The sequence below is a fragment of the Mus musculus genome, chromosome 3 (genome assembly GCF_000001635.26).
Source record: "Mus musculus strain C57BL/6J chromosome 3, GRCm38.p6 C57BL/6J".
In the NCBI taxonomy this organism is placed as follows: Eukaryota; Metazoa; Chordata; class Mammalia; order Rodentia; family Muridae; genus Mus; species Mus musculus.
Window position 1 is genome coordinate 65,480,400 of NC_000069.6, and position 128,815 is coordinate 65,609,214.

Below are 128,815 nucleotides of genomic sequence, written 5' to 3' on the forward strand. Positions count from 1 at the left end.
CCTGAAGCAGTACAGGATGAAACCTATAGACAAACCTGTTTAATTCCAGGCTCTATGGCTCTTGCTTTGATCTTCTGGTATGGTACGTCAGTTGGTAGCATGCAGGGGAAGACAGACTTGATAAACAATTGGAGTTCTGCTCTCAAACCCTCCTTCCTTCTGTAGAGGTAGATTCAGAGTGCTCCTCACATAGTGAGACGAGTGACCACCCTAGCTAACATCAAGTAGATATCATACATATGGTTACCAAAGTAATGACCTGGCATATGCTAGAAACCTGGCTTCCAATTGTGCCTCGTACTTATGGCAGCAGGAAGAGATATCCTGCATCTTACTGTGAAGATGGGATTAGGAGCAGCCCTACCTTCGATCTAGAAACTGCTTCCATTCTTCATTTCCTGACAGTTTCAAAGCTGGCAAGGTGGCACCCAACAGCAGCTGGTACACTGCAACTGGATTGAATCAACACTCAGCTGTGTCAAAGGGCTTGGAAGGAGCACAAATGTGTTTGTCAGTCAGCGTGATTGAAAACCTATATCTGGTGCCAGAGTTCACCTCACAGACTGGTCAGGATGCCTCGGCACATCTGCTGTGCTCCGGGTGTAATGTGACTTAAGGAGATCTTGTCTTCAAAGCCATGTTCCATTAACACAAAGATATTTTTACGAAACACAGCCAGAAGTAGGAAGGAGGAGAGGACATGATGTCTGGCATTTAATAGTTCAATGGAAAAGCTTCAGCAAGATTATAGTGAAACAGAGGAAGAGGGAGAAAGCAGCCAGCTAAAACAAATATAGTAAAGTTATGATTGTTGTTGAATCTGGGTATTGAATAAATAGATATTTTTCTATTAGTTCAGTTGGGTTATTATAATTTGATTTTAGGGTGATTGGATTATCCTACTCTTTCTTATATTAATTGTTTGAGCACTTTTATAAATAAAGTTTTATAGTTTAAATCAATCTTTAAAACCCTTGTAAACTGTTTAGAAGGAAAAGTTAATGCCTGCCTTTATATAGCCCTCATTTCTTTTAGGTAACATCAAGCAATAAGAAGTTAGTCCTGTATGGAATTGTTCTTAGACTGTCTGCAGTCCTACAAACCATTACTTATTTGGCAGGGCTTGGGGGTGGGGTGGGAGGCTCTTTAGTTTTTAGTGAACACATGGCAGAACCAGAACTCAAGAAATCTAAGTACAAATCCTGGTTTGTTAATTGACAGTGAGACCTTAAACAAGTCTCTTGCCAGAGGAAGGAACTTTCCTTCCTCTATAAAATGGGGGTGGCTCACTAATAACGCCAACCTCTCGGGGTATTAGGTATCCACATGATGTTACTGCCCTGTGAAAAGCTACAGCTTATCGTTAATACCAGGAGTTATCACCACAAAGTAGGCAATCGGGTGTTATGGCCTCAGACAGAGTCTGTCTATAAGATGAAGGGAGACATTACAGCAGGGTCCTAAACTGTAAGAACCACTAGGAGGTGTTTTAAAATTTAGAACAGGAAATGGGAGGCCAGAGGATAACAGTTCATCCTTAAGTACACAACAACTCTGAGACCATCTTGAGCTAGATGAACCTCCACTTCAAAATAAAATTCAGATTCCAGCTCCCATGACAACCCACTGAGTAAGGATTCCCAGGGATGTAGTGTTGAACACCTATGCTGTTGATTCTGCACTGCGTCTAGAAGCAGACAGCTGAAATCAGTCCTTGGAGGGTTTGTTTGTTTGTTTGTTTGTTTGTTTGCTTGTAACAGCTGAAATAGCTGTATGGAGATTGGGAATTTACGCACCAACTTATTCTGACAGTTAGGTACTGTTCATGGGGTAATTTCATGGTGATGAATGATCCAAAATAAACTAAAGGGAGAGACACAGAGCTTGCCTGGGTGGCAGAGGCTTGGAGACTATGGCAGGCCACTTGGTCTGTGCTCACCTGGCTTCTATGTAAAACTGACTGGCTGCCAGAGCATCTGGAAGAGCTTAGAACAGGCATATGAATAGGGTCAAATGAGAATGAAGCTTGTCTAGCTTCTTCAGGCTGGAAGACCCTGGGATCGGCAGCAGAGCCTCATGGAGGAGGATGCCATTGTGGTCCTGGCTCTAGGCCAGTGCCTTCTTCATTGCCAGAGATTTGCACCCACCATGCTTGTATCTCATTGGCTGTCCCCTTGTTTATCCCTGCAGGACATTCCAACATGGTAAAAGCTTGCTTACAAGTCTCTCTTCCCACAGATTTCTTTCAAAATTCTTTTTGTCTTTTTTTTTTTTTTTTCTTAGAAAGGAATCCAATTCAGTGTTTGTTAGCTGCCTGGCATGTTCAATGCCTTGAACCAAGCATCCCAGATGATACAAAAAAAAAAAAAAAAAAAAAAAAAGAGGAAAGAGAAGTTTGCTCTTGTTTAGGATCAGGCAATTGTGAGGAGGGAGCAGAGAATCAGATAAGCACATGAGTTAAGTACAACACAGAACCTTGTGGTATGTGTATCCAGCTGTGGTTCCCTGCCCCCCTCCCTCTTCCTCCCTTCCTCCCGCTCAGGGCGTTCAGACACTGATGCACACCCAGACAGAAGGATGAAGTGGAGTCCGGGAATGGGTGGGGTTCTGCAAAATCTTGGTATGGTTGGGAGTGAGTGCTGGGGCTAGGGGGGGCTTCGTGTACACATACACTTTATTTGGGGTGAACTAGGGGCCTTTGAGAAGGGGTTCTTCTTAGGGTGAAGTTTCATTGGCTAGAGTTTAAAGTAGTGGGAATGCCTCCTTTGCATGGAGAAGCATTCTAGGAATCCCGTGTACAGCTTCCTATTGGCGTGAGGGTGGGGGTGGGGAGGAAGTTGAACTTGTAGATTTGCCAAGGACTATTCAACCTTCTCCAGGGAAAGGGTTTAGAGGGTTGGGTTCTCCAGACAAGGTCAGAGAAGGGGAAGCCCTGCTGGAAAGGGAGTCCTTCCATTTTTCACCAAGCTCAGAGGAGCTATCTGGTCATGGTAGACATCTACCTTAATTAGCAGTGTTTCCCCCACAGAGTCTAGCAAGCACCACTAGAGTGTGTGTGCTGATGAGGACTTCTAAGGAAGATGACCTCACTTGAAAATCTTCACAGGAAGAGTGGTATTAGAAATGGGTCTTGAAAGTCGGGTAGGGTTTCAAAGGACAAATAGGGGGCAGGATTTAGAGGAACTGTATAGTCAAAGTCACGAGAAGAAAAAGATGGTTTTGTGTTTAAAGATAAACAGTGTCTACGGCTGGGTCCTGGAATGAGAAGATACACTTCAACTTAATAAGCAAGAAGAGACCTGAAATTTTTTGAGAGACTTAACATGACCCAAGGTAGACTTGTGACTCAATGTCACTGGGCAGACTGGATAGGCAGCGGGACCAGCCTTCCTAGAATGACAACCGAGATTGATAAAAATTCGAGCAAAACAAGCACGGGCATCCCACAGCCCCAGATGCGGAGTCCAGAAACAAATGGAGCTGGGGCTGAGGAAGAAGATGCTGTGAGGTGATATTCACAGAAGCACACATTGTGTGAGGCAGGAGGCCGTCCTTTCTAGATATGTACCTAGGATTGCAGACGTCCTACTTGCTGTCATAAACTGGAAACCCAAAAGTAGGTTTCTTCCCCAAGAGAACCCACTTTCAGTAGACACAACTCACTTCATAGCAGCCATTCCACGTGCATCTGCAGAAGCAAAACAAACATATTTCAGACGAAGGCCAGGGATTCGTCTTCGTGCCTCAGCACCTCTAAACGACCCCTCTTCCTTTCCTGAAACAGTCCACACCTTCCCCTTGCAATGGGGTCTCCAGAGTCTCACTCTCTGATAGCTTTACTCCCCCAGCTATTTATCATTCCCGATTTCCTTCTGCAGTCCCCCTCCTCCTGATCACTATCCCGAACTTCAATGGCTGCCAGAGCTCCACCTGCCGGTTGATGTTCGTGATGGGCCTCCTCCTCCAAGGCCCCACTCTCCAGGCCTCTGGGTCCTTCTAAAGCAGCAGCAGTAGCACCATACCTCTGCCTGGTTTCAAACTCCGTGTGCCCCTGACAATCAGACTGACATCAGAAGTCAGTGTAACCCACTAGGGTTTTTGTGGTCTGGTGTCTGTCTCTTCCCCCACCCCAACCCCACTTGCTCTCCACAAGTAACCTAGGTATTTGCACATCCATGGAGATATGCAAGACCCAGCCTTGCTCTTGGTTCCTCCTCTCTGCCTGGAAAGTGCTTCCCGGACCCGTCATCTAGCCTGCTCACTTCCTCTTTGACTAAATGCTACCATCTCAGAGAAGGCTCTCTGGGATCTACTGTTGTTATTCTCTACTCACTAGCATGAACGATTTTTCTTTCTTTCTCTCTTTCTTCCTTCTTTCTTTCTTTCTTTCTTTCTTTTTTTGGGGGGGGTTTGTTTGTTTGTTTTTTGTTTTTTGTTGTTGTTTTTTTTTTTTTTCAAGACAGGGTTTCTCTGTGTAGCCCTGGCTGTCCTGGAACTCACTCTGCAGACCAGGCTAGCCTTGAACTCAGAAATTCGCCTGCCTCTGCCTCCCAAGTGCTGGGATTAAAGGCATGTGCCACCACGCCCAGCTCGATTTTTCTTTGTAGCATTAACCACAAATAATATCCATGTGGCGTTTATGTATTATAGTAGAAAAAAAAAAAGATCCATGAGGAGTATCTTCATTTTATCCACTTCCATAGACCAGGATAACATCCGGATTCTGAATTGTAGCGGAATTTTAATCCAGCAACATGTTTGCTCTGGCAAAGGATCACATCCAAATATCTTCTAATCCTTCAATCCCTCTGGCTGGAATACAAATATGTTCTTAGTACACACCTTTTATTCCAACCAGTGAAGGTAAAGTTAGTTTGTAGAAGGAAGCAGCCATGTTTGGAAGTGACATCTAATTGAAGAGCAGACAAAGTGATGAATCAGAAAAAGATTTGACAGAATGAGTCAGAGTTAGAATATGCCCAACCCTTCACAAGGACAGGAAAGAGAGGTGACTTAAGAGAGCAACACACACACACACACACACACACACACACACACACACACGGTAGGGAGGCAGTTTTCAAGAGATAGGGTGCAGGTGAAGACAGAATAAGCCAGAGAATGAGAAGGAGCCAGAGGATTAGAATGGGTTGGCAGAGTTAGGTTGAGGCCAAGCAGAGCAATACAGTCAGAAGCCAAGAAAGAGAAGCCAGTTTGAATCATCAGCTTGGAGAGGAATTTTAAGCAAGAACAGCTGAGCCAATGATCCAGAGTTTAGAAAGAACTACAAAGGGTGAGCTTATTCAGTAGTAAACCTCCAAGACAACAATTACATTCAGCAAATAGAAGTTACTTTTACACCAAACAAACATTTGTTAACTCTGGGACTGGTAAGATGGTTCAGCAGGTAGAATTGCCAGCAGCCAAACTGAGTCAATGACCAGGACCCAAACAGAGAACTGACTGCCACAAATAGTTGTACTTTGACCTGATAGTGGCATATACCTACACATACAAAATAATAAATAAAAAGGTAATAAAAATGAAAATGTATCAAATCAATAAAAATGGAGATCTTATTTCTAGAAAATTCCTCTGTCATTGATACATAGCTCTTTGTTCTGTGCAGATTTTGACCTAACAGAACACCTGCGTCTTGCTTTTTGACCAGCATGGAACTACAATTTTTCTTCTTTCACCTCAGATCATTGCTGATTCTTCCATGCATATCCCCAGTATGTTGCTCTTGAGCCCTCTGTCTGTCTCCCTTCGTCTTTCCCCTATTTTCACTTCTTATCTCTCTATAGATAGCTGCTTTTAGCCTGTGCTTTCTCTAGATTGCCTTTCTTTGCCAACTGACCATCCCGAAGGAACGTCAGATTTCAGATATGTCTTCCTAGGTGTCTTGCACTGTCCTGTAGTTCCAGCATTTGAGAGGTGAAGGCAAAAGGATTGTGGGTTCAAAGCCAGCCTGGGGTACATAGAAAGACATACACATGTATGTACATACATACACTAGAGAGCTAGCTATTGCCATGGAGAGATTTGGGCTATGATTCCCAGAGCTTCTGTATCCAACATAAGCTAGAAATCTAGATATCCAGTCTCCCCTTCCCTGTCCCTGCCCCACTTTCTTTCATATATCAAAGAAGTCAGCCTACTCACTACAAACATTCCTGTGATGGCTCTTCTCAGTTGTCAGCTCGACTAAATCTGGAATTAAAACCCAAAAAGAGAGGGTACACTTTTGAGAGATTTCTGCTTAATTTGAAAGGCAAAAATCATTGGCTTCAATTTAGAGATTGGCAGTCTGAGAGGGGTGGGGGGAGACAAAGGGAGGGAAGGAGGGAGGGAGGGAGGGAAAAAGAAAGAGAGAGAGAGAGAGGGAGAGAGAGAGAGAGAGAGAGAGAGAGAGAGAGAGAGAGAACATTGCAAAAGCTCTGTTACTGTAGACTATCCTGACTAGTACAGTTCCTTACAAGGTTTCTTTTTAACTCTTCTGGTCCAACATCCCTTTCCTGTTGTTCTTCACCTGAACATCGTGTCTCCTCGCAGCGCTTGTGGCCAGTCTGAAGCATCCTGAGATGCTACTGTCCAGTCCTCAGTAATCTGCTCTTACACTACGGACAGCCCCTGGGCAGCACAGAGTGAAAGAAGTTAAACTTGTGTCACAATATCTGCGGCAAGCTGCACCAATTATGTGAATTTGGCAAGTCGTGGCATCTCTTAGACTGCCAGTTTCCTCATCTCTAAATTGGAGCCAATGAATTTTGTCTTCCCTTCCTCCGGGTAGACTTAACTTCAAATAACCTAATATTCTGTGAACCACAGAGCATGATACAAATTGACAATCATAACCCTCAATGTTACTGCTCGAGACTCAGGCTCCATTTTTCCTTTCCTATACTACCTACTCCTTTCAAACCTCTGTCTCCAAGGTAGTCTGGTAGCTGTTTCCTATTTCACTGAGAAAACAAAAACAATTAGAAAATAATTCAACAAGCTGCCACCCACCCACCCACCACTCACCAACGGAGTATATCCAAACTCTTGTTACTCTGAAAAAAATTAGCAAAAGCCAACTCCTCTGACTGTGGCCTAGATCTTCCCCTTTCACACATTCAAGCATGCTTTACTGGCAACCCTCCTTTGCTTTGAAGCATGGATTTCTCCTACCAGATCCTTCTCGTCAGCCTCTGCCATGTGACTTGCACTCTCCCTCCCCAGCTCCCACAGTGGTGAGCTACAAGATCTGCCCTACCTGTCTTGGTATTGCTTTGTCAAAGTCTCTGGACCCTGCTCTACTGATAAATCCAATGTTTAGTTCTTATATTCTGTTTTATTTGGTCCATGAGCTGCACTAACAGAGGCCAGCATCTGCTTCCAGGACATGATGTTTGGTTTCTGTCTCCTATCTTGTTCCTAACTACTCAATTACTTTTGCCAGATTCTATTATCTGTGGGAGCAGGGGTGGGGAATGGGGGTGGATGGGTGTTGTTTGTTAAGACAGGCTCTTGCTTTGCAGTCCACTTGTTTTGCCTTACAGGCTGACCTTAAACTCATGGTGATCCTCCTCCCACAGCCTCCTGTATACTGGGATTACAGTCACTACCACAATGCCAGGCTTCATCTCTATAACATCTAAATGCTGCAGTATGGGGTCTCAGTAGAGACCCTCTTCTCATTTCCCTTTGTCTTTCTTGGTCCTGTCCTCTCATCTTGTGACTCTAACTGCCATTCAGATACTGGTGGTTCCCAAATGTGTATGTATAGCAGGACCTCCCCCACTGAATTCCTGAAATCCATCCAAAAGTCACTTAGGAATTATTGTAAACCTACATGCCCAACACTGAACTTCAACTCTATCTTTGCCCCAGAACAATTCTCCCAAAGTCTTCTCTTCTGCTAGAAGAGACAGTGCTTAGTTCTTCATCCATGAAATGTTTATTGAGCACTTCCTGTGTCCTAGAGCCTGATGCAGAAAACTCCTAGGTTCACACAGAGTGAAGGACAGAGTGAGAAGAATCCACACAGATGGTTGGAGTCAACGGTCACTCCTCTTTTGTCCATGGTCTCAGCTTTATTTTCAAAATATATTGAGTCTGGCTGTTTTTCCTCACTTCCATTATCTTCTCCTGCAACAGGATTAGTCTCCTAAATGTTCTCATTGGTCTCACTCTCTCTCCTCCAAAGCCTATTCTTAATCTAACATTCAGAGTGATGTCTTAAATCATGTTAGAATATTGTTGGTTTGCTATTCAGAATTCCAGCATGACTACTCAGGCCACTCTACATAAGGCCAGAGTTCCTGCAAAGGCTTACATGGTCTTCCCTGTGTTTTATGACCCTGCTTGCCTCCAAACTCCCCTTCACCCACTGTACTTTAATCACTCAGGCCTGTCTTTTGTTCCTGGAATCTGTTACTACAGTAACAGGGTTTCAGGGTGTTCCATGATGAGATGACCAGAGTCTTTGTGTTCAAACAACAAACTGTACCAGACATAGAGAGCAGAAGTAAAAGTGTAGATTTATTAAAAGTACGAGCAAAAGCAGAGAGTACTCCACAGAATGAGAGCAGGCTTGAGCAAAACATGTGGCTCAAGAGCTGGGAGTTCTTTTTTGGGTTCTTTTAATGAGCTCAGTCTGGAGGAGTTGATTTCCTGGGGTGGGAATGGTGTATATCCTTATGCTGATTGACAGATGGGCTGTTATATAACTTTGATCTGTGTGTGTGAAAGCCACAAATCCCATACTTTTAAGCATATATGCACAGGCTATGCATGCATGAGATGGTAAATGGGGATTTTTTTTCCCCTGACACATGGCTTCAAGGATAGATTTGCTCTCACTGTGTTTGCTTGTGCCCAGTATTGATTTAAGTCAGCCTTACTTAGCTTTCCTACCAAGATATGCCTGACTCCACGTTACCCTAAGAAGGGAAGGTGGAGACATTTTTCCCAAGGAGAGATGCCCTTGGCTGGACTATCCTTATTCTCACTGTCCTAGTTAGGTTTACGTGTGTATGTGTGTGTGTCTGTGCGCATGTGTGTGTGTGTATACACATGTGTATAAATATGTATATACATATATACACATATAAACACACACACAGTATATGCAGGGTGGTGAGAAAGGCGTTTGTAAGCCTCCCACACAACAATTACAACAGAATAAAATGTACTTCAGTAGGCTTTATTTGGCTTATGTTTCCACATTACTGTTCACCATGGAAGGAAGTCAGATCAGGAACTCAAACAGGGCAGGAACCTGATTCAGAGGCCATGAAAGGGTGCTGCTTACTGGCTTGCTCTCCATGGCTCACTCAGCCTACTTTCTTATAGAATCCAGGACCAACAGCCAAGGGGCAGCCCCACCCACAATGGGCTAGGGCCTCCCCATTGATCGCTAATTAAGTAAATGTCCTACAGCTGGATCTCCTGGAAGCGTGTGTTTTCAACTGAGGTTCTCAGCTCTCAGATGACGTTAGCTCGTGTCAAGTTGACATTAAAGTGACCAGCACACTCACCTATCTCAGACTCGCTAGGTCTGCTCCTGCTCCAGGCCCACTATACATGCTGTTCCTTCTGCCCGTTCTTTCATGTCCCAGGTACCACTGCTTTACGCTCTAGATTCCCTTGTGTATTTACTTAATAGTGCATTCTGGGGAAGGCTTTGAGAGGCCCCCTTCTTAAAATGGAAACTTTCCTTTCCCTGTCTTACAGGCATTCTTACAGTCCAGGTCCCCTTTACTTCCTCTGTTGTGACAAATCATCACGAATGATACAGTGGTCAATATCTGCATGGCAAACATCTAATTAATTTACTCTTTCTAGTTTTCTCAATTTGAATGTAAACTCTTTGTGAGCAGAATTATTTTCATTGAACAGAACTTTTTTTTGTATTTTGTGTTAAACCACACATTTTATAAGACTTTTATGCAAATATTTTAATGCCTCTTAGTGAATCGTAAGTTTCAGGAAAATCTTACCTCTTGGTTTGTTCATAACCCAAATAATACTTTTTGACATGCACAGAAAGTTCTTTTAAGTTTGGAAAAATGTCTGTAGTTTCACATGTTTTCAGATCCAGCTCCTGTATCCATTCCAAAGTACAACGGCTTATCTTTCATTTTGCACAAGGCTGTGAGAAGACCCAAGTCCAGTTAACTCTGAAAGCATTGTTCTAAGCAGCGTGTTGAGACCGGGAGATTTTCTACTTGGTTCAAATGGACAAATGTGTTCACTGGACCGGTCACAGTCAGTGATAACCCAGGCACACAGTGAACTATGGAAATGTAGGCTTCTCAATTTACACTTGTAAATTCTGGATGACAAATTCTCCTGTTCCTACTAGTCTTCACAGTGGAACCAGGAAAAGTCAGAAGTTTCCACTCTGCAGATGATTAATGTTAGGCTGGGTTAAATACCTTCTCAGAAGGATGCTGTTATTCCTGGCTAATGAACTATCATCTTCTAGTCTCTTTTGATTCAAGGAGTGTAGACTCCACCATGATCATGGACATATCTTTCTAAGCCTTTAAAACTCAGGGAAGTGGCTTGGGACTGGAACAGAGCAATTAACTGTTTCTACTAGCTACTGTATTTAGAATGTTAGTCACGGTTTCCATCAAACGAGTACTTTGTAATATTTACTATCTTCTGTTTTCTGTTATAAGCTTCTGGGGGTGTCCTTAACTCATCTTTTATCACGCTGACCCTGTTCTCTACTTCCCTCTGTTCCCACTTCCTGGATTTTGTACAGTATCTTGCACATAGCAAGGACTTTCTGTTGTATAGACAAAAGAGCATCTAAGTGCAACTAAAAGCAAAACAAGCCAGGTCTGGTGGCACAGGACTGCAGTCCCAGCTACTCCGGTTACTGAGGCAAAAGGATTGATTGCAAGTCAATAGCCTACTGGGCTACAGAATAAGTTCAAGTTCATCTGGCGTGGAGATACTTTATTCACTTGAGCCTGAGACCTTGACTAGCTTGCCTAGAATGAAGCTGTCTCATCCCTAATTCCCAGCATTAACATCTTTGTGATAATCAAGAGCAACCTTTTGGGATGTATTAATAGACCATCAGCCAAAACCAAACCCCAAGAATATCATCAGATAATGAAGCCATAGTGGATATCACCCCACCCCCACCCACACACTGCCTTTGCTACAGTCTACCTACTTGAAGTTCCCAGCAGTGTTTTGAAAAGTGCCTTAATATATGACGATCTTTTGTCCTATAGCTATAAAAACCGTGAAACTGTTGCCATGTTGAAACATAGTGTTTGTTGTAACCTGCATCTGTATCCCCAGACCATTGTGCCACAGATTTGTCTCTACAGTAAACTATCTTAAGTATTCTTTGAGGTAAAGACTATGTTTTTCTTGATACTAAACTACCATAAGGCTCTGGGTTCAATCCCCAGTTACAGGATCGATCAATCAATCAGTCAATCAACCAATCAATTAAATAAAAAGCACTTTGAGCTGCCTGGTTTTAGTCAGGCCAAGGCCACTCAGGTCCAAGCCAGTTTTCTTCCAGTCTGAAAAGATCCCTGGATTCACTTGACTCTGCCTCTGTTCATTTTCTAATGATGAGCTATTCCAAGTGTAATGGGTCAGGTGCCTGCTGCCTGGTGGAAGCCTGTAGCAAAGGAGGTTATTCAGAAACCTTCCGCAACATCACCGTTGCCTCTACACCCAAACAGATGATAATTCTGTAATAATCTATTTACTTTATTTTATAAAACTTAGTGACAAGTTGGAAACTATGACAAGTGGAAAGTAACCTGAGCCTTTCTCCATGGAGGAGCAAGTTGAGCTCCGCAGACTGTTATGCTATTGCACATTTGTAAGTCACAGCTATGGTGGGAGGGTGGGGCCTGGGGACAGCAGCATCAGACTAACATGAAAGAAGGCCTTCCTGCCCTGGGGATCCTCTGACAAACAAAACATGCCCAAGGAAAGGCCACACTGCTCAGACCCAGGGGGTAGCCATGCTATGTGTATATTATACTGCATCATATGCCTCCTGCGCTGCCGCTTTACAGGAAATCTTCTCAGCTTTCTAGCCTAGACTAGGGAGAACTATCCTTAATAAACAATTTCTTTCCATGACCCCTTAGACATTTTCACATTTTCCAAAGCCTACCTGACCCTTCCACCACGCAGCTGCTTGCCAGTCTCCATTACTCAGTGTCTTAGTTACTGTTTCTATTGCTGCAAGGAAACATTATGATCAAAATACAACTTGGGGAGGAAAGAGTTTGTTGGGCTCATCCTTCCATACTGTAGCCCATCACTGAAGGAGGCCAGGCCAGGAACTCAAAACAGGGCAAGAACCTGGAGACAAGAGCTGATGCAGAAGCCATAGAGGGGTGCTGCTTACTCACTTGCTCCCTGTGCCTTATTCAGCCCGACTCATACAGAACCCAGTGATTTTAAAAAACAAACAAACAAACAAACAAAAACAGGGAAGTAGGACTGGAGAGATGGCTCAGTGGTTAAGAGCACTGACTGCTCTTCCAGTGGTCCTAAGTTCAATTCCAAGCAACCACATGGTGGCTCACAACCATCTGTAATGGGATCTGATGCCTTCCTTCTTCTGGTGTGTCTGAAGACAGTGACAGTGTACCCAAATATATAAAATAAATAAATCTTAAATCTGAAAACAAACAAACATACAGGGAAGTGGCTTGGGACCAGACACCAGACTAGAGTAAGTGTAATGACTGAGCTGTGCCCTCCCCCATAAATCAGTAATTTTAAAAATGCCTTACAGCCAGATCTTATGGAGGCATTTTCTCAATTGAGCTTTCCTCCTTTCAGATAACTTTAGCTTGGGTCAAATTGACATAAAACTAGCCTGACACGGACTCTGCCTGTTTTCTTAGATCCTGACTTTATAGCCACATCTTTCTCTCTTCCTTGTAGCTATCTATCTCCTGATGGCTGCAGAGATGTATGGCTTGCCTGCCTGTTGTTTTTGTCTCAAACACTAATTAAATGTTCCTTGAACTTATTTTAGTAACAAGACTTAGCACACACCAAAGGAAACCCCGAATTTCTGGTAAAAAACAAAAAACAAAAAAAACCTATTTCTTCCTTAACACAGACCTTTCGGTTTTTACTGCAATTTATTTTCTAATACACCATTATAACACAAAAGAAAATGCAGATCAATAACCATGAACAGAAACCAATTTAAGAATAAACGTAACAGAAGCAGAGCAAAGAAATTAAGTTCTAACCAGAAACCAGTAAAATCCTCTAGGCCTGTTGCCTATTAAAATAGTGGCTTAATAGTAATAATAATAATAATAGCAAGCAAGGACTAAAAAGGCTGCTAAAGATCTACTAGCTCCAAACTTAGTCTTCCTCTGTGTTGTCCCACGGAAAAAGAACCGGAGAGGTTGCAGTAATGGTCTCCCTTTGAGATTCAACAGTAGTTCCTGCTCTATCGATCAGTGATGTCTAATCATAGAACCAGATGGGATGAGCCAGCTTAGGAAACACCCAGACAGTGCACCCAACCTCAGCACAAGATGCACAACAAAGGTTTTTTTGGTAAGCAGGTGACATTTTTTTCAGAACTATGAATCAATAGGCCTTAAAGGTCTATGTTACCAATGTTTATTTACCAGGATTTTGGGTTTTTGTTTTTTTGTTTGTTTTTTGTTTTTTTTTCCACACAGAACACACTTTCTTCAGAACCAGTGCTTATAAATAGGATGGCAAGAGCAATGCAGACGGACTATTTCACATTTGCAATGAAAAGAGCAGCATGGGAGAGAGAGTTGTAAATCAGGTGGCCTTCCCACCCGCATGGGTTTCTCTGCCTTCGTGCCTTCAAAAAAGTTAGAAAGAGAAAGGTAGAATTGGGGGCATAGGGTCTCTGAAATACTTGTAAGGGAAACGCACCGTCTCTCCAGCCACTGGCTGGACTTCTGCCAGCGTTCCAGGAAACATTCCCTTTAAGCCTGGGGCCTTTGGAGTTGGCTGCAAACAAGGTGAGAGAGAACTCGTGAGGTCCCCAGATGACCCAGACCTAGAGGGGCCACAGATGTCCATCTGTCTTTCCAGGTAGTCCCCCGAGGGCCAGAGAATGGGGAGGGAAAACATCTGGGAATGTCTACAGTATATTCAGGTCAAGGGTCCCTCTTATCTCTCCATTTGTTCCTAGTCCCGCCCCCGGCCTGGGAACTGGCCACAGGCATTTCCTTTATCTAGTATTTTTCTCTTCTCTAGAAGCTCAGCAAAGAGCTGCCAGAGCTCCAGGGGACTCCTACCATTTCCCCGGTCTCCAGGGAGATGGCGCCTGAATGAAAGGATCTGAAAGGAGAAACACAAACATACACACTCTGGTTTGGTTTCTGTTCTGTTCAGTCGCCAGAATATTTTCTGCTCTGGGCTCCCACAATCGACAACTTTCTTATCCTCTCTGGTCTTTTCCTCTCCTCCTCATCCCCCGCTCATGTTTGCCGTTGCCGTATTACCTCCGAGGGTAGGAAAAACATCTGAAAGTAAACCGGTAATTACTTGAAAACCAGTATCTGCTTGGAAAGTTTGTCTCAACCTCAATATGGAAAAAGAAAGAGAGCTGTTCCAGGAGGCACTGGAGGGCAAATTATCCCTTCCTGTCCCCAGCCTCTCCTCATCTATCAGAGAGCTCTTAACTCATTAGAGTCCTGGTGTTATGACCAAACTTTCTTCTCTCTGTGCAATCACAAAGGGGCAGGGCTCATCTGCCTCCTCGCCTGTACCTTTCCTCCATGCTCCAGTTTGGGGAGGATGAATTCATCTTCTCTCTTTTTGGCGTTGCTGAGACAGATAGAGTACCAAGGATGTTCATACTGTAAGGACATACAGCGTACCTTTGTTTTAAACAGTATTTCAGCCATATTTTGAAATAATATGCTGAGTGTTTTTTCTTTAACCTCCTGGCCCCTTTTTTAAGCAATCGATCTCTAAATATAATGGGATGGGTCTAATTGTTAATTTGAAAAAAAGGACAATTAAAAGGCACGAATATCCAAAAGCCTGGAAATACAAGTCAAATTATGTTTTTATCTTTTTTTGAGATTAACCTTTAAATCCACCATTTTATATTGTTTTATTTGCTTGCTTGACTGCTTGCTTGCTTGCTTGCTTGCTTGCTTGCTTGCTTGATTTGATTTGATTGGTTGAAACAGGTACTCACTGTGTAGTCCTGGATGGCCTGGATCGTGGTATGTAGCCCAGGCTGACCTTGAACTCACAGAGATCAGTCTGCCTTTGCCTCCTAAGTGCTGCGATTAGAGATATGTACCACTCTAGGAGCATCTGTTTCAAATGTAGCTACTCAGCATCTGAAATGGACTTGAAAATAAAAATAATAAGGAGGTTTTTTTTGTTTTAAGTAGGAATACTATAATTTTATAATGTGAGTTTCTCTTAAGTCTTCTGGCTTTGCAAATACCCTGCAAACGTTCTATAACTTGAAACTTAAGACACCGTGATTGTCTTAGTTTGGGTTTTATTACTGTGAACAGACACATGACCAAGGCAACTCTTATAAAGGCAAACATTTCATTGGGGCTGTCTTAAAGTTTCAGGGGTTAATTCCATTATCATCGTGATGGAAAACATGGCATTGTGCAGGCAGACTTAGTGCTGAAGGAGCCAAGAGTTCTACCTCTTGATCTGTAGAAGAAGGCAGCCAGTCTTTTGTGGAAGCCAGGAGGAGGCTCTGATGCCACACTGTGAAGAGCTTAGGCATAGGAGACCGCAAAGCCCACCCCCACAGTGACATACAAGGTCACACCTTCTGAAACAAAGCCATACCTCCTAATAGTGCCAATCCCTGTGGGCCAAGCATTCAAATACAGGAGTCTAACGGGGTCAGACCTATTTGATGTGCATTTCTCCAGGCTAATTCCCAGTTTACTGGATTACTATAGGAACCACTTACGTACCTACACACAAACCCTTCTGTAAGAAGGATGACCGAAACTCAGAGTGTGATTCTATTAATGTATTCATCACAATTCTCCAAAACTGAAGATGGTTTGGGGTTTTTCATTTTAACAATCTGGGAAAGAAATCTTGGGGCCTCCAATGAGATACAGAATAGAAAAGGGTCATTGTGTCCTGTTTCTTCTTTAGTCTAAAAGTAAAACTTTTATTACATAAGTATTCCATCTGTACTACACAATGCACCTAAATAAGTGAGAAAAGATCTTGCTTACAATCATAAGTTTGTATGTGTAAGTGCACCCTTCAACACATCAACTTTTTTTTTTTGACTATGCATCCTGCCTAGTGCCATTGTGGGTGACCACAATGATTGTATTCTGTCACTGAAATCATTCTAGAATTATGTTCCACATTGCTGGAATTTTATTTTATATTAGACAGAATCTCTCACAGAACCTGGAACTTGCTATTATTTAGCTAGACTGGGTGCCTAGAAAGTTTCAGGAACCCACCTGGCCCTACCTTCATTATGCTGAGATTATAGGTCCTAATCTAGCTAAGCTAGCTAGGCTGCACCTAGCTTTGTAGTGGGAACTAATAGCTGAACCCAGGACCATAGGGTTTCTAAGCAAGTGGTTTTGAAAGATGCACTCCTGCATCTTTGAAGATAGCTTCTGACTGAGCCATCTCTCTAGTTCAGTCTTCATAAATTTTTAATAGCTATATTGTATTTTTAATCAATCTCTTACTGTACAGCATTTTTTTTTTTTTTTTGGTTTTTTGAGACAGGGTTTCTCTGTGCAGTCCTGGCTGTCCTGGCACTCACTCTGTAGACCAGGCTGGCCTTGAACACTGTACAGCATTTATTATTTAATCCTTTCTATAGCACTTAATATACAGCAAGTTGAAGTCTAGAGGTAGGAGGATATGACCAGGATCCAGGAAGAAAAGAAGTTTTCATTTCACCTATTGAAAGAGAGACTTGGGGCCCCACCTACAGCCTCTCATCTTTTTCCTCAGAGGTTTGTGCAGTAGCTGCAGCATCCTTCTAGACTGCAGGGCAAGCTCAGGGTCCATTCTCAGGAAAACCTAGGCTGAAGGGTCATGACCTTAATGATCTAGTTATGTGTAATCACACTGTTTTCTACACCTTGTAAGGAGAAACATTGGCATTTTATTGGCATTTTAACAGTAGAAAAGTATCACCAAAACCAAAACAATAAGAACAGATGAACTGGTCCGGTGTGGTGCCTTTTAATCTCCGCACTTGGGAGGTAAAGTGGACTGCTCTTTGTGAGCTCTAGGTCAGCCTGCTCTGCATAACAAGTTTCAGGCCAGCCAGGGCACAGAGTAAGTTTTCACTTTTCCTACAATGCTAAGATTATAATGAACTGCATCCCCCTTTCCATAGAATTGCTTCAGAAAGTGTTGGATACTGGTTTTGTTTTAAAAAATAGACACAAACCTATATATATATATATGTGTGTGTGTGTGTGTGTGTGTGTGTGTGTGTGTATTCCTTCTTGCCTCTGGAGAGGACAACAGAAGGTGGCCAATGTGTTGGGATTTTATGACACGACTGGCATTATCAAGGTAAATATCTTTGCTGGGTAAATTATCAATGCTAAGTGTGTGTAGTAATTCCTTTCTTTTCACAATACAAGTTAGTCAATTAGCATAGTCTGAGAAATTGAGTGAGAGCTTTAGAACGTGGGGAAAGGATTCCTGTTTTACTTGGATTGATGTTAGATAAGGGCAAGCAGAACAGGATGAGCAGGCGAGAGTTGTGCTAGGAGGAAGAGAGGCCCTGCTCCTCACTGCGCCGTACCAGTACTTCTAATCACCATGCCTGACTTCCACAGGATGCAGCTTCTTCTTCTTAATATCTGCCACCTTTGTTTCTCTTGCTACTGTCATCCTCAAACATTTCCACTCTCCTTCTCTCTTCCCGTGGCCTTGGAGCAGTACCCAGGTTGATAAGCTAAGTTGGGCCCCACCATTTGATAGCCTTTGACTTGGGCCGGGTAATACCCCTGCCTTAATCCATCTGTAAAATGGAACAATTATAGTGCCTATTTCTGGCTGTTAGGGACATTCAAGGAGAAAATATTTGTTTTATATGGTAGGGTCAACTGTTATAATTGAACTCAGTTCTCAGGGAGAGTTCTCAATCCCAATGATATGAGTATGCCGTAAATCTTGATTTAACCGGAGGAATCCTGGTGTAATGGTTGATGGCACTTTGAGAAGAAATATCTAAGAGCCAGTACACAGTTTGCCTTGTTCTCTTCTCCATAATGACCAGCAATGTTCCAGACAGTAATTGCTCCATTACTTTAAGTCCCAGAGAAAAAAATAATGTAGAGTTAAGGCCAGAAAGCAATGGATATGTAATATGAGTCAGAAACAAACCTTTGTTTCTGCATGCTAGAAACTCTCAGGTTTTAGGGTTGCTTGTTCTCATGGCAAGACTTGTTGACTGTAAGAGCTTAATATTACATGCTAATGTTATTTGTGATTGCTCCCTTTTTCCTTTTGTATCTTGCTATAATAAACCCTGACTTTTCCTTATGGGTAAGACAAACCTTGAGGGAAATAGATCAAAAGCTGTGAGAGGTTTTTGTTCCCAGTGTAATAGTGCTGAACTACTGAGATGTCATGTTCAGCAGAAATAGGACAGAGACACTCTTGATGACTTTGTTTCCATCTGTAATGGATGTAAGGAGGTTTGAGTGGTCTTAACTGGGATTACAGACATGTATCACTCCACCTGTCATCTAGTCCTTTTCAAAGGGTATGTTCTAAAAAAGAAGTTCTCCTTTGTTTGAGTAAGACATAATTTGTGATGATGTGGTACCTTCTGCAGTATTGTCTTTTTCTAAGAGTTGCTGTTTTGCTTTATTATTTGTAAATAATATTTTATGTATCCTCTGTACATGTATACAACGTATTTTGACCATATCTACCCACCACTATACCTCCCTCCAACTAGCATGAGTGCCCCTTTCTTCTGTTTTTGAGCAACTCTCTAGAACACAGATTCCTAGTCTGATATATGAACATCATTGATGGTCACTGAGTGTTGTCTCTGTCTCAGAGAGGGTAATAAATGAGATGAGTTCCATAGTGGGCCTACTGCCTGCAAGAGGGGTTGCTCAGAGTGGCGTGGTATGATTGGACTTCTTGGGTGGGTAAGGGCTGCAACTTCAACAGCCAAGTTCCAAAAGTACTATAAAGGAAAAAAAAAGGTATTATCTTTGGGGTTATTGCTGAATAAATCGTAATAATGAAACAGGCTGGAATTCCAGTAAGGTTTCATCATATAATAACTGTGGAAGTTTTAGATAAATTCCCACTTTTCAGACAGACCTTGAAGACATTTCACTTTCAATCACCCGAAGCAGAATACGCTTCATGACACCTAGCACCAGAGCATCAAAGTCCATGACACGAAGACCAACAGAACTCGCGCTTTGAGAAAGATCTCCCGTAGGTTCCAGCACTAAAACATCTGGTTCCCTGTTGGTGGTTCTGTTTGAAGAGGTTACATGACTTTTAGAGGGTATGCAGGGTTGCTGAAGAAGTCAAGACCCTGTCTTACTTAAGGTTTGACTGCTGTGAACAGACACTATGACACTAAGAAAACTCTTATAAGGATAACATTTAATTGGGGCTGGCTTACAGGTTCAGAGGTTCAGTCCATTATCATCAAGGCAGGAGCATGGCAGCATCCAGGCAGGCATGGTGCAGGCAGAGCTGAGAGTTCCACATCTTCATCAGAAGGCTGCTGGGAGAAGACTGGTTTCCAGGCAACTAGGATAAGGGTCTTAAAGCTCATGCCCACAGTGGCTCACCTACTCCAACAAGGCCACCCCTCCAAATAGTGCCATTCCCTAGGCTAGGCATACTCAAACCACCCCTGCCACCAAGAGTGGACTTGTCTATGGCCTTACCCCACTTTAAGTTCATCCTCTCTGCTTTCAACAGGTGGCCTTTCAGTTTCCTGCCACCATCCTTCTTCCTGCCATCCTCCCCCACAATAATGGACCTTTCCTCTAGATCTGTAAGCCATAGAAACCCTTTCTTTCTTAGGTTGCCTTTGGCCATGGCATTTTTATTATAGCAGTAAAATGTAATTAATATAAGAACCCAAAGAAAAATAGGAAAATCAACAATTACCGTTAAAATTTCACTGTTTTTCAAAACAAGTAGACAGTAAATTAGAAAAGGCAGAGAATACTGGAGCAATACTCTCAACCAGCTAAAACCTTTTTAAAAAAACATTTATAGACTATTCTAGTAAACAAATAGCAGAATACTCTCTTACATACACATAAAATTGGGAAGAATTCATTCTGCACATTTAGCTAGTCTCAAAAATTGAAATTATCCCAATTATATTCTTTGATCATAAGAAATTTAATCAATAAAATAGCTGGAAAACCCCTGAAATTTTGCAAGTTCTATTACACATTTCTATAATAATTTATGAATCAAAGAAGAAACATGAGCCAACATGGAGTCACATACCTTAATCTCAGGACCCAGGAGGAAAGGCAAGTGCTGAATCCTGTAAGCATGGATAGGGCACAGTGAGACCACTGAACTACACTACTCCATGGTTAGAAAGAAAGGTTTATTGGGCCAAGGTGAGCCTCTGGGGGTAGTGGGCAATGAGAAGAACAAAATGGTAGAAAAGCAAACATTTTATATGACTGTCAGTCCAGTGAGTTCTTTGAGTTGATATAGGCTGTTTAGATGATGACCTTTGGAGTAGATTAAGGAAGATTTCTGGTGATTTAAGTGAGGTTCCTGGTAAACAGAAACCCACCATTAGGCCTCTGTTTACTTAGTAACAATCCTGTTTACCCAGGTAAAGTCGTTCTGTTTAGAACAGTATCGCCAGCACTGTTATTTAGGATGCCACTTCAGACCTAACAAATCTCTAGGAGTTCAAGATTGCCTGGTCTATACAGTGAGTTCCAGGATACTTGGGGCTACATAGTGAGATCCTGTCTCAAGAAATAGAAGCAAATTTTTAAATTTAATTTAAATTAAGTTAAAAATTTTTTAATTGAATTTAAATGTCTAGAATAGTTGGGTGGTGGTGTGTCTTGGAAGTAAGTAAAAATAAATAAATGAATTAATTCATTAAAAGACATAAATAATCAAATTTGATTCAAGAAGGAAAAAAATCTTATTAGCTTCATATCCATTGAAATTGGCAAAATGTGTTAGTATACACAGTAACTGTAGCACCCAGGATTACTGAAGCAGGGTTTCAACTCAAGACCAGCCTGATCTAGACAGCAAGATCTGTCTTAAAACAAAACAAAACCCTTCCTCCCAGTCCTTGCTGCTGGGGCAGATCCCTACTTGGTCTGCTCCCATAAAGACTTCATATCCCGACCTATCCTAGAGGACCCACTGCACTCAGAGCAGTTGTCTGAAGGCCTCCCAAAAGATCTACTGCAGCCAGGGCAACAGATCAGCAGCTTCTCTGCCTCTTTGGAGAGCCCCCTAGTTGGAAGGCCCCACAGGTGGTTAGATTCAGACAGGGCTGTAGGCCTACAAGGAGACCTGAAGCAACCCACGGACAACCTGGAATATCCAGATGGCAAAAGGCAAGAGCAAGACCACAAGCAACAGAAGCCAAAATACATGGGCATCATCAGAACCCAGTTTTCTCACCACAGCAAGCCCTGAACATACCAACACACCTGAAAATCAGGAATCTGTCCTAAAATCCTATCTCATAAAGATAATAAAGTCCTTTAAGGAGGATATCAATAAATCACTGAAAGAAATATAGGAAAACACAGGTAAATAGGTGAAGGAATTGAATAAAATGATCCAAGGCCTAAAAGTGGAAGTAGAAACAATAAAGAAAACACAAATGGAGGCAAACCTTGGAATGGAAAACCTAGGAAAGAGGTCAGGAATTACAAATGCAAGTATTACCAACAGAATACAAGAGATAGAAGAATGTATCAGGTGTAGAAGATACAGTAGAAGAGATTGACACAACTGTCAAATAAAATTCAAAACATAAAAAACTCCTAACCCAAAGCATCCAGGAAATTCAGGACACAATGAAAAGACCAAATCTAAGAATAATCAGAGTAGAGGAGAACAAAGATTCCCAGCTCAAAAGACCTGAAAATGTCTTCAACAGAATCATAGAAGAAAATTTCCCCAACCTAAAGAAAGAGATGCTCACAAAGGTACAAGAAACCTATAGAACACCAAATAAATGGGATCAGAAGAGAAAATCTTCTCGTCACATAATTATCAAAACACTACATGCACAGAGCAAAGAAAGAATATTAAAAAATGTAAGGGAAAAAGGCCAAGTAACATACAAAGGTAGACCTATTAGAATTACACCAGACTTTTCAACAGAGACTATGAAAGCCAGAAGATCTGGTCAGAGGTCATGCAGACTCTAAGAGAACACAAATGCCAGCCCAGGCTACTATACCCAGAAAAACTCTCAATCAATATAGATGGAGAAACCAAAATACTCCAGGACAAAACCAAATTCAAACAGTATCTATCTACCAACCCAGCCCTACAGAGAATCCTGGAAGGAAAACTCTAACACAAGGAAGATACCTGCACCGAAGAAAGGACAAGATATTAAGAATTTCACAACAAAGTTAAAAGCAGAGAGCCACAAGCACATAAAGCCACCTACAATAACAACATACCAGGAGCCAACAGTCATCTCTCTTTAATATCTGTCAATACTAGTGAAGTAAACTCATCTATAAAAAGACATAAGCTAACAGAATAAATATGCAAGCAAGATCCAACATTTTTCTGCATACAAGAAATACACCTCAATAACAAAGACAGATACTATCTCAGAGTAAAAGGATAGAAAAAGGTCTTCCAAGCAAATAGTCCTAGGAAACAAGAGTAGGAGTTGCCATCTAATATCAATAAATTAGACATTCAAACAAAAGTTATCAAGGGTGATGAAGGACACTTCATATTCATCAAGAGGAAAATCCACCAAGAGAAAGTCTCAATTCTGAATGTCTATGTCCCAAATGCAAGATCACCCAAATTCATAAAAGAAACTTTACTAAAACTCAAAACACACATTGAACCCATCCCCCCCAGTAATAGCGGAGATTTCAACACCCCACTCTCACCAATGGACAGGTCATTGAAACAAAAACTAAACAGAGACACAGTGAAACTAAGAGAGGTTATGAACCAAATGGATTTAACAGATTCCTACAGAACATTTCACCCTAAAACAAAAGAAGACACTTTCCTCTCAGTACCTTATGGTACCTTCTCCAAAATTGACCATATAATTGGTCACAAAACAACCCTCAACAGATACAAGAAGATTGAAATAATACCATGCATCCTATCAAATCACCATGGCCCAAGGCTGGTTTTTGATAACAGCAAAACCTACAGAAAGCCCACATACACGTGGAAACTGAACAATTCTCTACTCAATGACAACTTGGTCAGGGAAGAAATAAAGAAAGAAATTAAAGACTTCCTAGAATTTAATGAAAATGATAACAGATCATTCCCAAACTTATGGGACACAATGAAAGCAGTGATAAGAGGAAAGTTCATAGCACTAAGTGTTGTGGTAAAGAATCTGGAGAGATCTTACACTAACAACTTAACAGTACACCGGAGAGCTCTAGAATAAAAAGAAGCGAACTCACCCAACAGGAGTAGAAGGCAGGAAATAGTCAAACTCAGGGCTGAAATGAACCAAATAGGAACAAAGAAAACAATACAAAGAACCAGCAAAAACAGAAAATGGTTCTTTGAGAGAATCAACAAGATAGATAAACCCCTGCCAAACTAACTAAAGGGCCAAGAGGCAGTATCCAAATTAAAAAAACCAGAAATGAAAAGGGAGACATAACAACAGAAATGGAGGAAATTTTTAAATAAATCATCAGATCCTACTATAAAAGTTTATACTCAAGAAAATTGGAAAATCTAGATGAGATTGATGGCTTTCTAGACAGATACCACATACCACAGTTAAATCAAGGGCAGGTAAACTATCTAAACAGGCCCATATCACACAAGGAAATAGACGCCATTAAAAATCTTCCAACCAAAAAAAACTCCAGGGTCAGATGGATTAAGTATAGAATTTTACCAGACCTTCAAAGAAGACCTGATACCAATTTTCCTCAAATTATTCCATAAAATAGAAATAGAAGGAACACTACCTAATTCATCTTATGAAGCCACAATTACTCTGACACCTAAACCACACAAATACCCAACCAAAAGAGAACTTTAGACCAATCTCACTTATGAATATCAATGCAAAAATACTCAACAAAATTCTTGCCAAGCGAATCCAAGAACACATTAAAACCATCATTCACCACGATCAAGCAGGCTTCATCTCAGGGATGCAAGGTTGGTTTAATATACAAAAATCCATTAATGTAATCTACTATATAAACAAACTCAAAGAAAAAAATCACATGCCCATCTCCTTAGATGCAGGAAAAGCATTTGACAAAATACAACATCCCTTCATGTTAAAAGTATTGGAGAGATCAGGAATTCAAGGCCCACACCTAAACAAAATAAAAGCAATTTACTGCAAACCAACAGCCCATATCAAATTAAATCAAGACATACTTGAAGCAACCCCACTAAAATCTGGGACAAGACAAGGAAGCCCACTCTCCCCATATCTATTCAATATAGTACTCAAAGTGTTAGCCAGAACAATAAGACAACAAAAAGAGATCAAGGGGATACAAATTGACAAAGAAGAAATAAAGGTATCACTATTTGCAGATGATAGTATACATATATGATAGTATACATAAGTGACCCCCAAAATTCTTATTTGCCACCTGATGAGCTTTGGGGAAGTGACTGGATCTGGGAGGGTATAACCTAATCAGAATAGTAATTTATTGATGCATTCATAACGTGATGACATTTATTGGGAAGTGAGACTTAGCTGGGGGAAATAGAGACTTATGCCCTGACTCTGCTCTCTCAGTGTCTCCCGTGGCCACGGTTCGATGAGCAGTTTGCCTCTGCTTGGCATTACACCATGATGTTCTGCTTCATAGTGGCTAAGAAGCAAAGGAGCCGGCTAAGAGTCGACTGAACCTTTCACCTCATGAGCCAACGTAAGTTCTTCTAGTCTCAGTATCATTAGTTTTCAACAAAGTGTGAATTAACCCAAAGGATAGCCATTAAACGGGCCAGAATTTAAGTCTGAAACAACCACTGTTAATTAGCAAGAGCACGGAGCAACTAGAACTCTCCTATCTTTCCAGTGGAAGAAACATGATCGCAGTTTTCAACATGTTAATAAGTATTTATTAAAGACTTTTCTCACTAACTACATATTTATCAAGCATCTATCATGTGTATAATGTATATGATGTACATACCATGAATATAATGTATATAATGTACATACTTTGTATATAATGCCATTTCAAAGATTTGAATTTCTCTTTGAGATGAAAAAAGGTTTGGAAATAGTTGATGGGACATTGATGGCTGTACAATATTGAATGTTACTGGTGACACTGAATTATACTTAAAAATAAGTAACTAAGCCGGGCAGTGGTGGCACATGCCTTTAATCCCAGCACTTGGGAGGCAGAGGCAGGCGATTTCTGAGTTCAAGGCCAGCCTGGTTTACAGAGTGAGTTCTAGGACAGCCAGGGCTACACAGAGAAACCCTGTCTCGAACCCCGCCCCCCCCAAAATAGGTAACTAGTAAGTTTTATGATATAAATATATATCTTTATTGTGGTAAGATACATATATATCTTTAAGATATATTGAGATATTTTACTGTGGTAATATATATATATATATATATATATATATATATATATATATATATTAGCAGACTTAATTCTTTTATTTTTCTTGTATAAAAACCCTTATGTGGTAGCCACAGCTGGAGCCTGGGTCCTCTGAACAGAGACTCTGGTGTGGGTTTTCACAAGATGATCAGTGAATTCCTGATAAGGAGACTTGGTGAAGACAGTCTCTTTCCAGAGGTCGGGGGTCAGGTAGCTGTAAGTCTTGGAGATGGCATCAAAGGTGGCCTTAGCAAAGTTGCCAGGGTGGCAGTGCAGCCTCTGGCTGAAGTGTAGCAGTCATCTATACCGGCCATCATCAGGAGCTTCTTGGGCACAGGAGCAGAGACAATGCCAGTGCCTCTGGGGCAGGGATGAGACGCACCAGCACAGAGCCACAGTGGCCTGTCACCTTGCATGGAACAGTGTGGGGCTTACCAATGGTAAGATATATATTATGTGGTAGGACATATATATGGTGGTAAGATATATCTCAAAGATAGCTATATATGTATACATATATGTATTAATACAGTAAAATATAATACTGTAAAATATTTTATTTGCATTTAATAGAGGAAAAAGTACTCTGCAGCTTTCCTTACAGATTTGCAGAAACAATGTAATAGTAATAAAGTCAGGGTAATTGTTCCACCTTATCTGTGGCAAAAATGTGGAAAAAAATTTTGTCTATAAGGTCTTCTCAGGGTTTAAGATGGGGGTGATTTTGAACATCTTGACAGGAGGTAAAAAGGTGAAATTTAGATCTGCCATTTTGAGATTATTTTATGTACCCAAAAAGCTTGATCTATCAGGTACTTGTCAGTAAGATAAAATTGCCACCAACTCCACTACAAATTGCTTCCCACACAAAAGCTATAAAAATACAAGATTCTGCACCTGTTAGCAAAATTATGAATTGAAATTTCTTGACTTTCAGCGTTAAGGTACCCCACACCTGTATCGTACACCTCCTCCTCAGGCCTTATGTAACAGGGTTTGCTCCTTGCTTTTTGAATACCTCTACAGAATCACCGATTTTGTTCAGAATGATTTGAATTCAGGAAGTATTCTCAAAGCAACAGCCTGAGAAGTATCATTAGTTTATTTCAGACATTTCTAAGTACATGAGTGAGTGTTCATTTTATGTACATAAAATATTTACATATTCCTATTTCTCTCGGCAGAAATTACTTTGGAGGAACATATGCTGTTGAAAATGATTACAATTATTTAAGAAGTACAGAATAAGTACAGAGACTTTTGTGGATAAATTGGGTTTGACTAGTAGGTCATGTTATATATAGCATCTCATAAATGCAGGATCAAAGGTTACACAATAGTGTCAATTTTAAAAAAAGAAAGTTTTATTTGCAGAGAGGATATAGCTTGATGCCTAACATGCTGCAGTTCCTGAGTTTAATTACAAGTCCTAAAAAAAGAGCAGGACACTGGTGACACTGAATTATACTTAAAAATAAGTAACTAAGCCGGGCAGTGGTGGCACATGCCTTTAATCCCAGCACTTGGGAGGCAGAGGCAGGCAGATTTCTGAGTTCGAGGCCAGGCTGGTCTACAGAGTGAGTTCCAGGACAAGCAGGGCTACACTGAGAAACCCTGTCTCAAAAAACAAAAACAAAAACAAACAAAAAAAGAGCAGAAAACAATAAAATGAGTGTATTTTGGGGCCATGGCTCAGTTGGTGGAGTGCTTGCTAGCATGCACAACATCCTTGGCTTTATCCCCAGCATTGCACAAACTGCGTGCATGCCTGTAACCCAGTTGTTTGGAGGTAGAGACAGGAGGATCAGAAATTCCGAGGTCATCCCCAGCCACCCAGCAAGTTTAAGGTCAGCTTGGGCTACATGAGTGTTTCATCATCAACAATGACAAAAACCCTACTTACCAGATTTTCAAAATATCACTATGGTAAAATAATTTCCTAACTTGTTCCTCCACAAAAGCTAATTCACTTTCAGTTACTGAACTACAAAAAGCTGGTAAGACTTTTATATGAAAAAGATAAATTGTGTGTTTTATTTTCTTTACAAGATACATATGTTAAAGCTTTGAAAAAAAATATGGGGTGTGGGTTTGTAAGATGTTTTAAATATAGAAGAAGCCCAGTGAAAATTCTAACGATGCTTATTACCTGGCCCTACTTTTGACTTACAGTTTTCAACATATGTTGATTTCAATTCTCTACTTAGGGGTTATGGATATCTAATTAGGTGTTATATATGACTAAAAATAGAAATTTAATTATTCCATAGTGAATGCAGTTTGCTTAGCAGACAAATGGTTTTGAAAACATGAGATCTTGTTGGAAAAAGTATAATGAAATGAATCATCTAGCAACAGAATATAGCAGAATTTTTTTTTAACAGATCTTGCCTCAAGTTTTTTTGTAAAAACAGCATAGGACACTGGTCATCTGCAAATAATGTGTAGGTAGGTGTGTCACAGCAGTCCATCTTCAGGCTGGCAGGAGCCTTTTCTACGGGGCCTTCACAGGGGCCTGGGCACCTTTGGGAGCCTGGGCTGGAGCTGAAGCCTGGGCCTTAGCTGGAGCTTTGGCCCCTGCCTTGGTTTGGACCTTAGGCTTCTGTTAACAGAGCCTCTGACCCTCGGCCATGTAGCTTCGAATCTGCTTCCCAAGCTTGGGGTGAGCGATGAAAGCCAGGCGGCTGAGTTTGTGGCTGGGACCCTTTGACATCTTGGGCTTGATGGCCTGAGGCTTCACCAGTGCCTTGATGGCCTCTGCGCGTGCACTCACTGCCTTTGCATTGTTGGCCTGCATCTTCTTCAGGCCTTTCTTGTTGTGCTTCTTGGCAAAGCATAATGTTCCTCAGGAACTTGGGGTCAACCCCCTTAAGAGATTCCTATCTTTGTGACTTTAGTTTCTTGATGCCATTTCTGTGCCATTTGCGGGACTGGTTGTGTGTCGTGTGGTTCTTGGACTTGGCCATGTCTGCACGGTAACCCGTGGGTCCCGCAGTGCCTGGGTCTGGCAGCAGAATTCTTAAAACAAACAAACAAACAAAAAAAGCAGCAGTCATAGGTATTTATATAAACATCATTCTGTTGCTCCAAAGAGCATTTTCTAGCTCATGGGAATGGTCCCTCTGATGGCTATTCTTGGTTGTCAACTTGAATACATCTAGAATTAACTAAAACCCAAGTGGTATAGGTAAAAATCCCTGTGATGGATTTTTCTTACTTAAATCATTTGAAATGAGCAGATCCACTTTAAGTCGGGTTCTTTTGAGGTAGGAAGATATACCTTTAATCCATATCTTTTGAGGTAGGAAGATATATCTTTAATCCATATCTTTTGAGTCAAGGAGATCCACCTCTAATCTGAGCCACACTTTGTTGGCAAGCTATATAAAGGATATGGAAGGAGAAATCTCTGTGCCAGCTAGCTTTTGCTTTCTCTGGCAAGTCCATTCCTTCACAGGCATTAAAGCCTACTTCTTTGGGATTCTGGTATATACTGAATACCAGCTAAGACATCCAGGCTCATGGACAGAACAAACTACAGGATTCTTGGTCCTTCTATTGATAGACAGCTATTGTTGGACTAGTTGGACCTGTTTGCTTAGCAGTTCATATGGACTATAATCATATATATGATTTGTTAGAATATGTACACATATATGAATATATGTATGATTTTATATATAGACATACATATAAGTGTATGTATTTATTCTATAGTTCTATGGATATATACATATATATGTGTGTATAAATGTATATATATTCAGTCTATAGTTCTGTTTCTCTAGAGAACCCTGACTAATACAACCCCTCTGTGCCCTCTTCATATAACATTAGGTTGTTCATTAAATGTCCCAGCTATATTCACTTCCTATAAGAGCCTTCTATGTGCCAATCACTGTATCAAATGTCAAGTGCAAACAAACAAAGAAAATTACACATAAAGCAGCAGGCAGAGAGTGTTCAAGGAAAGGGAACCTATTATGCAAAGTCTTGAGGTGGGAAAGACTTGGGCTGGTCCCAGAAACTGAGATGGCAACAGGCTGAAGCTCTGTGGATGGAGAAAACACAGTGAGATTAGAGAGACCAGCAAAAGGCAATCTATGCCCTTGTGGACACATTGAGAAATTCTTAACAGTCTGCTCTCTAGATGTTTCTTGGCAAAGATATTGGGGCAGAGCTTGGGAACAGAGTCCCAAGAAGTAAATCTGAGATATCAGTTTGGATACCAATGACCAGAATCAAAGTTACCACCAAAGTGTTAACCTTGGTTTAAGTAGACTAAACAGAAGTAACAGATCTGAGGTTTGGTGTAGAAAACCATAGGAATCACAAGGCCTTTCGGATGTGCAGGGTGAGGGAATGGAAAGGTTTCTAGCTTGAATAAACTAAAGTACCACTTATTAAGCTTGAAATACTTGGGCATAACAGGTCAGGCAGGGAAGCTTTGAAGTGACTCAAGCGTTTAGTTAAACCAGCCAGTCATAGTGACATACCCCTGATGGCCAAGAGCCTGGGAACCACAGTGACCTAGAAAGACCAAGCAAGCAAGGGTCAGGGAGACAGTTAGTGGGTAAAAGCAGTAGCTACGAAAGCCAGGAGAGTCCAATCCCTGGAGCCCATGCACAAGCCAAATGCAGTGGCACACATCTGTAACCCCACACTGCTAAGTTGGCAGCCAGGAGGCAGAGAGAGAGAATCCAGAGAAAGTGCTGGAGCCAGTGGGCCTGTAGTAGGAGGAAACACAGAAGCTAGAGGTTTACATCTTCCATAAGGAATATTCCATAAGGAATATATTCCATAAGGAATAAGTTGTCTTGTGACTTCCAAATACTCAGCAGCATATTGCACACACACACACACACACACACATGAATGAGCAAATAGATACTAAACAAAACAAAATAAGCACAAACAAAACAAACATTACTATTTCTGGGCCATGGCAACCTAGCCCTCTTTTAACAGAAGTTTGCTTCCGTCGGCCTCTCGACTACTTTCTCTCCCTCTCTTCTGTAGACTTTGTTATGGACTGGTTATCAGTTATTTCTCTCCACTAATATTTAGGGAGTGGATTTCAAACTTTGTTTTAGATTTCAAATCACCTGAGAACATGGCAAAAATATACAGAAGTGTAGGCTCTGTCTTTCTTCAGCGGTCCCACTTCTCTGCAAGCCGTTACTGTTTTTTGAGATGATACCCTCCAAAGTTTGAAATCCACTGACTTGGACTCATGGCTCACACTCTCCCTATTTCACTCTTTCCCAGGGCTGAAGACTTCATCATCTACAAAGAGAGACAAACACGTCCTCTTATACCCTGACCCTGCCATCCTCAGTGACCTCCTAGTCCATTCCATTAGGATCAGATATTCTCCCTGTCACATTCTGGATCTTGCTACTGCAGTGTCTTAGTTTAAATAGTATGATAGAGATTGTATTCTGTAGTGCAGAATTAAAATGAATTCACCCAATCACTCTTTCCATTCTCCCCTCCAAACTACTTATCCCTCTGTCTCCTCAGCCTTTTATTCCTGGGACAGAAAACTTACTCCCATGGCTTCTTGAAAGCCATAACATATGACTTGTGATAGTTGTGAAAGTCGTAACATATGACTTGTGACTCCTAGTCTATCACAAGAATTGTCTCTGTTCAGGAGGGGAAGTCATAGAAGATTCACTTTAGTGTATATAGACACAATCTCCCATGTCAGTCTTCATTATCAAAGAATACCATTGCGTATTTTCCTTCACGTGCTATTTGTGGTTTTATAAATTTGGGGGATATATTCCTTTCAGTGGTGGTTGTTTGTGGTATGGAAGATTGAAGGCAACACTGAGCTATATCCCCAGCCTGAAGGACTTCTCTTAAGCTAGCCAACATTGCTCCCAAAATGGAAGTATTGCTTTTTTTCCTACTGGCCACCTATGATTCCCTCCTCAGCTCCCGGCTTTTCTGGTCACACTTCCACCACTATGGTCACATTCCTCCTTCAGCCAGTTTTGGAATCTAAGGATACTCCATGCTGGCTCTTCCATAATGCCACATCTGCCCAGGAAAACCAGCCATCCTGCAAGCCCCAAGCTAACTGTTAAGCATTCATATGTGCGTGCACGAGCATGAACACATGCACACATGTGCGCATGTGCACGCACGCACACACACACACACACTTAAAATATTCAAAAATTTTTTAAAATGTTAAGAAAAACTTAACCTATGAGTCAACAATCATTTTTGTGCTCCTACAAATTGTCATAATCCTAAGTTTGGGTTAAGTTTTATGGCCGGAAGAAGCAGAGCTGTTCAAATTACACTTGCTATGTTTTCTATAAGAAAAAAATATTTTAGTACTCAATGGTTCTATTTTTACATTTTAATATGTGTGTGGATGATCTGCCTGCATGTGTATCTGTGCACCATGTGTGTGCCTGATGCCTGGGAAGATCAGACGAGGCTGTTGGATCATTGATAGTTGTGAGCTTACATATAAGTGCTGGCAATCAAACCCAGAACATCTGGAAGAGTAGAAACCAGTGCTCTTAACTGCTGAGCCATCTCTCCAGCCCAGTGCTTCTAACTTTTTTTTTTATTAAAGTATAACTACATAAAACCGTTCTACTTAATTTCCTATATTTATAAATAGTTAATCTTTTTACAATGATGTTTTAAAGAATAGTTTTATCCTCTGATGATTTTATATATGTATACAATGTATCTTGATCCTATTCGTCTCCAATTCCCCACTCCCAATTGTCTTTTTTCCTTTTTTTCACTTGTTTGTGTGTGTTTGTATGTGTGTGTACATACATACTGTGTTGTTCATGTGGAGATCAGAGGATAACTTGTGGGAGTTGGTTCTCTCCCTTTCCCTGACAAGCCATCTCGTGTGATGTAGGTTGGCCTGAAACTCAGTGTAGCTACTGACAATGACTTTGAACTGATTCTCTTACCCCTGTTTCCCAAACTGCTGGGATTACAGGTAGTTACACCACACCTAGCACTGTACCATTTCTAAAGTTATTCAAAGTGAGGAATGCTCACCTCTAAATGTGTATGTATAAGCATCTGGATATACCTGACCCTGTGATCTTACTCTCTATAAAATGGTTCTTTATCCCCTAAATATTTCTGCATGGACCCCCTGTCTTTTAAGCGCAAAGAGCAGGCCACAGAGTTGGTTAGTGGAGAAAGGTACTTGGTACAAAGCCTAATAGCGTGACCTCTATCTACTCTCAGGACCTGCACAGTGGAAGGTAAGGACCAGGCAAGGTAACTCTTGCAAGTTGTCTTCTGACCTGCATACACATACTGTGGCACAGTGTACATACACACATATGCAAATACATAGATAGATAGATAGATAGATAGATAGATAGATAGATAGATAGATAGATACTTAGACTAAAGAAAAAGCTCATGCATGTGCTCACACACACCACAAATAAAATTAAATAAAAATGAATGAATGAATGAATAAATGAATGAATGCAAGAAAGAGAGAGAAAGGCAGAGAGATCACATCTATGAGTTTGATGCCTGCCAGTTAGGGCAACATAGTGAGACCCTGTCTCAAAACAAAATTTGTATGTATTATGATACGTAATGACAGTAATTCTCTTACCACTGCTACATTTAAGAAATTAATATTCCTGTCATATATAATATTATTATTTCATCTATTTCACCAGTTATCTGAAGGGTATCATTGCAATATTTTAAAATGTCCATCATGTAGATAAAACATAGCCTTTAGTATCTTTCCATCTAAAATAATTTTATTATTTTATCTCTCATGGTACCAATATTTTTTCAGTTTTATAGGAAACCCACTATTTGCAATTCATGACATTGATATTTTGGTTGTCATTTGTTTTGAAACAGGTTTTGCTCTCAAACTTGAAACTCACTGAGGTTGTCTGAATGAGAAATGTCCCCTGAAGGCTTAGGTGTTTGAACCTAGGTCCTAATTGGTGGTGCTGTTGTGGGGGCAGAAGATATATTTAAATACCACAACTATCTTCTAGCCTTTCACCTAGCAGTATTAACATCAACTAGTACTCTCGTCAGTTACTAGATCAGTTAACCAAATGATTTTCTAAGTCTATTAATCTGTCCACATCCCCTAGCTATTGTTCTTCTGTAAAGAACTTTCTCGGCAAGGTGTGGTGGTAAATGCCTACAATCTCAGTCCTTTTGGAGACTGCACCTAGAAAAGGTTGGATATGAGTCCAACCTGGGTTTTACGTCTACCTCTGAGCCCTATCTCAAAGGAAAACAAACAAACAAACAAACAAACCAAACAAACAACAAACAAATCCAGCCCTACAGCTTGCTCTCTTTTTAGTACTCACCATAACTTTTGGATTATTTTTGTATACTTATGAATTTCATCTAAATTAAATGTTTTGTAACAAACCACCACTATTTCACTATCACTCACACTGTCCCAGAGTGCTCAGTAATATCTCCAGTTTGCCTCCTGTGCCCTTTGACCTGTCCCATCAGAGTTCTGTACGGCATCCCAGGCACCTCTGAGCAAAGTGGGCCCAAGTATCTACGAACGTCTGATACTTCGTCTGGGTCTGTTCCTCTGATTCATTCTTGTCATGTTACCTCTCAGCAGTAAAACCCTGCTCGGTCTGAGCCATGTGGAAATAAATGAGCATCCCTATGACCTATCACTTGGAAGGCGGAGTGAGGCAGGAGGACGTCATACTCCAGCGAGTCCATGGCCATCCTGGGCTGTGAGTTCACAGCCAGCTTACCAGTACTACATAGCAGTACTAGGTCTCAAAATAAATAAATGAAAAGATAGTTTGGGTCCCAATCCTATGCTTATCCTGAATTATTTATTACTGAAACTGAATTTTTATTACTGAAATTGAAACAGTTCCCTACCAACACAAAGCCCCCCATTTTTTAGACAGGGTCTTACTTTGTAGCCTGGCCTGGATCTTGCTATATATCCCAAGCTAGCCTAAAACTTTCGGCAATCTTCCTGCCTCTGTTTCCCATTGTGTACTGGGGTTATAGTCATGCTGCCACACCTATCATCTCCCTGATTACAGACTGACTTTTGAAAATAAAATATGATCACACCATTTTCTTTCTTTAAAATTTTTTAACTTATTATTTTATTATTTCACACACATAGCTGTATTGTCTATATGTCTATCTGTGTATCACACACTTCTTGCCCATAGGTATCAGATCTTCTGGAACTGGTGATACAAGCAGTTGTAAGTGACCATGTAGGTGCTAGGAATCAAACCCTGGTCCTGTGGAAGAACTCTTAACTGCTGAGCCATCTCCCTGGCTGCTGCTGCTGCTGCTGCTGCTGCTGCTGCTGCTGCTGCTGCTCCTCCTCCTCCTCCTCCTCTTCTTCTTTTTTAGATAGGGTTTCTTGGTGTAGCCCTGGCTGTTCAGGAACTAGCTCTGTAGAGTAGGCTGGCCTTTAACTCACAGAGATCTGCCTGCCTCTGCCTCTGCCTCTGCCTCTGCCTCTGCCTCTGCCTCTGCCTCTGCCTCTGCCTCTGCCTCTGCCTCTGCCTCTGCCTCTGCCTCTGCCTCTGCCTCTGCCTCTGCCTCTGGTGCTGGAATGAAAGGCATGCATCACCACCTCCCAGTGGCCATCCCACATTATTTTAATTGAAGCACACCGACTTTAATTTTGTGCTATAATCCTTAATTATGCCACAATGTGTATAACCACCAAACCCTCTCCAGTCACCACCACACCCCTTTCATTTTCTGTTTCCAGACACACTGGCTCTCTTGTATGTGCCATACCTTCACCATTCTGACTTTCACTTCCCGTATTTGTCTCTTGCCCACTATGTACTACTCCCACATTGACCTTTGACCTACTTGCTGTTTAATCATCAGAGTTTACTCATATGGTTTTTGACCAGGCACATTTTCCCTCACCTCTCCAGTCTAGATATAGTCTCAGTCATGGAACTTTCTCAAACAATGTTCAAAATCTGTAACTATAAAGTCAGACAGGTAGCCCAGTGTGTAAATAATAGCTGTATAACCTGTGACACATGGAGTCCAGCCTAAAGACCTGAGTTCCATTCACAGGACCCACAATGGAAGGAAACAACTGTCTTTCCAAAAGTTGCTCTCCGACCTTCAGTATACACCCATGCTCACACACATCTTACACACACACCACACCACACACACACACACACACACACACGGAGATCAATGTTTAAAAGCCTAATTAATTACATGTTGACTTGTGTAATATATGTTATTCCATACAAAGGCAGAGGTTCTGTCTCATTTGTTCAGACATGTGTGCTTGGCAACTTCTTACAGAGGCATTCAACAAAAGTGAAATAAATATAAATAATGTCAATCATTGTGTTGGGTCTTTTTTTTTCTGGGTCACTTTATACAACTAGCCCATTTATTTCCAGTAGGTTGTACCTGGTGTTCTGTTGATGCAGCTAAATGTCCTGGCTTTTCCCTTTGAAGCTGAAAAAAAAAAAAAGCAGTTTTGGTTTCCATCTCTCATGGTCACACAGATTTCATTTCAACAAGAGGTTATTTTTAACCGAAGAAACACTACTCTTTGGTAAAACTTTCAAACCAAAAGATTATCAGTTTCAGTGTAAATACACTCCTTGAGTGTGGAGGAGAAAAAAAAATCAGAATTTTGACTTCTAATTAGCTCTAACTCTTCAGAAAACAAAAAATAAAATCTTGCTGAAGTCAAAATAATGCACACACTGAATAATGTTGCAAATATTTTCTTTGGCTTAATATAGACTTCACTGGTACACTGAATTTCCATCTGTTTAACATTTGAAAATAAGAGACAGCTGCATCTTTAAGGTCTATAGGCAAGAAGCCAATACATAATAGGGATTCAAATTGATACTATACGTTTTCATTTGAGAGACATATTTAGCTTGCATTACTATAAGGTTGCTTACGTTTGTACTCTTTTTTTAATCTTCGTATTTTAATATGCTTGGCTTTGCTGTTTTTCCTTAGACCTCCTTGAAGAGATGTGAATGTCACCTGTTTCACTTCATCATCCTGAAAGTCACTTCTTCTGCGGCAGGCTTCCTTCCGTGGGGTTGCCAGGGCACAGCTGGGCAGGGGAGCTGTACATTATCTCCCGACAGTTTGCCTCTGCTGGAGAAACAGCAGGGCAGCCGGCAGGGACCCTATAGAACAATCACATAAACCTGGAGTGAGGGTGGAGTCTCTTTCCTTTAAGTGATTGTTAAGTGTGCAGCTTAAACCACCCTTAGCTTTCTGTTGGGCCCTCGGGAGAAACCAGGAATCGGTGAAACTGTCGAGTCATTGTACTTAGCCCTTTTTAGGTGAATTAAAGCAAACTTAGCTGACTATGATACTAAATTCTCTGCCCAGAAAAAGAAAATTACTATCTGCCATCTTTGGATTTTTTTTTTTTTGAACATGTAATGAATGTCTAAAAACACATGACTTCCAACTGAGTCTATGATGCTGAGTCTTCCCTCTAAGAATGTATGTGAGTGTCCCCTGTTTTTAGAAACTCCCTTGCTTTGTTGAGAGAGGAGCAGCTTTGGGAAACATCCCCTGTGTGTGCCTCACTTGCTGCAAGAACACTTTCTCCACTCTTTTCTTTCCTGGTTGTGCTTACTAAGCTCGTACTCACGGAGAAGGAAAGCCATTGTATCCGTTAGAAAATGAGTGGACCAACCCAGAGAGCAGCGCTTCATTTAAATGCTGTATGAGAATAAAACTCCCTTCTCTGAAATGAACACTACCGGCTGCCCAGGAGGAACAGAAACCAGCAGCGCTGCCAGGAAGAGTTTTAGACTGAGGCACCTGGAAAGAGCACTCTCCAGCCTGCCTGTCAGAGCTGCCTGCAGGCTGCTCAGTGTATTCCAGGCCCCCAGCTTATGTGAGCTGTCACCCACGTTGGGGTGACAAAGCTGCCTTTGAGCTGTTTCTGCTCCTCTATGTAACCCCCAATAAGACACATCGGTTCACCAAATTGGACTTTGGTCTTTCTCAGGTTCTCTAGGTGGGGCAACGAGATGTGTGTGCTATGTCTTCCCAGGAGAAGTTTTGTCACAGCAATGTCAAATGGAGAAGCAAGTGTGTTTGCTATAGACTTAGCCATGACGTGTGAGTTTCAGAGCAGGGAAATGACTCAGTGTAAAGCTTGATGGCAAGCTTGATGACCAAAGTCCGATCCCTGGGACACAAAGTAAAAACCGAGAGCCAACTCCACAAGTTACCCTCTGGTCTTCACTCACCGACAAACAGACAGACAGACAGACACACAAACACACACATACACATTGAAGCAGTAAAAATTAAAAAAATAATAAAATTAAGGACATTCTTGGTTTCAATAGCAAACAACTACAACTTCTCCCAAATTGCTAGACTTCATTATCTAATTGACTATTAGCATCTCTATAAGTGTTATCTAGTATGTCTTAATAATAGCCAAATCTACACTTTTCCTTCTCCTTGTTTCCCAAAGCTCATTCCTCCCGGTGAAACGACAGCCCGATTCTTCTACTTGTTTAAGTTACAAATGGAATCATTCCTGGGTCTTCAATTTCCTTCCTATCCCGAATGCAATAGCTAGTGCTCTCAGTACCACTCCGCATGTGTCCAGAATCTAACCAGCAATAGCTACCACACTAGTTCAGACCACCATAATCTCTCGCCTACTAACTAATCTTGTTTCCATTCTTTGCAGTCTACAAAAGCTCTTCTCCACACAGAAGCCGGGAGTGTTCTTTTTTAAATGTAAAGTACATTGACTTTTGTTTTAAAGACCTAAGCAGTATCCCTGTTTATTCTACTCCAATCAAACTGGCTCTAGGATTCCTGCTAACAGACCAAGCATGCCTCGATCCCGGAGCCTACACATGCTGTGCCATTTCCCCAGGAAGTTTCTCCTCTGGAGCTCCCATTCCTTGTCCCTTATTTTCTTCAGGCTTTGACTGTGTGTTTTCATCTTAGGAAGGGCGTTGCTGCTATCACATGACTCTCCCCCCCCCCCTAATATTTTACTCCCTTTCCCACAGCACACTAAAAATGTATGTGGGAATGTAGTATGAGTATACATTTTCATCGAGGACAGTCCTAATGTCTTAATCAGGGTTTCTATTCCTGCACAAACATCATGACCAAGAAGCAAGTTGGGGAGGAAAGGGTTTATTCAGCTTACAATTCCAACTGCTGTTTATCACAAAAGGAAGTCAGGACTGGAACTCAAGCAGGTCAGAAAGCAGGAGCTGATGCAGAGACCATGGAGGGATGTTACTTACTGGCTTGCCTCCCCTGGCTTACTCAGCCTGCTCTCTTATAGAACCAAGACTACCAGCCCAGATATGGTCCCACCCACAAGGGGCCTTTCCCCCTTGATCACTAATTGAGAAAATGCCTTACAGTTGCATCTCATGAAGGCATTTCCTCAACTGAAGCTCCTTTCTCTGTGATAACTCCAGCTGTGTCAAGTTGACACAAAACTAGCCAGTACAATTGACCCCTTGTCAACTTGATACAAACACATCACTAGTAAGCCTCAACCCTTACATTCTTATTCATCCCCAAGATCTAAATAACTTTAAAAGTTCCACAGTCTTTACATAGTCTTAAAATTTCAATCTCTTTAAAACATCCATCTCTTTTAAAACCCAAAGTCTTTTTACAATTAAAAGTCTCTTAACTGTGGGCTCCACTAAAATAGTTTCTTCCTTCAAGACGGAAAATATCAGGGCACAGTCACAATCAAAAGCAAAAATCAATCTCCAACCTTCCAATGTCTGGGATCCAACTCACAATCTTCTGGGCTCCTCCAAGGGCTTGGGTCACTTCTCCAGCCATGCCCTTTGTAGCACATGCGCCATCCTCTAGGCTCCAGATGCCTGTACTCCACTGCTGCTGCTCTTGGTGGTCATCTCATGGTACTGGCATCTCCAAAACACTGCATGACCCCTTCAGTCCTGGGCCTTCAATTGCAACTGAGGCTGCACCTTCACCAATGGCCTTCCATGACCTCTCACAGTGCCGAGCCTCAGCTGCTCTGTGTGACCCCTTTATGCCTTCAAAATCAGTACCACCTGGGTGACCCTTACACATTATCAAGTCACGCTGCAGCAGGAGTACAACCTTGGCTATCTCTGGAACATAGCCTCTTTGTGCTTTCAGGAAACCCTTCCCAGAAGATGTCACCTCAATGATGCTGGTCTCTTCTTAATCACAGCTAATTTCTTAGCTCCAGCTAACCAGTATCAATAGTCCCAGTAATGCCAAGTTTTTGCTTTAGTAGTTCTGGTATCTTGTTAATCACAGCTGATTCTTCAGCCCCAGCTAACCAGAACCACAGAATCTTCACAATCAAAACAGCAATGGCCCTGAAAAGAGTCTTTAATTTTCCCTCTGAAATTTCACAAACCAGACCTCCATCTTCTGCACTGTTCTCAACATTATCTTCCAAACTCCTACACATCATCTGACAGGGCTCTTAACACCGAATGGATCTTCAAGCCCAAAGTTCCAAAGTCCTTCCACAGTCCTCCCCAAAACATGGCCAGGTTGTCACAGGAATACCCCACTCTGCTGGTACCAATTTGTCTTAGTCAGGGTTTCTATTCCTGCACAAACATCATGACCAAGAAGCAAGTTGGAGAGGAAAGGGTTTATTCAGCTTACAATTCCATACTGCTGTTTATCACCAAAGTAAGTCAGGACTGGAACTCAAGCAGGTTAGAAAGCAGGAGCTGATGCAGAGACCATGGAGGGATGTTCTTTACTGGCTTGCTTCCCCTGGCTTACTCAGCCTGCTCTCTTATAGAACCCAAGACTACCAGCCCAGAGATGGTCCAATCCACAAGGGGCCTTTCCCCCTTGATCACTAATTGAGAAAATGCCTTACAGTTGCATCTCATGGAGGCATTTCCTCAACTGAAGCTCCTTTCTCTGTGATAACTCCAGCTGTGTCAAGTTGGCACAAAACTAGCCAGTACACCTAATTTAACCTAAATCGTTCCGTTAAAGTGACGAATAATTATTATTCACATGCTCTTGTTTGCTGAGGTGGTTGTTCTGCCCTTACCACATCTTATTTTTACAGCTTTCCATATCTCTAATACAAGCTGCTTCCCCCAATTAGAGTGTTGCTATGAATTTGTAATTTGTTTTCTTCTCTCCTGTCTAACACTTAAACATACCTAGAACATGACATGCAAAATAAATAAGCCTGGGATGGAGATGCTCAAATATGTGTTGAATAAATAAATGGCATTACTGACTACCTATATATAGCATGTGTCCTGTAAGGAACCAGGGAGGACAAGACAAATATGGTACCCGTCAGTGCACAGGCCTCATCTGATTTGGCTAGCCTTGGGAGAAGATTAAAAACAGATGTGCAATCTATACTTCATATGTGAAGTAGCTTGAATAATTCTCAAATGTCAGTCAGGTTGAAATCCTGTGGGCTAGACACTATTTGCTTGATGGGAGAATCAGAGAAAAGTAGATGGTAGGCATTAGAGTAATTTTCTCCACTCTGCCAAAGTCACAATTCTGAGTGTGGACATCAATGAGAATTTAAGCTAAACACACGAGCTTGAATAACACAGCTGGCCAGGGTCCAGTAAACTTAATCCATACATTTTGTTACTTAAAAATATAAAAGTCTTGAGGAAGGTGTGGTGGCCCAGGCCTGTAATCCAGCACTTAAGTGACAGTACAGTGAGTCTGAGGCTAGAGCCTGTCTCAAAAAAGAAAATAAAAGTCTTTACAAAGAATGTTGGATTTTGGTTGCTATGTCTCCTGACAAGATAAGAAATGAAGAGTGGGGTCTTGGGCTGGATGAAAATGAGCCACTCAAACCTACTAATTTTTTCATTTTGTAATCAAACCCATGCATACAACCCTAATTATACCCTTAGGATAATCCCCACAGGTAGAAGGCTGTTAATTCTAATTATTTCTGTGCATGCTTATTCAAATCTTTAAATGTATTTGAGTATCTCACTTTTTAAAAAGTATCCTGGTTCTTGTGGCTGGACAGATGGCTCCAAAGCAGAACTCAGGGCTGCTCTTGCAGAGGACCTGGTTTGGTTTCCACCATCCATCCATAAGGCAGTTCACAACCACCTGTAACTCTAGTCCAGGGGGTCCAACTCCCTTTCATGGCCTCTACAGACTCCTGCAGGTTAAACTCACACACAGACATGAACGTTTTAAAAGTAGGCTTCCTGTTTTATGTTCCTACTCAGCTTTAGCTGTACTCCAAGTAGAAACAGTTGAATTTTAAGAAGTCTAAGACTGGTAATTCTCCCTTCTGACAATAGAATTAAATCTGCCCTCCATGTATTTTTAGCACTATTCCTGTTTATGTATAATATTACTTACCACAGTTTATGCAGTTGCTTTCTTATTTATTAACCCACCTCCTCCCCACTCTCAAGTGTTTCAAATGATGGAGAGCTCTTAGAACAGTCCTACCCAGGTAGCTGTCAGCTCCCTGCCTGTTCTGAGACTCTGACTCAGAGATCAAGAATAGGACTGGAGAATTTGTGGGAGACTTTCCTAATGACGGATGGTGGATCCACAAGTTTCAGTATGACAAACTGAACAAAAGGGTAGTGTCTATCTTCATGTGTGTCACACAACTACTACATAGCAATACATACTTGAGAAGCTATACTAAATCAATTGAATAAGAAGTCAGGAAAATATCCAGGGACTTCTCTGAGGGAATCATCTCACAGAGACCCCAGAGCAACTACATTAGAAGGCATTTTCGTTATATGCAGCAAGAACTACTAAACAGGTCCACAACTGGAGTGAATGAAGAACTCACCAGACTTTCTGAATCCTACAAAAACAAAAAGGTCAGCAGATCAGGCAATTTACAAATGCACATCTCAGGTAACCAGAAGAGCAAGTGAACTTGCCAAAACATTTTAACACATATTATATTTAGATTTTGTGTTTAATTTCCCCCTAGGTCTTTATCTTTACCCTTAGTTTCCCAGACTTAACTTGTTGCCTCACTCATGGCAGAGGCTAAAAAGTGAGTTTCAAGAGAGAGCGATTATAATTAAGAAATGTCTTTTAAAATGTGGCAATGGTCTTCTATCATCTTTAGAGAGTATGACTTTAAAATGTCCAGTTCCAAATGAATTTAGGAAAAACCTTAAACTAACTAAGCCATTAATAATTCACAAAGCCATAGAAAACGTGATAGCTTGAACTTAGCATTCACAGATAAGGGGCTCCAGGCTCACTATTTGTACAAGTAGCTGTGTTCTCCGTGTGACCTCAGCTTCGCGACACTAAAGGACAAAGCTTGTATTCAAATCTCAAGTCTTCCACTGAACTCTCTTAGTCACGCTGGTCATTGTTTCCTCTTTGGTGTGGTAACCAAAAGTAATTATCTTTCCTGGAGAAGGATGTTGGGAAATTAACTATTACAAATACTTGCAATAGCAGAAAGCAACAGAATGCCGATATTTAGACATTTGATAACATTTACTGTTAATGAAAATGAAAACTAGTTTCTTTGAGTCACTTGAAATTTCACAAAAGAAATCTTGGTTCTCACGTTAACGTGAATTCATTAGCATTAGGAGTACTCTAATAATATGCTGAGGTTGGTCCACAACACAACAATCATGAAAATTGGCAATAAAAAGAATGCTTGGAAGTCAAAATATTTCCATCCTCTATACATGTTTCAAAAAATGACTTATAAAAACATATGGTCATGAATAAAAGTCTACACATCCATATAACATATAGCCACATGATATGTCTTTCAGTTTTGGAAACCATTCACTAAGATGCCATACATTCTCCCTCTGTGTTCACTCATATTTAACCAACTGACTTGAAATTATTTATTTATTTTAGTGAATTGAGGGCAGTGAGATGGCGGTCACACTCAAAGTCTGGGGACATTGGTTTGATCCCTAGAATCTATGAAAGGTGGAAGGAGAGAACTGACTCCCCACATGTGCCATGTCTGCACCCACGTACCTCCCCACACAAACACATTTTGTTGTGCATACACAGTAGTAATAAATATTACGTTTTAAAAAGTGAATTGACATGAAAGAAAGAAAGAGTTAACCAAAACATATTATAGTTAGTCAGCTACTTATTTAACACTAATTTCCCCTCTGTGTATTTTTAGGACCATTCCTGTGTATATATTTTGTTATTCACCACAGTATATGTATTTGTTTTCTCACTTAGCCACACCCTTGCTAACTTGTGCTAACTTGGAAAGCTATTTATAGTAGAACATTAGGTAAAATAATATAAATATGCACTAGTGTCATAATGGTAAAAAAGTACTTGGAAAAAAAGGCAGAGACCATCAAAATGTTAAAATGAGACTTTGGGAGGTTCAAGTTTGGATACTGTTCCTCCCTTCTACTTCCTATTTCCTTTAATAAATGTTTCTTACACTGATAACAATTTGAGATATCAGGATTTAGCAGAAAATGGTATGGGAGTTGATACATTATTTTGTGATAGCTCTTTGGGTATTTCTAACACACTAAGTCAAGTTAGTATCTAACTTGTACATCAGGTGAGCAAGAACACTCAGTAGAAGGTAACTCATGATAGTTTATGTACTAGCCAAAACTATGTTCAGCTACACACTCCAAGTAGAAGTGGAGACAAATTGTGATTTATCTGGGGGACAGAAGCCATTTTAGGACTGCTGGAGCAGCTTCAGAATATCGTGAACAACCCAGGCGCCTTCTTTCTTTCCAAGCATCCTCAGCCTATGGCTTCCAGCTTCATGTTTTCCACATTATGCCCTTGCTTTTGTCATGAGACACTAGTTCCATCTGTGTGTCAGAGAAGGGAAGTGAGGGAGGGGACAGGAGGGAAGGAGAGGCTCCATATTAGAAAATGAAATCCTTTTCTAGCAATTGAGCAGTTTCCAGGACTGTCTCCTTATGGGAACCATAATTACATGAGATCTAGGGAGATAAACTTTACAGCCAGGCAACCTTCTCCCTTCTTCCTCAAGACAAAGAAGAAGAGGAGGAAGAGGAGGAGAAGGAAGAGGAAGAGGGGAAGAGGAGAAAGAAGGAGGAGGAAGAGGAAGAGGGGAAGAGAAAGAGGAGAAAGAAGGAAGAGGAAGAGGGGAAGAGGAGAAAGAAGGAGGAGGAAGAGGAAGAGGGGAAGAGAAAGAGGAGAAAGAAGAAGAGGAGGAGGAAGAGGACGAGGAGAAGAGGAAGAGGAGAAAGAAGAAGAGGAGGAGGAAGAAGAAGAAAAAGGAGGAGAAAGAGGAGACGGATCATCCAAATATTTCTAATAAAGGAGAAAAGTACAATAGGAACTTTACAGCCCAATTCACCCTTCTTCTCATTCAAGGAATACAATCTTACCCTTTCTAGGATAGCCCAGAATGCCTGTCAGTTATGATAGGGGCTCAGCCTGCAGGCTCTAAGGGCCCTCATGATGTTACTGGTCCTTCTGATCAAGTGTGTGAGTCTGTGCTCACATCAGCAGCATGTATACTAAGAAAAGATTAGCATGGACCCTGTGCAAGAATGACATAACAATTCACAGAGCATTCTATAATTTTAAACTTTCATATTCCAAATTTAAAAGTCCTTAATTTTATATGTATGGTATTTCCTACATGTCGGTACTTATGTTTGTGCCTAATACCCATGGAGGTCAGAAGAGGGCATCAGATTCCCTGGAAATCGTTGTTAGCTGCCATGTGGCTGTTGAGAACTGCACATAGGTCCTCTCGGACACAGCATCCAGTGCTCTTAAGTACTGACTGAGCCATCTCTCCAACCCTCCCACCTCCAACTTTTTTTTTTTAAGAGTATGAGTTTCAGGGTTCTAGAAACCAATATTTAAACTAGCTCTGGAATTACATTTAATTATCAGCTCTTAATTGAATTAGGATAAGTTACCCTTAAGTGATCTATAGCCTTTTATATAAAATACCTTCCCCCAGCTGGGCGTGGTGGCACACGCCTTTAATCTCAGCACTCGGGAGGCAGAGGCAGGTGGATTTCTGAGTTCGAGGCCAGCCTTGTCTACAGAGTGAGTTCCAGGACAGCCAGGGCTATAAAGAGAAACCCTGTCTCGAAAAACTAAAAAAAAAAAAAAAAAAAAAAAACAAAAAACCCTTCTCACTTAGATGCTCAACTTGGTCATGTGACTTGCTTGGGTCAGTGACATATTAGTAATCAATTATACTGCTTGCTTATTGAGCCTTGTTTTTTTGGAATGCCCCCATTTTGTAATCCAGATTATCATTTTATGAGGAAGCCCATATCAGCCAGGTAGAGAAGCCACACACAAGAAAACAGACCAACAAGCCTTCTTTTTTTTCCAAGACAGGGTTTCTCTGTGTAGCCCTGGCTGTCCTGGGACTCACTCTGTAGACCAGGCTGGCCTGGAACTCAGAAATCCTCCTGCCTCTGCCTCCCAAGGGCTGGGATTAAAGGCGTGCACCACCACCACCTGGCTTCTCCAGCATTCTTAGATTCCATCTTTGCATTTTCTACATCATTGTCAGCTCATTTGTGCTGAGACACTAGCTTCGACCTTGTGTCCTAAGAGATTTCAGTTAGACTAGGCAGGCCCAGCCTTCAAGCTGTACAGATGAGCTACTGGCACTCTGTCCTGGTGGAATTCCTGAGCAAAGAGCCCGGGATCATGAACAAATCAGTTATGGTTTTAAATAGCTATATTTGGGGGTGATTTGTACATAGCAGTAACTGAAACAGTACTGAAAGTATAAAGAATGTATAAAAAAATTGTTGGAAGAGAATGGAATTTTAAAAGTAGCACGAAAGCAAATTGAACAAACAAAATAGATGAGAGAAAAAAATACGTAGTAAAATGATAGATTTAACCCCAAATATAGTATGTTCAACCGGAGACATGAGGGCTGCATGTGTGTGTCCCAGGATTAAGTTTGGATGCAACCCAACATAAAACCATAAATTTACTTAAAACATTGTTTTTGCAAATATTTTTGGTAATCATTAAGTTAGTAGGTAAAGTTGGGACAGTTTTAAAACGTTGGAAATACTGCAATCTTATTATAGTTTTTTAAAAATAGTTTAATTTTGCTTATATACTAGTCTTTGAATTCTGTCCCAACCTTTCCACTTTAGTCTGAGGGCCTTTACTTGATGCAATTTGAAACAACACTGCTGGGTGATCATTAATCTGGGTTAGCAGTGCCATAAAACTTGGGAACCACAGCCTCTGCTTAGCCTGTTTTTCCAGGATCCCCTTTTTTTTTTTTTTGAATAAGTACGATCTTTTAATTTTTTTTCTTAAATTCGGATTATACAAATTTAATGTTTATTTCCAACTAAAAAAACAACAACAACAAAAAGCTATTGAATACATGAAGTTACAATCCAGATGCCAGTTTCATGTATATTTTTGAGGTTAACTCTCGGTTCCCTAAGTCTCTATGAGTGCAGGGCGTGGGGTCTGGGTGATGAAGGTCGTAGTTCTAAACCTAGTACACGCTCGGCGCGGAAGAGGCGCTCTGACTTGTTAAATGAATTAGTCACTACGTGATCCGTGGGCTGCAAAACACGCGCATAGGCATCTCTATTGTCAAAACCCTAACATTGGCTTCCCCTAGCGGAGGCTGTCCGGGAACAGGCGGCGGGGCGGGCTCAGCCTTCCCGCCCGTACGGCGCGGGGCCGGCGACCCCGTCTGGAGGCAGCGGCGGAGGCGGCCACTCGCTTCCCCCTCGGGATCTGGAGGCGTCTTGAAAGGAGGCAGATAAACAAAGGCAACCGCACCGAAACCGGCCGTTCCGTCTCACAGCCTCTCTCACATCGCGTGCCCGGGTGTCCGCGGAACACGGTGACCCTGCATCTGTCCGCAGGCAGGTGGAGTCCGCCCCACGCGGCGCGCGCCTCCTCTCCTCGCAGGCTCACGGGGGGTGGGAGGTAGCCTCCCCGGCCTCGCGAACCGTCAGAGCCTCGGGGACCCTCGGCCGCTCGCGAGCGGACACTCCCCTCCCTCCTCCTCCTCCTCCCCGGAGCGCCGAGCCGCCGCGCGCCCCTCCGTCCGGAGCACGCGCACGGGAGGCGGGGCCCCAGCTTCCCGGCACTCACTGATCGCCCGGCCCCCTCACCCCACCCCACCCCCTCTCGGCCCCGAAGCTCCTCCCTCCCCGAAGACGAGCCGGCCCGGGGGAGGAGACCGGAAGCCACTTAAAGCAGAGCTGGAGCTGACAGGCGAGCGAGCTGGAGCCTCGAGAGCAGTTGCGGCTTTCAGCGCTCAGGTCCGCGGAATGGCCCGCGCGCCGCTCGCCGCGTCGGCCGCCCACGACCCCTAGACACCGGCCCTCGTCCTCGGCTCGGACCGCTGGCGCAGAGGCGGCCCTCCACGCCGCGCCTGGGCTGCGTTCGAAGGGCGGCTTGCCTGAGGTAAAAGGGGCTGGGGGGTGGGCAGCGAGCGGCGGAGGGACCCCCAGCGGGATGGCGGGCGCCAGCCTCGCCGCCCCGAGTCCCCGTCGGGACAGCGGCGGATCCCTAGACTGCCCGGGAGAGCTGAATGCGCTCGCGTCCGTCGGTGGCGGGGTGGGATCGGGTTCAGCGCCGGGAGCTGGGCAGGTGGATAGATGGACTGGCGCCGCAGGGCTTGCGGGGCCGCCCGCGACTCCTCTCGGGGGGTTGCAGCCGGGGCAGCCCCTGCGGGAGGGCTCGGCGCTGCGGGAGCGTTCCGGCCGGCGCGCGTTCCGGGCTGCAGCCCAGAAGTTTGCAGGCTGTGTTCGAGTTAACTTTGAGTGCCGCACCGGTTCCCCTTCCTTTTCCCCGCCACCCGGAGTGTCCGCTGCGGCTCGGCCCTGCAAGCTCCGGGACTCGCCAGCCGGTCCTCGGGAAGGAGGCAGGGCCGGGGTGGGGGGGAATTCATTGTGGACTCGCCTTGAGTGGCTTCGGGGAGGCGGGGAGGTCGGGTCCTGAGGAAGGTGGGCCGGGAGTGAGGGGGCGCCCGGGTCCCTGAGGACAAGGTGAGGGCGGGGATGCTCACCCTCTCGGCGAAGTGCGGAGCCCGGTGGAACGGGCGCGGCGGGAGGTCGTGGCTGCGCGGAGCGCGGCCGGCAGGAGGCGTCGCTCGGACCCGGGCGTCTCACTCCTTGGCTGTTTGGAGCCGGCGGTTTCCATGGAAGGTGTGACCAGCTCGTGGTGCCAGACGACCGGGGCGTCACGAGGTGAAGGGTGGCGCGATTGGGTTGCCCGCTGCGGGCGACCGGAGGAAACGACCTTCCAATCTTTTTATTTTTCTGTTATGCAAACTAATTGAGGAACTGGTGGCTTCCGCACTCCACTCCTCTGCTTCCTAGTTGAGTTTCCGAGTTTGGTGGAGGGGCAGTAAGAGGAAAAGTTGTGTGCGTGCGAGTGTGTGTGTGCGTGCGTGCGTGCGTGCATGTGCGTGTGCAGAAGTATAAATAAAATCGCTTTAGTATTTTGCCTGGATTGGTGTGATAGGAGGGGATAGTGTGCGTGCGTAGGGGAAGGCACAGGCGGGTTAGATACGGAGAGGGAATACCACAATCTGTGCCAACTGAGCCTTGAGGCAAGAGCACCGAATGATGAATAATAACGCCTGGCTTGGCTGCTTTCCAGTTATTTATGTCTCATGTCAGATCCCTCCTTCGTGAGGCTTTCTCTAACAATGCCAGCTCATACTGAACTCAAATATTTATTTATTTAAAATAAATAAATCTCTTTTGTACTTAGACTAGCACTTTGTTCCATGCCTTGTGTTTTTCTGAGTTTTGATTATTCAGCACTTTTGTATACATAGACTTATAAATCCCTCCTAGATCTTTATATTCGTTTTTTAAAGCACGAAGTCTTACCATTTTGGGTTTTGACCTTCAACCAAGAACAAAGCATCTAATGTGTGCCTTTTCTAAAGTAATTCAGCCACAAAATACAGACATCCTCAGTGGTGAACAGTGCTAGGTACTATACTGGACTCCTAATGCATGCTTGATTAAATCATAGGTTCTTACATCAAGGAGTTCTTTCAGTCTATTGGACAAGAAAAAAGACCATTAATTGCTCATCACTGTCCCTTCTCATCTGGAACAATCTCAGTAAATACCTGGAAATCTCAGTCATTTTAAAGGATCTGGTTCTTGAAAGGAAAAAAAATTCAGATTCTGAAATTTGGTGTTTTTTAATATTTGTATTTTTTTGGTTATAATATACTTTCATTTGTTTTTTTTTTTTAAAGTGGATAAGTGTAACTTTTCTAAAGACAAGGACCCTTTGTATAATCGTGCTGTATTAAGTTTCTAAGGCACGGTACAGTGGTTGTTGAAGTTAGGCATATCCTGATATTCCTTCAGGAATTTTTTAAAAATTTAGAAATCTTTAACATTCAATAATTAAATACTAGAACTTTCAGAATGTAAAAACATTAGCAGGCTTCTGGCTTTCTCTTGTATCACAATTCACTTGAAAGCTTCTGTGTCTATCCTTACACACATACACACACACACTAGTTCTTTCACTTTTTAACCTTTTAAGTTTATCCTTTTGATGAACTTTCCTCCCAGTGAATTTTGTTTTTTGCAAACTCATGGGACAGATCATAAACAACTGTAAAGGGAACCACAAAGCTAAGCAAGAGATGTGGTTTCCCTGCTTCATCTTCTAGAAAAAGACAGTTATTTCTATCTTACAAAATAAAGTCATACCCCAGTAGAATCACACAGCACTTGCTCTGTCTCCCCCTCCTCTGTGTGTGTGTTTATCAATTATTAAGTCAATACATAAGTATTGAAAAATACATTCTCATCTACTATTATCTACTATTATGCAGATTTTTGCATAGCTTTTGAATCTTCATTTCTCAGTTTAAAAAAAGAAAATTGACCTGTAAGAGCTAACTATAATGCAAGCAGTGATTGCAGATAGTTAACCATAGACTAACGCAAAATGTTTTAATGAATGAATGGGTTCAGTTGTCAGTTTTTAAATGATCATCTTTCTTCCTTTCCTGGTAGGATTTGTAGATACTGAGGCACAGTTGGGAGTTAATCACATCATGGAAGTGGAAACCACTGAACCTGAGCCAGACTGTGTAGTACAGCCTCCTTCTCCTTCTGATGACTTTTCATGCCAAATGAGAATTTCTGAGAAGATCTCTCCATTGAAAACGTGTTTTAAGAAAAAACAGGAACAAAAAAGATTGGGAACTGGAACCCTGAGATCCTTGAGGCCAATATTAAATACTTTGCTAGAATCTGGCTCACTTGATGGAGTTTTTAGAGCTAGAGACCAAAACAGAGATGAGAGCAGCTTACATGAACATATAGTGAAAAAACCCCTGGAAATCAACCCATCGTGTCCACCAGCAGAAAACAGTATGCCTGTCCTGATTCCTGATGGGACAAATGTTGAGGGCCAATTACCAGAAGCGCATCCTTCTACAGATGCTCCAGAACAGGGGGTTCCAATCCAAGACCACAGTTTTCCACCAGAAACCATCAGTGGGACAGTGGCAGATTCTACAACAGGACACTTCCAAACTGACCTTTTGCATCCTGTTTCAGGTGATGTTCCTACAAGTCCTGACTGCGTAGATAAAGTTATGGATTATGTACCAGGAGCTTTCCAAGACAATAGTTTTACAATCCAGTACATTTTGGATACCAGTGATAAGTTGAGTACTGAGCTCTTCCAAGACAAAAGTGAGGAAGCTTCCCTTGAGCTTGTGTTTGAACTTGTAAACCAGCTACAGTACCATACTCACCAAGAGAATGGAATTGAAATTTGTATGGACTTTCTGCAAGGCACTTGCATTTATGGCAGGGATTGTTTGAAACATCACACCGTATTGCCCTATCATTGGCAGATCAAAAGGACAACCACTCAGAAGTGGCAGAGTGTTTCCAATGATTCTCAGGAGCACTTGGAAAGATTTTATTGTAATCCAGAAAATGATAGAATGAGAATGAAGTATGGGTATGTATTATAACAAGTTAAAAATTGTTACATGTTCTAATGAAGCTGAAAGTTTGGTATGGTGGTTTCTTTCAGTAGTGTACCAAGTTTTTTGTTTTGTTTTTTTCTTTTATGACTTTTATGCTATTCTGATTTTTCATAGTGTTTAAATTTTAATGTGGTCTCTTTACCTAACCAAAGAAACATTTTATGATTTGAACAATTTAGATGTCATTCTGTTTAGTATGTATATGTTTGAATGAAAGTTGTACATACATTTGAGTGTTGAGAATCAAGTACTATTTTAACTGTAATCACTTGCCTTTAAAAAAAATCCACTGTGAATCTTACATACTAAACTTACCTAGTTTTTAAATTTTTATGAGTTGAGTAGCTTTTTTTCTTTTTTAAATATAGAAACTAATATTTGGAGCTCTTTTACTAAACATTTTATATCAGTAATTCAGAAGTTCTTCATTCGTACACAGACACATGCTATTTTGATTTTTCAAGGTGTTGGAATGTGTGAGTGTTCTGCCTGCGTGAATGTATGTCCACCTAATACTGCAGAGGCCTGAAGCGGGTGTTGAATACCCTGGCATGGTTACAAACGGTTTTGAGCCTCAACAAGGTGCTAAGAACTGAACCTTAGTCCTCTGCAAGAGGCCCCCTTTTCTTAAAAATAGTTTTAATAAGGTATTGTCCAAGAACTCGATTGCCCCTGAGCTACCAATTCTAATTGTTATGTCAAGAGTTTATGAATTCGCCAGGTGCACGCCTTTAATCCCAGCACTTGGGAGGCAGAGGCAGGTGGATCTCTTGAGTTCGAGGCCAGCCTGGTCTACAGAATGAGTTCCAGGACAGCCATAGCTACACAGAGAAACCCTGTCTCGAAAAAAAACAAAAACAAAAACAAAAAAAAAAAAAAAAGAAAAGAGTTTGAATTCTCAAAGCCACTCGAATCCTTCCATCTCCAGATTACAGAACACTTGAGAGCATTGGCCTCTTCACTGATGAAGCAGATTTCAGTCCACTGAGTACTGGAACATTTTGGTACATGAAGTTTCTGTTTGATTTAGTCATAAGGAAACTAGCAGAGTCATTGTCTTACACATTACACTGTTACTGTAAGCAAGTCAAGACAATCATTTTGGTCCCAGAAGGTCCAACAATTCTTTGATCAATAACATATTGGACATTTATATCTTTAAGATCTTTTTGCTTGAAAAGTAGACAGATTTAGAGCCTTTTGTAAAAACTATAGGATCAGTTATAAAGTAGTTACAGTAGGAACTTGATTTCCAAATTAGTCTTAATGATACAAACTAATATTTATATGACACTTAAGAGAGGAAAAGCATGAGTGAATTGCTATTATAATTGATATTGTTGCTACTACATTTTAAGTGGTCCTTATGAACTGTTAATTACTAATGAAATTTTCAGTGAACAAGAAGAAGAAATAAAAGATTGAAAATAACTGTCAAAAGTTAGGCTTTTGGGGAGTTGACCTGTGGTCATTGCAACCTGGTTTTCCTTGTATTCCAAAGCGATGTTGTGTTTCCTGGCAACAAGATGCAGATAACGGCATGTTGAGCCTTGCTGAGAGAATCACAAACAAGCTGGAGCAGCCCAGGTTCACATGGTTACCACATTATTTGGCTAAAGCTATTAATCTCTGTGGTCAGGCCTGTAAAGCTGGTCGATCTGTGCAGATTGCACATAACCAGGAAATGTGTGTTCAGCTGTGTATATATGTTCATATTGGATCCAGTCTTATATTCAGGAAGAGTGGATGAATGGTGTTTGTTTGTTCTACTTGTTTTGGGTAGTTTATACAACAGAGTCATCAATGCACACTATATCATAATATCATTTTGAGGACTTTGAATTATGTTCATAGTTCTGGGTCTATAGCAGAGACAGGTCATAGTTTAAAACTATGCAGATAGAAATCATTATTTTTCTTTGCACCTGTGAGGATTTAACACCTAAGTTAATCAAAATTGTATGTGCATTGTTTATTTTGTTTTCCGGAATGAAATTGGGTAGTAAATTGAGCCAGGTGTTTTCAGTTTCCTTTGAGTTCTTTAGTTAAGATGATGCTTGTATACTAAAAACACATATATGATATTTGGATGATAAATGCTTACGATGCATTCCTGTTCGCATTCCCTGCTTTTGTAAATCATAGGTGTTGCCAACATCAGCTGGAAGCTAATTAGTTATGGGTCTGGACTCCAAATTTGATTTTTAGACTTCTTTTGTATATGGGCCAGGCCTTCAGAAATTACTGAGAGCAAGAACACTAAGTGTTGTATTTTTTTATTGAGAAAATAATCTCTTAACAGTATAGATACTCATCATCAGGAGATGGTGATTTTTGAGTGGCAGAACTAAGCAGTTTCAAAGGAGCCATGCTAATTGGAATACTGTGTTGATAATTGAAACTGGAAGCTGTGCAAATCTTTTTAGCAACCAAGATCACCATTAGTTTCACATTACATTCATTTCAAAGTAAGTCAGAATGGAAGGGAACCACAAACTGGGTTTTGAAGCTGACTTGCGAGTGAAACTATGACCAATGAGTATTCCTAATTTCTCAGTTCATTGACAGGTTTAGGGTGAACTCACGGTTAGATTTTCTCAGGGAGAAGGTGGTTTTTGTTGTTTGAGACATGGTCTTGCTATGTAGGCAATGCTGTACTAAATGTATTAAATGCCATGATTATAGGTGTGAGCTATACAGCAGCTCAGAGTTTAGTATGTGCGTTTGCCTAGTATTTAAGGATAATATAATTTTACTTGCTTTTAAAACATTGTTATAATCTTGGCTGCTGTGAATGTTTACTGGTAATAGTTCTTAAGAGCCTTTTCAAAAATCTAAGGGATAATGCCAGTAGATAACTTCAAAGCAGCTCTATGTAAGAAGTCAAAAGCTTATGTTAAAATTTATATGACTTGGTGAAGTATCTAAACTAGATACTTCAAGTTGACTGAACTTGACTAGAATAGTTAAATTAGCCAAATTAGTTCTGGTCTATACAGCTGTGATGATGTGTGAACTAATTCATTAAGTGTTGTTGATAACACTGGACAGAGAACAGCTGAAATTTAACTGTGCCTTGTGACTTTGGGTATTTCTTGAATATACACAGCTGTATGAGTTTGAATGTATTTTTAAAATTCCTGTGTAAGAGAAAGAGAGAGCTCCATAAGCAAGAACTTGTTTGAAGTGACTTTCAAAATGGGTGCCTTGTGCTAGCTACTATGATAAAGCCATGCAATGACTTGTTTTTTCTACCTCTTTATGCTGCTATTTACATATGAAATAAAACTAATTGGCATCTATCTGTACTAATCTAGAGAAGTTAGTGGGTCTGTGTGGAGCCATCATGGGAATCAATAGCAGTCATTCATTTACTTTTCTGGCTTTTCATCAATAAGTAGGTTACTTCTGAAGCAGCTGTCACCTGGCTTCAGGTTGAGGTCAGGCTTTTCCTGATGTAATAAAAATGAATCTTGGAAAAAGCAACAATTTCTAATTATTCAGAAGGTTGGGGGATAAAAGGCTATCTGGCAATTCCTGACTATAATTGCATGATACATAATATATTTTATTATCCAGTTGAATCCAAAGCTTTTAGTTATTATTGTACATGAAAAAGATACTAGTGATATGAAGGTGTAAAGAAAAACTCAGGAATACAAGATACTTTTGATTAATTCTTCTGTCATCCTATAAACCTGTTTTGTTTTTCTCGTTACACTAGAATTTCTAGGTTTTCATTCAATTATAAAACAAAGGTAAATTCTTTATATTTCTGATTGGTGATCCTCATTGCAGATTTGAGTGCTATTTCTAAAGAGTGAAGCAGTTTATATCATCTATAAACTATAACTACTGAAGGAATGCTACTAAAATCCAACCATTGTAAATTTGTAACTGTTTTCTATGGCCTGCTAATTTCTTATTATCCCCCGCCCTCAGTTTGAGACCACCAGATAGTGCATTCTTTGTCTGCTGGGATTGGTTCTGGAATGTATTTAGATTAGGTTGTCAAGTCTTTTTAACTTAGATCAGCAACCTTTAGTAATTACCAGTCTTTGTGAGTTGTCGAGAGAACACTGCATGAATGTGTGTATCACTTTACAAAGAAAAAAATCTTATTTTGAGTTATGTTATAATTGATTCTGGCTCAGTTTTGTGAAAGGTGGCTCAATTCTTAAAACTAACCAGTGCTTCTCTTTTATAATTGAGTTACTTTGTATCTTTGAGAGATAAATAGATTGCTATAGATTGAGCCACTTTCTGCTAGATTTTGGACTTAGAGTTAGTATTTTATATTTATTTATGACAGGGCTTTCTAGGGACCAGGAACTACACCACATAGAGATTCCGTTAATTTTTTTCCCTACAATTGTTAAACATCACCTAGCCCAGCCTCTGAAATAATAACTAAAAGCCTCAAATTGTAATAAAAGAATTTGAAATTACAAGCGGTAGATTTTAAAATACTATGTGAAGTTTGAGATTAGATTTTTTTATGTAAAATAAATGAGCTTATCCTGGTTTGTATTTTGTAGATTTATAAGTCCATACAAAAGATATTGCAAGTTTTACTAAATATAACCAATTTTATGATCAGAAAGACCAAATTTTAGAAGTTGATGCTAGCAAAAAGCCTCTAGTTATCAGATTTTTCCTTTGTGACCTAGCCAGTTACTGTTTTTAAGGCAAGCATAGAAAGTTAATTAAGCATTCCTCTCTGTTGTTTCATGGGATAAAATGTGCCTGTCTTTTCAGTCTTTCTCTGCTTTTTTCTGTTGACTAACTTGAGTACCCTCTTGACCAGTAAAGAACCCTTTCGTGGTCATTGCACAGGATAAGCTTTTAAAAGAGTGAGAATGGTTAGGGTGAGTGTTGTGTTGTCTTTCTCATATTCCAGTATTTGTACCACAAGAAATTATGAACAGCATATTGTAATCTTCCTTTATTTACTAAGTTGTATAAGAGTTTAGTAAGTTTGTATTCTTTATGCAAGTCCAAGTCCTTTGCTTTACTGCAGTTGCTTCTGAGAAATAAAGGTTTGTATTATTTATGTTTGTTGAAACCACTTCTCTCACATTAGCTATATTTTTTTTAAAGAAAATTCCATTTTTTGCATTTTAAGAGATTCTTACCCTGATTCTTCTTGTTCGCAGTAGCTGTAAGTTCTTTGCTCCAAGTTTCTACCAGCACTGCTTAGTCAGGCATCAAAGAATAGTAGAGATGGGAACCCAAGGATCAGCTTTGCAGTGATACATGTGCTTTCAGGATCTTGCTTACATTCTGAGCTTCACATCTCCCACAGCTGCTCAGGGTGTAGACAGAGCAAAGAGTACAAAGTACCCTAAATAATTTCCTGTTGTGGTTGGTCTTTGGTTTCTGACTGTCACCTGGTTTAGCTCTTTTATTTTCAGGCACTGGCACAATAAGAACAGAAAAAATCCTGGATTTTCCTTTCAAATACTCATCTTAATTTAAAAAATAAATGACATTCTTGAATCTGGGTAAAGAATGAAAGAAAAGACTTTTCTTATTACTTTCTGACATTTGGATTAGCAAAAAACATCAGAAGTGTTGTATCAAGCCTCTTAATGTCTTTTCTGTAAAAACTTCCTTATCCTTCCCACAAGAATTTGCATGAGGAGCTGTCAGTAATAGTTTCTCTGTATATTAGTTTGTGTACATTAAACTTTAGTCTGCTAAAACTTGTTTACTTTAGATTGTTAGCACCAGAACATAAACAACCATCAGTGAGTCTATTTCTGTTTCTCTTACTTACCAGCTAAATTTATTTAAAGTAACTGGAGGAAAAAAATATAAGGCTAAATAAATTTGGAATTTTTTTTCTGGAATAATTATTTTTGAAGAGTCACTTGTAATTGAATTTTTTTTTCCCTTTGAGACAGGGTTTCTCTGTGTAGCCCTGCCTCTGCCTCCCAAGTGCTGAGATTAAAGGCGTGTGCCATCATTGCCTGGCTGTAATTGAAATATTAAATCAGAAATAAATTGACTAGTATATTGTAGTTTCTAGACATTATTAGAGTATATTCTATAATGTTTATACTGTCTTATGTATAGATGAGTTCTAATTTGAGATTATCTTAAAGTGATTTAAAGGATATTTATATGTATCATAAGCATTTTTTCATTTATGTGGAAATGTTTTATAAATTTTACTTTAGCCCTTTCGACTTTCAGTTTTTTAATTGATCACTTTGAAACTTCTCCTTTTAAAATATTTTACTCAACAAAGGGGATATTCACATATTTCAGTAATCTTTAACTATATAATGTAGGGCAATATAAGATATAAATAGAACCTTTAGTATGACTTTTTAGGGGAAAAAAAAACCTAAACTGTTTCCTTTCCCAGCTTTTCTCATAGAAATTACATTTCACTTCCTTATTAGGCCACAGTTAAATATATTTCACTTACAGTTACCCTCTACTTGTCTCAGGACATGTGATTGAACTTGGATCAAAATTAAGGCTGTATGACATTTCTGGCATCTTCAGAGTGCAAAATTTAATCCCAGTTCTCTGAATAGATGGCAATAAGATCTTACAAGAATACTTTTTATTTACAAAAGAGTTTAAGATTAGTCACATGACAGAAAATTATTTGTTTGTATATGTTCTTGGCTTTCGTCTGCAGTTACTATTTTAGCAATAATAATAATAATAATGCCTAACGTTCGGTCAGTTCTTTTCCTTGAGTATGGCTAATATAGTCTGTTTTTAGTGTTTGCTTTGGTTGAAATGGGTATGAGTATGGCTAATATAGTCTGTTTTTAGTGTTTGCTTTGGTTGAAATGGGTGCAAAGATGGGAAGTAAAGGAAAATGGAGGGTCTTTAGGAACTCTAAATATAGGATCATTAGAATGTTGGCAAATATTTATGTGCATTCAAGTGACTGTGTCTCAGTGTGACTGGTTTTGCTTTGTTTTAGCATAAGCTTTACTAACTGCATGTTCTTCTTTTCTTCACATTGTTTGGGATATTTTTTTGTTTGTTTAGGAAACTTAATTACCTCTCTTCTCCTTTCAACCTCCCCCCATCTCCATCACATCCCCCCTCTCTCATTCCACTGTGTTCTTTTCTAGAAAGACTTCAACACATTAAATGTCTGACATGTAAATCAGGCATGAGGTTTTTGGCATATAGATAAGTGTGATGTCCCAATTAAAATTGCTTGCCTTCTCAGAAATTCACAAACATGTTTCTGATGTTCCAGGATCATTCAAGGGAGCGCCGCACATGGGCTTAATTTTGCTTAATGATCATTTTTTAAAATGCACTATATCTTACCCCTACCCACGACTTTTAGTATTTAGAAACATTAGATATGTCTGTCATTCTAGTTTTATGTTAATAGTTCTACTGAGTAATTAATCTATGTCTTGGTAATCCTGCCTCTGCTACATCATCCTCCTTTAAAGTGGTAATCAACATTAAAGGTTTCTTATTTTTCCTCCATGTATGTGTACCATGTGCATGCTTGGTGCCAAAGAGATTAGAAGAGATCCCCTGAAACTGGAGTTACAGATAGTTGCAAACCATTATGTGGGTGCTCAGAATCAAACCCAGGTCCTCTGCAAGAACAGAAAGTGCTCTTAACCACTGGGTCGTAATCTCCAGCTCTAACATTTGGTTTTTAATAATGCCCATAGCTTCTGAGATCCATATAGATAATAGTATAAACTCTGAAATTTGTCTTATGAATATGTCTGTGATATAGCTACTTTGAAACACAAAAGGAATCTGGCTATATAAATTGTATATAATTTTAAGCCTTTAGTGAATAGTTGAAAGATGTTGCATGGAATGTCAGCATTTATAAATGTTTTACTTTCTCTCCAGGAGCTCTCTACTATCTGAGGCAATGACAGAAGAAATCATAATTTGTAACAGGATATGATAATTGACAGTGATAGTGCTTCTAATATAGAAAACTATGGGCCCTCCTTAAATACTCTCAGATTCAAAGAATTGTTACCTAGGCTTGGTTATTACATGTCTGTAATCTGGCAGGGGAACTGCAAGTTCAAGGCCAGCACAGGCAGTTTAGGCTTGTCTCGAATAAAAAGGGTCAGGGATGTAACTGAGTAGTATGATGGATGCTTGCTTGCCTAGTACGTATTTATGCGAACATTCATTTTATTGTCTACTTTGAGATAAGGAAGAAAGCTTACTTTTAACAAAGGGGATATTACCCATTTTCATAAAAGTTTAACCTCATATAAACTATGGTGTAAAGAACATAGTCCTCTGAAGTTTAATGACTATAGTACTTTAACAAAATATGTTGGTATATTATACACCATGTCTTTGGTTCTCATTTCCTTGTAACATCTTGAAGGATATAAGCTGACAGATAACCCCAGCATAACTGAATTCTGGAAACATCAAAGCCATGTATCAAAAGCTATATTTTGTGTTCCCCGTGAAATTTCTTCAGCAACAATAGCAAACATTCCCATCTGTCAAGTTTATCTTAAGCTAGGAGATTCTCACATACTCTCCAGGCAACATTTAATCTTTTCCTTCTATCCTTATTACCCTCAGCTTAAGAATTCTGTTTTTCATGATAATAATAGAAGAGGGCTACTTATCGTGAATGTTTAGTTCAGCTTATTAGGGTGAGTGCTAATGTTTAAGGTCATAGATTTACCCTTATAGAAACTGCTTAACTCTTCTTTTGTTGTTTGTTTGTTTGTTTGTTTGTTTTTTGGTTTGATTTATAATGTTTTTGAGACAGGTTTCTTTGTGTAACAGCCCTGGCTGTTGTGGAACTTACTTTGTAGACCAGGGTGGCCTAAAACTCTTGAGATTTGCCTGCCTCTGCCTCCCAAGTACTGGGATTAAAGGACTGGTTAACGGCTTAATAGGCAGAAAGCCAAGGTTCCGAAGTCTAGTGGATCTCATTAAATTGAGCAGTGTTCAGAAAAGTTTATACTTAATTTACTTTCTTAAAGTCTCACTTTTAATTTTTATTGGCATCATTTTCCAAGAACACAGATTAGAAATAAAGGACACATTCTGGACTCTTTGAGAAAGTCTTCTGTGTAATGCAGACTGACCTCAAACTTGATCCTTCTCCTGCCTCAGTCTTCTAAGTGCTATTATGTGCTTCTACCACACCTGGTCATCACGAACTCTGTACTTTCTTACCCACATGTAATTAATTGTTCGTGATGAAGTTTGATCGTAACCCTAACCTCTCAAGCAGCCCCCTTTTATTGCTTCCATAGTCTGTCAACATTTGTCTCGTAATTGTTAAACATAGATAATAAATATGCTAATATATTGCAAAATAGTGCTAGTCTCTACTCTTCCCTCATCTTTCTTCATCCTCTACCGAAAATAAATCACTTTACTGGAGTAAGCTTTATAAAAGGCAACGCTGGGCCATGCTGATCTGCTCAAAGGATCAAGCCCTAACCTCTTAACCCAGCATACAAAGCTCTTCCTTATCTGGCTCCAGCCAATCTCTCGAGACCAGTCTTATCTCTAATCACCTCCCACATACACTCTGACCTCCCACATGAACTGCATGTGCTTCTTGCATTGTATCCTCATGCTCTGCTTAGTTAACTTTACACATATTAAGTCACCTCGTGGTGGTCTAGTAACTAAGTTCACATGTCACATTCTGAAGCAATCCTTGTTACCTCTCCTGATACCTTTATCAGCAATGGCAGGCCTTATTTGGTATTTTCTTAAAGATCTCACTATGTATCTGGTTGGTTGTCATTATTTTCTTCATTATTACATCTAGTTTATTTTGTGTATCATGGGGTGAAGGGCATATGCTATGGCACAATAATGGAGGTCAGAGGACAACATGTCAGAATCAGTTCTCTCATTTTACCATGTGGATCCTGGGAATGTCAGGCTTGGCACCAAGTGTTTTTTACCCCAGAGCTATTTCAACAGCCTCTCAAATAAAAATTGTCCAAGACAATTAAATTGTATACTGAGTTCCCAGATGTATAATGTATAAACAGAAAACTATCTGAGCAAGAAATGTAGTAATTTTTGTTTTACTCAACACATATTTCTGTATTGGTTTTGATTGTTCTTTTTACCTCTGTTAATCTTTCTAGTTGTGGGGTCTTTTCACTTTTTTTTATTTTTTAGTATTCGAAATATATACATGTATGATATGTGAGGCATACTTGTGCTCTTATGTGGGTACTGGTACATACATTGGTGAGATATTTCTGGAAATGCTGCTTAATTAATTAGTATGTGAAGTTTTTGTGAGATAAAATAACCATTGTTAAAAACTATGAGAATGGGGTCCTTTCCCAGAATTCCAAGTTAGTTTTCTATCTGGATTTTTGAACAAGTATGTGTGATGGTATGTTCATTAGTAAAACATGTAACGGGGTTTCTAATTTTAGTCTTTTAGTAAGTCCATAGCTGTTGACAAGATGTGTTTTGTCCCTCTGATGAATGATGAGGTTATAACTAAATCCTACAGTATAGTGGCCATCTCCTTTGTATTCTGGTCACCTCTCAACTTTTATGCTGAGTAGGGTTCTCATCTGTCTCCGCTTTTATCATGATACCACCCCACCCTGCCTCCTTAATCTTTAGCATTGTTTCTCTTATTCAGTTTTCACACATCCTATATTTACTGCATCCCTGTCTGCTTTTACCCTCTTTATCTTCTGTCCTCCAAGGTCCGTCCTGGATTAACTTCTGCTCTCCCGTTGCCTGTACATGGTATGCGGATCCTTTGTGTCTTATGCACTGTCGAGAAGATCTTCTTCAACTATTTGAACTGCTCAAATGTTCTAAGGAATAAAGCTCTTAGCTCATTTTACTTGTTCTCCTGCACAGACTCTTGTTGCTACTTTATAATATTTAAACTGTTGTTAAAATATTTTCTTAAATACTCCTTGGACTAATACACATACATACATACATTAACTTTCCCTGGCCATTATCTTTTCCTGGACACCAAGAACCACTTTTTCTCCCACAACATTGCAAATCTATCATTTACTCCAATTGTTTAAATATATTGTTTGCCACTGGTGAATCTATATAGACAGATGTATACTATTTCTTTGAAATCCTTGCAAGATTGAGATCAAAGCTCTTTGTGCATTATCTAATTCAGCACCCAATTCATTGCCATGCATAGATGACTTGTAATTTCTTTCTTGATAATAGTAAATAATGGCTTGATAGAGAAGATGTTGAACACTTGTTAATTAATTATATTATGTACATGTGTAGCAATTCAAATTGTAGAAGAAAAAACCTTTTTGCTTTAAATTTTTAAAAGATCCCCCGTTTAAGATTGGGTAGCAAAATCAATCCTATAAAAGATATCACATTTGTTATTTTACCTCTGTCAAGTCTGGAAAAGCATATTGAAAATGAAATATAGCCAAAACAGTACTTTATTTAGTACACCAATCTAAAGAAAGTAAATTAGGACTTATCATAGCAATTTCTCAATGCCCAAAGGACTGGAATGCATAGAGGGTGTAGCAGAAGCCATGTTCGTAGATGTTTTCTCATGCATATCACTATCTATAAGGTTTTTAATGATAAAGGCTTATACAGAAATTGCTGAAGTGATGTCTACAATAAAATCTAAACAGCAAAAAGCAAGAGTGACAAAGGGTTTTTTTTATCTTACGGAGAAGCAGTTCTGGAAAATGAGCTTAATGGGGGGAAATTTGTTTCGAAACTTGAAATGTCCTTCAGAGAAAGATTTCTAGCTCTCCTCAGTTATAATATCAGATTTCTCCTTTATAAAGTGACGTGAAAATTGCCTTCTGCAACTTAATATGAAGTTGAACTTAAGCATAGGAATTTTCAGGGTTGTTTTCCTTTTTCTAGAATCTCCTATGATCGTTTTTCCTTTTAAATTAAGTATTACTAGTTATAAATTTTAAATGAGAGAGTGTCCAAATGTGATTTGCCCCTTATTTTTTAAAGTTCCTAATTATACAGAATAAATGGGTTTCATTATTTCATAATGAACTTGGAGAAAATACCCCTTATGCTTGTTCTTAAGCCTCCCCTCTCAGTCTTTTTTTTTTTTTTTTTGGTGGTGGTGGGGGGGTGTTTAGAGACAGGGTTTCTCTGTATAGACCTGGCTGTCCTGGAACTCACTTTGTAGACCAGGAATCCTCCTGCTTCTGCCTCCCGAGTGCTGGGATTAAAGGTGTGTGCCACCAAGCCCGGCTCTCTCAGACTTTTTCTTCTCCCTAATAGTCTGTCTTCTACATTCATGTTATTTTTTTTCCCAAAATGTTATTTTCAACTGCATTTTATTATAGTCCCATTTCATTCTTAATTTAACTTGTATGTTGTTTTAGAATTCTGGAATCACGCTAGGGGTGTTTTTTTGTTGTTTTTGTTTTGTGTGTGTGTATGTGCACGCACCTTCAATTATACATGTGACTTCAGTTTTGCTTTGTTTTGTTTTCCAAAGAGTAGGACTTAATCATAAATTATGACATGAAGATGGAGAGAGAAGTGATAGATTTTCCTTGACATTTGCCAGGGGTGTGTGCTTGGAGAGGTGCTAGATATTCATGTGAAAAAGGAGAGTATCTTGTTGGTTTGGAAGTATACTCTGTCATTCTTATCATAGTACTATAGTGTCATCCTTAGCATATTACACAAACTAAGGAATGGCTACAGTAAATAGTTTAACTTGTGAAACGAGTTTAATTTTCAAACATTTGAGTAGAGAGGGGTTTTTAGTACTCATTTACAGTCCCTGAAACAAGTGTACCAAAAGCACAGTTGGATTAGCTAACAAATGGCCAGTAATGAATACCCTTCTCAAAATCTTGTTTTGTAACCAGGAAAATCTGCTCCAATCCTTGACTTCACCTATAAAGGTTCACTTGATCTATTTTATAGATATCCCTTTAGACGTCTGCATTGAGAATGGAGAGATCCAGAGGAAATGCATTCAGGAGCTTAATTACAAATATTTATAGTATTATTTTTAAAAATATTTTCTTAGGGAAATTTGCAGTTGTGCATTATACAGGGCAGAGAACAATGACATTTACTAGTTTCTTAAAGTTAATGGTTCAGACCTTTCATCATGATCTAATGATTCACTAAAGAGCAAATGTTTTATTTAGGTCATCCTTTCTTTGTCAATGATTTAAGTGAATTTGATTCTTATAGTGGACTTGTCTCCCAATAATATGAAGATGTAAGCTAGATATGGTGGCCCAACACATATAATCTCAGCATCTGGGAGAGGAAGGTAGGAAATGAGTAGGGCTTAGCTATAAAACAATTCAAGGCCAGCTCAGATCAGACTACATGAGACCCTGTCTTAAGAGAAAAAAACTAATGTGGAGATGTTTGTAAAGGCTTAATTTAGCAATAGTAGACGATATAACAGATGACAAAATAGTTTCATAGCTAACTCATTATAATTCAAACTACTTTTTAACACTTTCCCACTTAAAGAAATGAAATATTGATGCTTGTTGAATCAGCACTACTGGCCTCATCTGGTGCCGTTTTTCTGTCATCTTTTTTGCTACCTCACCAGGCAGTATTATATATCTACATTGGAACAGGTAACCTGATGCTTCTGGGGTAAAAAAAAAAAAGGTTTTTTTTTTTATTTCTCTGCCTGATTTTTTATCAGTTTCATTCTTCATGCTGACTCACTGATTGACTTCGAGGGTTTGGCTTATTGTAATCAGGGAGAAGAACCTAGGGTTGTATTTATTGGTAGCTTTGGTCAGTAATGGCAGTGGTTTATTGTTAATAATTTTTTAATCATACCATAAGCACACAACCTGGAAATGTTGGTCTAGTTAGGAATGAACATATAGAAAATATATGTTGGGGAAACAACCAATAATGTTCTTTTATACCAAATAAACAAATTATGACAGTTCTACATCAGGCTATATTAGATAATCTTAATGCCCAATAAGATATTTAGTTACTTTTATTTAGCAGGTCTTTTTTTTCTTGGGTCTTTCTAGAGGACAAGACTTTTGGGCAGATTTGAATGCCATGACTGTATTTGAAACAACTGAATTTGACCAACTACGAAGGCTGTCTACACCACCCTGTAGTAATTCAAACTCTATTTACCACACATTTTGGAAATTCTTCTGTAGAGACCACTTTGGATGGAGAGAGTATCCTGAGGTATTTACATGTTCTTTTTTTCTTTTAAATAAATTTAAATTTTTTTCCTGTGGTCTTTTTTTTTTTTTCCCTTTCCAATAGTGACTAAGCAGAACTGACTATAATAATCAGACATCTTAAGGATGTAAATTTAAAAGTCTTGCTGGTACAGGTAAAACTTCTCTCTTTGTATTTCTAAAAGTGTATTTCTTTCCATTAATCTGAAGACCATAATAGAATGCCACTAAATGACTTTCCCAGAACCTCACAGTATAGAGATACTTAACAGACTCGGCACCATCTTTATAATAGTTTTGATGAGAACTGGTGTAACTTTTGACTGTATCTGCCGACTGTGCTTATAGAAATCTAATCGTGTTAAATCTACCATTTTTAGAAGCCTAAGGGAACAGGAGTCATTCCTGAGTCCATTGAAGAAATGCTTGAGTACATTTCTTTATTAGGCTGTGGTTAGGCAAATCCTCTTTTCAGAACTCTGTCATGTGCACATGGTTCTCTAGTATGATATAGAGGAATTCACCATGGCAAAGCCTTGCTTGTAACTTAACCCAGTAAAACCTTGACAATGGGTGTTAGAGATTAATTTCTCATCCCACCGATCTGTTTAAGACATTACCAAACAAGATGACCCTAATTAAACACAATATTGAACCATATTCTGATTTTGTCATTTAGACTTGATTGGTGTCTACCTTCCAAAAGGAGGAAGGGGCTGTTTAAATGCAATGCTTTGACTGTCCTTGTGCCTTTACTCTTAGGTTTTCTAGGCTTAGAAATTGGCTGGGATTTTTTTGTTTTGTTTTGTTTTTATTTCTTTTGAAATTTGAGGACTGTTAACTTTTCATTCCTCTCTGAAATTTTCCTTAACAAATGTAAGTCAAGAAAGTCTCTAGGACATCATTAAGGCTGAAAATAGAATAGAGTTCTGAGCCTCACATGTGTCATAAGGCAGATAGCTATGCTCTTGTGAGCAGGGGGTGTCTTTCTACTTGTAAGGCTAAGAAATCCTAAATACAGGAATTAGCTTGATTTATTGTATTTGTTGAAATTCCTTTGATGTTAGCAATGAAGTAAACTGGTTTTTGCTTTCCAGTTACTTTTTTTCATGTAAATTGCATTTTCATTTACCTTCTGTTTTCTTCTCCATAGTCTGTTGTTCGACTAATTGAAGAAGCCAACTCTCGGGGTCTGAAAGAAGTTAGATTTATGATGTGGAACAACCATTATATTCTCCACAACTCATTCTTCCGGAGAGAAATAAAACGGAGACCCCTTTTCCGTTCCTGTTTCATACTGATTCCATATTTACAGTAAGTATCCAACTGTTTTTCACTCTTCATTTTCTTACTTTCCATTTATGTAAATGTACTACTGGATACCAAATTTAAAAGAATTATCTTGGTTACTATTACTGGAATGTGAAATTGTGCATTCCTTACATTTAATTCTTAAGTAAATCGAGTTCAGATAACTACTATTCACCCAGTCCTAAAAGCATGAGTTCTATCTTGGCTTTTTGAACTGAAAAAACAGGGTACAGTTAACATATTTATATAACTTAAGTAACTTGTATTTGGATTAAGCAGAGCTTGCTTCTTATAAGGGGACTTTTTCCAAATTACAAGTTTACTTTAGGGCCAGATATACCATTATTAGAATTTGGTTTTGAAGGTGATACTAAACTTAGTGTCAGTTGGTCCATTCTGATCCTTAAAATAAAATGCAGTTTTCATATTCCTACTGTTTTTATTTTGAGTCATTCATGGCAAACTCTTAAAGAATTTAGGTCTGGGGTTAAATAAGACCATTATAAAAACAAGATAGGTGATAAAAGTAGGAGGCCTCAAGTTTTAAGCCAGCCTGGGATACATACCAAATTGCAGACCAGTTGGGGAAACCAAGGAAGACCCTGTCTTAAAACAAGGACACAAAACTTGAAAATAAGAAGAATCTCTCAGAATTAAAATTCAAAATCATTTTGTAATAAGGTCAATTTTAGAAATATATTGGCTTGTGTTTTCTTCCAAGTTCATATGTGAAAATGAAATTGTTACCTTAGTTTTTCTTTCTTTAATTAGAAGTAATAAAAAACGCAATTGCTGGGATTTCACTCGCACAGCTGGAGCTAGTGTCTCCATCCAGTAGTTAGGAACATGCTGTCCTCCTGATGAGACAGTAGAACTCATTAGTGAGACCAGCAGCTTGGCATGCTGAGCTAACAGAAGCAAGATGTGGCTCCTTTGGAAGGATAAAATTCCTTTTTCAAATGCTGCATTGTTGGAAAAGTTTTAAATAGTGAAAAGAAATACTTTAAGAGATTATGCCTTTAAAAAAACGTATACTCATTTTAAAAGTATAAAATATAAAAATAATATAAGCATAAATATGATATAGAATGAAGAATTACAACAAAAGAAAATAATTATTTGCTTTTTCTTTTCAAAAATTGTTTTAGTCTTCCTGTCTGAAACAGTGATAATACAGGTCTAAAATGAGAGATCAGCAAATCAGTGAGAATAGGGAGATGTTTGAAGAAGAAAAGCACAAAATAAATTGACAGGGTGAAATGTTAAATACAGCATCCTATCTGCTCTCTGGTCTACAGCTACAGGACATTCCCTCCTAATAGGGATAAGGAACAAAGGGCATTGGTTCCAAAAGCAGATTTCACAGGTCATGATCTTAGCTACAGAGAATGCTTCGTGTTTTCCATTTAACTATTAAATTCAAAGAACCAAAGGAAACAAGAGATGTGGGTCATACAATTCCAGCAAATTCCATTGTATAAAGAGTGTTTCTGATACTGATAAAAGGAATCCTGTTCTTTAATATCCCTAGAATACCTGAGCTGAAGTAGCATAAGCAACAAATCAAATTCAGGGGCTTGAGGGGCTGTGTCTCAGAGCTGAAAGGATATCTATTTCATGTAACCGTCTCATGGTTATAAGAATGCCAAACATAGTTTCTTTGACTCTTTCCCTAGAGGGATAAAATTAATCCAATTTTATTTCAATACTGAAATTGGTTTAGGAAACATTTCAAAATGGTAAAGGGGAGGCAAGGATAATAAGGTTGGAATCTGAAAAGCTATAAACAAGTATACTATTGTGATACTATAAGGTGAATAGAAACAGTGTTCTCAGAAAATAGTGGTACATTTTAACATTGCTTAGAACACATACATACATACTTTAAAATGGCAAGTATAAGTATAAAAGTCCATCATGATACATGCCTTTGTATATGTTTCAGTAAAGTTAGAATATTAGCCTGATGAAAGTATGTATATGTGGGAGTCGGTGTTATCCATGTAGGGAATTTAGAATATCTGCATATTTGTGCTTATTGTTGCACTAATAAATAATCATCCTACATGCTCATCAACAGAGAAAAATGTGTTATATGTATGCTTGGTTTTACTCGTCCACAAAGGAAAAGAAAGTCTTTTGAAAGGAAATGGATAGTCCTGGAGCTCATATTAAAGGAAATAAGCCAGCGTCACACAAACAGTTATTGCATGTTTTGTCTTCTATAGGATCAGATTAAGCAATATATCTGTAAGACAGGCATGAAAGTGGAACAGGAAGTCTAGGAGGAGGATGGGGGACAGTAAACAGACACGGAATGAACAAAGTACAAAGGCATACATGTGAATTATTTACTTCTCTCGTTGCTTTAACAAAAAACCTGACAAAAGCAAAACTTAAGGAAGGAACAGTCTGTTGTGGCTCTTGGTTTAAGGTACAGTTGATCGTGGCAGGGAAGTTATGATAGAAGCTATGTGAGATAGCTGCTCGTGTTACATCTACAGCCAGAAAATAAAGAAAAGAATGTTTGCTGTCTTTCTTTTTATTCAGTCTTGAGACTCAGACCAGCCATGGGAACATCTTTACAGAATGCAAAAAGGTTTATTTCCTGTGTTATTCTGAATCCTGTAAGATGAACCATCATAGGCAACTATAACATAATGAAACCCATTCTGAATGCCAGATGTAAATAACAAATAAGTCTTAGTAGAATGTTGGGGAAGAGTCTTACCTTGTTGGAAATGTCAAACCCTAACAGTAATGGAAAGCCAGGTAGGCTAGTACCTACCTTGGCAAATCAGGGTAGGAGTTAGGGGCTAAATGGAGGCTCTTCTGTAATTTGTTCAGAACAGTGATGATACTTTAAGAAGAGCCAGAGTTTTTTGAGACTGATTAAAGCAGTGGAGCGTCTCTTTAGAAAAGCATACCAGTGAAAAACATTTTAACAGGAAAATAAACCTGTGCCAAGTCTCCAAAGGAATTTGTCAGCTCTCAGAAAATGATCCAAAACACAAGAAATATGAGTCTTTTGTTGTAATAGACGGAGGGACTACTTAAATCTGCCCCTGAATTTCAGATGAGGGTGGTAGGGGTCCTAAGTCCACTCACTTAGAGCTTTGTCTTACAAAAGGGCTTTGGGGAGCATTGAATTGAAGGCACAGCTACTTACATGAAGCTGTCAGGGATTAGAGAGGGCAATTGTGTTTCTATAGCATTAACTTAATAAGCCATCTTCTTACTAAGGAGTAGTGGCAATACCAGTAACAGTGCTAAGAGTCAGACAAATCAGCCTGGATCTACCATATTAGTAGCTTTATTTTATTGTAAATTGTGAAATGTGGAAGTGGAAAGAAATAAGCCTGGATTTTAAAATATGTCTGCTATATCAGGACAGAATCATTAACTACTCTGAACTGTTTGTTTATTTGAGGAGGGGGATAATCAAACCATATTGCAGTTCGTGTGGCAGGGACATTGTGAATGAAATATATAGTGTGTGCTCAGTGGGCGACTAATGACAGCGGTGATATGTACTTTAGAGACGAATGTTCATATACAACTATAACCTCTGGGTCACAAAACTCTTTTGAAAATGTCAATTTCCAAATCCACTTGGCAGGCATTACTCCTTCCTTGTGACCACCATGTACTGATGAGCGAGTGTTACAATACCCTGACACTGAAACTAGGTCTCAGGGTCAGGATTTCCTGATTCTTTGCTTCTTCCCTTTTCCTTGTTTTGAAAAAGCTAAAAAGTATGATTTAAATATATGAACCAGACAGGAAAAAGTAAACCTATTATTTATGTAATTCATCTTTGAAAGTAACAAAGTTGAATTTAAAGATTGAATTGTGCACCCTCTGGAATCTGCTCTATTTGGGGGAGGGGCCCGGAGATTGAATCCAGTGCATTAAGTATCATAGGTCATCACTTTTTTACTTGAGCCCATCTACCCTTAATAGGCCCCCAGTTTCTTTTCTTTTTTTTTTTTTTTTTTTTTTTTTTTTTGAGACAGGGTTTCTCTGTGTAGCCCTGGCTGTCCTGGAACTCACTTTGTAGACCAGGCTGGCCTTGAACTCAGAAATCCACCTGCCTCTGCCTCCGGAGTGCTGGGATTAAAGGCTCCCCAGTTTCATCTTAATTACATCTAAAATTGTAAAACTGGAATAATATTTAGTGATTGTTTTAATTTTAGTATTAGAAAGTGAATGCCTGCTTCATGACTTTTGTTACTTTTTATATAGAAAGTAAAGGTTTTAATTTTTAACCCCAGAAGTTCCAATTTAACACCTCCCGTACCTTATTTCCCATCCTACATAGTCTATAGTGATAGTAATTTTTCTGCTTAGTGTCAGCTGAAAGAAGCATGTAAATTATCGTTGTTTCTTTGAGACAAATCTTTTTTAAACTGTATATACAAAAGAGGACTCTAGGAAGATTCAGAAGTAAAGATACTTGTAAGTTGCTCCTTGACTATTTGGTCTGAAGCAGTGCATTTCAGAGTTGTCTCCTCAGAAAAAAAGCAAGAAATAAGCAAACGTGTTTGCTCTAAGAGCCTGTTGTTGTTTTTGTTTGATGGGGTTCTTTTGGTTTGTTTTTTGAGTTGTTATTTTGAGACAGTTTCCCAGGGTGGGCTGAGGTGGTATTTCTCTTGCCTCTATCTACTGAGTGCTGATATCATCACAAAGCACTACACACTTGGGTTTGTTTTGCTTCTCTTAAGTAAATAAATAAAATTAGTATGTAAGTATTTAAGCTATTCAGTCATAAAGTTGGACAGTACTACAAAGCACTATGTAATATGAGATGTATTAATTTTTGAATGCTTTACCTAGTGTTTTTCTCATTTTAGGACACTTGGTGGGGTTCCCACTCAGGCTTCTCTGCCTCTTGAAGCAACTTCATCACAAATCATCTGCCCAGATGGAGTAACTTCAGCCAACTTTTACCCTGAAACGTGGGTTTATATGCATCCATCTCAGGACTTCATCCAAGTGCCTGTTTCTGCAGAAGATAAAAGTTATCGAATCATTTACAACCTTTTTCATAAAACTGTACCTGAATTTAAATACAGAATTTTACAAATATTGAGAGTCCAAAACCAATTTCTTTGGGAGAAATATAAAAGGTGAGTCAGAAGTATGAAAACTTAAGAGCATTTCTTAATATAGCTATTGTCAAATATACAACACAGTAAACACTTGCATAGAGTTTAATATGTTCATATTTTCATGTAGTTGCACACATGTAATAATAATACAGCTATAAATAGTATTATTAAAATAATGACAAACTATAGTATGATTTTTGGCATTTTACTTTTAAACCTTAATATATCTTTACCCTTGAAACTATAAAGCAGAGTTTAAATGCATTGTTTACTATCTTAATCTATATGTCTTCCTCCTAAATGCTTGTCTGCTTTTTGCACTAGGAAAAAAGAATATATGAACAGAAAAATGTCTGGCCGTGACAGAATAATAAATGAGAGACACTTATTTCATGGAACATCCCAAGATGTAGTAGATGGAATTTGCAAGCACAACTTTGATCCCCGTGTCTGTGGAAAGCATGCTACAATGTTTGGACAAGGCAGTTATTTCGCAAAGAAGGCAAGCTACTCTCATAACTTTTCTAAGAAGTCCTCCAAAGGAGTCCATTTCATGTTTTTGGCCAAAGTGTTAACTGGCAGATACACAATGGGCAGTCATGGCATGAGAAGGCCCCCTCCGGTCAACCCTGGCAGTGTCACCAGTGACTTATATGACTCTTGTGTGGATAATTTTTTTGAGCCTCAGATTTTTGTCATTTTTAATGATGACCAGAGTTACCCTTATTTTGTTATCCAATATGAAGAAGTCAGTAACACTGTTTCCATTTGAAAATCTTGGTACTACTAAGTTATTTGATATGAACTCAATCCAGCATTTGTAGCAGGTTTGGGTGGGACTGGGAAGGAAACAGCATTTGACAGAAATAGGATACTTTTCAGACCCAATTTTTTAATAAGTGCTAGAAAGTAATTTTTTTAAACAAACAAAAAAAGGGGGTTTTAAAATTGCCACTTATTATTTAATTGTTTACTAATTGTTAGTGTACTTGGTGTGGAAAAGACTAAAGTGCATATTCTTCATTCACACTTGTACATATAGACAGCAGCAATATTAGTAGAAGTATTTGGAAAAAAAACAAAAAAAAAACCAAAAAACTGACTAGGCTAATTTAAACGTTGCTTGGGTCTGGTAGAAGTTTGGTCAAAACAAAGAGGCTATGAGCAAAGTGAGGGTTCTGTTTACTTAACATTGATAAACCACCTGGAACTGATACTATCGTGCTTATTACCTAGCCAAAGCATTTTGTATGGTACTTCGGGGTAGTATACGTTCATGTAAGTCTAATAGGTGGTAAGAAATTTTCATTCTGTGACCAGGACTGAAATATATCACCCACTCAGAACTCCAGAATTTTCCTGAGAACTCAGGATCTATTCAGAGGAAGTAAAATAATAATAAAGAGCCCATTTGAAAAAAAAATTGTCACCAGCAAAATTCCCTGATTGTTACGTGTGATACATGTGTTAACATTCAGCCATGGAAAACCCAGCCTCTTTCACTGTTGCCTACCTTAGTTTCAGAGTTGGGCAACTAGGTTGGTTAAAGCCAGTCGTAAGGGTTAAAAGTATTTCTTTTGGAATCCAGACCTACCCTGGGCTGGTATTAGATCCTAGAAGATATCTACAACCAAGGTGGAAAGGTTGCGTCCTGTGCTTCACACAAGACAGACTCTTAGCCATATCTGCTGAGTTGAATTGTTCAAGACAACAAGCTCACCCCATGCCTGCTTTGCCAGATGCACTGGATTTCGTGGCTGACTGTACCTTACACTACTTACTTTAATAGAAACACAAACTTGGAAACGGTGCCACTGGCCCAGCAAGAGCACTGTTAGGTGAATGTGCTGTTGCCTCAGTTCAGAGCGGTATAGTAAGTACTTCTAAGCAAAGCAGAAACCTGAGTGAAGTGAAAAGTGGTTGTTGATAAAATATACCACAGAAGTCCTTCCGATACCAAGCTCTCCTTGTATGTTTGTGGTTATCTCATTTACCCAAACTTTATGGGAACTTCTTTGTTATTTAAAGCAAGATAGAGCTGTACAGATGTCTCAGTGAATCAGTCTGTTTAAGCACTTATCAGGGCTTCCACACAATTATTTATTTTGCCCTAGTTGATCCTGTTGTTTGCTGCCATTGGCAGGAGGAAATGGGCAACTGTGGCAGTCATTCATTCAGTTATAACTTGTAAACCAGTGACCCCAGTTGTTTTCAAGTTAAGACATGTTACCATTGCTTGTTTGATTTTATGGAACTTGTTCCTTTTTTTTCTCCCTAAAGGAAACAAAAGCTTTATGACATATTTATTTTTTTAATAAAACTAAGCAAAAATAAAAGTTAATTCTTAAAAACTTCTGTTTTGTTCTATTTCTATTTAAATAACAAAACACTAAATAGTTGATCTGTGTGTTGGGCGGTTGACTGATTGGCTGGGTGAGTGGGTTGATTTAGTTTGGTTTGTTCACTAGAAGACTGTAGGATTGAATCTGAACAGATCTATTCAGAATATGTTGCTTATCCTCTTCTGCTTGGGAATGGAGGAAGTATATTACCTAGTTTTCAACTGTAAGTCACAAGAAAAGAATGACTGTTTATTTTGCAGACAATTTATTTGGGGGTAAGGAACAAGTCTTACATCAGCAAAAAGCTATAAAGAAAACAAGCTAATTGAAAATGCTACTTTCAAGTGTATGGAAAAAAAAACATTAAAAGGAATTGTAAACTCAAGATTTCAGTGTAATGAAATTCCTGATGAGTATATGTGAATATCTCAAACTGTATCTACACCATGATAATAATGACTTTAAGTTCCTGTAATAAGTATGTATTATTGTTCTGAATTACATACATGTATAGAGTCTAAGTTTTGTAATGAATCTGGGTGAAACATACTGAAAGGCGTTTAGTGGCTTTCCTCCTACCAGCACAACTATAATTTGTATCTTCAAGATAGTTGAAACATCAAGGGAGTGAACCTACAAACTCCTTGAGATATTTCAGTATTGTATAATGATATACTAGAAAAGCTTTGTTTGAGACATGTTTGTATGTGGGTGTATGTGTGTGTAGCAGTCCTGGAACTCACAGTATACCAGGCTGGCCTCAGCCTGCCTCCATCTCCTAAACACGGGGATTAAAGGCTTGAGCCATCATATCTGGCCTAAATTTTTTTTCTTTAATATAAACAAAGTTTATACATATTTGATTCCTTAGAATTTAAATTTAAATCTTGACTTTGTTTTTCATATATTTGAATAGTCTGATCTCAAAACCAGAGCCTTCCTCCTACCTCAGCCTCCCATGAATTAAGTTCTAATCCCAGACAAATTTCAGCTTTTTCCATAGTTGGTACATTTATCTTAAAATAGGCTTTTTGTTGCTTTATTGTTGGCATTTTTAAGACAAGGTCCCACTTTGCAGTCCAGGCAGTCTTGGGACTCAGTGTGTACCTCAGCTGGACTAGAACCAATGAAGATCTTTTTGTCTCAGTCAAGTACTGTGATTACAGGCAAGAGTCAGTGCACCTAGCAGCATCCCACATTTTTTTACTGTTACTTATTTATCTTTTGTTTTTACAGTACTAGGGAGGGAAACCAGGCCTTGTATATGGTAAGCGATTGCATCACAAACCCTCTTTTGATCTTCTGTTTTGATCTGGGTCTCACTAGTTGTCCAGAATGACCTTGAGTTTTGGATTCTCTAGCCTCGGGTTCCCTAGTACTACGCTAGGACTGTAACTTTCATCTGAAATGCTTTTTCAAAAATAACTTAGATACTAGAAATATTCTTGGAGACTATATTTTTTGTAAACTTCTATATAAATACAAATAACTAATATGATTTCCTTATAACCTTAAAAGCTGGATAGGTACATTTTTTTTCTTAGGACAGTATTATGTTTTTTTTAAAACAGACTTGTCCAGCCTGCTTACTCATTTGCAGGCAAATTAATGGAGCTGAGTTGAATTCCAATAGTTTTTAGCCATTCTGTACTTCATATTAATTATTGGGTTTTTACATGGCAGTTAAATTACGTCATAACAGTCTGAAATTCTGTCATATTTAAAGTTGTTGATTACTTTAAAGATTTAGCACATATCAGGAAGTATTGCTGACAAACATCTTTGTGTAAGGCTAAAGTTTCAGAAGAAGAGTCACCTGACAGTTCTGTGTAGGCATTAAGTCCCCTCAAAAATATTCAAGGAGTGACTTAAGCCATAAAAATAGGACTAACTCACAGTGCAGATGAAACCTTTCAGTGATGGGCCATGAGTGATGATAGGATACAAGCAAGCAAAAAAGGGTAGAAGCAAACAAGTGTTAACGCTTGATTTAATTTAGGTTAGTAAGTTCCTGTATTCTTCATGTTTATATAACTTATTTATAACTAATTGTGTCTCCCTATATTTAATCTTAAAATCACTTTAATTACTTAGCTTACAGACTCAACTAAAGTAAGTGTTCAAAAGCCGTTAGAGTCTTTGTTTTGTGGTGCTCGCAACCCAGAGCCATGAGCGTGCGTGCTAGACAATGCTGCACTGAGTTGCATCGTCCCCACCCCCCACCTCCAGCTTCTCATTAATAGTGTTTTGTTCAGGGGTGTAAGTCAAACTTTCTAAACTGGTTTTCACTTTAAAGATAGCAATTATAAGTTTAACTAGCATTGTTCTCAGTGGTTTTTAAGCTGACTGAACCTGGTGTATCTAATGCCTCTTATAAAAGTAGCTGGATTCTTTGTAAATGCAGGTTTCTTCTACCCATGGCTCTAGACACATACCTGCATGTTTCTAAAGCTACAGCTTCTGCAATCTTAAAATGAACTTGCTGGTGTATACATGCCATGCTAGATGAGTGGGAATGCAGGTTTTTGTGAATCATTGTTACCCAATTTTGTTTTAATCACTGCCGTTTGTCAGCAGCCACTTAGTCACAGGCCTGTCTGTTCAAGAAAGTCATATGATTTTAGTAACTGGGTCGTGGGCAAATTTAGATAATGTAAAGCATTAATGTATGTAAAGCAGAGCAGCACCTAGTTTATGGTATGCAATCAGATTTTATCCATTAATAGTAACAGTGTAGCAACAGCAGGAATGGTAGTGTCATAAATTAAGCGGAACCCCCAAATATATCCAAATCCTGCTTTAGGAACCCGTCACCATGTTACTGGGCAAAGGAGCTTTACATAGGTGATTAAAGATTTTTTTTTCATTCTTTTTTTTTTTTTCTTTTTAAGTTAGGTATTTTCTTCATTCACATCTCCAGTGTTATCCCAAAAGGTCCCCCCACCCCTATGATTAAAGATCTTAAGGTATGGTAATGTCTTGTAACAATACTTGGGGCATGGTAATATCTAAATGAAAATCCTATGTAGCTCAAGACCCAGGAGGCTTCATCTGACAAAGGCCTCATATAATACTCACACAGTAGAAAAGCAGAAAGGCAAATGAACATGTTTTGCCTGTATACATGCACACCCCAAGCGTGCCTACTACCTGCAGAAGTCAGAAGAGCATCAGATCACTGGAACTAAAGTAAAAGATGATAGTTGTGAGCTATTCCCCTCCCTTCCCCCATTCGTGTCTCTCCCTCCTTTCTCTTCCTGTCCCCAACTTCCACTACCTAGTGCCTATGTCAACCAGTCCCTCTGCCCTAGATTGTTAAAGGGCTTGTTGTCAGGGGCCAGAAAAAAAGGCCTTCCCAGAAGCCTCAAGAACTCTGATCCAGAAGTTATTTCAGCCTTCAGTACTGACCCACGTTTTAACAGCTGGCTCCTCTGTGATCAGGTTCCATGGGCACAGATGACAGGCCTGATATCTGGAGGGTTCCTCCTGATTTCTCTCTGAGGGGTTTCTGCTGCAGGGGAGACTGAGGTAGCACTCCTGGGCTAGTGTTCAGAACCTTTCATCTGGACTCAGCTTCAGAATCAGTGGACTGAAGGCATTTGGTTTCAGAGGGAGCATGCAAAGCTCTGGTCCCAGGCTCATGACTGGCAGTTTCTGTTGTTCTGCACTCCGTGATCAGGTTGTGCTCGCTGACTCAGTTTCACATGCAGCAGCTCTCAGGGTGTTCCCTTGGCCTTTTCTAATGAGCAGTTCTGCTCCCAGCAGCCTCAGCCACTCTGCCAATTCCCCAAGCTCTGCCCCTGCATGAATTCCCACACCCACTTCAGAAGTAATGGAAATTTTGCCCCAAAGCAAATTAATTCCTCACATCTCCACGAAGATACATATTTAATGCATCTTAAAAATAGAGACTGAACGTCATTTCCATAACTAGTTCAGGTTCTTGATGGCAAATTTTCTTTTAAATAAGACTTTTACATATGCAGATATGCTTTATTTAACATGAGACACGTTTTATTCTCATGATGAGCAGATTATGAGTATTCTTGGCTGATCTTCCCTGGCACAATTTTGTAGGAAACCAGGGTAGGCTCAGAATACAGACTGCTGAAAACACTTGATTTCCATCCTATTACTTACCAGTCTATTGACACAGTGTCCCAGCAATTGAGTACTTGTGAGAGCTGGAATGACATTTCTGCTGGAAGAGGTTTGTTTTTAGAACCCAAGGAGAGATTGCAAATAACTTTCAAGACCCCATTCCCCACCCCCTCTCAGGTCTCTGTCTGGTCCGAGTAGCCTTTCAAATCTTTGACAGGATTAGAGATAAATCTTCTAAGGACAGTCATCCTAAGCGAAAACGTTCTGAAACATTCGTTAGATTTGATCTCTACACCCTGCCCTGGCTAAAAATGGTTCATCTAGGTCAGCCTACGAGTGATTATAGCGCTGATTAAAGTGTGTTTGTCTACCTATAACATTTACATTCAAGGTAGAACGCACAAAATGAAAGATGTATAATTCCCAGTATGGCAATGCTTTTCCAAAACATCTTTTCTGAATAGCCAAGTATGTGCACAAGAATACAAAACAGAAAAGAATATGTAGACTTTCCCTGTAAAGACAAAAGCTGTTGCCAATTTCTTAAATACCTGAGCTAGTTGGCATTTTCTCACTGTGCCCCAAACAGGCAAACAATGATGACCCTGCATAGACAATTTGAAAGCAGTAAAAGTCTTCTTATAGCTCACAGTTTCAGAGATTTGGGCTCAAGATCAGCTTAATTTGTTGCTATAGAGAACTGTAGTGAGGCTGAACATCATTGTGAAGGAAGGTGTGAAAAAATGCGAACTAACTGGCTTCATTGTGATCTGGAAGCAGAGAGGAGAGATGAGGACAGAGGAAGACACCAGAACAAAGTAAACTTCTTAGAGGTAGGTCCCCAGTGACCCACTTCCTCCAGTCAGGTCCCACCTTCCACAGTTAACACCTTCTTCTCATAATCTAATTATGAATTCACTAATCGATTAAAACGATTAGGTCAAAGCCTTCAAGATCCAGCCATATCCGGAAAGCACCTGTCAGCTGGCAGTCAGGCATCTGACATTTGAGCCTTTTTAGGTGACACTTCATCTCTAGCCCATAAGATCCTTCCAAGGATCACATTGATGAATATATATATATAACCTTCAGAGATGATGGGATATTAAATACACCGTTTGTATTCCTTGCTTTTTTTCATTGACAGTTTATCTTAGAGTGCAACTTCATTCTCCTTAATGACAGTGACGTGTTCTGTTGTATGAATGCTTCATGGTTTACTTCTCATTAATGCACTTTCAAGTTGTTGCTAGTGCTGTCAACCACAAACTGTGCTGAGGTATCTCCTTGAGCATGTTCTATATTGACAGAACAAGCTCCTAGAAGTGGGGTTGTTAAGTCAAAGGATAAAACATTATTCTAAATTTGGGTACATACTATGTCACTTACCTTAGAGATTGAATCAATGTGTCAGCATCCCTCCAGATGCCTCCTTTGCACAAAAGTAAAAAACAGAGGACAATGGCCTCTTAAACAATCTCTCCTTGTGTGTGTGTGTGTGTGTGTGTGTGTGTGTGTGTGTGTGTGTGTGTGTGGAGTTGCTTTTAAAACAGAGATGTATCAACTGGACATAGTAACACGCTCCTTTTTAATCCCAGTACTCAAGATGCAGAGGCAGGCAGACCTCTGTGAGTTTGAGGCTAACCTGGTCTACATAGTGAGAACTGGGCCAGCCAGAGCTATAAAGTAAGACTCTGTCTCAAAAATAAATAAATACAGTAGAGAAGTGCAACAGACTGTGAGAATGTATAATAGTGCCATCAAGCTGACTCAAATGACCCCTCCACACGTATTTGGGAGCCACTGGGGAACCAACCACTTCACGGTCTCACCTCTGCTAAGCAAGTGCTCTACTACTGAGCTGCAACTCACCAGGTCCTTTGAGTTATTTTAGCATTGCTTGCTATCAGAAGTTCCTTTGTTTCTTATTTCCATTTTCCTTCCCTACCTGCACATCAACTAGAAGGTGAACCTGGGAGATGAGAAAGGGTAGACATCTGTATTTTCCACCTAGTACCTGGTAGTAATTGACATTCAATAAATGTGCCTTGGTGGAAACAGTTGGCTCAGAGTACTTAGAGTGCCTTTGGTACCCAAGGACATGACTTTGCTCGGGAATACTGCAGATCTCTCCAAGACATATACAAAGCGTAGGGCCCAGAGGAGTTTCTGGCATATTCTGCTAACAGTCTACAGGCTTTGGATAGAAAATTAAGATTTACATCAACTTTAAGGGAAACAGATAGGGCTGGAAGACACGATCCAGTCCTTTGATTTTGGCCTAAAAGACAAGTTGCATTATCCTGGGCTGTGAGCAAACTCTAGGTCCAAGTGAAGTATAGATTACCATTTGAAAGACAGTGGAAAGAACATTTCTTTAATGAACTCTAAAGCAGAGGCTTTTGACTTTGGTCTAGAGTGCTGTGTTGAGGAAGCTCTCTCAGGAAAAATCCAAAGTGATTCACTGAACACAGGTAGTAACAAACGCATGTTTGTTGAAGGGGTGTTTCTGAATCCTAAGGGTTATTCATCTGGGTCCTGGGTGTGGCTGACAGGTTTGGCTAGGCCTAATTAATTGGACTCAGCCATGTGGGAAACTTCAGTAATGACTGTTGGTATTAACATTTGTACCACCCATTCACTGGCCTGGCACCAGGAAGACACGACAATATCATTTGAGTATTCCAGACGTTATACATATCCTGAGAGACACAGGGGACAGGAACTAACTTTTCCCTATGGAAAATATTTCTCAATCTTAATTAATTAAATATATGAAGGAACTTCCTTTTCATTGCCAGAGAACGTTTCTCTGTTCACTTCTTATGTAGAAATTAGATGTAGACTTTTATCCGTGAGTGCCATGCCTTAAACTCATTTATCGCCATGAGGGTCCTTTGCCTGGTTTAACAGAGATAATAGTGTTCTCTCAAGGTTATGTAACGCAGTGTTACAGAGCAGCTCTGGAGGCCGAGTAGCAGCCACACCAGCTCGGTGGCTGTTTCCAAGCCCCGCTATTCAGAGATTCTGAAGTCAGTCTCACGTTTGAAGATCAAGGAAAGAGCAGCCAGCAAAGGGCTGTCTCCATAATGACAGCCTCATCTGTCAGCGCTCCGCTCCTTCCTGGTTGGGCATACATTCTCAAGCATACAATGATGGGAATTTCTTAGTGGCCTTTGCCATCTTTAACCTCAGCAACCCAGGGACCCGTGTGAACTGCCTCCAAGAGAATGTGGTGGCACTGGGTGATCTTGTGTGGGACAGACATGAGGCAGCTGGCTCCAAAGGATTTCTCTGGGTCTATCAATGATTCTTAGTAGGCCCGGGCTCTTTGGCTAGAAACGCCTCAATGTTAACAGTGAGAAAGGATCGGGCCTTCTTCAGAAGAGTAATACAAAATTCTAGATCCTCCAGACCTCAGCACTTGAGCGAGTGTCTTCTCCAAACTTGGAAAGAAAATACAGCGTAGAGATGGGGTGCACTCTACAGGCAGCATGTGATTTCCAAAACTGATCCGGAGGGTTCCTGATACTTTGCAGACATTTTATAACATATATCTCAATGAAAAAAGGGACTGTGTACTTGTGGTTACACAATGTACTAGATACTGAAAAGAAGCAATACTGGAATTCTGTCCCACTTAAGATCTCCCAACACATTTCCTTATAGAGTTTCAAGCATGTGGCTGGGTGTGGTAGCCCCTGCTTGTCACTGCATTCTTGGAACCTGAGAAAGGAGGCTAACTGTGAGTTTCAGGCCAGCGTGGCCTCTAGGGTAAAAAACTCTCATTCCCCCAGAGAAAACAGAGTAAAACTGTACTTTTCAATGATTTAGAAATTCATCTATTTGCCTTTAGTTTTCTGCTTGGGAAATAAGAAGTGTCTTCCTAAGTAACGTAATTAGTGCAGGGAGAAAGACCAAGGGAGCACAGACTGCCAGGTGGGATGGGCATACTGTGATGAGTTCCAGAGGAGCCAAGGCCATTTCCATGACCAGACCCTCTGCCTAGGAGAGTGTCTCACAAGCCTCATTTTGCCAAGCCTGACTTCGTGGCGTAACAATGTCAGTTCTTAGATGGACTGCTCACAGGACTCTGTGCCTAAGCTCAGCTTGGGCTGTAAGTGCAGATAGGGACATAGCTGCTCCTCTATGTAACCGTTCTGTCTAGGACCCGTGGGCAGCCGTGTGGCTGTAGCTATCTGCTACTTCTGAAGTGAAGCTGCATTTAAGAAGCTACTGTAAGGTCATGAGGAGGTCTGATGCTTTCTTCTGTCCGAGCGGGATCTAAGCAGCCGGCTTCTATGTCCTTATGTGTGGCTCCAGTCCTTATGTATAGCACATAGAGATCATTCTAGAAGCAGTCATCTCTGCTCTCTTCAGAGAGGCTCAATTAAGAGCCTGGTTTTTAAATTTTATTTGTTTGTTTGTTTTAAATTTTATTTGTATGTATTTACTTATCAAGACAGAGCTGACCTGGAACTTGCAATCTTCTTGCCTCATGATCTCAAGTGCTAGGATTATAGGTATATGTCACCACATGCAGACACACAAAAAAAGTCTTTTTAAATGCCCTTGAAGACTCACAAAGGTGTCAGGCAGGCAAGGCTCAGCTTCGAGTTCCAATGATTAACAGAATTCAGTGACGATTTACCATTCATCTAGTGTTTATTGAGTCTCTATTGTATACCAGGCACAGGTGTAGGTGCTGGGCTACAACAATCAAGAAACATTTTCCTCCCTGGCCTTCAGAAGCTCCCATTGCTAGCTCTCAAAAAGTCCAACACAGAACCAAAGCCCTTGGCAAGCACAGACGCTGCACTCAGCCAGTGGTACTTTCAGTAAATGTGTGCCCACGTTGCTTAGGAGACAGGCCATTTGGGTGTGCTATCCAGAGGACAGGGCACAGTTAGGCTTGGGATCAGAGGAACCTGAGCCTAGCCTGAGTACTTTTGGACTCTGTGACTAGCATACTTGCTGTGTGGCCCTGGACCACCACCTGACCCCCTGCATCTGTTTCATCTCTGACAAGGCAGGAATTTGACATTGTGTGCCTATCTCCAAGGGAAGTATGTGAATCAGTGTTTGGAAAGTCTGTGTCAGTTGAAAGGACAAATAAATGCACTGAGATGGGTGGCCAGCCCCGGTGCAGCTTGCTCACTGCTCGGCCTTTTCAGGCTACCCGTGTGTAAACACAGGACCATGTCGCTAACCACCAGCTGTACAAAGGCACACACAGGCTAAGGGGAGCCAGAGAGAAACAGCCAGGCCTTTGGGACAGGAGCTCTTTTCTCTGGCTCCTTATTTCACTCTTTCAAGGGAAGACTCATCCAGCAAATGCTGGAAGTACCCAGGACTGATGGGGTTCATTCCTTCAGCAGAAACAAAATGTTTTTTTGTGGCAGGCATTTACTTTCAGAGGTGCTATAAGCAGCCAGTGACTGTAGGCACATTTCCAGGTTCTTCAGGTGGAAGTCATATGACTCCCACAAAAGAGTTCGACCTGGTACCATTCAGCGCTTCAGGAGAAGCAGCAGCACTGGGTTTGAGTTATATAGGTCTCTGCCAACAGCTGAGAGAGAGGCAGAGTATAATTAATTACTAAGTTTTTCTCTCCCATCTGTCTGATGTCTTTCTGCATTTGGGAAACTACTAGATATTTTGATATGGTGATTTATAATGAATAAAGCTACTTCAAAACAGACAAGGGAAAGCCATGGTCTCGTTATACTAATAAAAATACATGGGAAAACTCAGCGTAAGGGCAGGACAAACAGAGTCTTGAAGGCTGTCATAGCAGAGTGTGACAAAAGAAAATTCAGGGATTCTCACTATATCACCTTTTCATACATTGACAGAAAACTATTATTCTTAAATAAGAAAAGAATCTAAGATTTACTCGTGTGTGTGTGTGTGTGTGTGTGTGTGTGCACGCACATGTACTATATGCAAGGCCCTGCGAAGGCCAGAAGAGGATGTTGGGTTCCAAAACGGGAGTTACAGTTCTTTAGTTGTGAGCCTTGAAGCGGGTGCTAGGATCTCAACTAGGGTCCAGTCAGGACCAACACAAACTCTTGACTGCTTGGCCATCTTTCTTGCCCCCTATTTAACAAGCAGAGGAACAAAAACCCATGCATAATAAACACATCCTGTCTCAAGAGGAATGAAAATGTGTTCTGAGAAAGGTATGAGGCCTGGCCAGTGGCTCAGGTAGATCTCTGCTTTCATCTCCACTGCTGTGACTTTTTTTTTTTTTTAATCAGTCTTTTCAGTGGCTCACACCTGTAATTCCAGCATTCAGGTAGAGGCCATCTGCCCTGGGGGTTGGGTGGGGGTGGGGGCTTAGAAACCCAGTCTCAAAAACACACAAACAACAACAACTCGAACAACCCTCTAAGACATCCTAGCTAAAGAGCAAATGTTTTTGGTTTCACTGACAACAATCAGGAGCTGGGCAGCTTGCTAATTTCTGACTTAGCAGCCAACTGTCTATCATTCCTGCCTTTCCTCCTGTTACCCTCCCTGCCTCTCATTAACAAGTTAGCTGTTTATTAAAAATGGGCGGTCTTTTAAAACCTTCTCAAGCCTCTGAGGCGGCCCAATTCTGGAATGCCTAAGGTGTCACATGCCCACAGTGATCAGAAAGGACCAAAGCAGAGAAACAGTGAGGCCTTGGAGAGAAGTAGGCCCAAGACATGGTTCTAAGGCATTCTGGACTTCTAGGAGGTGTCAATGGGCCGCAAGGGGCCCAGTGGGAATGTGAGTGACAGGCAGCTGACAGGCAGTGCTCTAGGGTAGTTTTGCAGTAAGTAGCCCAACTCTGAGGGAAAGTGGCCCTTCTAGAAGGCCTGGGAGGAGCATCGGAATCACGTGTGCATAAATCCTGTGACCAGGTGCTTAACTACACAGTACACGTGGAACTCTCTCAGAGGCTTCCTGGCAGATTCCAAAGGTGAGAACTGCAAAACCACACACACAACTGCAAGATTCTGTCTCCAAAACGCAGCGCAACAACAAACTAAACACAACAAAAACAATCCAAGCAACAACAACCAACGTGATCATTAACTAAGGGCTTGGAAGCTCTTCTGTGTACTGGGAGCAGGGCCATTCGTTATTAGGAGGATCTGTTTTCAACTCCGTGTCCTGTTAGGAATAAATAAACCTGAGGAAGCCGTGAGTGTTCACTGGAGATCAGTGAGAGTAAAGATTGAAGAACAATGAGCCTTAGCTGCTGGCAGAGGATTGGCAACCAGTTAAGGTGTACAAGTCTTGCTGGGAGGCAAGAAGGGTGTGAAATGCCTCCAGGCTCCCCTGCGGAGCCCCTTTCTTTCACTCGGGGTAACTGCAGGATTTCAGTCCCCTCAGTACTCCCCCATTGGAAGGGATCCCCTGCAGGACAATTGTGGAGGCTAAGAGGCAGGTGGGGCCTCAGTCTGCTCTACTGTGCCTGGGCTCATAATGGCAGACTCTGTTCTCTTTGGAAACACATCTATCAGCCAAGTGTTGTAGTAAACGCCTTTAATCCCAGCATTTGGTAGGCAGGGGCGATCAGATCTCTGTGAGTTGGAGGCTAGCCTGGTCTACAGAGTTAGTTATAGGCCAGCCAAAGTTATATAATGAGTGAGACCCTGTCTCAGAAAGAAAAAAAGGAAAGAAAGAGAATGAGGGAGGAAGGAAGGGAGGGAGGGAGGGAGGGAGGGAGGGAGGGAGGAAGGAAGGAAGGAAGGAAGGAAGGAAGGAAGGAAGGAAGGAAGGAAGGAAGGAGACTTAGAGTTGACCCCAATGTCATTGATAGATTTTCATAGCTGTACTGAGCTGACTGGTCCAGGCAATGAACACACTTGTGGACCTACCACACAGACTTAAAGAACGGAGAGGACGTTAAGTTCTGAACAGGCAGTAAATTGACAGGGTAAAAGCCACCACTATTTACAATTTCCTGTTAAGCTTTTTCCTTTTCTGGTAAAAGATAGCAACATTTCCCAAGAGGTTTAAAAAAAGTATAAAACATGATCAACACAGGAATCATTACATTTCTCGCCACTTAAATAAATTGAACAAAATTACATAAAGGTAAGGCAATTTGTTCTCGTGTGCGTGCGTGTGTGTGTGTTAGTCTATTTTTTTTTTTACTTTATATATTTGAAAACATTTAAATAAATGTTTTTTTAAAAGGCTGTGAGTGAACAGCCATAGGAAATGATTTTGGTAGTTCCATTATTCAACTCATCTGGTATGAAGAATTACTGTCTTTATCAGCTTACTATTACGAGTAATCATTAAGACAGATGTGGCAGTCCATGCAGACAATCATACAGCAGAGGTTTCCTGAAAGTTCGAGTCTACCCTGGCTATATATAGTATGTACCAGGCTAGCCAGGGATTCAAAGCAAAGCCCTGACTCAAAAAAATAAATAAATAAATAAAACAAAATAAAAATTTAAAACCCCAAAAGAACAGCACAAATAATAATTATTAACTAAAGGCCTAGAAAACACTCTCCATGCCAGGCCTTTAAATGTATGCTTTCTAAAGCTCACAACAACCTAGCAAAATAAGATAATGAATTCAATTACAGATGAGACTCATAGGGGTCAAAGGATTACCTTCTTGTCTACTGGAGTCAAGAGTGGAACCCAGCGCTCTTCCCATAGGAAGCACAACTACAAACAGCCCCATGCTGCTGTTAATGGTGGAGAGTGAATAAGACATAGACCAGTGATTTCCCCAGCTCCACTGGTCCAGAGATAATGTGGAACATGGGCTTCAGGTTCTATCTGCTCAGGAGCAAACAGGTAAACATGGAGGAAACCAGGTCCCATCCTCAGGAGATTCTAGGCCTTCTTAATTTTTGTAGGATTCACTCAGGAAAAACAGTTGCTTCCTTACATGTTGTTACAAATGATGACTTCTGGGTGGTGTGAAATACTGCACTATCATAAATACCATGCCTTCCCTTTTGAATTCGCTATCGCATAGCTTTTCTCTTGTTGTCCTAAGAGCATGCAATATCTGCCTCCTGGGAGCCATTAATGGTGGGAAAGATTGTTTGAGAGGACAGGGAGAGTCAGCATCCCTTTCCAATTTCATGTGCACTGTAAGCTCTGAGATAGTCATCTTCCTGAGAGAGAGCATCATGCCCGCCTTTCCTAGAGAAGATTGGAATCCATAGCCAATTCTAGTTTTCACGGGGCAATATGTGGATTTCTTCTCCTTTCAGCTCTGTGCTTGCTGAGTGGAAGCAAGGGTCATTCCCAGGCTGGAAAGAATGAAGGACTCCTTAGAGTTGCCAAGGGTCAAAACTGAAACATTTTACATTGTGGGTCTAGGTTCCAAAAAATCATGAAATTCCAGAAAGAACAATGGGTGCCTTAGAGTCTCTCAGGGTCAGATTCGAAACATTTCACATCATGATCTGAATTCCAGAAAAACCATGAAGTTCCAGAGCTCTTTGGAGACACTGACATTCGGAAGGGGTATACATTATCTCAGCATCATTTCAGGCATTGAGGAACATGTGTTGGGTTGTAAAAATTTATACATGATGAGACTACGCCCCATCATATTCCCTACCACATATATATATATATATATATATATATACACATATATATGTATATATATCACATACACCCTTTCTATGTATGAAAACTACATCATCTCAGCGATTCTCGACAGTCTCGAGAGACATTTGTCTTTCACAGTGTCATATCTACCCCCCACTGAGAGGGATTGGGATCCAGAAAGATCTCTTGAAACATTATTGTGAGGGAAAGCATGCCAAAGTTTCCCCATTTGTTTGCTTGTCAAGGCTAAGAAAACATTGAAACCGGGACAGAGGGGGAGCAAACGATGTCTGTACTGACCTCAAACCCAAAGATGATGATGCCTTTTTTTTTTCTTCAAAGAAAGACTCCTTTGAATGTGTCTCTATGGTCTGGAGTCAGAGATGACGGCAGTGGCGGCATGTGGTACCCCAAAGTACTCATAGGCCCGCATCTCTCCGTCTAGACTGTCTAGTTGACTAGAGAAAAATGCACTGTGGGAATCAGGCACACACCATGGAGATGCCCAGGTTTCATTATGAACAATTAGCCAGCACCCTCTGTCACAGCACCTTCTGTCACAGACCACCCCTCCTAGGTCCCACAGGACTTTGACAACATCTAATAGAGACAGCTGTTCCAATAGACAACCTCGTCTGAACTACTCAGATGACCTTCGAGGCCTAGAACACAGAATCTTGCAAGATGGTACATCAAAGCCACCGGACTATTGTGCCTGCTCATACAACAAGGTAGACTTTTGTTTGGGGGTTGTTTGTTTGCCTGTTTGAAACAGGGTCTCTATCTAGCCCTGGCTACCCTGGAACTCGCTATGTAGTCCAAGATGACTTTAAACCTACAGAGATCTCCCTGCCTCTGCCTCCCGAGTTCTAAGATCAGCACTACCATGCACCACCATGCCCAGCTCTTTCTTTAAAAAATTAGTTATTGTTGTTGCTACTAGTGTGTGCCTGTATGTGCATGTATGTGTGTGTGTCTGTGTGCACGCGCGCACACACGCGCATGAGCATGCATGTGCACTTAATATGTGTGACCATGCATGCCACAGTGTGCATGTGAGTTCCAGGAATTGAAGTCAGTTGCCAGGCTTGTGCATCTTCGGTGGCTGGGCGGTCTCACTGGCCCCTGGATCCTTTCCTTAGTAACTGGACATCACTCTTAAGCTTCAGATTTCTCAGTTATAAAGTGAAGAGAACAATAGACTTGACTGTAAAAAGTCAGGATGGAACAAGACATGGCATGTAAGGTGCTAAGCACAGCACCTCAGCCACTGTCAGTGTTAGATAGCTGCTACAACCAGGACACAGCTGCAGACTTAGCAAGCCAAGCCATTAGCAAGTCAAAACACCAGATATCTTTTCTGGCCTCCCAGTGACTCTCTCCAGCTATGTCCTGCCAAACCCTCAGACACTTGCTTTTTTAATCCAGTGGATTAAGAAGTCAAACACAACCAGAACTACATAATCATACATGCTCAATTAAAATCAGCACAAATTCAAGTAAGCAGGTAATGTGTAGCTATGTCATATCCTAGAGGAAGTCAACAGATATATAAGCCCATGTAAACCATGGAAGCTCAGCTGGCCAGGAAGAGTGTGGGTGACTTTCCTGGGAAGTGAGTCCTCAACCACCATCCCCAGATGCCACCCTCATCAAAATACCTACCTAGGGTGATCCTGTTAAGCTGACCCCATTCTGAGAGACCATGCAGGAGAACAAATAACTATTGTTCTTTTAGGTCAGTAAGTTGGGAGTAATTTGGTGTTAGATAATTGACAAACTGCCCTTGTGTCATTCCCTGCCCTGCTGGGAAAGCAGAAGGCCATGATGTACTCTTCCCAGGCGTTGGTCCTGAAGGATCTCAGTTGGGAGCCTTCCCAGAAGGAAGAAATTGCCCTCACCTGCCATGAGACCCTCTGACCATGTGCCATCGCCTTCCTGAATGTCATTGACGCCTCTATGGGCCCTGTTGTCACCTCTTGAAAATGTTCTCTGGACTAAAGAGTGAGGCGTAAGATAAGTGTGGCTTAGTTTAGAGCAGTGCTTTAACCTGGCGTTGTCACAGTTTGTCAGATAATGTCTCCTTCCACTCTTCCTCTTGGGCTTTCCTTCCCTGAGCACTCAGACAAGGGCCCCAGGTGGACCAATTTAGCCAGCATTCAGACAAGCCTGAGCACATTCAATCTCAAGCAAGGGGACACACCATCTTCCATGCAATACATTGATTGCTTCGGGCAAAGCCTGCACCTCTGGGAGGGAAAGGGCATAGAATCTTATCTAGTCCAAGCTTCCACAGGCCTCTCACCGCTTACAACTGGACAACTGTTTGCTGTATTGTGGCAACTCAGGGGTGTGTACGTATAAAATGCTTCTGCTTGTCTGGTTGCTACCCTCCAACTTGACTTGTTTCCAGCATCAGTAACAACCGTACACATTATATGAATGTCTTTCTCTTTTCCTTTCCTCTTCTTGCCTCTTTAGATGCTAAACTGAAGTCTATTCAGGTTAAGATCTCATGCCTAAGTCAGTGTCCTACTCCGGCCACTCATCTTTAAGATATTTGCAGATGGTGTAGTTGAATCAGGGGGAAGCATCAGGGCAGAAGGCCACTCCATCCCCTGGCATGGGGGGATCTAGCTCAGTGGACCTCTTGTGCTTTCAGCAGGGGTGGTGACCACACAGCATCTCGCTCGTGGGTTCCTCTGCTAATGGGCAGCCTCTTGGATGCATCCTGACTAGACAGCGAAGACCAACTATTTCCCTTGTCACTTCCTATGCCCCAGCTGCTGTCCTTAACCTTTGTCTTGCTTTGGGGGAAGGCACAGGGGAGAATAGCATGTCCACAGCTCAGGCAGCTGTCCAGCTGGGGAGAGGAGAGTGTGATGCACCCTTTCCTGTCAGGGCATAAAAGGACAAGGGAGGTCAGGACCCCCGCTGAACACTATTGACCTATGGGGCTCCTTTCTGCTTTTTCCCATAAGGAAAGAGTAGGGAGGTAGAGGGGAGAGAGGCCACTTGACTGATGCTAAGGAAACCAAGGAAAAGTCCTTCCCTTTTCCAGTCTCTTCCCCTCCTCATCCCTCCCCCCTTTTCTTGTTTATTTTTCCCCCCTCCTTTCCTTTCTCATTCTCCTTTTTCCACTTTCTTGTGTTTTGTTTGAGCCAGAGTCTCAGTATAGCCCAGGCTAGCATGGAATTGTCTGTGTAAACAGGATGGCCTCAAACTCTCAGTAAGTCTGCCTCACCTTCCTAAGTGGCTTTTGGAGTGGGGGTGGGGCAGGATATCAATACAAGAAAACCTGCATCCATTCCACTGGGTCCCCTCCCATTTTGCCCTGTTCTGGCTGTCATGGGCAGGACTGTGGCTCCTCTGTAGTGTAGCTAGCTGCTAGGACTGCAGGCAGGAATGGTAAGGCATTATGAAAGCTCAAAAGCTAGAACCCAAACACCGGTGTGGGATTATCTCCTTGGCCCTTTGGATACTGTCACCCCGTTCTGGGTACCTTAGGATGGGCAGGGGCTGCCTGCCTCCTTGCTATCCCAGGCTCTACAGCTCTGGGCCAGTGTACTGATTATGGGAAGAGTCCCAACTACCTCCTTGAAATCAAGATACATTTGTAGATCACATGCTGGTTCAGGGACCAGGGATAGTCCAATATCCCTGGGGACACAAACCCTGACAGTGGGCAGAGCAGGAGGCTGGGCACTGGGTTCTAGGTTCAGACCACTTCCATGGAGGAGATCAGAGCAGATAATGGACAGTATTCTTGCAAGCAGATGGTTCCCCAGTCGTGCTCAGTCTCTGGCAAACTAATTTTAATGACCTGCACATTTGGCTCTTGTACACAGATAGACACCGTGCAGAGGCCAAGAGGCTGGGAACAGTGGCTCAGGGCAGGTAGTTAGACTCTAGCTTTACCCAAACAAATATGGTCTTTTCCACCTATGCAACTCTACCGATGAAGAGATGGCCCTTCTTTCCTCTCCTACCTGCTTTCTTCCATTCCTCTCTTGTAAACTCGGAATAATGGGACAACTCACTCCATAGCCCCCCTTCCCAGGGAAGCTTGCTGCATGGATTTCAAGGTGGTAGAAGGGCCTGATGTTTCTTTCACTAAAGACTAGAAAAGAAGGCATATATTCAAGTTTAGTCCCCAGGACATGGCTCTGAGAAAAGAACGCTACGGTTCTTTATTGGTTATCTGAACGTGGCTTTTGGCAATCTTTTCTGTGTCTGAATATGTCCCACTTCTCAATAGCATCTGCTGCCACACACCTGCATCCTTTAACTAGGCCAAATTACTCCCTGGCAGGTGAAAGATTTCTAGAAGTAACGTTTCCCACAAAGAAGAGAAAGTTTCTTTAAACTCTGGATTCTGAAGATTGCATATCCAACCTGTAGCCTGCAGGCCCAGTGCAGCCTCAGAGAGCTAAGAATGCAGCCTAACACAAAATCATGAACTGGCTTAAAACCCAAAGTACTTTACAGTGCAAGTGCACAGCTCTCTGTTTGGGGTTTGTAGTTAAAAACATGCTCTTGCTGTCAGGTTGGACGTGACAGACAAATATTATACAGCATGACTGACAGCGAGCTTTTGCTCAGGTTTTTTCTTTCTCCCTTTACCCTCTTCCTTCCCTTCCCCTCCTTTTTTCCTCTGTCATCTCTATCTCCCCTCTTCTCTTCTTCCTCCTCTCCCTCCCCCTCCACCCCCTCCCTTCCCCCTGCCCCCTCCTCTTCCATATATTTTGTTTCAAAAAAGGTTGAAAGACTAGCTGAGCAGTTGGGAAATTTTCAGGTGGAAATGGAAGGGCCTGAGAAACAAAGCCCGGCTGAGCTGGGAAAACAAAAGGGGTTATCCTGCTCCCTCTTTTCTGAAAGGGTGGAGAGTTGGTTGTGCAACTGGAGAGGTTTCGAGTGGAGATAGAAGCACTTGGGAATCAAGGCATACTGGAAAGAAGAGAACAAAAAAAGCTCAGTCCTCATGACTGAGCTCGAGAGAGGGAATTTCCTGCAGGAAGAAAGAGGGAAAGAAACTGTGCTGGAGGGTGGTTGGGTCAGAGAAAAGACAAAAAATGTGGGAGGACAATCTGATAACACAGCCAGATTTGAAAAAAGGGTTAATCTCAAACCAGAGGCACCACTAGGAGCTAGAGGAGGGGCATCCTGGGGTTATAAGATCACCAACAGCTTTCCCAGTAGTCACATGACATATGTCTGCCAATGGTGTGGAACAGGTTATGATGAGATAGGATGGCAGACTACAGAAATGATAGATCCAAGGCATTTTAAAGAGGCCCGTGGTTTCATATGGGATGCACTTGTGTTATGTGAAAGAAATTCTAAATAATTGGGCTGCTCAAAATTGAATTATTCCCCAAGACTAGAAGGGATTGGTGACAGCTGTACTAGAGGCCAGTCCACAGGTGCAATGGTTAACATGGTGGAGGGAAGAAACCACTGATACTGAACAGAAAAATAGAGCAAGGGGAATTGCTGGGTAAAGGGCGGTACTCTGTTATGCAAGATTCAGTTAGATGTCATTGCTATAGAACAATGTCCCTGCAGTAGTTAGGGTTTTACAGCTGTGAACAGACACCATGACAAAGGCAACTTTTATAAAGACAACATTTAATTGGGTCTGGCTTACAGGTTCAGAGGTTCAGACCATTATCATCAAGGCAGGAACATAGCAGCATCCAGGCAGGCTTGGTACAGGAGGAGCTGAGAGTTCTATATCTTCATCTGAAGGCTACTAGCAGAATATTGGCTTCCAGGCAGCTACGATGAGGGTTTTAAAGCCCACACCCATAGTGACACACCTACTCCACAGTCACACCTACTTCAACAAGGCCACACCTACTAATAGTGCTACTCCCTGGGCCAAGCATATACAAACCATCACATTCCACTCCCTGGCACCTATAGACTTGTTCAAACATATGAGTCTATGGGGGCCATACCTAAATATAGCATAATGCAAACATATATTTAGTCCAACTTCAAAAGTCCACATTGTCTATATCAGTCTCAACAATGTTAAAAGTCCAAAGCTAAAATGTCTCTTCTGAGACTTATGCAATCTCTTAACTGTAATCCCCTATAAAATCGAAATCAAAAAGCAGATCACATACTTCCAACATCACAGGATATACATTACCATTCTAAAACATCATATTGAAGAAATACTGGACCAAAACAAGACCAAAAACCAGCTGGGAAAGTGCCAAATTCTGCATCTCCATGTCTGATGTTCAGTGTCTTTCAGTTTTGTTGACTGTAACACGATTCTTTCTCTTGGGCTGGTTCCACACGTGATCTTCTTGGCTCCTCCAAAGGTCACTTCTCCAGCTCTGCCTTCTGTAGCACTCTAAGCTCTGGTTGACTCCACTCCACTGTTACGGTTGTTCTTGGTGGTTGTACTGGCTGGTTTTGTGTGTCAACTTGACACAAGCTGGAGTTATCACAGAGAAAGGAGCTTCAAGTGAGGAAATGCCTCCATGAGATCCAGCTGTAAGGCATTTTCTCAATTAATGATCTAAGGTAGGAGGGCCCATTGTGGGTGGCACCATCCCTCAGTTTTATAAGAAAGCAAGCCAGTAAGAAACATCCCTCCATGGCTTCTGCATCAGCTCCTGCTTTCTGACCTGCTTGAGTTCCAGTCCTGACTTCCTTTGGTGATGAACAGCAATGTGGAAGTGTAAGCTGAATAAACCCTTTCCTTCCCAACTTGCTTCTTGGTCATGATGTTTTTTGCAGGAATAGAAACCCCGACTAAGACAGTGGTCATCCCATGGTACTGGCACCTCCAATATGCTGGGGTCTTCCACTGCAACTAGGCTTCACCAATAGCTTCTCATAAGCTATCTTCATGGTGCCAAGTCTCAACTTGTTTTCATGACCCCTTCAGCCCTGGGCTGTCAACTACATTTGAGGTTACACCTTCACCAATGGCCTTCCATGGCCTCACTTCCTAATAGTGCCACTTCCCATGGACCAAGAATATTCAAACCACCACAACATCATAATGAAAGCCAGAGACAGTTTTATGTTGAGGATGTGGATTTGTTTATATTCCCACAGGAAATGAAAAGCTGTGGATACCATCAAAACTGATAAAGATTAGAACTGAGCAGGAGAGCTCTCCTGAAAACCTTGGCCTCCGACCTGAAAAGTGCTTGTTTCATTGAAAATGTCTCTGTTTATAATTTCCTGCTATATTCAACATAATTAATAGCTTAAAACAGAAGCAGGGAAATGTAAGGACAGTTTTGGAATTTTGGTTTCTTTGAAAACACAGAACTAGATCTGGAGAGATGGCTCAGAAGTTAAGAGCACTGGCTGCTCTTCCAGAGGTCCTGAGTTCAATTCCCAGCAACCACATGGTACCTCACACCATCTGTAATGGGATTTGATGCCCTCTTATGGTGTGTCTGAAGACAACAATGGTATACTCATATACATAAAATGAATAAATCTTTAAAAACTCAGAACTATTGTAAAAATGTGCTTTTGTTTTAATTGCAGGTATGGGGATACCGGGATGCTTCGGGCTGTCCATGGCAGATGACTATGATTTGCCTCATGTTTCATCTGAGGCATGGTTTCATCTGAGGCCAGCTGCACATAGTTTCTGCAATTTTGTGACAATTGGGATTCTGGGAACTTTTCACAAGGCATTTAAACGCTAGAGCCCAGAGAAACAGAATGGGCGGTTGTTGGTTGTTTAGGGAGGTTTGTTGTTGTTAGTAGCGGTAGTCAAAGAAAGAAACAAAAGGAAGGAAATTAGATTCAGGCATCTATCTTGGCTTCCTCTCTCCCCTTTATCCTATCTAGTGTTAGGAGGTGAAACAGGGCGGGGGCGGGGGGAGGGCAGGTAAGAGGGTGGGTGGGAAATAAAACGTAGGAAAAAGAAGAATCCACAAAGTAGCAATGACCAGCTACAAAACTCTCAGCTCATTGACTTTGTCAGCCAATTAGCCAGTCTATAATCCTGGGACCAAACACAGGGTCTTCTGTGTGCCAAACAAGTAGACTGTCACTAACTTACATCTCCTAGCCCTTGGCTTGCCAGACTTTTAGAAGACTTTGTTGTGTACCCCTATACACTCTCACCCACAGACTGTGGGGTAAAAACGGGATCCCCAGTCCTCTTGGGGCTAGGGCTGCTGGGTGGGGCAGACTCGGGGAGTTTGATAGCACCAGACCCCAGGCTTCTGCCGAGTGGGCATTGGACTGGGAGAAGCCTCAGGATCCTGCACCAGGGATGGGAAAAGGCGCAGTCTGGGGTCCCTGCAGAATTGCCAGAGTCTCGTTCCGACTCTTGGGCATCACAGATGCCGCACTGGGCACCACGGAAGAGTCGGTTCTGTGGTCCCTGAGTCACACGGAGGCCAGGGATGACAGGTTCTCACTCTTGAACATCCCAGACACTGCTGTATGTCGCTAAAGATCTGAGAACAGGTGAGGACCCTCAGGTGGACTTTGACTGGGGGCAGAAATGAAACGGGTAGAGGGAGAGCTCTGGCAGGTTACTGCTGGGAGGGGAGGAGAGAGTCTGACTAGCTCAGGCGGCTAAGTTGGTTGGTGTTGGTGGCGGCCATGGCTGTAGCACAGGGAGTCTCCCTGGCATGAGGTTAGAGGCACGGCTCATTAGGAGGGAAGACCTGCTTCATTGCTCCAGCACAGTGGGTCCCGGTGAGATGAGACAGTCCATGGTTTTAAGGTGTTTATTGTAGAAGGGCAGAGAGGAGAGGAGAGAAGCAGAGGCTGGCCATGGCCATTTGGAGAGAGGAGAAGGGAAGTCAGAGAGAGGAGGAGCAAGGAAGCAAAAGTAAGAACTAGAGAGAAAGAGAGGGAGGAGGGGGCAAGCAGCTCCTTTTATAATGGGCTATGCCATTCTAGCTGTTGCCAGGTACCTGTGGGGCGGAGCATACCTGACTGTTGCCAGGTAACTATGGGGGTGGAGTCCAGACAGACTACCAGGAGCTTGGGGCATTGACTAATGGCCACACACCTCTTTGCAGTGGACTGTGGGAGGCTGTAGCTGCTACAGGAGCCAGGGGTCCAGGAGGCGTGGCCAAACTCCTACCATCCCATGAAGGCAGAAGTCACTGCCCACCAGGTCTCCAGGGTTCCAGGCCTGTTCTCGACCAGGACCAGGCTGTCTGTACACTGCTCACTGCCCCACAACAAACTATCCACCCCCTACCCCATTGGTCTTTTGAAAAGATGTTTTGTTTTGTTTTGTTTTTTAACATATTTATTTATTTGAGGTCGTTGGGGGTGGGGTGCATGTGCCATGACATAGCACAAGTGTGGAGGTCAGAGGACAGTTTTCAAGAGTTGGTTCTCTCATTCCACTGTGTGAGTTTCAGGAATCAGTCTCAGGTCGCTGAGCTTGGCAGCAAGCAACTTTACCACTCACTCAGCCATCTCACCAGCCCTCAGGTTGATTCTCAAAGAGAAATGTTCATTCACTGCCCTAAGGGTGATCTTGCACTTAGAAACGTGATGGCATTCTGGATTGTTCATTTTCTTACAATAGAGTCGTGAAACACGATTGTCACATTTTGTTTATGACTGAGGTATGAAACTTTAGGGGAAATTTCCAGAAGGTTATAATAAACCAGCTGCCCTAAGATTTGAAGTCATCCCATTCTCCCAGATATTGATCAGTTACAGGCCTGCTGATCTGAGATGTTTTCCTCCATGATTTAATGCCAACCAATTATAATAATTTTACATTATTTAGATTGGTAAATGTATTAACTAAAAGTATTTCTTTTTTTTCCAAATCACGGCTTAAGGGATCAAATTTTTTTTTTCTCAATTCTATTTATGGTCTCAATATTTATCTTGTTGGCAAATGGTATTTTTAATGCTTCAATTTTATTATTTTATTTTATTTTGTATTTGACTTTTTAAGATGAGTTCTCACCATTAACTTTTACTGGCTTGAAACACACTATGTAGACTAAAGCTGGCCTCTGACTCATAGAGAGCTACCTGGCTCAGCCTCCCAAGTGCTGGCATTAAAGTGAATGCTTCTGTTTTAAACGAGGGACCTCACTAACTTGCTAGAGTTAAGCATCCAAGGAAATAATACTGTTATTTAACTGAACCAATTCATTACATTTATGAGATGAGAGAGGGTGCAGTGAGTGCTATGGCTAGCACATGGAGATCAGAGGACAACTTCTGGGAGTTGGTTCTTTCCTTCCACCATGTGGGTTCCAGGTGTTGAACTCAGGTCCTCAGGCTTGGTAGCAAGTGCCAAGCCCAAGTGGCAGCAAGCCAGCCCATAGCTTCAAATTCCTCACCACATGGAGCCTTCTTGTTGACGTTTACTTTCTAAATGAAGAGACCTTTCTAAAGTTGTGTTTCATGTTCATTCACACTCGCTGAGAGTTCTGCAGCATCTCCTACCTTTTTGTTGTTGTTTTCCCTCGTACAACCCCACATTCCACTTCTTTTTCTACCACACAGCCAGTCCATCCGGACCCCGCCACGGGTGTGTGTGTGTGTGTTCATTGCTTTTGTTTTTCTCTTTCTTTTTTAAATCTACACTGTCTGAATTAGAAACAAGATCAAGGGATGTAGGAAAACACATATTTGGCCTTTGCTCATAGGCAACACCAATAAAATATTTCCACACAAGTTAAATATTTGTATTCCTGAGTGCTGGACATTCTCCAACACTGGAGCCCATCGTGGAGGTGGGAGCTGGTTAATGGTGGTCATAGGAGTAGGAAGAAGACTAAATTGGTTCTCAGTGCTCACGGGTGTGGGTGTCCTGTTGATGGGTCACGAGAACCTTATCCCCCACTCCTCCGCCAGCAATACTCTCCTTTCCCTGCAGCAGAAGCCTCTTTGTGAGTCTACTGGGACATGGCACTCGAGGAATGTTGAGCTCTGCCTGCCTACAGATGACCTCTGACCCAACCTGTGGTTCTGTGCTGTTGGCTGCCTGATTTCTGACCCTCCACTGTACTCTTTTAAATAATGACGATATTGTTAGAATCACCACACAGCCTATCTCCTCTACAGTGTGGAACGTCCAGGCTTCGGCTTGAGAGGAGTAAAGTGGTCTCAAGTCGTGGGACCACCTAGAAGGCACAGAGGCTTCAGGCTTCAGCAGCTTAAAGATGAGCTACTGGGAGTGGAGGAGGAGGTACATTTGGGAAGAGAGAGAAAACAAATGTTAGGATTGAAAAGGACCCAGAAGCCATCAGCTCTGGTGCTTCACAAAAGCCTCTCTATCTTGGATGGGATACACTGCTGTCTCAAAACCAACAGCACTCGGAGGAATCTAAGTTTTTGAATCGCTGAAAATTTAGCCATACTACAGATCTAGAGGAGGGACATGACTCTTCAACACTGATGATCACATAGCAGCATAGAACGCAGGTTACCTCTAATTATATGGGTCCATTTCTTCTTCAAGTACAGCTTAGAAATTCCACATTGTGCTGAGGAGGAAAGGGTGTTCCAACATGATAATGAAAGTGAAAATAGTGATCAAAAACTCAGTGTGAAAGTGAAAAGATGCAGAGGAGTGTAGGCAGGGCCGGGTGCCCGGAATATTACACATTCCTCAACACCAAGGTTCAAATGCACGCATGCAGAGCCAGGTGAGGTACACAGATGCGAACAGCCCGGAGGCCTGGGAAATGTGGACTCCCCTGTGTCTAGCTTCTTGACTCTTACCTGTCCGGGTGCAGGGTGGACTGGAGCACAGACTTCGTTAAATCCACACTGAAGATTCAGAGGCCAAGGACCCAGGGTCTATGACCACGCCTTCTGCCACAGAAGTGAGGGTGGGAAAGCTATAATGCAGTTGTTTTTCTGTTAAAAGCAGAAATGAACAAAACAAAATGAAAACAGACCCCGAAGGAAAGAACATCTTAAATTCAGTATTGGGGGAGGGGCGGGGATGGGGACCGGGAACGGGACAGATAGAGAGTTAGAACCTACAGCCATTTCTCTGATGATCTGAGTGGCCTCCTCCACCACATTCAGGTTTTAACTTCTTTTAAAAACTGTTTGCTTGTTTGCTTGTTTGTTTGTTTGTTTGTTTCTCGTAACCATGTAGCGAAGCAGAAGGCATCATTTCTCAGAGCAAGTTTAGGTGGATCACAGGGGTTGTGTGTCTTGCCCTGGAGTGTTTGAGAGAGCGCTTCAGTAAACACAGTCTGGGCAGCACCAGTGGCCTTTTCCCTACTCTGTGCTAGCCCCAAGCTTTGTTGCTAATAAAGGACAGGAGCCACCTTTTATTCTTTTTTGTTTTTCTTAACCTTTCTGGTAGTGTCAGGGGGGAATTCCACAGTACAACGGGGAGCCAAGGGCCAGTGTCTCCTGTGAGGAGAACCCAGCAAGGTGGAAGAGCTGAAAGCATTTTCCCACCATAGGGAGTCAGGCTAACTACCTTCATTTTTCTCCATTTACAAAGAGAAAAGAAAATCCTATTCCTAAGGGCATTTGTTCTGGCTCAAGGGCATAGGTTTTTGTTTTGGTTTGGTTTGGTTTTTGGTTTTTTTTCTTTTCTGAAAGAGGAGACTGGCTCAGTAAAACAGCCCAGAGTTGCTACTTTATATAACCAAGATGGCTACCTTGGAGGAAGATGGCTTGAGAAGTCCTCCATGCCCTCTGGGAACTCTACACAGCTTTCCTTACTTAGTAGTGTCAAAAAAAAAAAAAAAAAAAAAAAAAAAAAAAAAAAAACCCGCTCAAGGTAAAAAGCTGAATGGAGATGATTTCACTGATAATATTTTAAGTGTGACAAACAGAATCAGATTGCATAACTAGTGCATTCTAAGCTGAAGCCTTGTTAGATTGCATAACATGCTGGACTAGGGAATAAAGCAGGTAGCCATGGATTCCTGGTGCTACCAAGATGTCTATAAAGCAACACCTATCTGGTAGAGCCATTTCTCAGGCCCTCTGTCTTGAGGCTTCACAGGAGCTCAGCACCCGAAGACTTCTGAAGAGCCTGCTGTCAATGGCGAGCTGCCAAAGTACTGAGTCAGACGTGACACTGCCCACAGTGCAGAGCCCGGTGGTGTTGTGACCCAGAATCCTGTCTCTTGCAGGTGCCTACAGAAATTTGTGGTGTTTATATGTTCTTTAATGGTGGCACACCCCTTTAATCCCAGCACTTGGGAGGCAGAGGCAGGTGGATTTCTGAGTTTGAGGCCAGCCTGGTCTACAAAGTGAGTTCCAGGACAGCTAGGGCTACACAGAGAAACCCTGTCTCGAAAACAAACAAACAAACAAACAAACAAACAAAAAAAGCCTCAAACAGCCCTGCAGTAGTGGCACAGACCTTTAATCCCAGCACTTGGGAGGCAGAGGCAGGCAGATTTCTGAGTTCGAGGCCAGCCTGGTCTACAGAGTAAGTTCCAGACAGCTAGGGCTACACAGAGAAACCCTGTCTCAAAAAAAAAAAAAAAAAAAAAAAAAAAAAAAGCCTCAAAAAGTCTACTGCAGGACAGCAGTTGTTGAATGTCACCTTGCAAATCCCAAGGGAGCTCTGGGTTATTTAAGGTGGTCCATTAGACGAAAACTAGTCCCAGAGCCTTAGAATGCCCTTTATGCTTGTGGCTGTGTCGACACTTGCACTGATGATGTAATAGCAATGATTAAAAAAAAAAGGTAATACCTTTGCACACAAGGAAGTAGGACCAAACTATTAATAGTCAGAGTTCTCCACTGGCACACATTGGTGACATCAACAAACAAAACCAAACAACCCAACCCCCCAACAAGGAGACTAACAAAAAACCCTGCCAAATCCATTAAAAATGTCCCTGGCAAAGCCGTGAAAATTGTTCACCTTAGCCTATAGGAGTAGAGCCTTTTTGTAATGTATATCACAGGAACCCTGCATGAGGTACATGTACTGCATGCTGATGCACACACAAAAAGCATAATATTCGTTGAGTTACAAGCTCAACTATCTGCTTTTGTCACAGATGTTAGAAACTTGGAAAAATGAGAAATAACGTTGAGAAACTATTTTCACTATTTTATTTGGGTTGAGAAAATGTGGTTTTTAAATGAAGACTGTTGCTTATATTAGCGTGAACTAATGAAGTTAAAGTTATTTTTAAAGAAAATCAAATTTGAAGCTTCTGTTTCAATGTTTTATTTTTAAATTACTTATCTTTATTGATTTTGTATTATGTGTATGCTTCTCTGTGTCTGTGTAGGTCTGTGTGTGGGTGTGTATACTTAGATACCAAGCCCGTGGAGACCAGAGAGGGCATTGGATGCCTGGAAGAAGGGCATTGAAAGAAGAGTTACCGATGGTTGTGAGCCACCATGTGGGTGCTGGGAATTGAACTAGGGTCCTCTGGAAGAGCAGTCAGTGCTCTTAACTGCTGAGCCATCTTTCCAGCCCCCTCTTTCAAATTTTAGTCTTTCTATAGACAGAATATAAACAAATGAGAGCCCTTTAGGATCCTCAGTATTTTTAAGACTGTGAAGGAGAACTGCTCAACTAGGAAATGTGATCGCTTAAAGCCACACCTAAGACTACTCTAGTGAATATTCTGACTTTGGGTTCAGATTCAAACTTTACTACATGCTACCTGTTTAATGTCATGGATCAGTTAGTTGTTCCAAACTTCTCTTCCTTCACCGCCCCCCCTCCCCAAAATGGGAATGATATTTACTGTATATATCTCCTGAAGAGATGAGAAAATATATCTGATACTCTTAATTAACATAAGACCTAGTGTCTTGTTAGGGTTTTACTGCTGTGAACAGACACTATGACCAACACAACTCTTATAAGGACTACATTTAGTTGGGGCTGGCTTATAGGTTCAGAGGTTCAGACCATTATCATCAAGGCTGGAACATAGCAGCATCCAGGCAGGCATGGTACAGGCAGAGCTGAGAGTTCTACATCTTCATCTGAAGGCTGCTAGCAGAATACTGGCTTCCAGGCAGCTAGGATGAGGGTCTTAAAGCTTACAACCACAGTGATATACTTCCAACAAGGCCACATCTACTCCAACAGGGCCATACTCTCTAATAGTGCCACTCCCTGGGCTGAGCATATACAAATCACTACACCTAGTAATAATGTTCAAATATTAGCTGACTGAATAATTGTAAGAAGTTCAGATATGAACGGATGCTTTTGGTGGCAAGGAACAGAAATAGTTTTGAAGGTTGGGAAAAGCGAAAAAAAAAAAAAAGAAAGAAAGAAATAGGAAGCAACCTCAGGGTCTACCAAGTTTAACAGAGGTCTAGAACACCAAGGTTGGCAGACTGGCTAAATAGGACTCCTCTGGGAGTTACTGGGAAATATCACTGAAATTGTAACTTGCATATGAACTGCCTGAGATGTCAAGCACATGTAAGAAGCCTCGTATCATGTACATGCTGCTAATCTATGGAGCGAGCTTGAGTAGCAAGATGGAGACCTCCCACCTCCACATTATTGATTCTGAGTCTCCCAGAGGGGGCTGGCTTTCGAACTCTGGGATCGGTAAGGTAAGGCAGCAATAATATGCACTATTGACATTCATTCATTTGCACATTCAATCAATAGGCTCCCGTGTCCTGCTAAATATTTTGCATGCTTCCTGCAGACACTATAAAGGGTCCACATTCTGTTGGACAGGAGGAGCAGGCTGACCTATTTGCTTGTGTCTTTAATGCAATGTGAGAAGATGCTCTGGTTAAGATGTGTACACAGTGTTCTGGGATCCAGGATCCAGGAGTGAGTCACTGCTGACTGAGGTTGACAAGGAAGATGCAGAGAAGAAAAGCTAAGATAGGGTGAGTGTGGGAGGGAAAGAAAGAGTCAAAAAGAGTCCAGAGCTAGACAAAAAGAGGCCTTGAGCTCTATTAAATCACACTACAGTCTGTCTGTCTTTCTTTCTTTCTTTCTCTCTCTCTCTCTCTCTCTCTCTCTCTCTCTCTCTCTCTTTCTTTTTTTTTCTGAGACAGGGTTTCTCTGTGCACCCCTGGCTGTCCTGGAACTCACTCTGTAGACCAGGCTGGCCTCGAACTCAGAAATCTGCCTGCCTCTGCCTTCCGAGTGCTGGGATTAAAGGCGTGCACCACCACCACCCGGCTCACACTTCAGTCTTGATTGCACTCAGAGAGCTTTTAAGAATACTGATGCCTATGTTACCCTAGATTGACTAAATCCTACTTTCTTGAGTGTATGTGTGTGTTTGTGAGAGAGAAAGAGAGAAACAGAGAGAGACAGAGAGACAGAGACAGAAAGAAGGAGGGAGGGAGAGGGGCAAAAGGGGGGGGGGAAGTGTAGTTGATTGAATGCTATAGGGTATCAGGATTTTAGAGCAAGCAATACCATACATAGCCTAAGTTGAGAACCAGGACTATAAATGAGCAAGTGACCGCCCAACTTATTTGCATAGAGCATGCTCTTCAGCACGGATCATGCCTATTCTTCTTAAATGCACTTTTCATGTCAATTTGATATTCAAAATCAGAATTATTTAAAAGCTTTTATGCGCCAGAGGCCATGTGATAGGCATTGGACTGTCACCCCCTGCCCCACCCAGGGGGCTGTGGGTGTAGGCAGATGAAACATGCCCTTTGTTCCCTGGACAGCTGGGTGAAAAGCTTATCCCTGTGAAGTTAAGAGCCCTGGGCAGAGGGCACCTCTTTCACAGGCCACAGGACCTTGGAGTCCCTGAAGAGAGTTGCCTGCAGAGTGTGTGCAGTGCGCATGCCTTTTCCCACCCTCCCTTACTAATGGGGGAACCGAGGGATATTTTTACTTATAAGATGAAAAGATGAACTTTCCACATCGTGACGGCTGGCAGACGAATCCTTCCAACGGAGCTCTACAGTACGATTTTGCTCTGTCTGTACTAGCTTTTTGAAGTCTGTACCCAGCTACTAAAGTGTCATAATTAGGAAGAAAAAAAATCTCTTCTCTCATGCCTCCCCACTAAAGTCCCTGCCACCATCTTCAAAGTGTCCAAATGTTGCTGTGACACGTCTGTGGTTGTTGTTCATCAAGTGTCTGAATTTCAGAGCTGTTCCAAGTCTCTAAAATATGTAGTTAAAAGGGATTCCAACCATGAGACATAAACACAACTAAAATCGGCCCTCCAGATATGTTTATGTGCAGTTCCATCCCCCAGGTTTTAGTCAATAAAATATTCAGCCATTTTTAGTGGAATGGACCAAGCACTTCCTGTAGAGGATACAAGAGAGTGGACACTACCGTTATGCAAACGCAGTGGCCGGCGGTTCCTGCTGTGGACAGACTCAGTGTAGCCTTAAAGCTTTTTTTGAGACAAGGTTTCTCTGTGTAACCCTGGTTGTCCTGGAGCTCACTCTTAATGCTTATTTTTGAGTGTGTTCTGTTTTACAACTTCCTACCCAATACACAGGAACCGAGGTACTCCTTTTCTGAATTAAAAATTTCAGGAAGCCTGGTGTGGAGGGGAGGGGTGGAATAGGGTGGGGGGGGGGGCGGATAGGGGACTCTACCATCCACTCTCCCACCTTCCCCAAGACGGTACCAGAAAGAGGCCTCCTGCGTTCGTCCAGCGACTACAAACTCGCTGGATTAGATCGCTTTCCTAGGTGATAGCCCAGGCTTTCCCCTCAATTGGATGATGAGTAATCACTTGAAAGGAAGAATTTAACACGGAGATCTTCCGCTTTAACGACAAGAACTGGGGTGTATGTAAATTACAGTCTTTCACTTCTCCGGCTGTGCAGATGTGACTCAGAATTCACACCACAGCTAATGCGGAGAGCGAGCTGGCTTCCACGTACACAAGTGTGCCAGCGTGTGGGTGGCCCAGGGCCGCCCTCCCAGGGTTTGAGTCCGCGCGTGCGTGTGTGTTCGGTGGGGGGAAGGGGATGTAGACAAAGCTGACTCCTGACAACTTACAAGAATATGTAACTAGCAAACCGTCTCAACAGCCTCAGCGGTCAAAACCTGCATTCCCTCAGCCTTAGAAAAGGACTGTGCTTAGCAAACTCAGTTGAGAGGGGCCAGCCATTCCAGTGGCTGCGGGATTCTCAGAGCAAGTGCGCCTCACCCAAGGTCCTGCTTGGAAACAAACAAGCTGGCCTTCGATCACAGGAAGGGAGTGGAACCTCCCTCAATGTGTCGGTTTTAATCTTGGTTCTGGGGGACATTAACTCCCTCTTCGTGGATCACTGATTGCTTTCAAAATACCAGGAATCATTATTTTACCTTACAGGGTTATTGTATGCTAGGACTAATTTAGCTAAGGCTTGTAGAAGCCAGTAGATGCTGAATGACCTTATTAGTTCCCCTTTAAAAAGCTCTTTAGCATCCCTGGGCAGCTGATTTGATGAGAAGTGCCTACTTACTGTGACCCTCATGTGTAGTCCTTCTTCGAACTCAACCTCCCAGGGCTTTTTAGTCCCTTTGATGAATAAGTACTGCTTCCAAATGAACCAAACAGTAAGCAGGGATGTGAATTTTGTCTGTGGGAAAAAAAGAAAATCAACCCCAGTGTTCAAGGGGGAAAAATCATGCTAATTAGAAGGGAGACAAACAGTGAGCCTTTTAGAGATGGGACAGGCGAAGGTCTGGCTTTTAAGTGTAACCTAAAGTGATGGAGATTCAAGTTGAAGAACTTGCTCATGTCCTCAAGATCCTTCCCAAGGCACTGTCACCATCCCCTTCCTTTCTCCTCTCTGCTCTTCTCTCAGTGCCAAACAGAACAGCTATAGGCATGAGCCTGTGCAAGACACATCTGTGCATCTTGGGTGGTGCAGCAAGCACAGAGTTCAGGCATGCCCCTCTCTGCTCTGCCATGGCACATTCTGCTCCTTGGAGGGAAGTAATCTCAGAATTACTATACTCCCAGAAGCCAGCCCTCAGCAAAGAGTCTCCTGGACCTCCATGCAATCTCTCTGTCTGTCTCTGGGGATACACCAGGGTGTGCCCAGCTCATTTTGCATGACGGTTTTAAAGCTGCTGTTTATGAGTGTTTTAAATTTTTTACTTAATAAAGGAACCGATGCTTTACAACTGGAGATCAGTTGCTGATTAGCATCCATTCCGCCAACGGTTGTAGCTGCTGCTCATCTTTCCGAGGTCTGTGAGCCCACAGCTGTCTCTCCTCTCCTGTGTTTTCTCTGAAGCAGTGTGTCTCTGCACTTCCCTCCAACTTTGTTTTGGCTTAGTAATTCTATCTTGCTTACACAATTGCTCAGTCTTTATCCTCCTGTTTTTGATTACCAACTGGTGTTTATTTTAAATGCAGTTACTGGCCAATTAAATAGAAATTAGCTACATTTAAAGACAGGATTCCAGCTTACTGTGCCTTTCCTTTCCTTTCCAAAAAACAAAAAACAAAAGCAAAAAAAAAAAAAAAAAAACCCCAAAACAACCTAACACTCATCTTTCTTGAGACAATTCTCAGAATAAACATTCCAAAGACAAAGACCTGTGAGGTGTCAGGGCCCCTTAGGACAGCTACCTGCTGGATCTGTAGCTAAAGGAGTACAGAAAGGATGCTCTATTTGCCCAATAGGAGCCAGAGCAAGCTAGGATGTAACAAGAGCCATTTCCTGTTGTGATTTGGTCAAACCATTTTTGATTCAAGACAGACTCTCCTACCAGAGCAATTCAGGCTATTTCATTGAACAAGAGAACAAATAAATGAATAAAACTTCCTTCTGCCTCACTTTGTTGTTCAGGCAGCTGGAATGAATCTTCCTTTCCACACGAATATTGACCACTACTTACTGGGTAAAGAAAAAAATCAGGGGCTGGGGCTCCCTTCCTGGGCTGGGTGGAGCATATGGGCTAAATTACTTAGATGGGGCCTAAAGCCTGGACTTTACTGTAACAAGCTGTGCTGAGGCTGTGGGGGTTGTGGAGCCTGGGTCTGTGACTACTGATATGCTTCCCGGGTCCTAGGAGCTGGCCTGAAACTTTTGTACATGGAGGTCAGCCTGGCACCAGATAGGCCTTGAGCTTGAGTCTGCATGGACAGGCCTATGCCTTTAGCGTGTAGGAGCCAATCAGCCTAGAGCCTCAGTCTAGAGGAGTCATCCAGAAGTTACCTATGTCTATGGGGTCACAGGTAGGGTCACTGAATCCAGTCAGGGGGCACCTGTGCTCATAGAGGCAGCTAAATAAATATTCCATGGAGGCTGGGACAGAGACTAGATAGAAGTTACTGGCCTGGTGCCTGAGGTCAGGCTGGTGAAGAAGACGAAGACCTGGACACAGAGCCTGAGTCTGTGCGGCAGTAGGAGACTCTGCTGAGTCTTAGGTCTGCTGAACATGAAGCTCCAAGACTAGTTTTCATTTTAGATCCGTGGGTGCTTCCCTGGCGCTCGGGGCTTTGGAAGTCACCACGCAGCTTTGGTCCATGGGTCCAGGCTTGCACCAAAGAGTGCTTTCAAGGCTGGAGCCATGAGTGAGCCTGGTGTTGGAGTAGCTCTGGAGACCTCATGGATGGTTGTCTGGTCTGCTGCCTGGTGTACTGGGGATAAGAAAGCCTCAGGGTCCACAGCACTGTCTGGTGTACTATTCCCATGCCCACAGTGCCCCCTGGCTCAAGAGATGATGGCGGGAGGAATGAATACCCTCATCAATATGTCTTTTACAAGATTTCTACCCGATACTCAGACACTTTAATTTTTCACTTGGATTTTTTTTTTTTTTTTTTTGTAAAGAATTCCAACAAATGTTTTGGTGAGGAGCTTGAGGACTCGACTTACAAGACTAATTTGAAGTGACAGAGAATTTTAAGTACAACTAGTTTGTTAAATATGTAAAAAAAAAAAAAAGTAGGCAATATCTAATACCAAGTGGGTCATTTCAGCAGAGAGATAAGAAACTTTAAGAATCACGTAGAAGGGCTGGAGAGATGGCTCAGAGGTTAAGAGGACTGACTGCTCTTCCAGAGGACCCAGGTTCAATTCCCAGCACCCACATGGCAGCACACAACTCTCTGTAACTCCAGATATCCACATGTGTAGACAAAACACCAACGCACATAAAACAAAAATAAAATAAAATATTAATAGCTCTCTTCAAAATTAAAACATATTAACTAAAATGAATCTTTGTATACTCTCACGGTCGTGGAACCAATCAGTGAATTGTAGATCATTAGTGATTCCTGAGGTTGAAACACCAAGAGTGAAGGAAAGGCGTAGCATTTGAATGCCACAAGAAATCACAATGAGATTGTCAAAACTTAATGGTAGATTCCAAACCATGAACCTCAGAAGCTGGGAGAATACCAAGTAGGTTGGATCTCTCTCTCTCTCTCGCTCTCTCTCTCTCTCTCTCTCTCTCTCACACACACACACACACACACACCGTCATACTCCTTTGTCTGTCACAGTAACCAGGTACCAGAGCCTGGGTAGTTTATGAAGAATGGAAATTTACCGGGCTAATCTGAAGAGCACGGTGCCAGCACGGCAGAGGTTATTGAATGGTAGGCAGGGTAAGGATGCTACATCAGACCTCTTTTCTGATCCTTAGACATGCCTTTATGGGGCTTTGCATTTGCCCCCTTATCCAGCCTTAACTGCTTCTCTAAGGTGCTACCTCTGAATATCATTAACATGTGAATTTCGGGAAACATGTTTCAGATTTTATGTTCAAAACTAGTCAAGGCAAAGTCAGGACGGCTGTAGTAACAGCCAAGCATGCTTCCAAACAAAGAATATTTGGAAGGATTTAAAAACCATAATAGCCAGGCAGTGGTGGCACACGCCTTTAATCCAAGCACTCAGAAGGCAGAGGCAGGCAGATTTCTGAGTTTATTGATTTAAAAAAAAAAAAAAGTGTTGCTCCTTCCATCAGCCTCTGTGTAACTTGGGTGTACTTTGGGTTTGGTTTTGTTATTTTTCTATTCACCAAAGATGGAAGCTTTGGGCCACTGTTTGAGAATATTTTCTTCTTCTGAAAGAAGAAAATGGCATGCTAGATTCCCCTCTAAGCTCAACACTGTTTATATTCCCCAAGTTTGAGACATTGTCTTTTTATTTTCTTTTGATCAAAAATATTTAGAAATATAGAAGTTTAATTTCTAAGTAGTTAAAGAGTTTTCCAAGTAATTTTCTCCTTGTGACTTCTCTTTCGTTCTGGTAGTAGAGCATATACCTCGTATGGCTTCATTCCTTTCAAGTTTTTTGAAAATTGTTTTGTACCCAGAACATGGTATTTTGTGACGTATGTTCCTATGCATTTCAAGGAAAGCACTATTTTCCAGTGGTTCTATAACTACCAGTTGACAGCCATAGAGACTAACTTTGAGCTTCTTCTATTGGTTGCTGGAAAAGGAATGTTGAAGAGTTTAATGATAGTTTTCTTTCTTTCTTCCCTTTTTTTTTTTTTTTTTTTTTTTTTTTTGGTTTTTTGAGACAGGGTTTCTCTGTGTAGTCCTGGCTGTCCTGGAACTCACTTTGTAGACCAGGCTGGCCTCGAACTAGAAAAATTCTTAAAATCATTGAAACAAGATACTATGGATGCATGGTGAACAACTCTATGCTTATATATTTGACAACTTAGAAGTACTGGACTTTTTAAGAGATTCAAATTACTGAAACTCACAAAACAAAACAAAGCAAAACAAAAACAACCAAATAGATAACCTGAAAAAAATCCTGTATTCATGAGAGAAATGTAATTTACTCTTTAAAACTTCCTTACAGGGGCTGAGAGTGCAGCTCAGTTGGTGGAGGGCTTGCCTACCATGGTTAAAGTCCTATGATCAATCACGGGTACCTCAGAAAACCAGGTGCAGTGGTTTCCTGAACTCGGGAGGTGGAGACAAGATGATTAGAAGTTCAAAGTTCTTCTTGGAGTCACACAAGGAGTTCAAAGCCAGCCTAGGGTACAGGAGATTCCTACCAAAAAAAAAAAAAAAAAAAAAAAAATACAAGAAGAGATCATCAGGCATATAGTAGTTTCAATGGTGCCCTTCCTGAATTCTACCAGACATTTAGTAATGAAGGATATAAACAAATGCCTAACACAATTGATTCAGAAATAGAAGAGAAGGAAGCTTTACAGTTCATTTTGAGACCAGCATTGCTCTTGTTTTAAAGACAAAATGAGAATAAGGTGACACACACAGTCAGTTCTAGCTACCTGGAAGGCTAAGGCAGAAGGATTGCTTCCTTGTAACAGTTCACGGTCAGTCCCCACACACAGTGAAACTCAGTCCTCTCCTAACCCCACCCTACCCTCCAATGGGATTTCTTCATAGCCTAGACTGGCCCCAAAGTCACAATTCTTCTTTTCCTGCCTTCTGAATGCTGGGATTCTTGAAGCCAGTATTTGTTTTTGTTTTTTGTTGTTGTTTTTTTTTTAATCAAAGCCAAACAAAAACACAAGAAAAGAAAACTACAGACAAATATCCCCCATGAATATTTAGGATAGGAAAAATCCTCCCTAAAACATTAGCTTAATTGAATACAGATTGTATAAAACTAGAAAGTATAACACAGCATGACCACGTGACAATGATGTAAGCAGTGGACAAGCTGATCACCTTTAGAAGACCATCGAAGTACAGCAGGATGTTGGCAGATTTAAGGCTACAGTCTGGGCACCACCGTAGTAGAAAGATCAGGTGTTCTAAGCAATCTTCTCAAACAGAGTTCAAAGCCAACCTGGGCTACAGAAGACCCTGTATCAAACTACAGTAATAGTAATAATAAAAATAGGTACAGAAAATACACTTGACAAGATTTCATATGCATTTGTAATTATTTTGTAAATATTATCTGACCTACAAAAAGAGGCCTATAAAAAAAAAAAAAAAAAAAAGAAAACCCTACCGAGTTCACACAAAACAGTGTTAAATGACTGAACACTTTCTTCTCCCAAGTGGTGACTATTATAAGGATATGTTCTGCTATTGCCATGGAAATACTAGTATGTCATTATAATTGGACAAAATATAAAAAATAAATGTCTCTACACATGAATAACATAACTATCATAAATAACATAACTATCTATATAAACATTCTTAAGCAACCTACACAAGAGCTCTGAGAACTGATAAATAAGTCTAATAAAGTCTCAGGGTACAGTCAATTCACACAAATCAATGGTATTTCTACACACTAACACTGAACAATTAGAATTCAAAGTCTGAAAAACAATACCATTACCACAGTGTTCGGGTACATGCTCGCATGTTTGCTCTTGAGCACTCGAAAGCACACACCCACACACACACCCTCGCACACCTGGGGAGTTAGGAAAATCATGTGGCATCTGGGGGCTGAAAACTATAGAACACTGCAGAAAAAAATCTAAGAGGAACCAAGCAAGTAGAGAGTGTGAAGACTAGAAGGTTCGGTATTGCTACTACACTCAATCCTTCCAAATTTGTTGTGTTAATTTGGGGACATTGCAAGCCCGATCCCAGCAGATTTTGTCACTTTAATGAATTTAGTTATTTACTTATTTATCTGTGTGTGTATGTGATGTGAGGGATGAACACGTGCTATGTCGCACATGTGGAAGTCAGAAGACAATTTGCTGGATTCAGGTCTCCCTGTCTGCTCTGAGGGTCTCAGGGGTTGGATTCAGTTGGCCAGGCTCAGCAGCAAGCGAGTCATCTCACTGGTACCTGCAGCTTCTTGTATGGCTATTATTGATGGTTGGTTTAAATTTTTATGTACAAAGGTAAAGGATATAACACTACTAAAATGAATACTCAAAAGCTCATATTATCTCATTTTTAAAAAATTTAGTGGTGTGTGTGTGTGTGTGTGTGTGTGTGTGTGTGTGTGTGTGTAGGCATGGGGAGCCAGAAGAGGGCACTGGATTCTCTGGAGTTGGAGTTACAAATGATGGCTGCCTAATATTTGTGCTGGAGACTGAACTTGGGTCTTCTGAAAGAGCAACAGGCACTCTTAACCACTGAGCACAGGAGTAACAGTCTTGCATGTTGCCGAACTTTAAGCATTACTGTAATGCTGCAATTAATGGATAAAGGATAGATAAAGCGTAGATCAGAAGAGGAAAAGCATAAACCCACTCAAACATAGTTGATTGTTTTTAAAAGATTTCTTTTGGTTTGCTTGTTGGTTGATGTTAACTGAATTTTCACAGTAATGATGACGGGACGATTGAATGTCCAAGTCTTTGCTCATCTGTACTACTCTAACAAAACATCCTAGAAACCGGTGGCCTGTAAGCAACAGACATTTACTGCTCACAGTTCTGGAGTCTGGGAAAAGCAAGGTGCCGGCAGATTTAGAAGGAGCTCTCCCTAGGTTTTAGACAGTCATCTTTCACTATTTGACATGGCTGAAGGCCAAGAAGCTTCCTAGGGTCCATTTTACAGAGACCCCTAATCACTCTCAATACTTACCTGTAAAACCATCACCTTGTGAGTTAGGGCTTCAAAATTTGAATTTGGGGTTGGTCACAGACATTCAGACCATAGAGCATTCAACATGCAAAAGAAAAATAAATCCAAAAGCAAACACTCAATTTATATTGTATATTGAATACAAAATTTGTGTTAGAGATGTGTGTGTGTTGTATTTTATAAAAAGAAAGAGAAGAAAGAAATATATTTGGTGGAGCTCAGTATGGTGTGGGGGAAGGGGGTGCCTCTGTGGGCCCATGATGAGGCATCCCTTCCTCCTGAAGTACCAGCCATGTGAGTTTATTTAAGGCATGGGGAAGGGAGTTGAAGGGGAAGGGGGGGGGGAGAGGGAGGGGGATGGGCTGGCCATGAGCACTTGGAGGAGGGGAGGGGAGTGGGGAGAGAGGGGGAAGAGGGTAAGGGAGCAAGTGCAAGAGGAAAAAAGAAGAGAGCAAAAAAGCAAGAGAAGCAGGTGGGGGCATGCAGCCCCTTTTATAGTGAGTCAGGCACACCTGGCTGTTGCCAGGCAACTGTGGGGTGGAGCCTAGAAGGAATGCCAACTGGGGTGTGTGGCTCAGCTGGCCAAGTGCTTGCCTAGCATATACCACATGGGGGGGGGGGTTAGTTCCAAGCACTGCATAAACCAGATATGGTGGTTTTCACTTGTAATTATAGCATCTAAAAAGTAGAGGCAGGAGGACAAGAAGTTTAAGGTTGTCCTCAGCTACATAATGAGTTTGAGGCTACAGGAAATCCTGTCTCAAAAAGAAAAAAAAAAAAATCTCCTCTGGATCATGGAGCTAAATGTAAAACGTAGACTTAAAAAGTTTCTTAAAACAGGAGAACATGATATGCACAGATATGGCTAGGCCACTATTTCTGAATGACAGCCACCATTATACTAGGGGACAATTGACAGTATCTAAAAAACGCTTTGAGTTACCACGGCTGGGGCTCAGGGGAGGTAGGAGGTATTTTATGAAGATTTATGGGTAGAGATCAGGCTTGCTATTTCTAAACACCACAAAATGCACAAGATAGCCCTCCACAACAAAAGCTAACCAGTGAACTGTCTTAGAGGCTGAACTATTGACATTTCACTGGTTAACTAGGGGAGCAGAAGTCTGGGATTCATACTGTAACAAATGCATTTTGCTATACTGGTAATTAATAGTATAACCACGCAGAAAGAGACCAGAGAAAGGAACCAGCCAAAGTTTCCAAGGCAACTTAGAAAATGTTGCCTTGACTTAGTGTAAAACTGAAGTCCTGAGCAGAAACACTGTACTTCAGCTGTTTCACATAAGGAGACGGTTAGGAATTCTGGCATGATTTCTATTCGTGAACTGAATTTTAAAAAGTCTGTATGTATTACAGATAAAGGCAGCTAGGTTTCTCACTGTTGGAAAAGAAGTTATAACAAAACAGAGGAACAGAGTGACTCCTGTGGGGAACCATTCAGAGGGATCAATATTGATTCACGTTTTCAATTGTAAAAGTAAATTTCAGATGGGGATTGACGCGGTTTAAAGGTGCCACCCAAAGTCCATGTGTTGGAACCCGCTGCAAATGTTAGATGCTGTCCCTTTAAGAGATCAATAGGAAATCAAGGTTCTGCTCTCACCCATAGATTAATGCCACAGTTACAAGAATGGGTTTGTTCTCTCAGAAGTGAGTTCCTGAAAGTGTACGTGCGCATGCACACGCACACGCACACGCACATGCCCGTGAACACACACACAGAGGCATGTACCTGTCTGCAAAAACCTTTCTGTCTTCCACCACGTTGTAATCTTGGAGCCCTTGGTCCTGGACTTCCGAGACTCTGTAGCCATGAGGCAAATAAATGTCTTGTTCATTATAGATCACCCAGTCTGTGGTATTAGTAACAGGAATAGACTAAGATACATATTCAGATAGTTATAGCAAGATATGTTTATAGTTGTACACAAATGACCATATTTGGCAACCCACCGATATTTCAATCTGCCTATCTATCTATCCATCCATCTATCTATCTATCTATCTATCTATCTATCTATCTATCTATCTATCTATCATAGCCCCCCACTGAGTGGGATTAGAGAGTGTATCTAATTCCCACTTATGTATGATTATTTCTAAATATTATTAACCAACTAAAGAAACCAGGAATCTTTAGAGACCTACCTGATTTTAAGACTGAGATAGTAAAACTAAAAATGAATCTGAATATCTTCTGGTAATTTTCTTCAAGGTAAAAACAATTCTTAAAAAAATGAATATTAATGTTATAAAATGTTTTATTTCCTATGTGTCTTAGTTAGGGTTTTACAGACACCATGACCATGGCAACTCTTATAAGGACAACATTTAATTGGGGCTGGCTTACAGGTTCAGAAGTTCAGTACACTATCATCCAGGTGGGAACATGGTGACATCAAGGCAGGCATGGTGCAGGAGGAGCTGAGAGTTCTACATCTTCATCTGAAGGCTGCTAATAGAATACTGGCTTCCAGGCAGCTAGGAGGAGGGTCTTAAAGCTCACATCCACAGTGATATACTTCCAACAAGGCCACACCTACTCCAACAGTGCCACACCTTCTAATAGTGTCACTCCTTGGGCAGAGCATATACAAACCATCACAATATGTAAATTTCTCTGGTCTTCTACAGCATAAAAATCTATAAGCAAATATCCATGGATAATTATGCTTCAGTCATAGAATACCATTATACTGTGTGTGTGTGTATATGTGTATGTGTGTGTCTCTGTGTGTGTGGGTGTGTGTGGTGTGTGTGTGAGGTATGTATAAGGATCAACCTGGAAGCTTCTAGTTGCCAAAAATTGAGCAACAAAATAAATAATAAAAGTATAATATTATATTCTGAAGAATAAACTAAAATCTATGAGTCCATTTATATCCCAACTAATAAATAGTTCAGTAAGTTGGGAATGAGACTCAGATCTGAAATAGGAGAATTGTAATTTAAAAGCTACTTTGGCTGCATAGTGAGACCCTGCTTTAAAACAGAATCAGAGAAGAAAGTAGCAGCAAGATAAACAATTAAAAGTCTAAACCAAGGGGCTGGAGAGATGGCTCAGCGGTTAAGAGCACTGACTGCTCTTCCAGAGGTTCTGAGTTCCATTCCCAGCACCCACATGGTGGCCCACAACCATCTGTAATGAGATCTGATGCCCTCTTCTGGTGTGTCTGAGAACAAGGACAGTATACTCATATACATGAAAGAAATTAATAAACCTTTAACAAAAAATCTAAACCAAAATGTAGCTCACAGTCATTTCTTAAGTAGTAATAGTGGTGATTTTGGAGTTGTGTTATTGTCTCATTGATTTGGTTATTATACTAAATGCTTATTAGTAATTCTAAAATTGTCTACCATGGACATGAATGAACAAGTACTTGAAATCAAACATGTTTAGCATATTCCTTTAAGTCTGCATTACATTTCTTCCCTATTCTGCATGGTGTTGAGGACAATCGTGGGTGCTGTTAGAAGGGGGTGCTGTGACGCTGCCCTGCCACTTCTTTTTGAAGAATTGATTACCATCCTCCTCATTTATATTTGTACATAATATCAGATCTTAATGCTTTCACAAAACACTCAGTAATAGCTGAGTGTCCAATATCTGTATTTATATTACTGTATACTGAAGAACACCTGGAAAAATAAACAGTATTTTAAGATCTGGTCAATAGAAACCACTGAAAACAAGAAAGCTAAGCACGTCCTAAGCACTTTACATATGCTAACGCATTCAGTAACACTTTTAATGGGTGGGAGGGACTCTCATATCCAACAATTTGCACAGTTCCCCCTGTAGCATGCCTTGAGCAGCTTCACAAATCACATCTGTGTTCATTGTTTCAACAGTAACTCATTGAGTTAGGTGTCATTGTCCCCAGCCCCCAGAGTCAGATGGAGAAACAGCCTCAGAACAGTAAGAAACTGGCTGAACTAGAAGCACGGGGGTGGGGTGGAGGTGGGGGTGGGGGTGGTGGTGGTGGAGGGGAACGGGAGGCACACTTGATTTCAAAAGGCAATGAGCTTTGGGTTATAGTGTGCTGCCTGGTTCACTAACATGGAGTGTGCAAACCCAAACAGGAAGTTACTGGAGAACTGTCAAAACACATCTCCAGTGGAGAGCTCTGGAGTGGATTAGTCCTTTCCCAAGTCTGCTTAAATTTCACACCATCCACCTGCATGTGTGTGTCTGTTTTCCCCTTCCCTTTCAGCTAAGGATGGTGACATTTTATATTCTCTGGCTTAGAAAGGAAAATCTTATAGGATGGCAATCACCGAAGAAGATATATACTAGCTTACAGGATTCCCCTCCCCCCCTTTCCTTTTCTTTACATTTAAGAGGCAGTGAAAGAGAGCGCTTGCTCAGACTGTGAGAAAGTGGCTGGGGGCATTTTCAAGCAAAAAGGAAAGTAATGTTGTTTAGAGATTAAATGCCCTGTGGACAAATTGGCAGGGCTGCCTTGTTTGGAAAAGAATGTGGAGAAAACATGAATTATAATTAGTGTGTGGTAACCTAACAGCACGCGGCAGGGCTACCATGTGCCTGGCACAGGCAGATGTGGCTACATAGTTCATTAGCGCTATACAGTTTTGTTTAATTCCAGTTTAGGAAACTAGAGAAAGTTCTAGAACTTGCCTAGAGCTCCAAAATAGACTGTCTGACTTTAGTAACAGCGGCTCTAAGCTCCACAGTGGGCCCAGGAGATTAGAAGATAGGAATTCCTCACATATGCCTTTCTTGTTCCTTGACAAATAATCTCCTTTCCTCATGCTGTAGTGACCTCCAACCATACTATGGTTAATATAGTTAGGTCACTGCTACTTCATAGCTATTATCCATAAATGCTCTTATGAATCATAATGTAAATATCTGATGTGTAGGATATCTGATATGTGACCCCTGTGGGGTTCATGACCCACAGGTTGAGAATTGCTCTTCTAGACTGTCCTGATTCCTCCAAACTCAGAAGTTTAAAGCTAGCTTTCAAGTGCACTCGAGAATGACTGCATGGTTAAATTCACTTCTTCACCCATTGTGCTTAAGTCTCAATTAACATAACAAGAATTCTTCATTTTCACAGAAAAGGCCTATTTTAGTCAAAGTGTTTATGAACTGGGCTGAGGATGTAATTCACTCGGTAGACTGTCTGCCTAGTGTGTGTAAAGTCCTTGGTTTGATTCCCAGCACCATAAAACAATAAGGGCAGGCCCGTGATGCCAGAATTTGGGAAGGAGCAATGGGAGGATCAGAAGTTCAGACATGGAGCTAGAGGTCGGTCGGTCTGGGCTACATGAGACACTGTTTCAAAAGACCAAATATAGCATATTATATTTTTCTAACGATTTCTTTTTAAAAAAAATATGAAGCTATGTTTCACTGGGAGTAAAAATAAGGTGCTAGGTAATGTTGGATGCTTTCTGTTCAGAAACAGAGAACTGTTTATTACTTTCCTTACCTTGCGGCACCTAGAAACTGCTTCTGGTAAAAAGCACACAGCCCTCACTTGGCCCACAATGTAACTGGAAGCAGGAAGAAAACCTGGGCTTGACTTTTGCTTTGAACCTGTGACAAACTGTGATTCTTCACTTCCCTCTTAAGTCACCCTGAATTTTAGGAAGAGCAAAAACCTGGCAGGATAGATGCCCCAGCCCCCACAATTAGGACATTTACCCATTAGAGTGAAGCTGCGCCCTTAGTGATTAGCAGCTTAAGAGTTGTCTTTGTCTTAGTTAAGGTTCTGTGAAGAGACACCGTGACCACAGTAACTCTTATAAAGGAAAACATTTAATTGGGGCTGGCTTACAGTTCCAGAGGTTTAGTCCATTATCCTCATGGTGGGAAGCATGGCAGTGTGCAGGCAGACATGATGCTGGAGAAGGAGCTGAGAGTTCTACACCTTGATCCACAGGCAGCAGAAGGAGACTGTGAGCCACGCTGGGCATAGTTTGAGCGTAGGAGACCTCAAAGCCCACCCCAACAGTGACACATTTCCTTCAACAAGACCACACCTATTCCAACAAGGCCACACCTCCTAATAGTGCACTTTCCTATGGGCCTATGGGGGCCACTTTCTTTCAGACCGTGATAATTGTTTAATGGTTTATTGGCGCATCTTGCAGGACTCTTGTTAAATCTACCTGAGACCATGATGGGTCAATGATAAATGAGATGAGGCCTTGACCAAGCTGCTTGATGGTGCATATCCCTTTTGCCCCCTATTTAAACCTAAATCTCACTCTAGTACCCCCAAGATGAACTGGAGGGGGGTCACTGCCCCCTTTTATTTATTCCTTTTCCTGGTGTCATCTCATCCAATAAGCCTTCTTTCCTGTGGCTCCCTCTCTCCTCACAGTCCTTGCTTCTTTAATTAGCATATCAGTTTGGGTGCCCAAGTTTAGCTTGTTGGGGGAAACCATACTTTTGCCCTAAAAACCTCCAGTAATACTTTGAGAATTTACCTATTTCTGTTTCCTTTGTATCTTTCTTCTTTTCCTACTATGCTGGTTAGTTGTGTTTTTGTTTTTGTTGTTTTGTTTTGTTTTGTTTTGCTTTGCTTTGCTTTGCTTTGCTTTGCTTTGTTTTGTTTTTGTCAACTTTGCCTAAGCTAGAATCATCTGGAAAGAGGGAACTTTGACTGAGAAAATATTTCCGTCAGATTGGCCTGGAGACAAGTCTTTGGGGGCACTTTCTGACTAATGATTGTTGTGGGAGGGCCTAGCCCACTACAGGCATTGCCACCCCTGGGCTATGTATAAGAAAGCAGGCTGAGCAAGACATGGGCAACAAGCCAGTAAGCTGTGTGCCTTCATGTCCTCTGTTTCAATTCCTACCTCAGGTTCCTGCCTTGAATTCCTGATATAAATTCTCTCAGTGATCTAAGCTGATTCTACTTTGTAATTCTCTTATGCAGATGGAACTACATTGTATAAGTTCACTGACTTTGAAATAAATCTATCACATGAGTTTGAGCCTCATGTCCTCTCAGATTTGAGCCAGTGATGGTGATAAAAGCAACCCAACCCGACCAATCAAACCGGAGGTGAGGGTGCTGTTGGATAGTTTCCAAAAGCCTTCCTCTATGTGGTTAATTGACCCAGAGGTATTTAAGTGTCTTTGGTTCTCCTTTGAAAAAATTAAATAAGGACATATTTTGTTTTCTAGGCCACACGTATAGTCACAGAGCAGCACAGAACTATTTGTGAAGTGCTCGTAGTCCTTGTCTTTAGTGGAAGAAAGAGAACATGTGTGGCTTTTGTTTACAGCTGTGGGTCAGTGTGGAGTGTTATTGATTTGGTCAACGCTACCGTGGCTGGGCACAACTCCAACCTCCCAGCTAAGGATTGCTGGATCTTGCCAGGACTCTGCATTGAGACAGTGTGTTCCCTTCTTTTACCTGCATTTTCCTCACTGTCTGTGAGGAGAAGCACAGCTTTAACCCCACTTCAATGTGTTTACACACCCACATGCATTTTTCCATGGAGCAAGCAAGGCAAAGAACTCTAAGATCTCTCTCCCTCTTCGGACAAGTGCAGACCAACGGCCCCATCATAATGCTTATTGCTGGTGTCAGGCCGAGTCTGGCATCTCCCTAGTGAAACTAAGTAGCTCAGTGAGAATGAGACATTATCCAAAGCCTGCTTCATTCAGTAAATAGTGTAGTCTTCCTGGCTTCATTCCTTCAGTTCTGGACTTCATCATGCCATAAACCACAGGGTCTTTGTCTGCATGTTACTCTATTAGCTCCATATGTGGAGAACTCATGGAACTCACATGCAGAATGTGTGATGTCAGACCAGTTTACACGAGTCCAAATTTTGTGCAGCTGTTAGACTCAGATGTTCTCCTTCATTTTTTATGTCAGCACCATCCCAATAAACGCACTGATCTTGAGACTGAAAAGCAAAGTGAGGTCTCTGCTCTTGAATGTGTTTCAGAGCCTGAAAGGTCTGTACCACTTTTGTGTGGGTCTCACCAGAGGCTACATCAGAGTGGTGGCTTTCAGTTCTCTTGGAAGCAAAACAAAATGAGGGAGATCAGTGGAAGAGTAGGCGCAGAACGTGCGAGGACATCAGTTCTCAGGCAAATTAGAAACCATTACCTAGAATCATGTGCCCTTGGAAGGAGATCCCACCAGAGGACATCTTCAGTTCCACACAGACACAGCAGTTTCTCTAAAAGACATTGAACTGGTTTCTGACAGTGAAAGGCATTGGCTAATGAGTGTCCCTGACCCCATGGTGCTGAGACTAGCAAGCTTGTTTTGGGTTTATTTTATTGTTTATTTTAAGACAATTCACTATCTTTTATCACTACAAGGGTGGTCAAAGGTTGCCACCCAATTAAAATTACAAGGTATTAAAAGATAAGTAGCCCCCAACATTTATGTGGAATGAAGAACAACTTAAAATAGGTTTTTAAAACCTAAAACTAGGTCTACATATGCTATTTGGACTCTCCATAATGTGACTCAATGTATATAAATGCTGAGAGTTGTAGGTTTTCTGTTCTTCACTTTGGAGAGACCATGATTCTTCATGGTTGGGTAAGGAAACCAAACTTTGGGAATTTAAAGGATGGATGTGGGTGGTGGTAAGAATTGTATGGTCTTATTTTGGGACAGAAAGTAAGATTTGGCTTCACCTTTATTTCTTCTTCTGCCCTTTGTTATTACTTCAGTGACTCTGGCTGTCACTGTCTCCTTCCCTTGTGAGAGAACAGAAGAAACTTGCCATCAGTTTCCTGTCTGAAGGGGGCTTTGGCCCAAGAAGTCCTCTTATAGAATTGTCTGGCTTGCCTTTTTCTCCTCATCATGTTCTGTAGTAAAGGTTTTTGAAAGCCAGGGAAACAAAACTTCTCCAGCTTATCTCCTGAAGACAGAAAACATTCGGTTGCACCACGCTGTGAACACTTTAGGGCTTGAGTCTCATTCCAGAAGCATGGTGAGCTTCGCTACTTAAGATAGAAATTTCCCCGCTGTGTTCCTTCGGCAAGCAAACGGAAGATGTTGTGAGATCCTGAGCTCTGTGTAGACTCTAGCTTTTAATGCTCAGCGGTTGAAACTGCTACGCAAGAAGTCATTCTATTGGGTGTTTGGAAAAGATCCACTGAACAGCATCTTCCTAAATACGGTTGAAAGAAAGCAGGTTCCAAGTTAACAAGGTCAAAGCATGCTTGGAATGAGGCTTAATCAATTGTTTGGAAGCTACCACTTGCTAAACAGAAGGCTGAGGTTCACTGCATTAGTAGCTTCAAGGGTTCCTGAAACCCTCTGGATGTGATGACAGATGTTCAAGAACTTAATGCTTCTTGAGTGTGGTGCTGGTCAGATGTTGTAACTCAAGCCAGGTGAGTCATGTAGCAGCACATGACTGATAGGCAACTTCTGAACATTCTCAGCTAGGAAAAAAAAAATCTGACAATTTACAAAAAAAAAAAAAAAAAAAAAAAAAAAGAGGCCTAGTGGTACTCACAGTCATTCCACAAACACCTCACGTTGTGAAAGTTTCGGTTCTCAGTGAATGAGACCCTTGTGAATGAATGATTTTCTACTCCTGTGACTCATACTACATAAGACTATCTGTCATAGTTCTATTAACAGTCATACTGTGTTCTCTGGGATAAATATATATCCATTTAATGAGGGCATGGAGGAATGTGCAGCATTAAACAAATCTTATAGTAAAAAATACTCCTTGCCATCTGCCTGCTTTCTGGAGGTGGTTTTATTCTTATATTATTGCTGTTTCCTGTATCTTTTACTCTCAACGCCCCGCACTCTGGAAAGATTACTCATCCTTAACTTGAAATAATCCTTTAACTCTTTCACTGCCCAGCATCTTTTAAGCTTCTCCTAACTGAAGGAATGAGACACTCCACAACCAGGCACATAAAATTGAAACATACATAAGGCAATTCTCCCTTTTAAAGCCACCATTGACTTTATGCTGAAAATTACATGTCTGATAGATAACACCTCACTTACTATGAAAATAGCAATTTCAAATAGGTGATCCTAATTTTCTGTCTTTTTCTTCCAGTGTTTCAGTTCTGTATGTGTTATCCATTTTGATACCATCTGCAGCTTTTTAAAGGTTCTGGAGTTCTTAGTTCTTTATTCTTTTGTGTTGCAGGTTGGGAAATTTCTATCTGATCATCTGCAAATTCACTAGCTCCTTCCCTCACTGTTATCAGTAGATGTCCTGGAAGGCCAAACTCCTGGAATACAGGCCACCGACATCTCAGGGTGGGTCAGAAAACTCTAGGATTTCCCCTCCCCTATACTCTATCACTTCACAACAACCCTTTAATGGGTTACAATGGAAAGAAATGTAGGCGCCAGACACTGTCTGAGGGGCAGAGAGAGCCAAGGCTAAGAGAGGAGTTAGGAACAAGGGCACTAAAATATCTGAATCATTTGGAATTTATACAAGCTCTACGTGAAGTTCTGCTGTAAGCCAGATTAGTAGACATGCTCATTAAAGGCTTGTTTTACCTCAGAACCTACTATAGGTACAACCAGGTACCTGGTGTTTAGCCAGAGATTTCAGGTTATACTAAAAGAAAAGAAAAAAGAAAGGAAAAAGAAAGATACACTGTGAAGATATTCAGTAGCCACCAAAGCCAGCTTTAGATATGACATAGATGTTGGAATAACCAAAGAACTTAAAACATATTGATTAACATATCAAGGTCATTACTGGAAAAATGGACAGCATGGACCATCTGGTTAGTAATGTCATCAAAGAAAAAACTTGGGTTGGAGCAATTAAGAGCACTGGCTACCCTTATAGAGGACCCGGTTCCCAGCACCCACATGGTGGCTCACAACTATCTGAAACTCCAGTTCCAGGGGATCTGATGCCTTCTTCTGACTTTCATGGGTACCAGGCACACATGTGGCACATACACAAGAGAACACTCATATACTTTAGATAAATAGATAGATAGATAGATAGATAGATAGATAGATAGATAGATAGATAGATAGTAGATAATAACATTTTTATTAAAGGAAAAAACTACAAACAACAACAACAACAAAAAAGCCCAAAACTAAGGAGACTTTCCAATTTGATGTTGAAAGGAAATGACTCAGTAAAGTACCTACCTCACAAGCATGAAGGCCCGAGTTCAATTCCCCATATCCCAAGTTAAAAAGACAGATGCTGGAGACAGGCAGAGCCCTGTGTTGTGGGCCCGTCAGTCTAACTAAACTGATGAGTTTCAAGTTCAGTGAAAGGTCCTGTCTCAAAATATCAGATGGACAGCAGTTGAGGAAGACACTGAACCTGATCTCTGGCCTCCACATATGTATACGCACGTATACCTATATATACACGCATTACACACATAAACAAAAAAATAGTAGAAGTAATGGGTAAGTGTTTAGATATAAATGTTTGTAGCTACCTAGGGGAAACAATGAAAGTATGGATGTTAAGATGCACTTTCATCTCTAGTAAAGATGGGGGAGGGGTCTCATTTCATGGGAAGTTATCATATTGCAATTCAAGCATGTATTATTCTTGCAATTTGAAATAGTCAACACAAAGAAGGTGAGTCTTACTCATCCATGAGAGAAAGCTCTCTGGGAAAAGATCTCCTTTAGTTCTTATTTTTAGACAGTTCCGGAGTTATTGACACATTGCCTTTTTGTCTGAGTAAAAGACCTCTTGGGAATGTAGCATGGTAGGAGAGTCACCTCTCCGCTAGTGGGAAGAGTTGGATAACCTTGGCCCGTGCAAGAGTGAGGGCGGGGACTGTGTCCCATCACTCACAGCCATTTCAACGTCCACTCTGCTGGGTCCTCGGCCAAGGCTTGGTATATACTCGCTGAATTAGTAGGTTATCCGAAGGAAGTGTCAGTGGCTCTGTGAGGAATCACTGAACTGTAGGCAGTGGGGCAATCCAGCGAGTAATTGATAGGCAATTTCTCTGTTCTTAATGATTATTTTAGAATTTAAACTCCGAGGTTATTAGCCACACAGCAATGCCAAGGAAATTAACCAGACCTATCAAGAGTGTTTTCCCTGGTGGAGACTCTCTCCAAGACTGAAACAGCCGTAGACATTATTCAAGTTTCCTCTGCCTGTTCACAAAAAGAGTCAGGGAGTGACCTTAAAATTTAACCTCTTAGTTTCCATTTTTTGCATTTTAAGTAAAGCTATGTAGTGGCTGGGGCCAGAATTAAGATCACATGGGGGTTGTGATGGCCCATGGCTTATTACTACAAGCTGGGGATACGAAAGAAGAAAGGGATCAACATCTATTGAATACCTGTCTACCTCATGGGCTCCTCACTGCTCACTGAGACACTGTTAGCCCCTGAGCACAAAGTACCTCATCAGCCCCACCACAAGCTGGAAACGGTTGTCAGTATTTAATGGGTGATGAAAGTGGACTTAGCTAACTTGTCTGGGGACGCACAGCCTGAAAAATAGTAGGCCTGGGATTTGGGACAGCTGCACACACCTCCAAAACCGAAGCCTACTCTCAGGCCACTAGACTGGGGCCTGTTTGGCTTATCTAAATGCTAACATGACAGCTGTCTCAAACAGGAGACACCTACATATACATGCATTACACACATAAATGAAAAAAAAATGACTAGGAGTGAAAACTTTAATGATATTTTTCTTTGTGACAATGCCTTTACACTTGTGAATGAATGATTTTCCCACTCATGTGACTCCCTTCCTAACTGACTAAGTAAGAGCAATATCTCTGTAGAACTAATCCAGACTTGTACAGAAGTCACCGGCCCCTCTTCAAGTTCTACACATTGTTAGGAAATAACTTAGAGGAAATAACTGAGCAACGCCTTCACGATAATGAACACACACAGGTGTGATCTGCATTCTCTGAAACCTGTTCCAGAATGTAAATACCCACCACCACCACCACCACCACCACCACACCACCACCACCACCACCACCACACAGAGCCCGATTGCAGATCCCAGACTGCTGCTTAATCAGGTTACCCACGGTGCAGAGATAGCCACTTGTCATGAATGCCCTCATGGATTCAAGCTCTCATTTGCCTTCCTGTTGTATTTGCTGACTCAGATGAAATTATTTTCATCTTCACGTTCACGGTGCCAGAAAGTTAGCCCGCAGCCTTCAGCATGTTTCCAGCACCTTTGAGCCCCTTTCTGCGGTATTTCATAGTTGGCTTGACCTCCACCAGCTACTTCATTGACTCTCCTGGATCTTTTGCACACTGGAGTGTCCTGTGACCCACATCTATTTGCCACTCTCCTCTCCCCCCCACACCTCTGTGTGTACCTAGACGCTAATCACACTCATTTTTACTCTTCTTTTCCCCCTAGCCTCACATCTCCAGTCTGGTGTCCCGTGGACATTAACTATAAACCAGAGCCACAAAGAATCATTGAGTCCTAGCTTCAGCGCTAACCTATTGCTCCTCTCCACCTCAACAATTCAATTCTATATCCCAATACATGCCTCACCCTACTATCTACCTTGTTATTCAGATCTAAACATTTCCCTGGTTGGATTTGAGTGGTTTTCAGTGACTTTCATGAGCCCTAAAGTCGCTGTGCTTTCACCGTGCTAGTCAGTCTCAGGCACGTCATCACATTTGATTTCTTAGAACGTAGAATTATCTAAATGGAGTTTGTTCAATTATCTATGTACTGTTTCTTACCTGCTTTCCTTCATAGAGACATCATAGGAACAGGAAGCTTTTCTCTTCTGTTCAGGGCGGTATCTTTCCAGTTAACAATCTCTTACTTAACTAGTAGATGTTATTTAAGTAATTTCCTTTCTGCCAGGCCACAGGTGGGAAAGTAGATTGCAGGGTCAGAAAGTGACCTAACAGTATAATACTTCGGTTTTAATTTTTGCATTAAAAATTAGGTGGTGGTTACAACCAGAATTAGGATATTGAATTAGAAGCCCCCTTGACCACACATCTGTAAACCTGGCTTCATGAGAGGCCGAGGCAGGAAGTTTCCTGGAGGCCATATAATTTGGAGACCAGCCAGGGCAACATATTGAGACTCAAATAAAATAAAGAGTTGTGAGTTAGACTCTTTCAGCAAAAGTCTGTTGAATGAAAGTTAACTCGTTATTGAATATAAAATTGGATGCACGTGATTGTATAGAAGTGAATGGTTCCTTTACCTGCCGTTAAAATTCTGGTATGTAAACATTGCTCTTGTTTTCAGCAGCATTCTAATTAAATGGCAGACTCCAGCTTGTACTTAAGCTATACGGTACATTGTGTCGTGACTTGCTGGGTCACTTATTATATCTGTTGAGCACTGTGAGGCATTCTCCACTTGAATTCATGCAGACTAGTGCAAGGGAGATCTGTTCTCCTGACAGCAGCCAGCTGCCCTGACTGAGCATTCCTGTTTGATTTTCCAATGCCTAACATCACTTTTAAAGTGCTGAGATGGCCAAATATGGGCTGCCCTGATGAGGGACCTCTGTCTCTCCTTCAAAACAATCCCTCCCAGTCAGTTAAACTGGATTCTGACGGTACTGGCTCCTAGCCAATGAGCCAGCAGAGAAGAGCACTTGCTACCTTTGAACATCACTCTCCTCAGAGACATCTACTGGGGTGGTCGCGTCAGTTTTTCCCTTCTGCCTCCCTTTTCGGTAGTAATGGAGTCTTTACTCTCATCACTTTCTCACAAAACCCTGTCAGATGCAAGGATGCTGAATGCCAAATCGGCAGAGGCCCGAGATTTGCGTCCTAAGGAGAATGTCTAAATAGAGGGATGGGTTCTAACCAGCTGCGTGTTATTTTAGAGAGCTCATTTAGAGGGCCAGCCTAAATGAAAGAAAGTGAAGCATGGGGGTATGAATGCCCTTTCTGCTGCTAAACCGTGGGTAGACCTTAAGGAGCTGGGGAGACAGTGGTTCTTTTATTATCTGCAAACTGAGCCCAAGGCATGTGTGAAAGTCTAGAATCTCCACTTAAAGTAAATATTCCTTAACTCCCAACTTAAACAACAACAACAATATAAAATGAAAATCAACCTTGATGAGCTGGAAGAAGGGCGGTGTCT

At 41.3% G+C, this 128,815-nt stretch overlaps 1 protein-coding gene, 3 long non-coding RNA genes, 1 other non-coding gene and 1 pseudogene across 6 annotated transcripts; 3 read left to right on the forward strand and 3 right to left on the reverse strand.

The window, feature by feature from the left end:
- Positions 1–14,731: 14,731 nt before the first annotated feature.
- Gm40066 lies at positions 14,732–36,893 on the forward strand. The gene is made up of 3 exons (XR_867346.3): positions 14,732–14,854; positions 24,974–25,106; positions 36,810–36,893. It is a non-coding gene; the product is annotated as a predicted gene, 40066 (long non-coding RNA).
- Gm38503 lies at positions 15,214–39,640 on the reverse strand. 2 transcript variants are annotated; one of them, XR_375712.3, is made up of 4 exons: positions 39,612–39,640; positions 36,749–36,985; positions 36,240–36,287; positions 26,058–28,817 (listed from the first exon to the last, which is right to left on the reverse strand). It is a non-coding gene; the product is annotated as a predicted gene, 38503 (transcript). The 2 variants fall into 2 exon arrangements; XR_003954494.1 differs by lacking the exons at positions 26,058–28,817; positions 36,240–36,287; positions 36,749–36,985; positions 39,612–39,640 and adding exons at positions 15,214–15,357; positions 19,637–19,662.
- Positions 39,641–45,293: 5,653 nt separating this feature from the next.
- On the forward strand, positions 45,294–45,394 carry Gm22279 (annotated as a pseudogene).
- Positions 45,395–47,083: 1,689 nt separating this feature from the next.
- On the reverse strand, positions 47,084–49,015 carry 4931440P22Rik (RIKEN cDNA 4931440P22 gene). Its single transcript, NR_027955.1, has 2 exons — positions 48,838–49,015; positions 47,084–48,766 (listed from the first exon to the last, which is right to left on the reverse strand). It is a non-coding gene; the product is annotated as an RIKEN cDNA 4931440P22 gene (long non-coding RNA).
- Tiparp (TCDD-inducible poly(ADP-ribose) polymerase) lies at positions 48,048–75,119 on the forward strand. The gene is made up of 6 exons (NM_178892.5): positions 48,048–48,233; positions 50,825–51,785; positions 65,808–65,976; positions 67,126–67,286; positions 72,137–72,412; positions 72,719–75,119. Exons 2-6 carry the CDS (start codon positions 50,866–50,868, stop codon positions 73,164–73,166), a joined length of 1,974 nt encoding a protein of 657 aa, NP_849223.2. The 5' UTR covers positions 48,048–48,233; positions 50,825–50,865; the 3' UTR covers positions 73,167–75,119.
- An 18,895-nt stretch (positions 75,120–94,014) lies between these two features.
- Gm34924 lies at positions 94,015–100,451 on the reverse strand. The gene is made up of 3 exons (XR_375719.2): positions 100,377–100,451; positions 100,110–100,247; positions 94,015–94,854 (listed from the first exon to the last, which is right to left on the reverse strand). It is a non-coding gene; the product is annotated as a predicted gene, 34924 (long non-coding RNA).
- Between the last annotated feature and the right edge of the window lie 28,364 nt (positions 100,452–128,815).

What these genes read in the sequence shown, in the direction of transcription:
- Tiparp (NM_178892.5), top strand. Translation starts at nt 50,866, where the DNA reads ATGGAAGTGGAAACCACTGAACCTGAGCCAGACTGTGTAGTACAGCCT. An exon ending in GATGGAGAGAGTATCCTGAG is followed by an intron (nt 65,977 to 67,125) that starts GTATTTACATGT and finishes TCTTCTCCATAG; the next exon opens with TCTGTTGTTCGACTAATTGA. An exon ending in ATACTGATTCCATATTTACA is followed by an intron (nt 67,287 to 72,136) that starts GTAAGTATCCAA and finishes TTCTCATTTTAG; the next exon opens with GACACTTGGTGGGGTTCCCA.